The sequence below is a fragment of the Saccopteryx bilineata genome, chromosome 2, assembly GCF_036850765.1.
Source record: "Saccopteryx bilineata isolate mSacBil1 chromosome 2, mSacBil1_pri_phased_curated, whole genome shotgun sequence".
Taxonomy (NCBI): domain Eukaryota; kingdom Metazoa; phylum Chordata; class Mammalia; order Chiroptera; family Emballonuridae; genus Saccopteryx; species Saccopteryx bilineata.
In genome coordinates, this window is record NC_089491.1 from 76,757,945 (window position 1) to 76,893,827 (window position 135,883).

The following is a 135,883-nucleotide window of genomic DNA, read 5'->3' on the forward strand; positions in this document are numbered from 1 at the left end:
CTGAGGCAGAGGCCACAGAGCCATCCCCAGCGCCCGGGCCATGTTTGCTCCAATGGAGCCTTGGCTGCGGGAGGGGAAGAGAGAGACAGAGAGGAAGGCGCGGCGGAGGGGGGGAGAAGCAAATGGGCACTTCTCCTGTGTGCCCTGGCCGGGAATCGAACCCGGGTCCTCCGCGCGCTAGGCCAACGCTCTACCGCTGAGCCAACCGGCCAGGGCAACAATCCATAATCTTGATTTGTATCATTATTCAGGATCACTACTGTAATACTATGTCAACACTGCAATCCCCATGTCACCCGAAAAGGATCAGAACCAGAACAGCTCTGCCTCAGGCCAGCTGGTAACGTGTGGGTTCTTGACTTTGTGTAGGAAAGATTTTACAACACAAGTTCAGGTGATTTTGAGAGTACACTTATTAAAGCTGAGGAAATTGAAACAAAAAATGGGCTTAGGATAGAAAAAGGAACAGGAGAGGGCCTAAGCAGTACTCTGCTTTGGCTCTCTAGAAACATTATAGGAAAGAAGTGAGCCATGCTCGTCTGCATGAACTCCCTGAGAAGTAAAAGTCACAGTAACAGAAGTGAGCCATGGAGAGGCTGCTGTTAACTCACCGAAAAGTCAGAGAAAAGAGGGCTACGAGACAGGTTCAGCAGGTTAGCCTGGGAAAAACTGCTGCTTCTGCCCACTACTACCCTGGTTTCAAGTCTCGTGGGGGCCCTTAGAATTTAGGAGAAAAAAGTAAAGGTGCATTACCGAAAGGGAAGAAAGGCATGGGTATGCTCCAGAGAGAGCCCAGGTTGGGTCTGTGTCTTAAGGGTTCTTATCTGTTTTATAAGGCAGAAATTTTAGGGGAAGTCTTAGGGAAGGATCTCAATAGAATATTCATCAACTCTATGCTGATGTGCCAAAATGAGATTTATTTCCCTGACTTCATCTGTTCTAGGGTGTGGCTGGCACAAATGTCATTAATTGAATTTCTGTTATCTATCTCCCTGAGTAGGGTGAATTAAGCTATTTACCCTTTGGTTGGGAAGAAATGTAAACTACTTACTATTTTTTTAATTGATTTGGAGAAAGAGGGGAAAGAAAAGGGGCAGAGAAAGACAGAGAGAGAGAGAGAGCCTGACCAGGTGGTGGCACAGTGGATAGAGCATCAGACTGGGATGCAGAGGACCCAGGTTCGAAACCCCAAGGTCGCTGACTTGAGTGTGGGCTCATCTGGCTTGAGCGCAGAGTCACTGGTTTGAGTGTGGGATCACAGACAATGCTCCATGGTTGCTGGCTTGAGCCCAAGGTCGCTGGCTTGAAGCCCAAGGTCACTGGCTTGAGCAAGGGGTCACTAGCTCTGCTACAGCCCCCCCCCCCCAAGTCAAGGCACATATGAGAAAGCAATCAATGAACAACAAAGGTGATGCAACAAAAAACTGATGCTTCTCATCTCTCTCCCTTCCTCTCTGTCTGGCCCTATCTGTCCCTCTCTCTAACTCTCTCTCTACCTGTCAAAAAAGAGAAGAGAGAGTGAGAAGCATCAACTCATAGTTGCTTTACTTTAGTTGTTCATTGATTGCTTCTTGTGTCTTGACTGGGGAGCTGAAGTAGAGCTAGTGAACCCTTGCTCAAGCCAGCAGCCTTAGATTCATGTCATGTCCATGATTCTGTGCTCAAGCGTGCAACCTCAGGGTTTCAAACTTTGGGACCTCAGTGTTCCAGGTTGATGATCTACCCACTGCACTACCACCAGTCAGGCTAAACCAGGCGTAGCCAACAGTTTTTGCCCCGGGGGGGCCAGATTAGAAAGAAAACTTTTTCATGGTCCAGATGAAATATTAAAATTAAAAAATGTTAAATACAAAAACTATTTGTTTAAGTAAACAAAATTTTATTATGTAATTTGTTTATGAAGAAATGTAAGTAATTTAGTACAACAAATTAACAAAAAAAAACTAATGTGACGTGTTGAGGTGTTTTACATTGCCTATTATTTTTTTAATATCTGGCTCTATATTTGTAGTAGCTATTCTTAACACAGCCTCCAAATGTAAATCATTCAATTTTGATCCTGTACTTTTATTTATATTCATTAAAGAAAAAGTTTGTTCACAAATATAAGTTGAGCTGAAGATTACTGAAGATATCCTAGTTTATGTATAACGATTTAAAAGTACCACTTATTTAATTTCCACAGTGTGCCGTGTGGAGAATATTAAAAATTTAATCGCAGGCCGCATAAACTCATTATGCGGGCCGGATCTGGCCTGCAGGCCATATGTTGGCCATGCTTGGGCTAAACCATTTACTCTTAAGTGCCCTTGGTTAGGGAAGATGGGATTTAGATTTACTAGATTGCTATAAACTGCTTGGCTGTTTAACTGTCTGTCTCAGTTTCACTGTTCCACTTGTCCTGGTTTACTAACCTGTCTTACCCAATTGGGAAACATTCGAGTTTTTTCCTTCCTCAAGAATCATACAAAGCTCAGCTAGAATCATAGGGACTATACCTATATTGAGACTTTAGAATCTTTCTACCTTCTTTCTGCTGTTGTTTGGTCCTAGTACCAGGTCTATTAATACTCTCATCTGCCAAATTTGCCACAGGGCCAGAAGCTGCCTTTGCTATGGCCTTGATGGAGAGGAAAAACTTTCCCTCCACTGTCGCAAACCAGCGCAACTTGTAATTTTGCAGGTCTTAGGTGGGAACATCGGAGGATTAGAAAATAAACAGAGAGAAAATGGATGGGATTGGGAGGCCTCTTGTAAACTGATGACCTACAGAATGAGCCTATACCCCCAAAGCACTTTATTTATAGTGCAGAGAGCAAAGCCATTTGCAAAACAAAGAGAGCTCAGATACAAAGTCACATTTCTCAGGCAAACCAAGAATTCTCCCATGTGCAGAAAACCCCCACCATGCATAACATCTTAAAATTTCACAAAACAAAGGGTAAAAAGAAAACCGCCTCCAGTCTCCTGGAGGGACAAGGGTGATGGGACTAGTAGAAACCATCAGCATGGCAGCTAACATGGAGGTGTGGAGAGGGGCATGTCAATTCCCTTTACCAACTTAATCAAACAGTCGGAGGTTGTGGGGAAGAGCTTAGCTCTTTGGCCTAAGCCTTAAACTATGAGAACTTTTGTCAGTTTGCAGTCCAGTCTCCCACAGTCCACCATCTAGGTTCAGTCACTGGGGGCCTGTGAATTAAACTAACAAAAGATAGCAAGAAAAAAGACAGATTTTTACTCACATATGTATGATATGGAAGAGTTCCCAGAAAAAGGTGACTCTAAAGGCTCTTTGAATTAGAGCTTATGTACCATCTTAATAGGAGGTGGGGGAGCAGGGCAATTACAGGAAAACAAATGACTTCTTAGTAGGGAAGAGAGAGAAAGAACACTTAAGACAAAACAAATGACTTTTGGGAAGAATAAATGGGCCCTTAAGAGAATAGATGGGAGTTTTGTGACAATATCTGTTTTGGTGTGATGCCCACTTCTAGTCAATCTTCTCTGGTCGCAGAGAGGGGCTTTATGACAATTCAGTTCTTTTGGGAGGCTCACCATTTAGGTAGAAAATGAAGTATAAGGGGAAAGCCTATTTTCAAATGCCTTCTGCTCGAAGTAATTTGTATGCTACAGTGGCTATTCTGGACCCCTTCAGCCTTATTCCAAGGACTGGCTGTTGATAAGACTCAAGTGAGTGGTTGTGATCGCTAGTGGTACTCACTACAAATCCTTATTACCTGCTGATGCCACCCAATGACACATCTCACAGTGAAAACTAACCCTTCCTTGGCAGTGCTCATTCTGGTCCAGCCCCTACTCCTTGCTGTTTAGGAGCCATCCTGGTTTCCAGTCCTGAAACCAACATAATTAAATCTCCAGATGTATGTTAAGAGTTCTTCTCACCTGAAGTTTGGCTTCCCTCTCTGGAGGGCTACCCCTGTGGAAAGATTTGGATCAAGTCTCACAGGTCCAGGGGAAGACTATTATATTAGTCTTTAGGTTGAGACTCCAATTCAAACTAGTTTAATATTACACACACACACAAGCTACATGTCTAGAGAGGAAGATGACCTTAACCACAATTGTTCCAAGTCACGTGACTTCTCTCTTTCGCCTTCTACTTTTGCTTATTTAAACTGTTGGCTTTCTTCCAACTCTCCCATTAGTCAATACAGTCTATGTCTAGGTCACATCCTTAGATCCTCAGAAGGAAGGGAGTGTTACTAGTTATAAATAAAAATCTCAAGAGGGGGATTCTGATTGGCTATAGTTGAGTAATTTGCTCATCTTTAACCCAATTACTGTGGCCTGAGTAGGAACGGTTCTATGATTGGCAGCACCAGGAAGACCAAAAGGAGTAAGGAAGGTAAGTTCTAAGAAGTAGAATGTCAGGCAGACAAACAAAGCAGATGTCTATAAATACCACGACTCCTACAAAAAAACATATAATCTTTTTTTTTTTTCCTAAGTGAGAAGCAGGGAGACAGACTCCCGCATGCGCCCGACTGGGATCCACTCAGCATGCCCACTAGGGGGCAATGCTCTGCCCATCTGGGCAGCTGCTCTGTTGTGGCTGGAGCCATTCCAGTGCCTGAGACGGAGGCCATGAAGCCATCCTCAGCACCTGGGGTAACTTTGCTCCAATGGAGCCCAGGTTGCAGAGAGAGAGAGAGAGAGAGAGAGAGGGAGGGAGGGGAGAGGAAGAAAAACATATAATATTATTTTGAAATGGGCGATGGACTTGAATAGACATTTCTCCAAAGATGTATAAATGGTCAATAAGCAAAAGATGCTCAGTATCATTAGTCATAAAAGAAATGCAAATCAAAACCACAAGATAGGCCCTGGCTGGGTAAGCTCAGTTGGTTAGAGGGTCATCCCAGTATGTCAAGGTTGCAGGTTCAATCCCCAATCAAGGCACATACAAAAATAGACCAATGAATGCATAACTAAGAGGGACAAAACATCAATGTTTCTCTCTCTCTTTCTCTCTTTCCCTTCTTCTTTCTAAAATCAATAAAAATTTAAAAAACCCCAAAGATCCCATTTCACAACCACTGGGATGGCTATAATGAAAATGGCAGATAATAACAAGTGCTGACAAGGATATGGAGATATCAGAATCCTCATACAGTGCTGGTAGGAATGTAAAATGGGGCAGCTACTGTAGAAAACAGTCTGGCAGTTATTCAAATTATTTAACATAGAGTTACCATGTGACCCAGTAATTTCACTCCTAGATACATAGATACAGATATAGATATCTAAGTGAAGTGAAAATATATCTCCACACAAAAACTGTACACAAATGTTCATAGCAGCATTATTCACAATAGCCAAAAGTTGGAAACAACCTTTTGGGGAATGAAAAAACAAAATACAGTATCCATATAATTCAATTATTATTCAACTATAAAAAGAAATGAAGTACTGATACATGCTGCAATATGGATATAAGGACTGAAAATATTATGCTAAGTTACAAAAACACAACACATAAGATTTCACTTATATTAAATGCCCAGAATATAAATCTATAGAGACAGGAAGATTAGTGGTTGGCTAGGGATGGGGAAATTGAGAGGATTAGGAGTGATTACTAAAAGGTACGTGGTTTCACCTGCCCAGGCAGTGGTGCAGTGGATAGAGCGTCGGACTGGGATGCAGAGGACCCAGGTTCGAGACCCCGAGCTCGCCAGCTTGAGCCTGGGCTCATCTGGTTTGAGCAAAAGCCCACCAGCTTGAACTCAAGGTCGCTGGCTCCAGCAAGGGGTTACTCGGTCTGCTGAAGGCCCACGGTCAAGGCACATATGAGAAAGCAATCAATGAACAACTAAGGTGTTGCAACGCGCAACGAGAAACTGATGATTGATGCTTCTCATCTCTCTCCGTTCCTGTCTGTCTGTCCCTGTCTATCCCTCTCTCTGACTTACTCTGTCTCTATAAAAAAATAAATAAATAAATAAGTAAAATTAAAAGGTATGTGGTCTCTTTTGGGAGTTGTGAAAATGTTCTCAAATTGTGACTGTTGCACAATTCTATACTAAAAACCATGGAATGAACACTTTCTTAATTTTTGTATTTACTTGCTGATTTTTTGAGAGAGAGTAACAAGATTTGTTGTTCCATTTACTTATGCATACATTGGTTGATTCTTGCATGTGCCCTCCCTGACCAAGCATCAAACCCACAATCTTGGCATAACGGGACAATGCTCAAGCCAGGCTGGAATGCACACTTTAAATGGGTGAAGTATATACTATGTGAACTATATATACCCCAATAAATATATATATAATTAGGGTTTGCTCATTGTGTCTTGCTCCTTCCTTTGGGGCCTCTGGGAGAAGCGAGACAGCTTAGTTCCAATCCTGATTCTGTAACCCAGTTAACTCCTTCTTCAAGACCAACATAGGGACCCTGGAAACACTGTGATTTGTATCAACATACATTAGGGTTAACAATGTATAGGGAGTGTCTGACACACAGTAGACGCTCAATAAACTCTACTGTGTGCGTGTGCAACATTGCATATGAATATATCATATATACACGCGAACATGAGGGCTTTGGAGAAGTCCTTGAGGCACCGGATTTGAAGGGCCGGTGTGTGCTAGATCTCGGCCCTCATCCCCCATCTCTCCCAGGTTCCGGGGCACTGAGGCAGCAGCGCAGCCCACCAACTCTAGAAAGCAAGAAAAGTCCCGCACCCAAGACGGAGAAACAGTAAAGAGCGAGACCCAAGGATGTGTAGAGGCCGCCCCACCAGCAGAGAGCTACGCTACCTGACGTTTGGGGCCGCGAAGCATAAGCGACAAGCTGCGTGGCAGAGAGAACTACCGCTCCTGCACCGCCCCGAGCGGAGAACAATGCGCTCGCCCCTGCACGCGGAGGCTCGCGGCGCCGCTGGCCCGGAGCCTTCCGGGAAATGTAGTGTCTGAAGTTCGGCCTGCGCAGTCCCGCCGCTCACGCCAGGGCCATGTGCAACTACAAGTCCCATCACGCTCCGCAAGGCCTTGATCGTCTTGCTTCTGCAGGGAAGAGAGTGGAGCGAATATGGCTGAAGGGAACCTGGGCATCCCAACGTGCAGTGGGGTTAGCAGTGGGCAGGATCAGGTCTCCAGCAGTGGCGGCTGCAACTTTCCAGAGTACGAGCTTCCCGAGCTAAACACGCGCGCCTTCCATGTGGGCGCCTTCGGGGAGCTGTGGCGTGGCCGGCTGCGCGGGCAAGGGGATTTGTCGCTGGAGGAGCCACCGGCATCCGCGCTGCCAGGGCTGGGACGGGTCGTCGATTCCGACTGGGAGGATGCCGCGGTGGCCCGAGATCTGGGCTGCAGCCTGGAGGCGGCGGCCGAGCTGAGGGCAGTTTGCGGGTGAGTGCAGGGCCGGGGAGCTCTTGCTGCTTGGGGCCAACCTGGGTGCAGCTTTGCCCCTGCGCTCCCCAGGAACCCCCCTTGGGAGGGCCGGGGGTTTACTCCCTGGGGTAGAAGGACCGCCCTTTGAAAGGTTTCAACCTGCGGGAGCTTTCCCGGAACACCGGGAGAGTTCCTGTGAGCGGAATGCACAGTCGCTACGTGTTGGATTGAGAGGACGAGACAGCTGCATAAAAGATTAGGTTTTCTATTCGTTAATTCTTAAAGTGCTCGTTAATGTAGAAAAGCAGTCAGAGTAACAGCGATTTGTAAGTGCCATTGATAATATAGGAACCTTAGTAACGGTGAGGCTGAAAGATTTAACAGGAGAAGTGTTAAAATCTTTTGGGGACATACGGGGGGTGGGGGTATGCTGTTATTGAAAATTTCTCCCCAAGTGCCTTGTTTGGGGTGAAAATGCGAAAATAACTGTACAAATATTTTTCTATCTCCATTTAACACAATGTTAGCCTCTTTTAATTGCCCGCATATGCTTTTTTTTTTTTTTTTTTTTTGATTGATTTTTAGAGACACAGAGAAAGAGGGAGAGAGCAACAGAAAGAGGGAAGCATTCACTTTTTATTATTACATTTAGTTGTCATATGTGCCCTGACCGGGGATGGGACCACAACCTTGGTGGTTTGTTTTGGGTGGACGCTCTAACCTATTGAGTAACCCGCCAGGGATTGTATATGCTTTTACTTACAGAGTATCTGCTTTGAATTCTTGCCTCAGAGCCTCCACTGGATTTTATCTCACTTCGTAATTATTCAGTGATGTATTCAGGGCACCATCCTGACTCACTATGAAAAAAATGCATGATTACTTTTCCTTTTTTTTTTTTTTTTTGCAGACTTGATAAATTGAAGTGCCTTGAGGAAGAGGACGATCCAGAAGTCATACCAAAGGATACTGATCTTGTCACTTTGGGGTATGGAGGACCTTGGTTTTGTTATGTACTATTTATTTAAATACTTTTTAATGTTATATTATTCAAAAGTTGATTGTTGTCATCCCACCCCCTAAATTCAACCATTGTTAACATTTAGTCGTATTTGCTTCAACTGTGTGTTTTTGAAATACCTGCTTTGTGTCTTTTTCTATTACTGAACCCATTCAGTAAGTTCCAGACAATACATAACTCCTAAAAGTACCATTCTCCTACATAATCAGAGTGGTATTATTACAACTAAGGAAATTAAGAATAAATATATACATAACCTATAATAGCCAGTCCATATTCAAATTTGTATTTATTTTAAAATGTGTTGACAGAGGTACAGTAATCTACTTAGATTTCAGGTGCAAGCTGTAAATACTTCAGTAGTGCCTCTCAAACTATCATGTAAAGGACCAGGTTTTTTGTGGGTTTTTTTTAACATTCATTCATTCATTTATTTTTGGGGGGAGGGGAAGCAAGCTCATAGTTGCTTCACTTTAGTTGTTCATTGATTGCTTCTTGTTTGTGCGTTGACCTGGTAAGCCCAGGGTTTTTTTTTCTTTTTTAAGCAGATTTTTATTTTATTTAATTAATTATTTTTTTGTGGCAGAGACAGAGTAAGAGAGGGAGAGACAGGAAGGGAGAGCGATGAGAAACATCAATTCTTCATTGTGGCTCCTTAGTTGTTCATTGATTGATTTCTCATATGTGTCTTGAGGAGGGGACCTACAGCAGACCGAGTGACCCCTTGCTGAAGCAAGCGACCTTGGGCTCAAGCTGGTGAGCCTTGCTCAAACCAGATGAATCCGTGCTCAAGCTGGCGACCTCGGAGTCTCGAACCTGGGTCCTCCACATCCTAGTTCAATGCTCTATCCACTGCACTACCGCCTAGTCAGGCTAAGCCCAGGGTTTTGAACCAGCGACCTCAGCGTTCCAGGTCGACACTCTATCCCTATGCCAACACAGGTCAGGTTTCTTAAAATTTTTAACAGCTCTATACTTTTGTAAAATAGGATGAAAATGAATGACTAGAAAAATGGAATTAAAAGACAAACAGCCTGACCAGGCGGTGGCATAGTGGATGGAGCGTTGGACTGGGATGCGGAGGACCCAGGCTCAAGACCTCGAGGTTGCCAGCTTGTGTGTGGGCTCATCTGGTTTGAGCAAAGCTCACCAGCTTGGACCCAAGGTCACTTACTCAAGCAAGGGGTTACTCGGTCTGCTGAAGGCCCACGGTCAAGGCACATATGAGAAAGCAATCAATGAATAACTAAGGTGTTATAACGAAAAACTGATGATTGATGCTTCTCATCTTTCTTTGTTCCTGTCTGTCTGTCCCTGTCTATCCCTCTCTCTGACTCTCTCTGTCTCTGTAAAAAAAAAAAAAGACAAACATAATAAAAGTCCAAAAATTCAGGCAGGCGTTTTAACTCTGCCTTGGTTTTTTTGTAATAGCTTCCACATCTGTTTCCCTTCTCTGCCGCTGATATTTACATTAGCAACATTTGGAGCACAATAAAAGGCTCCTGCCTTTCCTGGGTCCTGCATTTTTTCCTGATTTATTTATCACACTCTCAACATGCTCATTTGCTAAGAAATTGTCAATGGCTCTACCTTCTTCTATGGACAGATTTCAGACTTCTTACTTAGACATTTGAAGTCTTCCACATATAGCTCAAATTTGCCTTTCTAGATTTATTTTCAACCACTTTCTCTTTCATATGGCCCCTCTCCCATCTGAAACCTTACCCCATCTTTGAAGCCCTAAGATTACAGTACTTTCCACATTACTACAGCCCATCTCTCTCCCTTCAGGAATATATGCATTTGTTATGTCTAGAACTCTAAACATTTCTAAAATGTTGAAAGGCTCATTGGGAATCCAAACTCTTTGATCTGTATATTGCCCTTAAGCCTATTATGCTGCTTTGCTCCAATTGGTGTTCTTTAACTATTGTTGATTGATTGGTTGGATTTTTTTTCTAAACTGCACATCTGATTGTGTCACTCTCTGAAAACCTTTCAGTGGCTCCCAGACAAAAGTCCCTGAGTTCTTAAGTGGCTCACAGGAGTCTCTATAGAACAGATCTTTCTGATCTTTTCAGCTGTCTCTGCAGTGTTCCAGCCACACCATAGTTCTTTTCCAGTTCCTGGAATGTGCTCTCACTCCTGGCCTTTGCAAACAACATACACTGTTCCTAAACCCTGTGGTCTTGCTGGCTTCTACCTATCCTTCAAGTCTCAGCTAAAGGGTAAAGGATTTCATATAGACCCCTTTTATGCTTAGGTAACCCCCATACTTCTTTATTGAGATACTCATCACACCTGTTTAATTTTCTATCTTTCTATTTAGACTTTTTTTTTTTTTTTTTTTTTTAACCAGAGACAGAGAGAAAGTCAGATAGGGACAGACAGACAGGAACGGAGAGAGATGAGAAGCATCAATCATTAGTTTTTCGTAGCGACACCTTAGTTGTTCATTGATTGCTTTCTCATATGTGCCTTGACCGTGGGCCTTCAGCAGACCAAGTAAGCCCTTGCTCAAGCCAGTGACCTTGGGTCCAAGCTGGTGAGCTTTGCTCAAACCAGATGAGCTCACGCTCAAGCTGGTGACCTCGGGATCTCCAACCTGGGTCCTCTGCATCCCAGTCCGACGCTCTATCCACTGCACCACTGCCTGGTCAGGCTCTTTCTACTGAGACTTAAAAGTTTCATAAGTTGTATCTGTCAAACATGCTACTGTATTCCCAATTTCTAGAACTTTGGCATATAATTGGAGTGTCAGAGATACTGGGGAATAAGTGAAATTTTCATAAACTTGAGAAAGTCATTTTTAGAGCTTGATTGATGATTATTATAAACAAAGAATACTGATAGTTATAGTTAATAGCATACTAAATATTTAATAGCATACTAATTGGCTTATCATGATTTTATTAAGCCATGTTAAATAGTAATTTTCAGAGTACTTTATACATTGCTTCTCCTGGCTGTTTACTCCTACTAGATCAGCTGGATCTCCGTGTTTGTCTTATCCCTTCCCTAGGAAGTATGGGTGGTATTAAGATACATAATCTAATGTAAAACAAGTTAATGCAGCATTCCTCACCGAGGATTATTCTGATGTACTTTGAAAACTATTATATTTAAAATAAGACTAATATTAATCTTAACAGAACCACAAATAAATTTGACTTATGCCAAAAGCCAAAATCTGTATCCCTACTCTTTCTCTATACCTTCCGTCTCCTCACCAATAACTTAAAAACATAAAAATAAAAACAGCCTGACCAGGCGGTGGCGCAGTGGATAGAGCATTGGACTGGGATGCAGAGGACCCAGGTTCGAGACCCCAAGGTCGCCAGATTGAGCACGGGCTCATCTGGTTTGAGCAAAAAGCTCACCAGCTTGAACCCAAGGTTGCTGGCTCCAGCAAGGGGTTACTCAGTCTGCTGAAGGCCCGCGGTCAAGGCACATATGAGAAAACAATCAATGAACAACTAAGGTGTTGCAACACACAATGAAAAACTAATGATTGATGCTTCTCATCTCTCTCCGTTCCTGTCTGTCTGTCCCTGTCTATCCCTCTCTCTCTCTCTCTCTGAAAAATAAATAAATAAATAAATAAATACAAAAGCTAAATACACAACCCATTCAATATGGCATAAAATAGATTTCTTGCACTTACTCTTTCCTTTATCTAACAAAGAGGCTACTTTGTTATCATTTTATACACATAAAGCTACTTAGTTATCATTGTACAAACATAAAGGGGAGTAATGTCCGTTGATAGAGATCGATTATCCTTTGATACATCCATGGCAAGTTAAGTAACCTGTTTTCACCACTTTTGAAATTTTTTTTTTAGGTGTTATATATTGATTTTTAGAAAAATTTTTAGAGAAAGTGGGGGGTAAAGCAGGAAGCATCAACTCGTAGTAGTTGCTTCCTGTATGTGACTTGATCAGGCAAGCCCAGGGTTTTGAACTGGCAACCTAGTGTTCTAGGTCGACATTTATCCACTGCGCCACCACAGATCAGCAGTTTTAAAATTTTTTGACTATCTGAAGTAAGTAAATCAGAAAAACCAAGAACTGCATGATTCCATACATTGGTGGGACATAGAAACGAGACTAAGAGACATGGACAAGAGTATGGTGGTTGTGGGGGGGGAGAAGGAGGGAGGGGGGGAGGGGCACAGAGAAAACTAGATGGAGGGTGATGGAGGACAATCTGACTTTGGGTGATGGGTTTGCAACATAATTGAATGACAAGATAACCTGGACATGTTTTCTTTGAATATATGTACCCTGTTTATTGATGTCACCCCATTAAAATTAATAAAAATTTATTTATAAAAAAATTTTTGACTATCTAAAGAGAAGAGATTAATTCCTAGGAATAGGAGAGATAACCATTACTACATGGGTGCTACTGAAAAGTATATGTTATTCTGAGAGCTTCAGCAATATGACTTTTAGTACAATAACAATTTCAGGTAGATTATTCTTTCCTCTTATTTCTTTAGCCAAGAAAGCACTATTCACTGCATCGTTTAAAGTGGTGTTTTTCAATCACTGGTCTGTCAGAAATTTCCTGCCAGTCTGCAAGAGAGTTAACCCTGCTGATGTTGTATGAAGATTATAGACCCAGTGATCTTAGTCGAATTTGCTTATGCTCAGGGTGATTTCTACCTTAGTGGTCTCCAAAACAGTTTTCCTATTTTCACTGGTACCGAAGTGTAAAAAGGTTGAAAACACTGATTTAAAGGATGATAAAGGGGAACTTTAGAGTCCTTCAAGAAAAAGAAAACCACAAAATTGGAGAGCTGTTACCTAACCACCAAAACAAATAACTAAAAAAAAATAGAAAGCACCTCTTTGTTAGAGTGACAATAAATAAAATAGCAGCAGCCAACTTCATAAAACAAAACTGCAAGGAAACATACTGAGAGACACAAGCAATAGGACACTTTAATATACCAATCTCAGCACAAGACAGATCAAATGAAAAGAAAAACATAAGTGAGATAAAAGCTCTAAACAACATAATAGGATATGTTTTATAAGATATGGGAGTTATACACACACACACACAATTTACAACCCAATAATAGAGACCTCCAGTCACATTCACAGAAATTGATTATATATAGGTCACAAAGGAAATACCAATAACTACCACAAAGTAGAAATACCACAAACAACACTGTCTTGATCACAATGTAATAAAATTAGAGGTTCCTAAAAAAACAAAAATCCGGTTGTTCCACTTGGAGATCTTAAAACTTATTAACACATGTACAAAAGGGAAGAACGCTCTGAACTGACAGCATTTTAAAGAAATAGTGACATTGAAAACACTACATACCAGAAAACAAGGAATACATTTAAAGCAGTGATTAGAAGGAAATCTATTGCCCTAAACAATCTATTAAAAGTGAAAAAATAAAAATAAATGAATTAAATTTCCAGCTCAGAAAACTAAAATAAAGGAACTATAAGGAAGGAATTAATAGTGATAAAAGCAGAAATTCATGAGAAAAAGAATAGAAAAAGATGGATCTAATAAAAAACTTGGCTTTTTGAAATAACTAGCAAAATAAGTAAATCAGTGGGTAACTTAAGAAAAAAATTGAAGAAAGCACGAATGTAAAAACTTGAGAGAAATAACCATTGGAACAAGTATTTCAAATTATAAGAGACTACTTTGGCAGGGTTTGACAGCCCACTAGCCACCTGTCTTAACATAAAGGTTTATTGGAACAGCTGTGCATATTTTTTTAAGATTTTAGTTATCAATTTTAATTTTAGAGAGAGGAGATAGAATGGGGGTGGCAGAGGGGAAGAGTGGGAAGCAGCAACCCATAGTAGTTGTTTCTTATATGTGCCTTGACTGGGCTAGCCCAGGGTTTCGAACTGGTAACCTCAGCATTCCAGGTTGATGCCTTATCTACTGTCTCACCACAGGTCAGACTGTTGTTTTGTTGTTTTTTCACTGTGTACTCGTATGCAACTTTATTAGAAGCGTCCTCTTAACATTGTACCAACAACATAACATGAGTAACATCCTCTCTGCCTCCAAACACTTTCCAGTCACTATGGTAACGTTTAAACATGCCTTAAAAATAAGATACAACACAAAAACAAATATTAAGTGCATGAAAAATACAACTCACCATGTTATGAATATTGTAAGTTAAGAGTTATTTATTATAATGTTTATATAGAATGAGAGATAAGTAGCCTATCTCTCAACAACCATAATGCTAAATCAGTGGGAGCCCTGAACTTGTTTCTCTGCAATGAGACGGTCCCATCTAGGGGTAATGGAAGACAATGGCACCGGAAGTGTGTTGCTTATGTCCAGTCTATTCCGTAATTTTGTTTTGGTTGCTGTCACTGCAGAAAATCCTGCTTCACACAAATAGGATGTCGGAAAGAGCAATAGGGTTTTCAGTGCCTTTTTTTAAAATTAATTTTAGTGGGGTGACATTGATAAATCAGGGTGCATATGTTCAGAGAAACCATCTCTAGGTTATTTTGACATTTGATTATGCTGCATTCCCTTCACCCAAAATCCAATTGTCTTCTGTCACCTTCTAACTGTTTTTTTGTGTGCCCCTCCCCTCCCCCAACCCCCTCCCTCTCCTCCCCCTCACCCCGTAACCCCCACACTCTTGTCCACGACTCTGAGTCTCATTTTTATGTCCCACCTATGTATGGAATCATATAGTTCTTAGTTTTTTCTGATTTACTTATTTTGCTCAGTATAATGTTATCAAGGTCCATCCATGTTGTTGTAAATGATCTGATGTCATCATTTCTTTTTTTTTTTTTAAGATTTTATTTATTCATTATGGGGGGGGGGGAGAGAAGGGGGGAGGGGCAGGAAGCATCAACTCCCATATGTACCTTGACCAGGCAAGCCCAGGGTTTTGAACCAGCAACCTCAGCGTTTCCAGGTTGACACTTTATCCACTGCGCCACCACAGATCAGGCTGATGTCATCATTTCTTATGGCTGAGTGGTATTCCATAGTATATATATACCAAAGCTTTTTAATCCACTCGTTCACTGATGGACACTTGGGCTGTTTCCAGATCTTGGCTATTGTGAACAATGCTGCCATAAACATGGGGGTGCATTTCTTCTTTTCAAACAGTGCTGTGGTGTTCTTGGGGTATATTCCTAACAGTGGTATAGCTGGGTCAAAAGGCAGTTCGATTTTTAATTTTTTGAGGAATCTCTATACTGTTTTCCACAGTAGCTGCACCAGTCTGCATTCCCACCAGCAATGCAGGAGAGTTCCCTTTTCTCCACATCCTCGCCAGCATTTATTCTGTGTTGTTTGGTTGATGAGCGCCATTCTGACTGGTGTGAGGTGATATCTCATTGTGGTTTTAATTTGCATTTCTCTAATGATTAGTGATGTTGAACATTTTTTTCATATGCCTATTGGCCATCTGTATGTCCTCTTTGGAGAAGTGTCTATTCATTTCTTTCGCCCATTTTTTGATTGGATTGTTTGTCTTCCTGGTGTTGAGTTTTACAAGTTCTTTATAAATTTTGGTTATTAACCCCTTATCAGACATATTGTCCAATATATTCTCCCATTGTGTAGTTTGTCTTTTTATTCTGTTCTTATTGTCTTTAGCTGTGCAGAAGCTTTTTAGTTTGATATAGTCCCATTTGTTTATTCTGTCTTTTATTTCACTTGCCCATGGAGATAAATCGGCAAATATATTGCTGCGAGAGATGTCAGAGAGCTTACTGCCTATGTTTTCTTCTAAGATGCTTATGGTTTTATGGCTTACATTTAAGTCTTTTATCCATTTTGAGTTTATTTTTTGTGAATGGTGTAAGTTGGTGGTCTAGTTTCATTTTCTTGCAGGTAGCTGTCCAATTTTTCAACACCATTTGTTGAAGAGGCTGTCTTTACTCCAATGTATGCTCTTACCTCCTTTGTCAAATATCAGTTGTCCATAAAACTGTGGGTTTATTTCCGGGTTCTCAGTTCTGTTCCATTGATCTATATGCCTGTTCTTATGCCAGTACCAGGCTGTTTTGAGTACAGTGGCCTTGTAGTATAACTTGATATCTGGAAGTGTGATACCTCCCACTTTATTCTTCCTTTTCAAGATTGCTGAGGCTATTCGTGTTCTCTTTTGGTTGCATATAAATTTTTGGAATATGTGTTCTATATCTTTGAAGTAAGTCATTGGTATTTTAATTGGTATTACATTGAATTTATAAATTGCTTTGGATAATATAGACATTTTAATGATGTTTATTCTTCCTAACCATGAGCGCAGTATATGCTTCCACTTGTTTGTATCTTCCCTGATTTCTTTTATCAATGTTTTATAATTTTCCAAGTACAGGTCTTTAATCTCCCTGGTTAAATTTATTCCTAGGTACTTTATTTTTTTGGTTGCAATGGTGAAGGGGATTGCTTCCTTAATTTCTCTTTCTGACAGTTCATTGTTAGTGTATAAAAATGCCTCTGATTTCTGAGTATTAATTTTATATCCTGCCACCTTGCTGAATTCATTTATCAGGTCCAGTAGTTTTTTGACTGCGACTTTAGGGTTTTCTATATACAATATCATATCATCTGCAAATAATGATAGTTTTACTTCTTCTTTTCCAATTTGGATGCCTTTTATTTCTTTTTCTTGTCTGATTGCTATGGCTAGGACTTCCAGAACTATGTTGAATAAGAGTGGTGAAAGGGGGCACCCCTGCCTTGTTCCTGATCTTAAGGGGATTGCTTTTAATTTTTGCCCATTGAGTAGGATGTTGGCTGTGGGTTTGTCATAGATAGCCTTTATCATGTTGAGGTATGTTCCCTGTATTCCCACTTTGCTGAGAGTTTTGATCATGAATGGGTGCTGGATTTTATCAAATGCTTTTTCTGTATCTATTGAAATTATCATGTGGTTTTTCTCCTTCCTTTTGTTTATGTGATGAATAACATTGATTGATTTGCAAATATTGTACCAGCCTTGCCTCCCAAGAATAAATTCCACTTGATCATGGTGTATGATTTTTTTTTCATATATTGCTGGATCCGGTTTGCTAATATTTTGTTGAGGATTTTAGCATCTAAATTCATCAGGGATATTGGCCTATAATTTTCTTTCTTTGTGTTGTCTTTGCCTGGTTTTGGAATCAGAATTATGCTCGCCTCATAAAAGGAGCTTGGAAGTCTTCTTCTTTCCTCTTGAATTTTTTGAAATAGCTTGAGAAGGATAGGAGTTAGTTCTTCTTTGAATATTTGGTAGAATTCACTTGTGAAGCCATCAGGCCCAGGACTTTTCTTTGTTGGGAGTTTTTTGATAACTGTTTCGATCTCATTTGTTGTAATTGGACTGTTTAGGTTTTCTGATTCTTCCAGATTAATTTTTGGAAGATTATATGTTTCAAGGAATTTGTCCATTTCATCTAGGTTATCTAGTTTTTTGGTGTACAGTTCTTCATAGTATTTTCTTACAATGTTTTGTATTTCTGTTGTGTCAGTTGTTATTTCTCCACTCTCCTTTCTAATTTTATTTATTTGAGTCCTCTCTCTTTTTTTCTTGGTGAATCTGGTTAAAGGTTCATTGATCTTGTTTACCTTTTCAAAGAACCAGCTCCTGGTTTCATTGATCCTCTGTATTGTTTCTTTAGCCTCTATGTCTTTTATTTCTGTTCTGATCTTTATTATTTTCTTCCTTCTACTAGCTCTGGGCTTTACTTGCTGTTCTTTTTCTATTTCTTTTAGATGCAGGGTCAAGTTGTTTGTTTGAGCTTTTTCTAGCTTCTTGAGGTATGCCTTAATGCTATGAACTTCCCTCTCAGGACTACTTTTGCTGTGTCCCATAAATTTTGAATTGATGTATGCTCATTATCGTTCGTTTCTAGGAATTTTTTTATTCTTTGATCTCATTGTTAACCCATTCGTTATTTAATAACATGCTGTTTAGTTTCCAAGTGTTTGAGTATTTTTCAGTTTTTCTGTTGTGGTTGATTTCTAGTTTCATGCCATTGTGATCAGAGAAAGTGCTCGTTTCAGTTTTTGTGTTGTGTTTGATTTCTACTTTCATGCCTTTTTGATCAGAGAAAGTGCTCGATATGATTTCAATCTTCTTAAATTTGTTGAGACTGCTTTTGTGCCCTAACATGTGGTCTATCCTATAGAATGTACCATGAGCACTTAAAAGAATATATATTCTGTTGCTTTAGGGTGAAAGGTTCTGAAGATATCTATAAAATCAAGTTGATCTAGTATGTCCTTTAAGTCTGTTGTTTCTTTGTTAATTTTCTTTCTTGAGGATCTATCTAGTGATGTTAGTGGGGTATTGAAACCCCCTACTATTATAATATTGCTGTTGATCTCACCCTTTAAATCCATCAAAGTCTGCTTTATATATTTAGGTGCTCCTATATTAGGTGCGCAGATATTTATAACAGTTATATCTTCCTGTTGGATTGCTCCCTTTATCATTATGTAGTGACCTTCTTTATCTCTTACTATAGCCTTTGTTTTAAAGTCCATTTTGTCTGATATAAGTATTGCTACCCCAGCTTTTTTTCATTTCTGTTTACATGAAATATTTTTTCCATCCTTTTACCTTCAGTCTATGTGCATTATTTGATTTAAGATGTGTCTCTTGTAGACAGCATATGTATGGGTCCTTTTTTTAAAAAAAATTTTTTTTGTGTGTGTGTGTATTTCTCTGAATTGGAAACAGGGAGGCAGTCAGACAGACTCCCGCATGCGCCCGACTGGGATCCACCCGGCACGCCCACCTGGGGGCGATGCTCTTGGGGCGTTGCTCTGCCACAATCAGAGCCATTCTAGTGCCTGAGGCAGAGGCCACAGAGCCATCCTCAGCGCCTGGGCAAACACTGCTCCAATGGAGCCTTGGCTGCGGGAGGGGAAGAGAGAGACAGAGAGGAAGGAGAGGGTTAGGGGTGGAGAAGCAGATGGGCGCTTTTCCTGTGTGCCCTGGCCGGGAATAGAACCTGGGACTCCCGCATGCCAGGCCGACGCTCTACCACTGAGCAAACCGGCCAGGGCTGGGTCCTGTTTTCTTATCGAGGCAGCTACCCTATGTCTTTTGATTGGATCATTTAATCCATTTGCATTTAAGGTTATTATTGATATGTAGTTGTTTATTGCCATTTTATTCTTTAAAACTGTATTTCTCTTTTGCTATATTCTTTTTCTCCTTTGATCTGGATCCTCCCCTCTCTGCTAAACTCACTTTCTGCCATGCAAGTCTCTCCCGGCTGCTTTTCGCTCCGGGAAGTTGGACAGCCCTTTCCACATTTCCACTTTTCCTACCAGTCTCAATGTGACTTCCTCAGTGTTCCTTGGTTGAAGAGTCCTCTTAGTTTAGTCCAAAGTAGGTTTTTCCAGATGAGAGTTCTTAAAATTAGTTTGTAATCCACTTTGGTTCTGGGAGGTGGTAGTTGGTACGTCTGCCTACTCCATCGCCATCTTGTCTCCCTGTTTTTTTTTGTTTTTTTGGAGGTTTTTTTTGTATTTTTCTGAAGCTGGAAACGGGGAGAGACAGTCAGACAGACTCCCGCATTCACCCAACCAGGATCCACCCGGCACGCCCACCAGGGGGCTACGCTTTGCCCACCAGGGGGTGATGCTCTGCCTCTCCGGGGTGTCGCTCTGTCGCGACCAGAGCCACTCTAGCACCTGGGGCAGAGGCCAAGGAGCCATCCCCAGCGCCCAGGCCATCTTTGCTCCAATGGAGCCTTGCTGCGGGAGGGGAAGAGAGAGACAGAGAGGAAGGAGAGGGGGAGGGGTGGAGAAGCAGATGGGCGCTTCTCCTGTGTGCTCTGGCCTGGAATCGAACCCGGGACCTCCGCACGCCAGGCCGACACTCTACCACTGAGCCAACCGGCCAGGGCCCCTGTTTTGTTTTGTTTTTGTTTTTGTTTTTACATATTGGCTATGGCTGCTTTTGTTCTATAATGGCAACTTGAGTAGCTGTGAAATAGATAATATGGCTTACAACCTAAAATATTTACTTTTTAGAGCCCTGGCTGTTTGGATCAGTGGGTAGAGTGTTGACCCAGCATGTGGAAGTCCCGGGGTTGATGCCTGGCCAGGGCAAAGAGGAGAAGCACCCATCTTCTTCTCCACCTTTCCCCCTCTCCTTTCTCTCTCTCTCTCTCTCTCTCTTCCCCTCCTGCAGCCAAGGCTCTACTGGAGTAGAGTTGGTCCAGGAGCTGAGGACGGCTCCATGGCCTCTACCTCAGGCGCTAGAATGGCTCCAGTTGCAACAGAGCAACACCTCTGATGGGCAGAGCATCAGAGGTGATCCACTGGCATCACCCCCTAGTGCAAGGGTCCCCAAACTTTTTATACAGGGGGCCAGTTCACTGTCCCTCAGACCGTTGGAGGACCGGACTATAAAAAAAACTATGAATAAATCCCTATGCACACTGCACATATCTTATTTTAAAGTAAAAAAACAAAATGGGAACAAATACAATATTTAAATAAAGAACAAGTAAATTTAAATAAACAAACTGACCAGTATTTCGATGGGAACTATGCTTCTCTCACTGACCACCAATGAAAGAGGTGCGTCTTCGAGAAGTGTAGCGGGGGCCGGATAAATGGCCTCAGAGGCCTGCATGTGGCCCGTGGGCCATAGTTTGGTGACCCCTGCCCTAGTGGGCATGCCAGTGGATCCTGGTCGGGCGCATGCGGGAATCTGCCTCTCTGCCTCCCTGCTTCTCACTTCAGGAAAAAAAAATTTTACTTTTTGGCCCTTTAAAAAGGAAAGGTTTACTGAGTCCTGCTCTATAGAAATAAATTTGAAAATACAGGTGAAATAGATAATTTCCTAGGGAATACAGATTACTGAAATTAGCCATATTATAGTCAGAAAATTAAGTAGACCAGTTTTCAAAGAAAAACTGAGAAAGTTATTTGAGGAACTCTCCCACAAAAATTCTAGGTCAGGATAGTTTCACGGGAGAATTCTATCAGACATTCAAGAACCAGATAATGCTAAGGTTATAGGAACTTGAAAAGGAAAAAACAACAAAAAACTTCTTAATTCTTTATAGGAAGCGAACATAACGCTGATACTTAAAGACATCACACAGAAAGAAAATTTGCCTGACCTGTGGTGGTGCAGTGGATGAAGCATCAAGCTGGAATGCTGTGATGGCTGGTTCGAAACCTTCAGGCTTACCCAGACAAGGCACATATGAGAAACTACTATGACTTGATGCTTCCCGCTCTGCCGACTCCCACCTTTCTTTCTCTCTCCTCTCTCTAAAAATCAATAATTAAAATCTTTTTAAAAAAAAGAAAACTTGAGACCAGATCATTCAACACACAGAAAATATTTGTAAACAATCCAACACCATATTAAGAAAACAATATACCAAGACCAACTAAGTTGGTTCAATCTTAGAACATCTATTAATAATATATAGTATATTAATTAATCTAAGGGGGAAAACCATTTGATAATTTCCAGAGATGCTAAGAAAGACTTTAACAGAATTCAGTATCCATTCATGATAAAAACTCTCATGGAAATGGAAATTTTAGGGTTATTACTCTTCTAACATGGTAAAGTATATATACTTTAGATGTAAAGCTAATGTCTTATTTAATAGAGAAGTGAACAGGCATTTCTACTCAGACCTGGAACAAAGCAAGCATGTCTATTATCTTTACTACTTTGCAACATTGCGCTACAGGTATCAACTATGTAATTTGGCAAGAAAAATCAGAGATATAGGAGTAGATAAAAAAAAACAAAAAACTAGCACTGTTTGCAAATGTTATAATAGTATACCTGGAAAATTCTGAAGAAATCAGTGCTCAAACAGGCATGAAACATGAAGAGCAATAATTTCATGTGATAGCAGGATACAAAATTGATATATAAAAAACAATAGCCTTGGCCCTGGCTGGCTGGCTGGCTCAGTGGTAGAGCATTGGCCCTGTGTGTGGAATTACCGAGTTCAATTCCTGGCCAGAGCACACAGGAGAAGCGCCTATCTGCTTCTCCACCCTTCCCCCTCTCCTTTCTCTCTAACTCTCTCTTCCCCTCCTGCTGCCAAGGCTCCATTGGAGCCAAGTTTACCCAGGCGCTGAGGATGGCTCTATAGCCTCCGCCTCAGGCGCTAGAATGGCTCCAATTGCTGTGGAGCAAAGCCCCAAAGGGGCCAAACATCGCCCCCTGGTGGGCATGCCGGGTGGATCCCGGTCAGGCTCATGTGGAGTCTGTCTCTGCCTCCTCACTTCTAACTTCGGAAAAATACAAAACAAAACAAAAATAACCTTTATATATACAAACAGTAAACAATTAGAGGACAGAAGGGTAGGGAAAATCCCATTTACAGTAATCAAAGAGAAGGTTAAATTCTTAGGAATGAATTTAACACGAAATGTGTAAAATTTAGGTAAAGAAAATTTTAAAACACTCCTGAAAAACCCAAAAAGACTTGAAAAATATCCTTTGTTCTTCTAGAATATTAACTATTATAATGATGTCAGTTTTTTCTAAGTTAATTTGTGAATAAAGTGCAATCCTAACAAAAATACTAGAAGTATAATATTATTTTATGGAGCTAGACAGGCTAATAATAAAATTCATATGGAATATATGCAGTAATAACTAGGAAAAATTATGGGGGTGTGGATTGTGAGAGCATAGTAATTTTACCAGATGTTAGAATTTACTACAAAGTCTTTATAATTAAAACAGTAGGGCCTGATCAGGCAGTGGCTGAATGGATAGAGTGTCAAAATGGGACTCTGAGGACCCAGGTTCAAAACTCTGAAATCATCAGCTTGAGCATGGCATCAATGACATGACACCATGGTCGCTGGCTTGAGCAAACGGTCACTGGCTCAGCTACCCCTTGTCCCCACCCCCGTCAAGGCTGTATGAGAGGCAATCAATGAACAACTAAGATGCTGCAACTATGAGTTGATGCCTCTCATCTCTCTCCCTTCCTGTCTGTCTGTCTCTCTCTCTCTCTCTCTCGCTCTTGCTCTTTCTTGCTAAAAAAAGAAAACAAAAAACAGTGAGTACTACCTCTGAATGGCCAAAATGGCCAGTGGAGTGAATAGAAGAGAAAATTCAAGATCAGACTTAGAGAAAATAAAACATACAACAAGAGCTAATAACCCTAATTAAAGGGTAGGGCAAAAGTGTGAGAACATGAAACAGAGTTTATTCTTATATTGTTATTTATTGTATTATTTTCCATACAGATAACTATATACCTACTTTTGCCCCACCCTTGATATTAGACCTTAAAAGTAGGGGGGCAGAGACCAAAAACTCAATAAAAAATGGGGAAAAGACATGAGCCAACAATTCACACATAAAAAATATTCACAGACATGAAAAAATGTTCATACATACTCATAATTAGAGAAATGCAAATTAAATGGCCCTGAGATACCTTTCCTCACTATGGCACTATTAAAAATACGGTACTTCTTTTGATGAGGCTCTGGGGAAACAGGCAAATATTTTTTTTATACATTGCTGATGGAAATACAAATTGTTGCAACCCTTCTTTAGAGAAATTTGGTAGTGCCAAACAGAATTACATAAGTACATACCTCTTGACCTAGTAGCCCCAATTCTAGCAATCTATACTGAAGATATATCTCGAACATTATGAAAATACATCATATATGTTGTATTAATTACAACATTATTTATAATTGCAAAATAGTTGTAATACTGTAAATATACATACAAAGGGGAATGTTGAATAAACTATAAACCATCCACACAGCACAGTGTTACTCTGCAGCTATACTTAATGATGAGGAAGGATGAACCTATATAGAGTGATTGCTAGGAAATACTGGTAAATGAAAAAAGCAAAGCCCCAAAACATATGCTGCCCTTTATGTACAAAAGAATGTTTGACAGGTGTCATTTTAATGTTTCTTATTTACAGATTTACTTTTTTTTTTTTTGTCTGCTCTAAAGTTTTTCCTTTGCCAACTGACAGTGTTAAGTTTTGTCAATAAAGGGCACAGACTGCAGGAAGAGTTTTGCTTCCTGGTTCATTGTGCTGGATTCTGCAGTGCATACAGCTTCCCCAGTACTCAGTTCCTGGAGTGCCCACCAGACATTAGCACCCATCCCCCAGCAGCTTTCCCTGCCACCCCACTCCCACGGACATTTCCCCTAACGAGCTTTTTCTGGCACTCTTGAGGGTGGTTTTCCAGCAGGACTCACTGATGGTGCACCGTAGTGGCTTTTCTGCCATTCAGTGAGTACAGCCATGCCCTTTCCAACAGGTCTGGATCTCAGTCCTGGGGATAGGAAAGGGAGACTTCTTGGGCACTTTTCTCAGACTAAGGGATAGGGTACTCTTATGTCTGACTATTTCTGTATTCTGTAGAGTTCTGTGCTTCTTACTTGCTAATCCCTCATTACTCCAGTCCTCTGTTAAAGTTAATACTTTTTTTAAAAGATTTTATTGATTTTAGAGAGAGGAGAGAGAGAGAGGGAGAAGGTGGGGAGGAACGGGAAGCATCATTTCATAGTGGTTGCGTCTGATGTGCCTTGACCTGGTGAGACCAGGGTTTTGAACCAGTGACCTCAGCATTCCAGGTCCACACTTTATCCACTGTGCCACCAAAGGTCAAGCTAAAGTTAATAATTCTTAGGTTGTTTTCTCTGTTCAAATTACTGTTTACTTTTTTTCCTCCTAACTGAACTCAGACAGATACAGAAAGGAATATAAGAAAATACATAGATACCTGCTTATTTGAACAAAAGAAATGGTAGGGATAAACCAGAACTATAGAGACTAGTTGCCTCTGGGGGTAGAAAGTAAGGAGGGAATGGGGAAGGGTTAGTAGGGACAGAGGAAATGACAAAGTATATTTTTTATAATTTTGACTCTTAGAACCATAGTAATGTTTCACACTTTCACATGCTCCAGAAGTAATCAGACAATTGAAACCAGTCAGGATGTGGGTTGGGCAACCCAAAATAGAATACAAAACCAACAAGTGAGCCTGTGTTACAAATGAATAACGTAATTACATTGAAGAGAAAGGGGAAGAAAGAACTAATCTGAGCACTGTGCAAAAGCATATATTGATTCAGTTTTGTAAGGCTGAAAACAAAAAGAACTCTTCATGAGTCAGTATTTCTTACAGGGGTGTGGGTTAGCAATTCTGAAAATAATGGATTTTAAATAATAGGAGTTGGGTTTCTCATTTGTGGAGAAAGAAATTATAAACAACGAAAGATCGAAGACTAAAATCCTGTGATTTTAGTTTGGGATTGAAAGTATCATTATTAATTCATGGTTTAAAATACATAACAGATAGAAAAACACAGAAATGCAGATATTTGTACATGTGTATACATATGTGCTTCCTGCCTCTCTGCTGAGAAACCCAGAAGCAGTGACTGCAGTAACGATGACGATGCCTACTGCTCAGGCGCTGCTCTCTAAGCACCTTTCTCCGATTAAGGGATTAGGGCTCCCAGTAGAAGTGTTTGATTCCAGGACTGAGATAGGAAAATGGAGGAAGATGATGAGCCTTAGTCCTTGAGCCTCTTATGGTGCCAAAGAGTAAGAACATATTATAAAAAAGAAAAAAATGATGGCTTGTTGAAAAAAACAGGTGCCAACTTGAGGAAGCTTCTAATGGCCAAAGCTAGAACGCTTTAACCCTTTGAGTAGTGAGTTTTTTTCATGCTTGCTGACCCCTGGGAGTGAGTTTTTTTGTTTTTGTTTTTCAAAAATGAAATTAGTTCCAGTTCCAGTTTATTAACTTAAAATCATGTTTGTTTGATAACCAATTTATGGAAACAAGAAGAACATACATTTGCCTCTTTTTTTTTTTGTATTTTTCCGAAGCTGGAAACGGGGAGGCAGTCAGACAGACTCCCGCATGCTCCCAACCGGGATCCACCCGGCATGCCCACCAGGGGCCGATGCTCTGTCCATCTTGGGGCATCGCTCTGCCGCAACCAGAGCTATTCTAGCGCCTGAGGCAGAGGCCACAGAGCCATCCTCAGCGCCCGGGCCATCTTTGCTCCAGTGGAGCTTTGGCTGTGGGAGGGGAAGAGAGAGTCAGAGAGGAAGGAGAGGGGGAGGGGTGGAGAAGCAGATGGGTGCTTCTCCTGTGTGCCCTGGCCAGGAATCGAACCCAGGACTCCTGCACGTCAGGCTGACGCTCTACCACTGAGCCAACCGGCCAGGGCCACATTTGCCTCTTTTTAATGTTGCCTTACACATTTTTAAAATAAAAATTTTTGTACGATCGTACTCTGGATGGTCATTAGGCACAAGAACATACATGAACATTCGTACTGCTCAAAGGGTTATGCAACAAAATGATAGTATTGGATTGTAACCTATATAATAAAATAAGTATCTGTGAGCTTATACTAATTTAAATGATTGGATAAATAAATGGGAGGAAAGAGACAGATCTTTCTCATGATATCAATGAATGTAGAATGAGAGAAATAGAGAAGAACCAGTAGGCATAAACTATAGTAATAAATGTTGCAGACAAAATATACTGTGAATGCTAAAATTTCTGGATGAAAGTTTGGGAAGAAACAAGATTTGCATAGTTTGTTGGGTTTTTTTTAAGATTTTATTCATTGATTTTTAGAAAGGGAGAGAGAGAGGTAGAGGGAGCAAAATCATAGTTGCTTCACTTTAGTTATTCATCTATGGCAGGGGTCCCCAAACTGCGGCCTGCAAGCCGCATGTGGCCCCCTGAGGCCATTTATCTGGCCCTGCCGCACTTCTGGAAGGGGCACCTCTTTCATTGGTGGTCAGTGGAGTACTGTATGTGGCGGCGTCGCTCACGTACAGTACTTCTTCTGGTGACGTGGGACTTGTTACGGCTAGCAGTGACAAATGTGGAACCAGACATTGACCATCTCATTAGCCAAAAGCAGGCCCATAGTTCCCATTGAAATACTGGTCAGTTTGTTGATTTAAATTTACTTGTTCTTTATTTTAAATATTGTATTTGTTCCTGTTTTGTTTTTTTACTTTAAAATAAGATATGTGCGGTGTGCACAGGGATTTGTTCATAGTTTTTTTTATAGTCCGGCCCTCCAACAGTAAGGGACAGTGTATTGGCCCCTGTGTAAAAAGTTTGGGGACCCCTGATCCTATGGCTCCTTGACCAAGCAAACCTGGGGTCTTGAACCAGTGACCTTGCCCCACCAGGTCAAGGCTCTATCCACTGTGCCACCACAGGTCAGGCGATTTGCATAGTTTTAAAGTGTCTCCCCCAAATACTTATGAAATACAAAGGGAAAGTATCTTTCAAGTGTAGGAACCTGGCAGACAAGGTAAACATTGTCAGTAATAAGACTGTTAACATCATGAACCTCATGATGATACATTGAAAGACATCATTCTTCTGGTATTCTTGCCAAAATATATAGGCTTCCTTCAATCATGAGGGAATAGCAGTCAAACCCAAATTGAAGGACACTCCACAAAATAGATTAGAGCTCTTCAGAAGTGTCAAGATTACAAGACAAGGAGAAACTGCAGAACTGTAAAAGACTGGAGGAAAGGGGAGAAGGAAGAAATGCAGTGTGGTGTCCTTGCACACTGGGACAGAAAAAAAATGCATTAAATTTAAGTATTTGTGAAGTTCCAAAAAGGTATATAGTTAACACTGTATTAACATTAACTACCTGGTCTTGATAATTATTCTATGATCATGTAAGATGTTAACATATGGGAAGCCAATTGAGCAATACAGGGGAGCTCTGTACTTTTTTTTTTTTTTTTTTTTTTTTTTTTTTTTTACAGAGACAGAGAGAGAGAGACAGATAGGGAGAGTCAGGCAGGAACAGAGAGAGATGAGAAGCATCAATCATCAGTTTTTCATTGTGACACCTTAGTTGTTTATTGGTTGCTTTCTCATATGTGCCTTGACCGTGGATCTTCAGCAGACCGAGTAACCCAAAAGCTCAACCCAGTGACCTTGGGTCCAAGCTGGTGAGCTTTGCTCAAACCAGATGAGCCTGCGCTCAAGCTGGCGACCTTGGGGTCTCAAACCTGGGTTTTCCACATCCCAGTCGACACTCTATCCACTGTGCCACCACCGCCTGGTCAGGCAGCTCTGTACTATTTTTGCAGCTACTGTTTTTGCAGCTTTTCTTTAAATTTAAAATTAGTTCAAAATAAAAAAATTAAATATTAAAGATGTGTTTGAAGCCCGAGTCAAGAATGTTGAGGTTTGATTTTTCTTGTATCTATAACAGGGTTAGAAAGAGGGTTTTGGAACACCGGGAAGAAACAATAACAATAGACCGGGTCTCCAGACAAGAAACATTTGATTACGAAATGGTAAGTCTCACCTTTTTCACCTTTTCCACCTTTTCCCATGAAACAGTATCCTCTGTCATTGGGTGAGTGTGTGTGATGGTTGGATAGTGGCTTTATATTGGATATGCTTAGTTGAAAGCAAACTAGAGAAGCTTGATTGGGACTGGGAAATAGCAGGAGAAAAAGGCCCTTACAATTCAAATGATGAAAATAGTTTACTTTCAAATCTTGGTCTTTATTTTAGCATTTAATTTGGTCTTGGTCTCTGTGTTTGGCTAAATTCATGCCTTATCACCTCCCTATTCCTGGTATTTTTATTCTGCTCCTGATTTTGGTTTAACCACTTTTTTTCCTAATACATCATATCTTATGTAAAATCCTTAGAAAAATTTAGGAAGATGAGTAATGAGGAATTAAGTGTTAGTAGATACAGTGAGTTTACTCAGTACATATTCTTGAAAACCTACTATGTACCAGGCATGGTATTGGGCACTTAATAGTGTATAGAAGCATTTATTGTCTCTCCCACGTTTTTTTGTGTGTTAAAATTTATATAACATATTTTTAAAATATATATGTAACAAAATTTACAGTTTTTAACCATTTTTTTTTCTTTTTAAGTGATAGTAGAGGAGATAGTAAGACAGACTTCTGCATGCACTCCAACTGGGATCCACCGAGCAACCCACATCTGGGCCCAATTCTGTAAGCAGTCGAGCTATTTTTAGTAACTGAGGCTGATGCCCTCAGACCAACCAAGCTGTCCTCAGCACCTGGGGCTGAGTGCTTGAACCAGTGGAGCCATTAGCTCTTGGAGGGTAAGAGGGAGGATAAGATAAGCAGATGGTCGCTTCTTTTGTGTGCCCTGACCAGGAATCAAACCCAGGATGTCCATATGCCAGGCCAATGCTCCATCCACTGAGCCAGCCAGCTAGGGCCTGTTTTTTTTTTTGTTTTTTTTTTCTTTTCATTTTTCTGAAGCTGGAAACAGGGAGAGACAGTCAGACAGACTCCCGCATGCGCCCGACCGGGATCCACCCGGCACGCCCACCAGGGGCGACGCTCTGCCCACCAGGGGGCGATGCTCTGCCCATCCTGGGCGTCGCCATGTTGCGACCAGAGCCACTAGCGCCTGGGGCAGAGGCCACAGAGCCATCCCCAGCGCCCGGGCCATCTTTGCTCCAATGGAGCCTTGGCTGCGGGAGGGGAAGAGAGAGACAGAGAGGAAAGCGCGGCGGAGGGGTGGAGAAGCAAATGGGCGCTTCTCCTGTGTGCCCTGGCCGGGAATCAAACCCAGGTCCTCTGCACGCTAGGCCGAGGCTCTACCGCTGAGCCAACCCGGCCAGGGCTAGGGCCTGTTTTAACTACTTTTAAATTTTTATTTAAGTGTCATGTGTATTCACAGTGCTTTGTAATCATCACCAGAATCTTCCATCATCCCAAACAAATTTTATACCCATTAAATAACTCCCCATTTTCTTATCCTCTACCCCTAATAACCTATGTTCTATATTCTCTCTATATGAATTTGCTTATTATAAATACTTTATATACCGTATTTCCACATGTATAAGACAATCCCATGTATAAGACGCATCTTAATTTTGGGGCCTAAAATTTGAAAAAAATGTATTACATGAAGTTATTGAACTCAGGTTTTCTTCATCATAAAATTCATACAACTTATCATTGTCAAAACTCCCATCCATTAGCTTGTTCTCATCTATGTCTTACTAGAAAGCCCAGCGGTCATACGAAATGACCGCTGTTCTAGATATTATAAATTGTAATTAAAATGATTTGTGCAGAGGTGTCTGCTAATTCAAACTGAATTACCCAGGGCAGGCGGCGAGGACGCCTCTTTGCTTACTGCCCCACGGGGTTTCCCCCTTCTACTTGCTTAATTGCTTAAAGTAGAGTGCAATGAAGGAAACCACTGGCGGTACATTTCTTAAGAGCCACTGCTAGTTCAATAAATAAAGGTGATTTAAATAATAAAATGTTAATTCACATGTCAAAGATCTCTTTGTACACAACATTTCTTGTGTAGATCTTTCCATCATTTTTAAGCTCACCTTGCAGAGGACCATCAATTATTTTTAATTTTATGTCCGTTCTTTCACGAACTCTTGAACAGGCAACATAAAGTTGACCGTGTCCAAATGCAGGCTCAGGTAAAAAAATGCCAACACGCTTAAGCATTTGGCCCTGAGACTTATTGATGGTCATAGCAAAGGCAAGTTTTACAGGAAATTGTCTACGTCTCAATTGAAACGGCAACCCTGTTTGAGATGGAGCCAAATCAATTCTTGGAATGACATGTATTTCACCTTTAGAGGAGCCAGTCAAAGACTTAGCTATTATGACATTATTTTTCAATTGGAGAACCTCTAGTCTTGTACCATTGCAAAGACCCCTTCTGGTGTTAAGATTTCTTAACAGCATAATAATTGCTCCAATCTTTAACCTCAATTTGTGAGGTGGCATGCCAGAAGGCGGGACTATTTGAATGCCGTGGCAACTTCACCCCATTGGCTAGTACAGTTACGCAAGCAACCAATAAGCTATAGGCGACAAACAGACACTTAAGCCGCATATAATAAAGATGATGAATCACTGTCTTCAACAATGAGCGCAAAAGCAAGCATGAAAAAGTGAGAAATGCAAGTAAAAAAACCCCACATCGGCCTGACCAGGCGGTGGCGCAGTGGATAGAGCATCGGACTGGGATGCGGAGGACCCAGGTTCCAGACCCCCGAGATCGCCAGCTTGGGCACGGGCTCATCTGGTTTGAGCAAAGCTCACCAGCTTGAACTCAAGGTTGCTAGCTCGAGCAAGGGGTTACTCGGTCTGCTGTAGCCCATGGCAAAGGCACATATGAGAAAGCAATCAATGAATAACTAAGGTGTTGATTGCAGTGAAAAACTGATAATTGATGCTTCTCATCTCTCTCCATTCTTGTCTGTCTGTCCCTCTCTCTGACTCTCTCTCTGTAAAAAAACAAACAAAAAAAAACAAACACCACATCCACTGTATAAGATGCACTCAGTTTTTAGACCCCAAATATTTCAGGAGAAAGTGCGTCTTATACATGGGGAAATGCGGTAAGTGGAATCATGCTATATTTGTTCTGTGTTTGGCTTATTTTACTTAGCATTATATTTTTAAAGGCTCATCTATGCTGTAGCTTGTATCAGAACTTCATTCCTTTTGGTACCTGAATAATATTCGATTGTATGTTCATCCATCTTTGATGGACATTTGGTTTTTTCCCACCTTTTGGCTATTCTAAATAATGCTTTTGTGAACATTAGTGTCCAAGTATCTGAGTCTGTTTTCAGTTCTTTTCAGTATATACCTAGGAGTGCAATTGTTTGGTCATGTGGTAATTCTGTTTTAACATTTTGAGGAACCACCAAACTGTTTCCTACCGTGGCTCCATCATATTACCTTCCCATCAGCAATGAAGGGAGGATGTAATTTCTCCACATTCTTGTCAACACTTGTTATTTTCTAGTTATTGATAATAGCCATGCTATTGGGTGTGAAGTGGTATCTTGTTATGTCTTTGACTTGCTTTTCCCTAATGATTAGTGATGTTGGGTATCTTTTCATGTATTTATTGATTATTTGTATATCTTCTTTGGAGAAATGTCTATTAAAATTTTTAATTTTTTTTTTAAACGGGGACAGAGAGAGTCAGAGAGAGGGATAGATAGGGACAGACAGACAGGAACGGAGAGAGATGAGAAGCATCAATCATCAGTTTTTCATTGCGACACCTTAGTTGTTCATTGATTGCTTTCTCATTTGTGCCTTGACCGTGGGCCTTCAGCAGACTGAGTAACCCCTTGCTTGAGCCAGCGACCTTGGGTCCAAGCTGGAGAGCTTTTTTTTTTTGCTCAAGCCAGATGAGCCCGCACTCAAGCTGGCGACCTTGGGGTCTTGAACCTGGGTCTTCCGCATCCCAGTCCAACACTCTATCCACTGCACCACTGCGTGGTCAGGCCTTTCTTAATTTTTTAATTGAGTTTTGTCTTTGTTGTTGAATTGTAAGAGTTCTTCATATATTCTGGATATTGGACCCTTGCCATATATTATATATGATTTTAAAATATTTTCTCTTACTCTCTTGATAGTGTCCTTTGATATACAAACATTTTAAAATTTGATGAAAGTCACTTTATTTGTTCTTTTATTATCTGTGCAATTGGTGTCATATTTAAGAAAACATCACCATATTCAATGCTTGGATATTTTCCCTCATGTTTTCTTTTAAGAGTTTTGTGGTTGTAGGTGTTAGTTAAGCCTTTGGTCCATATTGAGTTATTTTTATACACTGCTCACAAAAATTTTAGGGGATTAGGAGATGTGCAGATACTCCAGTACTTTCAGCCTTTTGTATAGTGCATTTTCATTAGTGAAATAAAAGTTGGTTTTGCATCTCATTTGCATAATCAAACAACTTTCTTTGACTTGTCATTTGCTTTTCTGATGTTCTTGTGTAATAAAAAACAATTTAAGGCCCTAGCCGGTTGGCTCAGTGGTAGAGCGTCAGCCTGGCGTGCGGAAGTCCAGGGTTCGATTCCTGGCCAGGGCACACAGGAGAAGTGCCCATCTGCTTCTCCACCCCTCCCCCTCTCCTTCCTCTCTGTCTCTCTCTTCTCCTCCCGAGGCTCCATTGGAGCAAAGATGGCCCGGGCGCTGGGGATGGCTCTATGGCCTCTGCCTCAGGTGCTAGAGTGGCTCTGGTTGCAACAGAGTGACGCTCCGGATGGGCACAGCATCACCCCCTGGTGGGTGTGCCGGGTGGATCCTGGTCGGACGCATGCGGGAGTCTTTCTGACTGCCTCCCCATTTCCAGCTTCAGAAAAATACAAAAAAAAAAAAAGCGCCAAATACTTTTTTTTTTTATCACTTCATATTCATTTTGAAATATCCCCTAATTTTTGTGAGCAGTATATATGGTATGAAGTAAAGGTTCAACTTCATTCTTTTCCATGTAGATATCTACTTTCCCTAGCATAAGTTGAAGAGTGTCTTTTTCTTACTGAATGGTCTTGGGACCTTTGTTGAAAGTCAATTGTATTATTAGATTTATTTCTGAGTTCTCCATTCCATTGATCTCTATGTCTGTCTCTATCCTGATTCCACATTGTTTTGATTACTGTACCTTTGTGATCATTTTTGAAATTTGGAAATGTTAATCTTTCCATTTTTTAAAAATTGTTTTTAGCATAGGATTTTCTATTTCTGCCACCACCACCCCCAATTTGAGATTTTGATAGGGGTTTCATTGAATCTGAATATCATTTGGGTGTTATTATCACCTTAACAATGTGGTATAGTTTTTTTCTATAGAAGTCTTTCATCTCCTTTGTTAAATTTATTACTAAGTATTTTATTCCTTTTGGTGCATTTTAAATGGAATTGTTTTCTTAATATCTGTTTCAAAGATTGTTCATTGTTACTGTATAGAAATACACTTGATTTTTATGTGTTGGTTTTATATCCTGCAACTTTGCTTAATTTGTTTATTAGCTCTAACAGGGTTTCTTTTATGTGAATTCTTTAGGATTTTGTACATAGAAGATCATGCATGTCATGTCCCCACAAACAGATAATTTTATCTCTTTACATTGTGTGTCTTTCTTACTTCTTTCCCTTTCCTTTTTTGCTCCTTGCCTAATTGCTCTGGTTAGAATTCCTTGTACTTTGTTTAAAGAGGTGGCAAAAGTCACATCTTTATCATTCATTCACCATTGAGTATGATTTTGGCTGTGAGTTTCTCAAATATGACCTTTATCATATTAAGTTTCCTTCTCTTCCTAGTTTATTGTGTTAGCATGAAAAAAGAAATTGGATTTTGTCAGATGCTTTTTCTGCATCAGTTGACATGATTTGGTAGAATTGACCAGTGAAATAATAGAGTCCTGGGCTTCACTTTGTTAGGAAGATTTTTATTACTAAGTCACTCTCCTTACTCATATAAATCTATTTAGATTTTTCTATTTTTTTTTGAGTCAGTTTGGATTCTTTTCTTTTGCTAGCTTTGGGCTTAGTTCTTCTTTTTCTAGTTTCTAATTGTATATAGTTAGGTTACTGATTTGAGATTGTTCTTTTTAAGGTAGGTGTTTACAGCTCTACATATTCTTTTTGTACTGCTTTTGCTGCATTTTATCTGTTTCTTTTTCTTACGTTTTCATTTTCATTTGTATCAAGGTATTTTCTAATTGCCCTTGTGATTTGTTTTTGACCCATTGGTTATTTGTGTTGTTTAATTTTCACATGTCTGAATTTTTACATTTTTCCTCCTGTTACTGATTTCTAGTCTCATAAATTGTGATCAGAAAAAAATATTTGTTATGATTTTAGTCTATAAATTTATGAAGACTTGGTGGTCTGTCTGGACGCACACTTGAGAAGACTGTTCTGTTGTTGAATGGAGTGTTAGGTCTCATTGGTTTAGTGTTGTTCCAGTCTTCTCTTACCTTGTTAATTTTCTGTCTGGTTTCTCTGCTCATGGAAATTGAGGTATTGAAGTTTCTAACTCTTACTGTAGAATAGTCTATTTCTCCCTTCAATTCTGTCAATTTCTGCTTCATGTATTTTGGGATTCTGTTCTTAGCTTATATGTTTATAATTACTGTATCTTCTTGCTGGGTTTTATGAATACATAATGTCCTTCTTTGTCTCTTATATAATGTCTTTTAACTTAAATAACATAGCCACCCCAGCTTTCTTTTGGTTACTATTTATTCTGTTACTCTTACTCTGTTCTTTTACTTTCAACTTCTTTGTGTCTTCATATCTAAAATGAGTCTCTCCTAGAGAGTAAATCTATATATAATTGATCAAGTGTTTTATGCAATCTCTGAGTCTTTTTGCTTTTTGAATAGGAGAGTTTAAGCCAGTGGTAGTCAACCTGGTCCCTACCACCCACTAGTGGGCATTCCAGCTTTCATGGTGGGTGGTAGCGGAGCAACCAAAGTATAAATAAAAAGATAGATTTAACTATAGTAAGTTGTTTTATAAAGATTTATTCTGCCAAACTTAGCGAAAATCCGACATAAAATACTTGGTAAGTTATTATTATTATATGCTTTAACTTGCTGTAACTCTGCTGTATAAATTTTATAAAGTAAAGTTACTTCCCTACTTTATAAATCACCATTACTATGGTACCGGTGGGCGGTTAGAAAATTTACTACTAACAGAGATACAAAAGTGGGCGGTAGGTGTAAAAAGGTTGACTACCCCTGGTTTAAGCCATTTACATTTACAGTAATTACTGATTATTGTTTTGTTTTTGGAAAAAAGTTATAAACCAAAAATACAGCAATACTGGCTTTCCTATTTACCTTTGTGGTTACCTTTCTCAGTGTTTTTGTTTTGTTTTGTTTTTTTAGTTTTATTTATTCGTTTTAGAAGGGGGAGAGAGAGAAAGGGATATGAGCAGGAAGCATCATCTCCCATATGTGCTTTGACTGGGCAAGCCCAGGGTTTTGAACCAGTGACTTCAGCCTTCCAAGTTGACGCTTTATCCACTGCACCACCACAGGTCAGGCCTTTTATCAGTGTTCTTTATTTCTTCTAATGGATTTGAGTTATTCTCTAAAACAATGTTTTGTTTTTTAAATTTTAAATTTTATTTAGAAAGTTAACTTTAACAGGGTAACATTGTTCAATAAGAGTAAAGCCTGACCAGGTGGTGGCACAGTGGATAGAGTATAGGACTGGGACACGGAGGACCCAGGTTCGAAACCCTGAGGTCACCGGTTGAGCACAGGATCATCCAGCTTGAGCAGGGGCTCACTAGCTTGAGCACAGGGTCACTGACTTGAGTGTGAGATCATAGACATGACCCCATGGTTGCTGGCCTGAGCCCAAAGGTCGCTGGCTTGAGCAATGGGTCACTTGGTCTGCTATAGCTCCCCGGTGAAGGCACATATGAGAAAACAGTCAGTGAACAACTAAGGTGCCACAGTGAAGAATTGATGCTTCTCATCTCTCTCCCTTTCTGTCTCTTTGCCCCTACCTGTTCCTCTCTCTGTCTCTGTCAAAAAAAAAAAAAAAAAGAGAGAGCACATAGGTTTCAGGTATATGTTTCAATAACATTTGAACTGTTGATTATGTTGTATACCCATCACCCAAAGTCAAATTATTTTCCATCATCTTATATTTGTCCCTGTTTACACCCTTCCCCTTCTCCCTGCCCCCTCCACCACATCCTCTTCCCCCTGGGAACCACTTTACTTTTATTTATGTCTGTGGGTCTCAGTTTTATAAAACGGTGTTTTTTAACTGCCAATCCTCCAGAAATTTTGTGCCAGTCCTCAAAAGTATGAACCACCCTGACATTGGATGAAGATTATAGACCCAGTGATCTTAGTTGAATTTGGTTATGCTTAGGGTGATTGCCACTTATTAGCCTGTTATATTGATGAAAATACTACTGAGGTTGTCTTAGGAATCTTTGGAACTTGTTGGCTTGTTCAAATAACCTATTGCACAGTACAGAGCATTTACAAATCATGCATAATAGACCAAAAGCTTTTGTACAAACTTATGTAGCCCTGGCTGGTTGGTTTAGTGGTAGAGCATCAGCCTGGTGTTTAGATGTCCAGGTTCTATTCCTGGTCAAGGCACACAGGAGAAGCACCAATCTACTTCTCCACCTCTCCCTTTACCCCCATCACTCTCTTTTCACCTCCTGCTGCCATAGCTCAAATGGTTCTAGCAAAGTTGGCCATGGGCACTGAGGATGGCTCCATGGTCTCACCTCAGGTTGCTAAAATATAAATAACTCAGGTGCTGAGCAACGGAGCAATGGCCCAGATGGGCAGAGCATCATCTGATAGGGGGCTTGCCCAGTTGGTCCTGGTCAGAGTGCATGTGGGAGTCTGTTTCTACCTCTCCATCTCTCGCTTATTTAAAAAAAAAACAAACCCAAAAAACCCTTTGAAGACTTACGTAGTATTCAATGTATCATACATGTGAAGCACCAGCATATACCGTGTTGCGCTGTTATGCACACTGTGATAAAACTTTATTAGCTGCTTGTGTACATTTCCAGCTGACCACATCACCCATCCCCAAATGTAAAAATGTTGAAAGCCATTGCTCTAATGTTTTTCCAATATCAACTAAAGAACTCTTTTGGCATTTATTATAGGGAAAATCTACTGATAATGAACTCCCTCAGCTTTTGTTTATCTGAGAAAAATGTCCTAATTTCTCCCTCATTTCTGAAGGATAGTTTTTCCATGTATAGAATTCTTGGCTGACAGGTGTTTTTTTTTTAGGCCTTTAATATGTAGTCCGCTGCCTTCTTGTCTACAAGGTTTCTGGTGAGAAACTGGCTGTTAATCTTATTAAGGAACTTGATTTCCTTTAGCTCTCTATATGTGGTTTTCTTTAAGTTATTGAGTACATTCAACATCGTCGATTAGTAATTTTACCACCCAAGTTTCCTCAAGGGTGATTTCTGTCCAATTCTTTTTTTCTCTAAATGGGCCATATTTTCCTGTTTCTTTTTGTATTTTATAAATGTTTGTTAAGCACTGGACATTTGGAGTATGTTTTTTTGCTTGTTGAGGGCTGGAGCTGTTTCTGACTTTTCCAAACTATTTTTACAATATCCCAAGTTGTGCATTATCACCAGTGTTTCTATTTTATTATCTCTGTGGTCAACCAGTGGCCTTTCTCTAAGTGTCTACCTCCACAAATGAACCAGCAACCTCAGCATGCCAGGTCTATGCCTTCCTTATCCAGTGTGCCACCACTCTACCTCCACAAATGAAAAAAAAGTTTCTTGTTCCTTTAAATTTTCATTGTTTAAAAAATATTTTTTGTTTATTGATTTTTAGAGAGAAAGGAAGGGGAGAGACAAGCATCAATTTGTTGTTCCACTTATTTATGCATTTATTGGTTGATTCTTATATGTGCCCTGACCAAGGATTGAACCTACAACCTTGGCGTATCAGGACAACACTCTAACCAACTGAGCTATCTGGTCAGGGTTCTACAAATTTTCCAATTGCTGTTGTTTGGGGAAGACACAGCTGGCAAGGGGGCTGAAACCAAGGTGAATATCTGTCTGCACCAGGCCTTCAGGGCTTCAGTAAACCAACCAAAACACACAACCCCCAATTTTTGAAGAACAGAGTCCTTATTGCCTGTCTTGGTATCAGTCATTACTTCTAGGACCATGAACTGCTATCTGCACATTTGCAGCAGGGTTAAAACTGGGAGAATTGTAGTTAGTTTGCACCATTTGCTTATTTATGAAAAATCAGCACCTTATCCCTTCATCAAGCACGCCCCTGGTTGATACTATAAGTACCTGATCAGGTTCTAGAGTTCTAAAATAGTTGAATCTGATCTCTTTTCCCATCTTAATTGGTTGCTTTGGTGGAGGGACTGATCCTTAGAGCGTCTACTTCACCATTTTGTATGGCATCACTCCTACTGATTTTTAAATCATCGTTTGCACCTTTAACCAGTCCACTCTGGTGGCCCCTATTTTATAGTTATTAAGCACATATAAAAGAGATTGTAGTGTATTAAAGATTTGACAATGTTGTAAAAAGCAAGAGTTTTAAAAGCCACATATATCTGTATTTACATCCTAACTTGTTGGTTTACTTGTTGTTGGGGTAAATCTGAACCTTTGAGCTTCATCTGTCAAATGTCTCTCATAATAATATGAGATGAGATGTGTGAATATTAGTAACTATAAATGCCAGTGTTCTATCAGCATTAGTTTATATTCCTGTTATTCCTGTTTTATCATCAGTTGATGAGTACTTAGTGCCAGACATCTTACTAGGTGCTTTAAGTATACATTTCCAGCAACAGTTCAATAAAATAAATATTTTCTGTTTTTTATAGATGATGAAACTAAAGCTTAATGAGGTTTTAACAATTTTCTTGATATAGAAGTAGGAGTAAAAATCGGGGTAATTTGACTCAGTTATTGATTATAGTCACTGTTCCACACCACTTCTTATCTAAGTCATGGTGTCACAGTTTAAACTCTCATTAATTTCCTCCTTCAGGAGTCACATGCCATAGGAAAAAAGCCTGAAAATCCAGCAAACATGATTAATGAAGGGGAACTTATCCTATCCGTGAATATCTTGTACCCTGTAATATTTCATAAGGTCAGTAGAAAAAACTTTTGGATTCCACAGATAATATGAGTGACTTTTGTCAAGTGGTTTAATTATTTGAAGAGTCACATTCCTTAGGGTTCAAAATAAATGCAAGCAAGTGCTATTCTTGAGCTCTTTGTTTTAATAAGGAATATTATAAGATCAAATTTCAGATAATCTCATGATTAATGGGATGACAGTTGGAATGCATACCATTGTGTAATGGAAGCAACTACAAGTTTATAGAAATCCACAATGATTCTAATTATAAATATCATGAGGGTTATTTTTTCACTAGAAGGAGTGGGGTGAGTTTTGCTCACCAGTTTAGAATACTTGGGAAGTTGTTTAACTAAAGACAGCTCTTTGATGAAAATGTGGAAATTAACAGGTCAGGGATATCTAGGAATTCCTTAGGAGTCTCTAATAAAAAGAACTATCCTGTACCAAAATGTATGTATTCTTGATTTGCCAGATAGATGTCATAAACTTTAATGAGGCTTAATTGAAATATTGCTATACATAAATTGCACTTATGAATAAATGGGCTACTATGAAGCATCTGGAATATAGTTAGTACTGCTTGTCTTGTTGGATGAAGATCTCAAACTACCAGTCAAATAAAACAAAACAAATAAAATGGAACCTCTGGGTTTTTAACATTAGAGTAGTGAATAGATTGCTTGAATTCATTGTACTTCCAGGAAATTTTGAAAGACAGTGCTGGTAGATAAAGTTATAGTCCACAGGCTTTTCATGCTAATGTCATTTTTGTAGCATCTTGATTATAAATTGCAGCTTAAAGTAAAAAAGTTTTATTTCCAAGTATCTTAGTCTATTCTGGCTTCCATAACAAAATGTCACCAACTGGGTGACTTATAAATAACAAATTCATTTGATAGTTCTGCATGCTGGAAGTCCACGTTCAGGGTGCCAGCATGCTCAGGGTGGGGCTCTCTTCTAGGCTGATGATTTTTCATACCAGAAAGGGTGAGGAAGCTCTGCGGGATCTCTTTTATAAGAGCACTAATCCCATTCATGAGAACACCCTCATAACCCAGTTACCTCCCAAAGGCCCCACCTCCTACCACCATCACTTTGGGTGTTTAGATTCCAACGTACAAAATTTGGGCAGACACCAACATTCAGAACATCGCACTAAGTGTCTCCGTTATACCCGTGGATTTTAATATATGGAGGTGACTGAGTGACAACACTAGACGCTAATGTCATTGAAAGATTTTTTTACTACTTACATTTCCTGAGAGGAGGGGGTATGCCATGCTATGAATAGGCCCACAGCAGGAAGCACCAGAGTCAGTCAGGAGAAAAGGAGGGGGGGAAGGCATAGGCCATAGCCTTTATTAGGTTTTCTGCAGGAAAGACAAGCCAAGACAGAGTGGACAGTTTAGGCTTGACTAGTTTGAGTAATTCTAGGGTGCTCTAGGACAGAGGGGTTGTCCCTAGTTGTCTATAGCTTGGCTTGGTATGTGAAAGTTAGATAAAGGAGGTGGTTTTAGCATATGGGCTCTGTATCACAGGGGAGATGTAAACAACTTTGGCCATTAGTTTGGACCTGTAATTAATGAATGCCAAATAGACAAATACAGAATTTTTAAAAACACAGCACACCAGGTTAGGGGAATAACTTAAGTTTAAAAAACCATTAACTTAATTCATATCTGATCATGACAGTATTGTGTAATTACTTATTTCTAAGTGGACACTTACTTATTTACTGTTTGACTTTTAGCACAAAGAACACAAACCATACCAGACGATGCTGGTATTGGGCAGTCAAAAGCTCACGGAACTACGGGATTCAATCTGCTGTGTCAGTGACCTCCAGATCGGTGGGGAATTCAGCAACAATCCTGACCAAGCCCCTGAGCACATTAGCAAAGTAAGGTGATTTTTTTTTACCCCCATAAAGCATGAAGAAATAATGGTTACTCCAGCAGGGTCATAAATATTCCAGTAAATCCTTTCTTCTTCAAAGCCATTCCCTCAAAGCCTGTCTTCTCCCTGCTCTTTATCACCAAGATCTTTTCAAAGATTAGGTTATACTCAGTTTTTATTTGCTCATATCCTTGTCATTTTCACCCATTCTTTGTATACTCTTCCTTCAGAGATCATAGCAACTACCTAATTGTTTAATTGATTGATTTTTTTTTTTTTTAAGCAAGAGAGAGACAGGGACTGACAGGAAGGGAGAGAGATGAGAAGCATCATTTCCTCGTTGCAGCACCTTAGTTGTTCATTGATTGCTTTCTCATATGTGCCTTGACTGGGGAGCTACAGTAGAGCAAGTGACAACCTTGCTCAATCCAGTGACCTTTGGGTTAAAGACAGTGACCATGGGGTCATGTCTATGATCCCACACTCAAGCCAGCGACCCCACATTCAAACTGGTGAACCCGCGCTCAAGCTGGCCACCTCGTGGTTTCGAACCTGGGTCCTCAGCATCCCAGGCCAACACTCTATCCACTGCACCACCACCTGGTCAGGTTGATCTCTTTTTCCATGTTGATACAACTTGATTTTGCTGTGGCATTTGAATTTTCTGTTCACTTTCTCTTTTTTCAAACTCTGTATGGGTTTGTTATAACTGCCCCCAGCAAAGGACTGGAGTTTACCTGATAATCTCACTGCTTGTAGGAGGACCTGTCAGTTAAGCACCAATATCAAACAGGAACCTAGCAATGATGTTTGTCATTGCTGGTGTTTCCCAGGGTGATATTCTCAAAATGACAGAGAAAGCTTACATACTTACTGGATAAGTATGTAAAGGACCAGAATGGTAGGCTGGCTATCCACGGAGTTTTCAGAGGGATCCTTTGCCCAGTGAAGTAGTAGGGCCTTGATCTTCCTGAATTTTATCATGGGCAAGCTTGAACTAACTCTGTTACCTGGTGCAGTTGGCAGAGGACCTCAGATCTACTGGCCCACATAAGAGGGGCAGCATCTCTTATAGAACAGGAAAAAGATATTTGGACCAACCAGCACAGAGGTAGAGTCTGGGCAGACACCATCACAATCTGTTTTTGCTCATTCCTATGCCACCAGCCACATAAATGTTATAACTTAGGTTTTATCTCAATTGTTCTTACTTTAATTTTCCCCCTGCTCTTTAACCCAATTTTCATGGTTTTACATGTATTCCAGTCTCTGTTCATCTCTGTGTATAGCCACATTCTCTCCTGATTTCTAAACCATTATTTTAAATGCCTACTGGACATTTCTACGCAACCTCAGTGCTGCCTGGTATTTTTACTGCATCTCTGTAGTTGATTCACTCTGCCCCTTTTCAAAGCAACTGTTTCCTTCCTTCTGAAACTGCCAACATTTTCCCTTCATGGCTTACCTTTAACTGAAAACCTTGCTGTTTATTTTACTGAGAAAATAAATGAATCAGAAAAGGATTTTCCATCCCTTTTGCCCACATTTACCCATCTGCCCATGCACCCTGCCTTCCCACCGGTTAACAGTGGATGAACTTGACCAGCTGCCAAGGTCAGTCTGTGTGGCCACTGGGTTCCTCCCAATTGCTTAACCAAGGACTTTGTTCTTGTAATTATCCCCTCTTGTCCCTGTATCATCAGTCTTTTGTCATTGTGTCATCTCTCCCATTAATGCAAGAATATGCTGTAATATATCTCCCATCCTGACACCTGATTTTTTATTTTTAAAAACAGAGTCAGAGAGAGGGACAGACATACAGGAAGGGAGAGAGATGAGAAGCATCAATTCTTTGTTGCAGCTCCTTAGTTGTTCATTGATTGTTTTCTCATATGTGCCTTGATCAGGGGCCTATACCAGAGCAAGTGACCCCTTGCTCAAGCCAGTGACCTTGGGCTTCAAGCCAGCGACCTTTGGGCTCAAGCCAGCGACCCTGCATTCAACCTGGATGAGCCCGTGCTCAAGCCAGTGACCTCAGGGTTTCGAACCTGGGTCCTCTGTGTCCCAGTCCAACGCTCTATCCACTGTGCCACTGCCTTGTCAGGCCTGACACCTGTTCTTTGGTGGTGGTTGTTGTTGTTGACACTTGTTCTTGACAGTGTATCTTCCTCTAGCTTAGGGGTCCCCAAACTTTTTACACAGGTGGCCAGTTCACTGTCCCTCAGACCGTTGGAGGGCCGGACTATAAAAAAAAACTATGGCCTGACCAGGTGGTGGCGCAGTGGATAGAGAATCGGACTGGGATGCAGAAGGACCCAGGTTCGAGAACCCGAGGTTGCCAGCTTGAGCACGGGCTCATCTGGCTTGAGCAAAAAGCTCACCAGCTTGGACCCAAGGTTGCTGGCTCCAGCAAGGAGTTACTCGGTCTGCTGAAGGCCCCCGGTCAAGGCACATATGAGAAAGATATGAGAAAGCAATCAATGAACAACTAAGGTGTCGCAACGAAAGGCTGATAACTGATGATTGATGTTTCTCATCTCTCTCCATTCCTGTCTGTCTGTCCCTATCTATCCCTCTCTCTGATTCTCTCTCTGTCCCTGCAAAAAATAAAAAATAAATAAAAAACTATGAACAAATTCCTATGCACACTGCACATATCTTATTTTAAAGTAAAAAAACAAAATGGGAACAAATACAATATTTAAAATAAAGAACAAGTAAATTTAAATCAACAAACTGACCAGTATTTCAATGGGAACTATGGGCCTGCTTTTGGCTAATAAGATGGTCAATGTCCGGTTCCATATTTGTCACTGCTAGCTGTAACAAGTGATGTGACGCGCTTCCGGAGCCGTGACACGTGCGTCCTGTGTCACTGGAAGTAGTACTGTACATGAGTGATGCCGCCACATACAGGACTCCAGGAGCACAGGATGCGGATGACCACTAATGAAAGAGGTGCCCCTTCCGGAAGTGCGGCGGGGCCGGATAAATGGCCTCAGGGGGCCGCATGCTGCCCGCGGGCCGTAGTTTGGGGACCCCTGCTCTAGCTAATGGTGTTCCCCACCATTCCACCAAAATGACTGTAGTGCTGCCATCATAGAGTGAGTTCTCATCTTACTTGATTTCTCATCAGCGTGTGACACAATTGAACATTCCTTTCTCCTTGAAACACTTTCTTTACTTGGCTTTTAGAACATTAGACCCACTTTATTTTCTTCCTCCCTGACTGACTTTTAATTTCTTTGCTTGATGATTCTCATCTATCTGACTTATAAATGCTGTTAAGCCTGTGAATCGATTGTCAGACTTCTCTGTGTAGTGACCTTGCTTCTGGGTATACTCCTGAGGCAGCCTCTTCCAGATTCATAGCTATTAATACTACAATTCTCAGATGAGTGTATTCAATCCAACATCTTCTCTGAACTCCAGATTTACATATCCAGTGACCTCGACAGTTTTTATCAGCTCTCTTAATAACCATCACAAACTTAATATGTTTAAAAGCAAACTCTAGCTCTCTCTGCTTCCTCATATCCAATACCTTCTCCAGTGTCCCCCATCTCAGTGACTGTGCCCACTCTACTTCATTACTTACGCTAACAACCTTGGAGCCATCTTCGCCTCCTTTTCTTCCCACATTGAAGGTGTCAGTAAGTATATACTTTGGCTCTACTTTTCAAAATGTACAGTGTTTGGGGTCTGCCCATGGCGCTGATCCTTCGCAGGCATTGTCACCTCCGGCCAAACTGCTACTGTGGCCTACTGAGAAGTCTTGCCGTCCCTTTGCACTTCTCTCTACCCTCTATGCCGGCCACAATGGTATTCTTCAATCAGATCTGTAGAAGCTTCCCTCTTAACATCTAGAGCAGGGATAGTCAACCTTTTTATACCTACCGCCCACTTTTGTATCTCTGTTAGTAGTAAAAATTTTTAACTACCCACTGGTTCCACAGTAATGGTGATTTGTAAAGTAGGGAAGTAACTTTATAAAATTTAGCCCTGGCTGGTTGGCTCAGTGGTAGAGTGTCGGCCTGGCATGCAGAAGTCCCGGGTTCGATTCCCAGCCAGGGCACACAGGAGAAGCGCCCATCTGCTTCTCCACCCCTCCCTCTCTCCTTCCTCTCTGTCTCTCTCTTCCCCTCCCGCAGCCAAGGCTCCATTGGAGCAAAGTTGGCCGGGGCGCTGAGGATGGCTCTGTGGCCTCTGCCCCAGGCACTAGAATGGCTCTGGTCGCAACAGAGCGACACCCCAGATGGGCAGAGGATCGCCCCCTGGTGGGCGTGCCAGGTGGATCCCAGTCAGGCGCATACGGGAGTCTGTCTGACTGCCTCCCCGTTTCCAGCTTCAGAAAAATACAAAAAATAAAATACTGATCTCACCCACAAAAAATAAAAAATAAAATAAAATTTATACAGCAGAGTTACAGCAAGTTAAAGCATATAATAATAATTATTTACCAAGTACTTTATGTTGAATTTTCGCTACGTTTGGCAGAATAAATCTTTATAAAACAACTTACTATAGTTAAATCTATCTTTTTATTTATACTTTGGTTGCTCCGCTACCGCCCACCATGAAAGCTGGAATGCCCACTAGTGGGCAGTAGGGACCAGGTTGACTTCCACTGATCTAGAGGTAAAATTTGAAGTCCTTATCGTAGTCTACAAATGGTTCATTATCTGAACCTTTCTGCCAACATCAGAGCCTGATACCCTCTCCATCAATTTTTGCCTTCAAACCACACTGCCATTCTTGCTATTTCTCACATAAGCAAGATTCTTTTCAGAGCCTTTGCATCTTCTGTTCTCACACTCTAGAATGTTCTGCACCCAGATATTCAGTTAGCTCGCTCCTTTGTTTCTTCCTGGTTTCAGGTGTCACATTGCAGAGAGATCTTTCCCTGCAGCCTCCAGATTACTATTCTCTTCCCCTGTCATGCTGTATTTCTTTTTTTCTGAAGTTAGAAGTGGGGAGGCAGAGAGACAGACTCTCGCATGCACCCAACTGGGATCCACCCGGCAAGCCCATTAGGGGGCGATGCTCTGCCCATCTGGGGCATTGATTCATTGCAACTAGAGCCATTCTAGCACCTGAGGCAGAGGCCACAGATCCATTCTCAGTGCCTGGGACAACTTTGCTCCAGTGGAGCCTTAGCAGTGGGAGGGAAAGAGAGAGACAGAGAGAAAGGAGAGGGGAAGGGTGGAGAAACAGATGGGTGCTTCTCCTGTGTGCCCTGGCCGGGAATCGAACCTGAGACATCCATGCGCTGGACTGACACTCTTATCAATGAGCCATCCGACCAGTGCTCTTTTTTTTTTTAATTACAGTTTGCATTCAGCACTATTTACTATTATTTTCAGGTGCACAGCACAGCAGATAGGCATTCATGTAGGTTACACAGTGTTCCCTCTGATTATTCAAGTGCCCAGCTGGCCCCATACATTGCTATTACAGTATTATTGACTATATTCCTTATGCAGTACTGTACATCCCCACACCCATTCTGTAATAGTCGATCTGTACTGAATCCCATCACTGTTCCTCACCTGCTCCCCAGGCACTCACCCCTCTGGCATTCATCAGTTTGCTCTCTATCTATACATATATATCTGTTTCAAGTTTGTTTGTTTGTTTATTCTTTAGATTTCATGTGTGAGTGATATCATATGGTATTTGTCTTTCTCTGTCTGGCTTATTTCACTTACCATAATATCCTTTAGGTTCATTCATACTGTCACAAATGGTAACATTTCATTCTTTTTTATGTCCCGGTAATATTCTACACACTTGATCTTAGCCAAAAGGCTGAGAAGTGATAATAATATTCATTGTGTATTTGTACCCCAACTTTTTTATTCACTTGTCTATTGATGGGCACTTGGGTTGCTTCTGTATCTTGGCTATTGTCAATAATGCTGCGGTGAACATGGGAGTTCATTTATTCTTTCAAATTAGTGTTTTGGGTTTCTTCTGATATATACCCAAAATTGGAATTGCTGGGTCATAAGGCAGTCCCATTTTTATTTTTTGAGTAACCTCCATAATACAGCCTTTTTAAAAAATTTTTTTAAAATTAATTTTGATAGACTGATTTGTGTGTGTGTGTGTGTGTGTGTGTGTGTGTGAGATAGAGAGAGAGGGGGAGAGAGAGGAATAGAGAGAGAGAGAGAAACAGGGAAACATTGATTTGTTGTCCCATTTATTATGCATTCATTGGTTGATTCTTGTATGTGTTCTGACTGGGAATCAAACCTGCAGCCTTGGCATGTCTGGACCGTGCTCTAACCAGCACAGCTATTGGGCCAGGACCATAATATATTTTTTTAAGTAGCACTCATCACTACTTGATGTCATAGTATATATGTCTGGCTTCCGTGACTTGGATATAAACTTTGTGAGGATAGGGGTTTGTTTGTTTTTTTTTCAGTGATGTATCGTTATTGTTTTGATGATGTATGGCACAGAGGAAGTGCTTGAACAGTTGTTGAATAAATGAATGAAACACAGAAACAAGCTCTATGTTTAAATTAAAATTAAACTTATTCTATCATCTCCCTTTTTCTTTAGTTCAAACTCTCCCTTTTCAATCCTGTTTATTCTGCCATAATAGCTCCAAACTCTTATTTTTTTCTATTGCCATATATTTTAGTTAGAGACTTTCTAATTTATCTTCCCACCTTTCCACATTCCTATGCATACCATTCAAAGTGCCTTTCAAAAATAAACACCAAGAGTGAATCTAAGGTAAACTGTGGACTTTGGGTGATATGCTGTATCATGTATGTTCATCCCTGCTAACCAATGTATCATTCTGGTCAGTGAGATTGATATTGGAGGAGGATATGATGTGTGGGGAAAATATCTGTATCACTTTCAGTTTTATTTTAAACTTAAAACTTCTCTATAAAAATAAAGTCTTTAGCCTGACCAGGGGTTAAGTAGTAGTACAGCCTTGGCCTGAGACTCAAAGGACCCAGGTTCAGAACCCTGAGGTTTTCAGCTTGATGAGCACAGGCTCATCTGGCTTGAGCACAGGCTCACCAGCTTGAGCGCGGGATTGCTGGCTCGAGTATGGGATCATAGACATGACCCTGTGGTCACTCCCTTGAGCCCAAAGGTCGCTGGCTTGAGCAAGGGGTCACTGGCTCAGCTAGAGCCCACCCCTACCCACACCCCCATCAAGGCACATATGAGAAAGCAATCAATGAACAACTAAGTTCTTCAATGTACAACTAAGTTCTGCCACAAAGAATTGATGCTTCTCATCTCTCTCCCTTCCTGCCTCTCTGTGTCTGTCTGTCTGTCTCTCTCAAAATAAATACATAAATAAATAAAAATAAAGTCTTTACAAAAAAATTGACCCTGTCATTCTCCAATTTAGAAATTTCAGTGGGTCTCCGCTGCATGTAGTGCAGGCTCTTTGGGCCGACATACAGGGCCCTTTGTACTGATGGGTCCCATGTTAACTCTTCAGACTATTTACCCACTATTTTTTCACCTTATGCTTCAGCCACAAATTAATATGTTTATCTTTCTCAAGCAAAAAAGTATCTACCATACTTTTTTGTGCCTCTGTTTGAACATGGTAGAAAGTCCTTACTTCCCTCCATCTGTCTGGTGAGTTCATATTCCTATTTCCAAGTCCAGGTCAAAACTCACTTATTACGTAAAATTTTTCCTGACCTCTCTTTGCCACTCTGGCACCATTTCTTGTCCATTGTAGTACTTGTAATAATATGCTGATACTATTTGGTATGTCTGCCTGCCCCACAAGACTGGCTGAGTCCCAGTCTTTTTGGTGACTGCATGGAGACCAGCATCATGACTCACACCGAGATTTCGCTTACATTGTCTGAGTTCCACTGAAATGGTTTGGATCTTCAGGTTTGCCATCTCAGTGCTCTTGAAGATTGATATTAGATTTAAGAGAAACAGGTGCAATTTCAAGACTGTATGCAGACCTGGTAATAAGAGATTCTTCTTTTAAAGAAGCAGCAATCCAAAATTTCTCATTTCTACCAAAAAAAATTTTAAAAAGCTGTAACTATAAAGTTTATAAAATCAGATTATTAATGAAATTATGAATTTTATCCCTCTCGTTCCAGTATGTCACCACTGCTCAGCGTGGTTTGTGTCAGATCTGGGAATTGGTCTTACTTCCAGGGAACCTGCGGAGTGTTTGTAACCAGGCTTGCTTGGCTTTTTATGTTTGTATATGAGTGCTGATGCCTTCAGCAGCTCTTTAAGCAAGGGGCTACATAACCCATGGTCCTATTTTAATGTTTACACATCTGCTGTTATATTTTTTTTGCCTCTTCCATCTATTAAAATAATACCTCTGATTATTGAGCACTTAGCATGTGCTAACTGTACAATATGCTATCTTTGGAAAGAATTATCACTATTTTACAGGTAAGAAAAAGATGGGTCAGAGCACTGTCATGATTTGCCCATGTTCAGTAGCAGTGGTAGAGGCTGAACTCAGACCCTTGTGAACTCACCTTCGAAGCGTAGTTGAGGAAATGAGAATATTTATTTCAGCCAATAAGTAAGACTTTTGAGTAAAAAACTTTCTTTGAGGCCCTGGCTGGTTGGCTCAGCGGTAGAGTGTCGGCCTGGCGTGCAGAGGTCCTGGGTTTGATTCCCGGCCAGGGCACATAGGAGAAGCACCCATTTGCTTCTCCACCCCCCCTTCCTTCCTCTCTGTCTCTCTCTTCCCCTCCCGCAGCCAAGGCTCCATTGGAGCAAAGATGGCCCGGGCACTGGGGATGGCTCCTTTGGCCTCTGCCCCAGGCGCTAGAGTGGCTCTGGTCATGGCAGAGCGACGCCCCCTGGTGGCGTGCTGGGTAGATCCCGGTCGGACACATGCGTGAGTCTGTCTGACTGTCGCTCCCCGTTTCCAGCTTCAGAAAAAAAAAAAATTAAAAATAAATAAATAAATAAATAAATAACTTTCTTTGATTAATTTGGTATGTGAGAGAGGACTGGGAGAGTGAGGCCAGTATATTTAAATCTCTTTAAAAAGTTTGTGTCTAAAATGTGTTATCTTTTAACACTTCTTTTTAGAGTACAGTAGTTCAAGAATGGAGTGCATTTTTAAAATACATGTATAAAATAGTGCTCGTACTTTTAGCTATTTTTTAAATGGCTTCTCACATAAATTTTTTTTTAATGTATTGATTTTAGAGAGAGAAAAACATCGACTTGTTGTTCCACTTATTTATGCATTCATTGGCTGATGCCCTGACAGGGGATAGAACCCTCAGCCTTAATGTATTGGGATGATGCTCCAGCCAACTGTTCTTTTGTTTGTTTGTTTGTTTGTTTGTTTTTGTATTTTTCTGAAGTTGGAAACGGGGAGAGACAGTCAGACAGACTCCCGCATGCGCCCGACCGGGATCCACCCGGCACGCCCACCAGGGGCCACGCTCTGCCCACCAGGGGGCGATGCTCTGCCCCTCCCGGGCGTCGCTCTGCCGGGACCAGAGCCACTCTAGCGCCTGGGGCAGAGGCCAAGGAGCCATCCCCAGCGCCCGGGCCATCTTTGCTCCAGTGGAGCCTTGGCTGCGGGAGGGAAAGAGAGAGACAGAGAGGAAGGAGGGGGTGGGGGTAGAGAAGCAAATGGGCGCTTCTCCTATGTGCCCTGGCCGGGAATTGAACCCGGGTCCCCTGCACGCCAGGCCGACACTCTACCGCTGAGCCAACCGGCCAGGGCCCAGCCAACTGTTCTTCATGTTTTTGTTTTTGTTTTTGAGAGACAGAGAGAGAGTCAGAGAGAGGGATAGACAGGAACGGAGAGATGAGAAGCATCAATCATTAGTTTTTCATTGCGCATTGCGACACCTTAGTTGTTCATTGATTGCTTTCTCATATGTGCCTTGACCGCGGGCCTTCAGCAGACTGAGTAACCCCTTGCTCGAGCCAGTGACCTTGGGTCCAAGCTGGTGAGCTTTTGCTCAAACCAGATGAGCCCGCGCTCAAGCTGGCAACCTCGGGGTCTCGAACCTGGGTCTTTGGCATCCCAGTCTGACACTCTATCCACTGCACCACCGCTTAGTCAGGCTGTTCTTCATGTTTTAATGTCCAATTCTGTGATTTCTTTTTTTTTACTTTACGAAGATTAGGTTTTTTTGGTCTGTTTGGGGTTTTTTTTGCCAGTCTCCCTCTCTCTGTCTCTTTTTTAGTGAGAGAGAGAGAGAGAGAGACAGATAGGGACAGACAGGAAGGGAGAGAGATGAGAAGCATCAATTCTTTGTTGCAGTACCTTAATTGTTCATTGATTGCTTTTTTTATATGTGCCTTGACCCAAGGTGGAGGAGGGCTCTAGCTGAGCCAGTGACCCCTTGTTCAAGCCAGCAACCTCAGGGTTTCAAACCTGGGTCCTCTGCATCCCAGGACAAGGCTTTATTCATTGCACCACTGCCTGGCAGGCACATCTTCTATTCTTAACTATTTGTATACTGAGATGAGAAAAAGTTTTTAATAGACGACTTAAAATTTAGATAGAGGCCCTGGCCAGTTGGCTCAGTAGTAGAGCATTGGCCCAGCATGTGGAAGGCCTGGGTTCAATTCCCGGTCAGGGCACACAGGAAAAGCACCCATCTGCTTCTCCACCCTTCCCCCTCTCCTTCCTCTGTATCTCTCTCTTCCCCTCCTCCAGCCAAGGTTCCATTGGAGCAAAGTTGGCTGGGCACTGAGGACAGCTCCATGGCCTCCGCCTCAGGCACTAGAATGGCTCCGGCTGCAACGGAGTGACACCCCAGATGGGCAGAGCATCGCCCCCTAGTGGGCATGCCGGGTTGATCCCTGCCCGGCGCATGCGGAAGTCAGTCTGACTGCCTCCCTGCTTCTAACTTCGGGGGGGAAAAATTAGATGGAAAACACTTTTGTTCTTTAGAGTCTCCCTTCCAGTTAATAATTATTCTAGAGCATTAAGTTGCCTATATCAAATAAAGTTCTATGGAAACATTTTATAATGAACAAAATTTTTATATGCATTAAACCTTGTTTTCGTTTCCAAAATAAGGCAGTAGTTATTCTTTCAGAACCTTTATTTTGGACCATATGATGAGGGTTTAGAAGTATGTTAAGTGGCATATTTTTTGCTAACAGAAGCCAGACATGGCATTATGCACATTATGTCCTTTATCTCTGCCACCACCAGGGAAGAAGGTAATGGCTTTACTCACATTTTACACAAAGAAAAAGAGGTTCTCCCAGATGTAGTGAGCTGTCCAAGGGGAAACAGCAAAACCAGTCTTCTAAGGGTGTCTGACACCAACACTAGTTGGTCTGTAAATAGGGAAATAAAGACAAAGAAAAATAGAAGCTTTAAAGAAGTAGCAGAGAAATTTGGTTATCTTAAGGTAGAATTATTTTGATACCCGAGGGTTCTATATCTTTTATATTAATAGTTCATAAACTACTTTTTATTCTCATCATAATCCTGTGAGATAGCATGCCAGGTATTATTCTGATTTTACAGGTGAGGAAACTGAGGTCCAAGGAATAAGTGTAGGTTAAGGCAAAGAACACAGGTCTCTTACCGTCTTTCAGGAGCTCTAATTTGAAGTATATGTTGCAAGATGGGGCTGACAGAATGGTTCTCGGCACTGCTTGCACATTTCAGTCTCTTGGGGAGCTTGGGACAACACTAGTGCCTGAGCCACATCCCCAGACAGTCTCCTGTAATGGATCTGAGAGGATACTTGGTTTTCGATGTTTCTGTAATTCTGTTATGCAGTCAGGAGTAAGAGAAATGCCTTGGATGAAGGCTTTGGATAGACTGAAAGTTAAGAAACCTTACAGTTCAGACCAGTTCTGCAACTATTAATGGTAGTTTGGACAAGATTGAGAAGAATAGAAATTCACATTCTGCCTGCCTAAAATTATTAAAAAACATAAAGAGGCCCTGGCCAGTTGGCTCAGTGGTAGAGCGTCGGCCTGGCGTGCAGAAGTCCTGGGTTCGATTCCCAGCCAGAGCACACAGGAGAAGCACCCATCTGCTTCTCCACCCCTCCCCCTCTCCTTCCTCTCTGTCTCTCTCTTCCCCTCCCGTAGCCGAGGCTCCATTGGAGCAAAGATGGCACGGGCGCTGGGAATGGCTCCTTGGCCTCTGAGTAGCTCTGGTCGATGGGCAGAGCATCGCCCCCTGGTGGGCAGAGCGTCACCCCTGGGGGGTGTGCTGGGTGGATCCCGGTCGGGCACATGTGGGAGTCTGTCTGACTGTCTCTCCCCGTTTCCAGCTTCAGAAAAAAAAGGAAAAAAAAAGAATTTTTATAAAAGCACATTGGAAAAAAATTTTAATGACAGATAAACATAATTCCATGATTATTGTTATCACTGGAAAAACACCAAAGATGTCTGTTTAGTTTTTAGTTCTGACATCTAAAGTAACTGTCACTGCTGTGCATGCATACAATAAAATAATATCGGAATTTATTTCATTTCTATTTGGGTTTTTTTCATGAATCTCAGGAGAATATACAAATTTAAATTAACCCTAGTGATTAAAATAGCAATAGGATAAAAATTTACATTATACTTGGTAACTAACATATTTGTCACATAGGAAGTCCCCATTAAATATTAAACAAATTAATGAATGAGCTGAGCCTAGTCTATGAAGTTGCATAAAGTTACTGTTAAACTATTAGTGTGATCTTATGACATACTAATTTTAAATTAATACTTAGAGCATTCTTATAATTCCTTTCTCCCAATACCATCTGTTTCCTTATAGGACCTGTACAGATCAGCCTTCTTTTATTTTGAAGGAACATTTTACAATGATAAAAGATATCCCGAGTGCAGAGATTTGAGCAGGTACCGTTTCCAAAAATCTTCTCAAAGTCTTTGATTTCTAGTTCTCAAAATGGTATTATCTCCATAAATCCTTTCATTGATCTGTGAAGGATCTTTACTTAGGAATTATTTTGTTAGGTTGTTTTGTTTGACTTGGGGTAAAAAATAATCTCTCAGTTTTTTGGGGGGGTTACAGATAGGGACAGACAGGAAGGAAGGGAGAGTAATGAGAAGCACCATCTCATAGTTGCGGCACCTTAGTTGTTCATTGATTGCTTTCTCATATGTGCCTTGACCGGAGGATTCCAGCCAAGCTAGTGACCCCTTGCTCAATCCATCAACCTTGGGCTCAACCCAGCGACTGTGGGGTCATGTCTGTGATCCCATGCTCGAGCCAGTGACCCTGCTGGTGACCTTGGGGATTTAAACCTGGGTCCTCTGTGTCCCAGGCTGATGGTCTATCCACTGCGCCACAGCCTGGTCAGGCTCTCTCTCAGTTTTTAAAGACATTTTTAGAGTTGGTCTAGGTACCAGTAAGTTAATGAAAATTTTTATTTCATGAAGAAAATTTTTCTACAAAAAACAGATGTCAGCCATTTCAGGATCTTTGCCAGCTGTCCAGATTTGTTTGTTGTTTTTTTTTTGTATTTTTTCTGAAGTTGGAAGCAGGGAGGCAGTCAGACAGACTCCCGCATGCGCCCGACCAGGATCCACCCCGCATGCCCACCAGGGGGCGATGCTCTGCCCATCTGGGGCGTCACTCTGTTGCAACCAGAGCCATTCTAGTGCCTGAGGCAGAAGCCATAGAGCCCTCCTCATAGCCTGGGCCAACTTTGCTCTAATGGAGCCTCTGCTGTGGGAGGGGAAGAGAGAGACAGAGAGGAAGGAGAGGGGGAAGGGTGGAGAAGCAGATGGGCGCTTCTCCTGTGTGCCCTGGCTTGGAATCGAACCCAGGACTCCTGCACGCCAGGCTGATGCTCTACCACTGAGCCAACCAGCCAGGGCCTCAGATTTTTTTTTTAATGTCTACTAGTTTAGAAATTATAATCTTGTTTGAGCCTTAGATATATCTAAGAAACTAAATGCCTCTTAAACACTTTATTAATGTCTGTTATTCGTATTAGGTGATAGTAGTAAACTAACCTTTTACTATTTTTCTGCTTATTAAGTGTATATAGTTGTTAGCCTGTGGTGATATATATGGTTAACATGAAATCTAGGTCTAATTATCATGTCAGACCAGTGGTCCCCAACCCCCGGGCCACGGACCTGTACCAGTCTGTGGGCCATTTGGTACCGGTCTGCAGAGAAAGAATAACTTAGATTATTTCCATTTAATTTATATTTAAGTCTGAACGATGTTTTAATTTTAAAAAATGACCAGATTCCCTCTGTTACATCCGTCTAAGACTCACTCTTGATGCTTGTCTCGGTCACATGATGCATTTATCCATCCCACCCTAAAGGCTGGTCCATGAAAATATTTTCTGACATAAAACTAGTCAGTGGCCCAAAAAAGGTTGGGGACCACTGAGTTAGACCATCAGTTTCCTAGCAACTAGAGTAGATATATATTTATATTTTTTATGAGTATTTATATAAATATTCTCATAATAGCCAGTTGTATTTATAATCTAATGTAGCAGTTCTCAATCTTAGTGGCCTTAGCATTTCTTTATATTGTAAATAATTGAGGATTTCAAGAGCTTTTTGTTTTTGTGGATTATATCAATACTATATTACAATTCATACTAACAAATATTTTAAATATTGACCAATTTAAACAGTCCCATTAAACATTAACATTAATGTAACATTTTTGTGAAAAATAATGTTTTCAGGACAAAATATTGAGAAGGGTGGCATTGTTACACACTTTCTATTTAGTGTGAAGTGATAACCTGTCCTGTAGCCTGCAGAAAAATGGTCATTTATGAGAGAGTAAGAATTAAAAGGGCAGCAAATAAACATTTTAGGATTATTGTAAAGATGATCTTGACCTCGTGAACTCCCATGGGGTTTCAAGAACCACACTTTGATAACTGCTGCTCTGATGATTGCCATCTCAATCAAGATGGCAGCTGTCCAGTTCATTGGGTGAGCCAGGTTTTGGGAAGTACTGCAGTCACAAACCGTTTTCTGTCATTTTTAGTTTTTTGTGGAGCAATGATATATTCTCGCCTCCTTCCCCCTCCCCCAGAACTATCATTGAGTGGTCCGAGTCCCATGATAGAGGCTATGCAAAGTTCCAGACTGCTAAAATGGAAGATTTCACCTTCAATGACTTACATGTGAAACTGGGTTTTCCCTACTTATACTGTCATCAGGGAGACTGTGAGCATGTTATCGTTGTTACTGACATAAGGTAAGTGGCAGTAGTCAGAACATTTTATTTGTTCTGGTGTATTTTTCTCTTTTACAGTATAAAAGCACAGGTTTTTGTGTTTTTTTAGTAAGAAATAAAAGTAATATCAGTGCAGCATGGCTTGGAAACAGCAAAAATAAGGACTTTCCATGCAATGACCGATTTTGTGTTCTCTATTCTTTTTTTTGGGGGGGGGATATATAATAAGAAATGCTTTACTGTTTTATTAGAAGGTTAAAAACCTGTAAATACTTTTACAAGTATCTCCCTTTGGATATTGGACAGCTGTTACTAGGGAGGTAGCCATCTGCTTTGTGTACCGTATCAGTCCTCTGCAGGTTTGCAGCTGTTTCTCGGTTTTCTTTTGCCAAAATCTGAAGGAGATAAAAGGGAACTGGGGGAAGAGAAAACTGATTCTAATATTTGACAAATGTGAAGTTTTAAATGCTTTCATACAGCTTTAAAGTGGGAAGGACTAAAATTGTTTAAAATGAGATTTTAAAATTAGTTATAAATTTTATATAGTGGTATCTTCTTTCTTCCTCATAATAAAGCTTTTCATTTCCTTATTGGGAAATCGCAGTTTGTGAAAGACAGTATATAGGAATAAGCCCTGTTCTATGTCCAGTTGGATTCCTTCTGAGAGATCATTTTAAGTATTTTTGTGGAGCACTGATACACTGTGTATTTATTATACCAGTAATAGGAATTGATGCTTCAGAAAGTCTTTGCTTTCATGTTTTTGGGATCTCAGTCTCCAGAACTTTACCTCTCACTGAAAACAGAATAGATAAGACATAAAAGGAACTCCCAAAATGAAGCAAAAGGGAAATCCCAGAATGATGGCTGTCTAGCAGAGCTGGAGAACAGCTTACTCCAGAGACTGGAGCAGGATGGAGGGCTTGGGAAGGGTGCCCAGAGCTGTTAGACCTCCTGTTGGTGCATTCTGTATAGAGCGTATGTTTACCGTTCTGTCAGAAAATAGGAAACTGAATTAGTGATGGGTACATGGACAGCTTACCAAATGCAAGCATGAGGGAATTAGTAGCTACAGTAGAAAACTGTTAAACAATAAAAGGAACCTGTAGTATTATTATGTAGCTTACTTAGGTGGCAGTAGTACTGATTCATCAAGATTTGAACATTGACTCTCTATTTACCCACAGTTAGAGTAGTTTTGTAGAGAGATGTTGAAGAGCTAAATTAAAAAGAAACTGTTAAGAATATAAGTCAAGCTCTGGCCGGGTAGTCCAGTTGGTTAGAGCCTCATCCCGATACTTCCAAGGTTACGGGTTCAATCCTCGGTCAGGGCCCATACAGCAGTCAACTAGTGAATGCATAATAAGTGGAAAAACAAATCGATGTTTCTCTCTCTCCTTCCCTCCCTTTCATACCCTCTCCGACCTTCCTTTCTCTCTAAATCAATGAATAAAAGTAAATTTAAAAAGAGAAGGTATACCCTGGCCGGTTGGCTCAGTGGTAGAGCGTCGGCCTGGCGTGCAGAAGTCCCGGGTTCGATTCCCGGCCAGGGCACACAGGAGAAGTGTCCATCTGCTTCTCCACCCCTCCCCCTCTCCTTCCTCTCTGTCTCTCTCTTCCCCTCCCGCAGTGAGGCTCCATTGGAGCAAAGATGGCCCGGGCGCTGGGGATGGCTCCTTGGCCTCTGCCCCAGGCGCTAGAGTGGCTCTGGTCACAACAGAGCGACGCCCCGGAGGGGCAGAGCATCGCCCCCTGGTGGGCGTGCTGGGTGGATCCTGGTCGGGCGCATGCGGGAGTCTGACTGTCTCTCCCCGTTTCCAGCTTCAGAAAAATACAAAAAAAAAAAAAGAGAGAGAGAAGGTATAAAACAGTTGCCCCTTGGGAAGAACTTTTGAAGCCAGAGCCAGGAGAGCTCATAAACGTCATAGATTTATATGATTTTCAAAGTTTTGTGTTTATTTCTTGAATAATGTATTATTCAAATTTTATATAATCTATTCTGCTGCTTTTACGTTCCTTACAATTTCTCCTAGTGCAGGCATATTGCTGCACATGGTGTCATTCCTTAAACTTGAGGCAATTTGAAACATAATTTAGACTAAAAGTCATTTTTCTATTACCAGTGGATTTAATTAGTGCCATTCCATAGTTTAATAATTAGTAAACTGTTAAAAGTTTATTAGTTCCCGATGGTGAAATTGATATATTGCTACCATTTCTTAAAATTGTCCAAGGACTTTTAGAATCCTCTTGAGCAGGCTTTTCACTTTTTAGACGAAGAATCTGAGGTCTAGCATGGCTCAGGGACTTGCTCAGCTGATTAGTAGCATAGAGTAGGTTAATTTTCACTCAGTTTCTTCATTTTGACACCTAAAACTAAAGTCTTACCGATTCACACTATACCAGAAATCAGATTTTTTTTTATTTTATTTAATGAGGCAAGAGAGAGAAGGGGGGGGGAGGAACAGGAAACATAAACTCCCATATATGCCTTGACCAGGCAAGCCCAGTTTCAAACCCGAGACCTCAGCATTCCAGGTCAATGCTTTATCCAGTGCATCTCCACAAGTCAGAAAGACTTGTATTTTAATAAAAGGGACAGTACAAGAGCCATGTTTTAACACATAACCAGGTAATCTAGGTAGAATAGTTCATGAAATTCTTAAATAAGTCAATTTAGTTGCTCAAACTATGTTCTGTGAGTAAAATAAAAATTTTCTGGAGTACATTCAAGAAATACTGTACACACAGCATCTCCCTCTCAGAAAGTCACAGTGCACATTACCATGGAGGGATTTGGGAAGTTTCATAAAAAGCATTGTTTGATCCAGAATGCTCTCTTGGAGAATGTGTTTTGAAGAACACAACTTGGTTAAACGTGGTGTACAAGTCAGTATATATGTAACTTTTGTGAGCAAAAAATTGAAAACTGTATCTGCTACATTGTTAATGTTGAGGTACAGCTATATTTGATTCTTTATATGTCACAAAAATTTGGATTTTAATTTTATTTTGTTACATACAAAAGGCTTGTGCATCGTGATGACTGCTTGGATAGGACACTTTATCCTCTTCTTACCAAGAAGCATTGGTTATGGACCAGAAAATGTTTTGTTTGTAAAATGTACACAGCCAGGTAAGTGATTATCCATCTCTCTTTTTTTTTTTTTTTGAGAAGTATTAGTTTTCAATAGTGATTTTTGGTATTTCAGTTTTCTGTTTTGAATCTCAGGACTTATACTTGGGGGTGTAATAATATAAAGGGTGTTTTTATTTAGTAGAGAAGTCCTGCAGATGAGTTTAGTAGGTTATAACTGCATTTTTAAACAGTAAGTACTGTAAATGGTTATCATGTATAGTGCAAGTCCAGGTGTAGGTCAGACTAGTTTGGTTGATGCAATGCTCAGTGTCATCAGGGAACCATGTTTTTCTGCCACCTCTCTGCAGTTTACAAAGTCGGCTTCATTTATAGTTTCTCCTCAGTGGAATAGCAGCACAGCATCTGATATGTAATGAGGTCAAAATAGGGCTTTATAAAATTTCTGATTTATGTGATTCTGCATGTTTAGATTGTTTCTTTAACTGTGGATCAGTCCAAAAACATTCAGAGGAAAAGGGAAGAATTTAGTATCAACCTGTTTTCGGTTCCCCTGAAGAATGTGCTTTTCCAAATGATGAATAGGAGAACATGAATCAGTGTTATTAAATCAAAATGGAAATCAGAGAATATTAAATAAACATTTGATGAGATTCACAATTCAGATAAACTGAAAAATAGCATTTTCATCTGTGACTAGTAACATCTCCAGTAAAAAAAAATTTCAGCCTGGCTTGTGGTGGCATTGTGGATAGGGCACCAATCTGGAATGCTGAGGTTGCTGGTTCAAAACCCTGGGCTTGCCTGGTCAAGTCACATAAGCAGCAGTGAACAACTAAAGTGAAGCAACTATAAGTTGATACTTCTCGCTCCCCCTTATATAATCAATAAATAAAATCTATTTAAAAAAATTAAAATTTCAGTTGAATAATCTTACCCATATTTCCCATCAACATTTTTTCCTGAATTCTAAGTAAAACAGCTGAAGTTTGCAAATTAACCAGTATTACTTTATCAGAAAGAGAAATTAAGCAAAAGTATATCATATCTACAGCATCTTACTTGTTTTTCAAGATGGCCTATAAAAAGGAAATGATTATGTTCATATTGACCATTTTCAAATAGGTATGTCATGGTGTGGTCTGTGTAATACTTTCAATTATAGATTTGTATTCTTCTCAACTTACCGTTAAGCAGTCTTTCAGAGAAACAGCAGTGCTTGTTAGTTGCCCTTTTCCCTGTTGCATATCGATAGTGTACATATGTACAGAAAACTCCTGTGAAGAATTTTGCTTATGGATAAGATAGAAAGCAATAGTAGGAATGTTATATTTATATTTTACTACATAACTTACACATGAGAAAGTTGATTGTAATGGTATTTTGTTTTTGTTTTTTTACCACAGATGGGTGACGAACAATGACAGTTTTGCACCAGACGATCCATGTTTCTTTTGTGATGTTTGCTTCCGAATGCTCCACTATGATTCAGAAGGCAACAAACTGGGGGAATTTCTTGCTTATCCTTATGTTGATCCCGGAACCTTTAATTAATACCAACAACAAAAAGTGTACACTTTCTAGGAACAGGATCAGCCTGAAACTCTCAGCTAAAGTTACTCCTCCCTCAAAAGTTCAAATTACAGATTTCCTTACAAAGTAACTTGACTGTATTTAAATTCTTAGATATATTTTAGTATTTATTTAAACTATAGTTTTTATTCAGTGTGCCCATTTTTAAGTGTTTTATCTTCCTGAGTTGTAGGAGTGCTTTATATATTCTGAATACAAATCCTTTGTCAGATATATGTGTTCTGATTTCCTCCCAGTCTGTGACTTGCCTGGTTATTGTATCCTTACTGCTAACCACCACCAATCTCAATTAATGACACATCAAGTGGCAGGAAGTATTTTGAAAATTCTTTAAAGAACTGAATATACTGTATATATATATACCATGTGGTTTCCAAGGTAAAGATTTTTCAAATATCTAATAAAAATGAGGGAGAATAAAAATAGGTTATTTAATAAATACAATATTAATACCTATTGTGTAGTTTAATTTGACAATGGACTCTTGGAATGTTTGGTATGGTTAACATTTTAATGAGACTACACAAATAATGAATATAAAAAGATCTTGAGCACATACTCATAGCTTTACAATAGTAGCATTTAAATTGAAGCTTCGTCTTGACAACTTTCCGTGAATCACAACTGCTAAGCACTTCAAATGTACAGTTTAATAATTTTATGATTAGAGAAAAGAGTTCATGCATTATGATGACTAGGACATGGAAAATCAAGATCCTATGGATTAGCTTTTACTCACTTATTCTTGGGCAGTAATACCCAGTATTCTGTATGTAAAAACACAAGAGTTCTTCTGGGTCAGCTTTTTTCTTTTGGCCACTTACTATGACAATTCTATTTTTTCTCTTTTCTCATTCTGGGCCAAAGGGCAACTATAAATTTCAAGATCTAGATCAGGGAAAATTGTAGCTATTTTGAAATATTTTATGGAAACCTTTTTAGGGTGGAAAATTAAATTTGTCATTTGAAATTTCACTTTCTTCTAGGTTATATTTATAGATTCAACTGAATTCCATACTCCCTGGATGGGTAAGAACAGACATTTACCATATAAACTGATGATACTTATAAGCCTGTGTGCTTAAAAGGTTGACATTAAATGTTTTATGGACTTAATGCAACATGTCCAATTAAGTTGAATGGTGTGAAGACCACAAGCACCTGTTTCTGGTATGTCTAGCGATGTTCTTAGTCACTGATTCAGTCAGTACACCAGAGCAGCACTGTAAATAAACTAAGAGGTCCCAACATGGTTTATGTCATTGCCTAAATTTTTACTTTCATTCTTTCATTTATCAAGTGAGAGACGGAGAGGCAGAAACAGACTCCCACATGCGCCCCAACCAGGATCCACCAAGAAAGCCTACCATGCGATGCTCTGCCGGTCTGGATTGCTGCTCTTTTACTTGGCAACAAGACCTATTTTAGCACCTGAAGCAATGCAATGGAGTCACCATCCTCAGTGCCCACCCTTGCTTGAGCCATGAGTGTGGGAGGGGAAGAGCAAAAGAGAGGGAGGGAGAGAGAGAGAAAAACAGGAGGGATAGAGAAGCAGATGGTCGCTTCTCTTGTGTGCCCTGATTGGGAATTGAACCTGGTACATCCACATGCTGAGCTGACACTCAACCACTTAGCCAACCGGCCAGGGCCAATTTTATTCATTCTCATTATTTCATATTCTCACAACAAAAATTCCAGAAAGTGAATTATAACAGAGGCATTAATCCATGTGTGGTGCCTATGAATTTATTTTAGTGGAGAAAGAAGATTGTCAGTTGAAACAGTACTATTACTGAAATTCTTGTTTTATCATTTATTTAGAAGATTATCCTGCTGGTTCTTTAGATTAACTTTTTCACCAGCATTACAAAGGCTCAGGTATCTATTATCATTTCCTGGTAAAATCTAGAAGGCTAACCTAACCAGGTTACTTCCCAAATTTACCAATGTATTGTATATCAGTTACACAGGTCTCCCAACTTTAAATAGCTGCAAATTTCAATGTTAAACACAACATGACCTAAGTTACGTATGTTATATAATGAAGAAAAAGCAAATATGAAAATGTCATGAACTTGAATCAGTCAACATCGTCTGTATTTAGAAATGAGTTAAACATCTTTTTCAGGCTTCAGTACCTTTTAAGAGTAATTTAACCAAGGTTAGAACATTCACAGGTGAAATTTAAACACATTTCTGCCTATATAGCAGGTTCTTTTCTTGAGGTTTAATTATGGGTTTGCTGTTTCCAATAGATCATCTTTGGCCAGTGGGACAAAATAAGTTGTTAGTGAAGCCTTCAGAGCCCTGTAAAAAGCCTTTGCTCTTGTATAGGCCATCTCATCTTGACCTGCCATCTTCAACCAGGTAAGTGTGTGGATACACTACCATCAGTTTACTATCCTACTAAATGAAATCACCTGACATAGCAAATGTAAGGTTTAAGGTTCTCCAGTCAAGCTGTTGCCTGACTCAGATTCTCTGAATACTGCTTAAGTTTCTCCAGAACAGCCGAGAAAACCTTCAACAATTGATTCTGCCGAGTCATGCGTAACTTTTTAAAAAAGGGTTATCCAATGGTTAAAAAGTAGCAGTGAAAAAGAAAAGTAGCAATGAAAATAGAAGTTGTTTATACATATAAAAAATGTGGATTGGGGTCTAGCTCTTATTTAAAGTATCTCTTTAAGAGAAATGTCCGTTTGTAGAGCTTTGACCAAATATTCAACTTATATTGAGCCAATGCTCCTGAAAATTCTTGAAATTTGTTTGACTTTTTCTTAATAGTTCTGAGATTTTGTGAATTGTCAACAAAGAAAATTTCTTGAAATGAAGGTTAAGCTAGAGAAGGCAACTTTAAACATGTAAGTCAGAACTGGTTATATAGCAAGGGAAGTTGAACATTCTGATCTTTGGTAAGCTATGTCGCTCTGTAGGGCCTCGGAAAAAAAGGGAGAGTGAACCAAAAATAACATTTCCTTTTTATCATTTTGAGCTTTTTAATTTCCCTGTCTGTCCAAACACAATCTCTATGATGAAATTAAGAAATCACTCCCTGGGTAGCAACTCTAGAATTCCAACACAGTTTTGTAAATAGTGAAAGAAATACTTTACTAGTACAGTTTGATAGAAAAATTCTTTAATCAAAACAAGTTTACATGTTAACACCTATGGCTTAACTAGAGTAATCCAGATTTTAATTGTACTAAGGACCAAACAGATGTTAATACCAAGAGTTCCCTCAAAACACAGGGTCCTATGTTCCATTTTAAGACCTCTCATAATTAAAATTCCAATTATTGAAATAAATCAACTTTTCATCTGTGGATGAAAATAAATTATGAGAGGTCAAAAACATACAATGTATGCCACATGCAAGTGTGATACTTTGTCTACTGTCTCAGAGCAACTAATGTTTCCACTTTTTGCAGTCCTGTCACATGTATGATACAGAAATAAAAATTCCCTTCTAATGTAGCCATGTTTCCAAATAGGTTAGTTTTCTAATATAGTATTTTATGTTTATTTACTGCATAAGCATCATGGATCATTCTCCAATTAAAAAAATACTTAGTGACATTCTTTATGAGTGTGCCTTTAAAAATTCAGAAATATCTCAAAAATAAACTTTCATCATTTAGTTTTCACTTTCAGTTATTAGTGCCTGTAAAGGATTTTAGACTGCTGAACCTCGAGCCAGATTTATTCTTATAGACACCCATTTTCTGCTCTCTGCAGGAAGTCATGCGACTGAATTCTCAGCCACAAAATTAAATTGCCTTCTCAAGTTAACATGAATTTGGTACCTTGTAGAATTGTCAGGTCAATGTCAGCTGGTTATCTGGTTGTCATATAAAAAGGCATATAGACCGCACATTGTAACAAAGCAGCAGGATAATGTAGCACAATGTAGACTGAGATTAATTTTAGATAGAAGAAGGGAGTAATTATATAGAAGTAACTTCTACAAAAACCACAGTGAAAAGACAGTCTGGTAAAATCCAAGATTTGTAAAAACTATGCACAAAACCCACAGTATTTGGGAAAACAGTAAAGGTTTTATACAAGTAGCAGTTTTAAAAATGTAACTTTTTTCTACTATCAATTACACATTAACGTACACACACTAATTGAAAATATGCTACAACCAATGTCTGGAAAAGCAGTTCAATATTTCCTAAATGGAGTTCCCTCACATTTACTGTATACTGTAGCTGTTAATACTGCACAATTAAGCAATGTTTAATTACTTTTAAACAAAGGGATTCCCCCCCCCCTTAAAACAAGTTTTAAACATCAAAACCTATGCTTATAAAAATTTAAAACTTTCAGCAGTCTGTTTCAAATGGAAACCATTACAAACTTCTCAAATGTTCTTTATAGTCCAGGCATGTCAACCTAGTTATCTAGCGTAGAATCCTTCAGAGATATTTCGGCCTCTCTCTCGTCACTAGATGGCCTAAAAAAAAGTGGAGGGAAAAAGGTGTGACAATGGGGTTAGGGGAGTATTTTCCTCAGGAGAAAAAAAAAAAATTAAGTCTGCGTTATGTTTTTTAAATGACCAAAGATTTGGTTATTATTTTTGGTTGAAACTTTTATTCTACCATATTCTATCCATTCCCCCAAAATAAGAAGCTCAAAGCACAGTAAAACTCAGGGAAGCATCATGGCCCGGGCCTTCCCATCATTTCCACCTTTAAAATGAATTCTCTTTATAAAGAACATGAAAATGTTAGACCTGTGATACAAGCATTATAAAACTTAATAAAGAAAAGAGATGATACACACACAGACAATATCCCTGAATTTCAGAATTAGAAAGGATGGTTGATTCCAAGTCCTAATAATAGAGTGCAATAAACCAAGACTTGGAGAATTTTGGTTCCATATCCAGAGTGGATATCATAATACAAAATAGCCTGAGAGCCTGACCAGGTGGTGGCACAGTGGATAGAGCATTGGACTGGGATGCGGAGGACCCAGGTTCGAGACCCCGAGGTCGCCAGCTTGAGCGCGGGCTGGTTTGAGCAAAGCTTGCCAGCTTGGACCCAAGGTTGCTGGCTCGAATAAGGGGTTACTTGGTCTGCTTTAGCCCCACTGTGAAGGCACATATGAGAAAGCAATCAATGAACAACTAAGGTATCGCAACAAAAAACTGATGATTGATGCTTCTCATTTCTCTCTGTTCCTGTCTGTCTGTCCCTATCTACCCTTCTCTCTGTCTCTGTAAAAAAAAAAAAAAAAAAGCCTGAGATTCTAGATCTAATTTTTATTATCCTGTCACAATCAAGAAACTGTGAACATAAGTCATTATTAAAGATGCCTCAGTGAAATCAGCCCAAAGAAGAGTAATTATTTTTTAAAATGGATTCCTGCTAGCTAGCTCTGTTCCCATGAATACAGTGGCAAAATAATTGTAAATAAAAGTTCTTTTTATGACTTTGCATTTTTGATTTGCATCTCATTTCCTAAATTCAGGAACTGAGTGATCAAAATATTCCTTGTACAAATAACCTTGGAACAACAATGTGATTTAAAATTAAACACACATTACGACCCATTAAAACAAGTCCTCACTTTTTCTTACTGCTGGCCTCATCTTTGCTTTCTTCAGTGCTATCTCCATTATGTTGCAGCTGATGACTCTCTTGAGCATCAGATCCTCCATTTAGAGTCTTTGAACCTTTAGAAGGATTCCAATGAAAAGACTGTTAGAACTTCTAACACCTTAAGAATGTCCACTAAAGATGAAAATAAAAAAAATAAGAGACCCTGAAGTTTCTAATACTTAATATATTTTAGTTGTAATTTTTAGGGTAGCTGAGGCATACAATAAACAGGGTTGCTACATATATTTATGGGTATAGGAAGTAGATCATTAATCTGATTATTTCATTTGTTACTGTTATCAGGAACGAGTGTACAACTCTGGAGCATTATGACTCATTTTGTTTCTCAGAAATAAAAACAATGAATCAGTAAAATTTCATATATATCATTTTTGGTATTTTAGAACAAAAAATACTATTTCCTAATTAACATGATTTTGTTACTAAGTAAACAATGAGGGCTTCCCTATAAATCTTACTAACAAATTTCTAAGCACAACTATAAAACATTTCCTAATAAAAAGTACAACTCTATTTTGAATGTTAGTTTCTACATTAAACAGCTACTGCTACAACATTTAATAACAGAATTGGGGGAACTGATAGTGGTACTAATTCTGTTTTGAGAATCCATCACAGATTAACATCCTAAAATATTTATGGTTCTAATGGCATATCTTGAATTTGCTTTGAAGTCATCTTCAGGGGTGTCATAGAAAAACTTGATGGGTGTATAAGACAGCAATGGTCATTTACTGGTTAACTGCTGAAGCCTGCTGACGGGGGACATAAAAGTTCATTTCTTTCTACCTTTCAGTAGGTAAGAAATTTACCTTATTTAAATGAGAATAACTACTACTAGTAGTGCTGACCTTTGAACTACATGAGTTTGAACTGCAGTAATTCAGTAAATACTGTAAATATATTTTACATTTTTTAGTAACATTTTCTTTTCTCTGGCTTACTGTAGTATAAGAATATAGTATACAATACATATGCAAAATGTGTTAGTTGACTGTTATCAGTAAGGCATCCAGTCAACAGCAGGCTATTAGTAGTTAAGTTTTGGTGGGAGTCAAAATTATGTGGAGTTGATTGCAGAAAAGGTCTGCATCCCTAACCCCCACATTGTTCAAGAGTCAACTATAATAGTCAAAACAGAAGCTAAGGTTGAGTACGTTACTACATTCTGCTACTTTTTGTAATTTAATATAAGGTATTAATGAGACATATCAAAGCCATTTTTTTTAAAGTCCAAACAAGGAATTTATTACCACATACCTGTTTGTTCTTTTTCTAGCTTTTTGTTTGGCCCTTTCTTCCCTTGATCTTTGGTTTTATTTGCTTCCTCATGCTGTCTTTGTTCAGCAAGAGATTTATTCAGCACTTGTGTGATTACTGAGTCTCCTTCACCAACCAAAAACATGTTCTTAAATTTGTTATACAACATTGTAGACTTTTCCATAATAATCTGACTCACTTTGAATCGCCGTATCTGAGAAAACAAAATATGTACTCATGATTTTTTCCTGATTGATTTTTTAAAATGTTACTTTTTAATGAAGTGGTTTTGAGGAAATTTTAAAAATCTGCATGACTAAAGGTCACTTACTTTTTTCAGTGTTGTAATCATCTCTGTGTGTTTCTGAGCTTGTTGCATTGTGACCTGAAGTGAAGCTAGTTCATCCAAGGCCTCAATGCATCTGTTCACATCCTTCACAAAACAGTAATTTCATAACTGTTAATCAGCACAACCTTTATAATCTATTTCTAAAGATAAAAAAATTAAATAACAAGGCAGTACGAAATGACCAGCATTAATCCCTTTTATCTTAAATTTATACTTATAAAATCATGTGAGAAAATATGAAACTAGAAATAAAATCGTGAGAAAATATGAAACTAGAAAAGTAACTATTTTTAAATGATATTAAACACTTACAAGATTATCAATTTTGAGTGAATTTTTAATTTCAGCATGTATCCTTTGAAGTCGAGAATCCATTGATGTTTCTATAAATTAAAATGTGAAATAATAAATAGTTTTTCCAAAACCAGTATTTCTGTATAAGATAAGCAAAGTATAATGGAAAGATTTGGTGAATTTTTAAAAATGTTGTTAGTACTATCTGCCTACATCACTAAGAAGTTATCTGCCATTCTTTGTATTTGGTTTAGGAAAGCAACATTCATTATATAAGGAGAAAAAGTCATCTAGCTTCATGTCTCTAAAATAAGTAGTGTGCACCCAACAGACTCCTATTCTAGTCTTTAAACACTTGCTTCACCTTAAACAATTAACGAAAAACATAGAATCTCTAACTGAAAACCAGATTTGACAAAATGGGAAAACACTTTGCTTTTGCCAATGTTCTAAACATTTAACTTAACCAGATAATAAGCATTAAAATAATAAACATGACTCCTAGCAAGTTCACCTGATTTTAATTACAATACAATGTGTACTATATATAGAATCCATTAGATATTTGAAATAAGTTTACTTGTAGGATTTAAGAACATAAAATTACATATTTCAAAACCTACACTAAAAAATTGTGTGTATAACTTCCTTCCTATGTATAACTTTATACATGTTAGAAAGGGAAACAGCCTTGGCCTGGTATCTCAGAGCGTTGTCCAATACACCAAGGTTGTGAGTTTGATCCCCATTCAGTGCACATACAGGAATCAACCAATGGATGCACATGGATGAGTGGCACAACAAATCTCTCTCTCTCAAATCAATAAAAAATCTTTTTAAAAATTAAAGAAGGTGAAATAACTAACCTCGCTTCTTCTCCACTTTCTTAACTTCTGGCTTCTTTCCTTCATCTTTATTCTGCCTATCAAATGTTAACACAGATATTTGAAAACATTGGAACTTTCTGACTGATTACCACATGCTCACAATCCCTTATGTAAAAGTTAAAATCTTTTTCTTTAAAATAGTAAGTCAATAGCCTAGATCACAAGTAACTGACTATAATTCTGAGGCCTCTGCAATGCCATAGCATTAGTTAATGTAACTTGTAAAAACATGCTAAAATAATCTAACAATCTAGTTTTTCATTGGTATCACAGTCACCATGATGAATTTTTTCCCCAGCAAGAAATGGTGTACAAGACCAAGATAAGGGTGAGTGGACAAACAGGCCTTAGTGAGAAGAGAATGTCCGGATTTCATAAATTCTACATCACACTTACTTTAAAAAGTAACAAGTCATAAAATACTGATATAATTGTTTCCACATCTCCAAGGGGTAGATAGCTTGAGGGATTCGAAGTTCAACATTAAGAAGGCTGTTTAAAGATAATGCTATTTTATAAAAAAATTTCTGCCAATATATCAAACTTAAATGATACATTTACATTCCATTTCACAAATGAAAAGGTACCATGTTACTATACATAACCATTTAAAAATGAGTTATTAAGTTCTAGTACCTTGGCTTGGAGTTTGAGCCTTATTATAAACCAATTCAAATAGACAACAAAAAAATATCTAAAAATCAGGGTAGTTTTTTTTTAAAAAACTTTATTTTAAAATTTTGGTTACAGTTTCATTTTTGTTTTCTTAACAAGGCTACGTTTAATCTCTCAGGATTAAAAAAACAATTAAGATTCTAAAGAATTAGACAACAAAGGAATGTCAAGGGAAGGGCACAACTGCTCCATTCTCTGGGGTATAATAACTATTCCAGTTTAACACCTAACTGCAAAACAAAATTAATTTTTATATTTTCTAAATGAAATCATGTACAACCACCATCTTCTCATCTTATTCTAATTTTCATACACAAAGCTTCATTTTAAGCTTGGAAAAAAACTTGTGCCGACCTTAGTATGTAGTGTGTACCTTACAGGAAATTTAACAATCATAACACAGTAATAATGCCATTAATGAAGTCCTCAATTTAGAATCTGGAACATTCTTCCATCAAAGGGGGGGAGGGGGAAATTCAGTCCAATGAGTCTGTCTCAAGATCTTCATCTCTTGTTTGTTCCACTTGTATTTTCTTTTCAGTAACTGGATTAATGCTTTGAGCCCAAAATGAGATATATTTTTTATTACTGTAGATTACATGTTGTTTGGCTGGGAATACAATACAATAAACTTTATTTTGCATAATGCATTTCACACAAGCTGCATCTGAAATGCTTTACAGAGCAAAACTGTCCAAGTACAAAGTTTTGTAATAACAGGAGAAGGAAAGAAAACACAAATATTAGAATTTGAGAAAGTTACATTTGGAGGACATTCAAAAAGAAACTGAAATACATAAAGATAACTGGATTACTAAAGAAGGATTGGGCTAGATTTTTACTAAGCAATGGCTAATTTTGTATCTTAATTTGGAGAGCACAATAAAGTTAAAAATAAAAATGCAACAACTATTTAGTGAAAGAATTGAAAAGGACAGGAAGAAAAAAATATAATCACAGAAATGGTCAAAGTCTAAAAGAAATGGAGTAACATTTCTGAGCTTTAAACCAGTTTTTATTACTCCTAGTGCAGCTGAAATTGCTTATATATAGTCCAAACTAAGAAAGCATAGTAAAATACTAGACTTGTAAAGAAAGACTTTTCAGCTCACAAATTTATTAAAGAAAAAGTACAAAATTATTTAAGAATGCTCTAAAGAATTTCACTGCTTATCTGTCTTAGTGACCGAGAGGCTATGTTTTCACAAGCACCTCACTAAAACAGGGTTAGTCAGAATAATGCAAGATGCTGCTGCGTGAAGAAACTTCGTTTAGAAAAAGAACTCGGAAGTGATAGTCTAAAGATAACTAGGAAAACAAATGTAGCATATGAAGTCTAATCATCACTGCCATTGCTATTTTCCTTCCAATAAAATTATTTCATAGAATAAAGGGAAACGAAATTCACCATGTTAAGTATATACTGTCTTCAAGTATGAAAACTTAAAGAGAAATCGGCTTGAACTTGATTTATATTGTACACATCTAATGCAAACCCTGTTGGCCTTTAGGTCTATTGGTACAGGCTTTTTTTGGGTTTCCAACTGTGCTTTTGTTATTTTTGCTGGTCTTTTGAGGAAAGCCTGCAGATTTTATGACAAATAAGCATATTTCATACTACTCTTTTTAAAATACTATACAAATAAAAACAGTAGAGGATGAAGACATTTTCTACAAAGCCAATTAACAGTTAAATCTTATCTGCACTTCTGAGTTTAAATTAAAAATAATTCACAGGGTGATTACCCTCAGTGAATTTCATCCTCTTATTCAAAAGAATGAGGCCTAAGACATGATTATGGTCATATACTGAAGGATGGTTCTTATCATATGGGAAAAGTCACTTTAAAAGGCTTCTTAAGGTCTGGAAAATGAGATTCCGTTGTTTAAAAATGCCATGCTAGCTTTAAAAAGAAATCAAAATTTAGAATAAAAAATACTTACTGCTCAGTTTCCATTTGCTCCTCTTGCTTGCGCTTCCTGTCTGCTGCTTCTTTTTCGTGTTGACCCTTCAGCATATTCCTTCTATGAGCAGCCTGAAAGTTTCTTCCACCTTTTCTCTTCTGAGAAGTAGAAAGGATTTATTTCATCTCAGAATTACACTTGTTGCTAAATTTTTTTCCTTGATGATTCCAGAAATTAAAATCTATTTTTCTGCACTGCAGAAAATCTATTTTTTGCTTCTATACTATGATTTTTAACTTCAGTACCTATTTACTGACAACTATACCATTCAACCTATCCAATTTAAATTTTTGGCTTCTAAAGTATTAAGTAATCATATAAAAATAAGTGATCTATACAACCTGGGACCTGGGTCTACAGATCTATAAGGATACACACAGAGAGGGAGAGAGAAAGGGAGAAAAGGATGCATAGCTTAAATGGAATCCCTGAACAACTATGACATCCAAATAAAGAACCACTGAAAAAAGGTAGAGAGTGGGCCTGGAATGGTAAGAATATCACTAGGGCAAATAATAAAAAATCTGTATGTAAATGTACCTCCTTTACATCTATTTTCACTGGCCACAGCCCATTTGGCATTCGGTAATCCCTATTTCCCCAGCTCTTCTACATAGGTGGTGTTACTACAAACAGATCATGTATCATAGAAATGTATGTTCAAAAAGTATTATGATTCTACTCATCAGTGTCACCCCAATAAATTTTTTAAAAATCTGTAATGTCTAATATCCACATCATGATTTTTGTAAAGGTACAATAAATTTAGAATGAAAATTAATTAAAGTTTAAAGTATGCTTTCTAACGTAGCTAATTCAAATTTATTCAGAAAGGTAAAGAAATTTAACTTTTAATCATATTTATAGACTTTCTCTAAGTTACTCAAAGTTTATTAAGAACTCCATATTAAACTAAATATAAAACAACTTTTTGATAAACGTTCTACCTTTTCACCTTCTTGATCATCTCCTTCCTCTTCAGAATCAGAGGTTGATGTAATCCCTGTTGTTTTAGCTAAATTTTTCCTTTTTGATTCAACTTCTTTCTTGCCTTCTTTTTTGTCTGGCTCTTTTCTTGGCTTCTCTTCTTCCTTCTGGCCCTCTTCATCCTTTTTAAGCTGCTTTTTAGGTTGTTTTTCCTCTTGGGCCTTTTTCTTACTTTTGTCTTCTTCAGTTACCCTATGTTAGAGGATGCAACAATGGAAAATGAACTTTTATTTATTATTAATACTATCATTCAACCAAAGTCTCCCAGTCAACAAAATTAGTATTTTAGAAAATAAGCTATAATTTATTTAAAAAATTTTTCAGTGTTCCAAATAAAATATATAATGGAAAATATAATCCAATCACAAAAGGAAAAGAACATCCTTTTAATATAAATTAGGAGATACAAATATTACAGCGGCATTGGTGTAACAGAAAAGTTATTCTCACCTCTTTAATCATTTTGACTCATTCACTGGAAAAGATATATCAAAGTAACTTACTGGCCAAGTTACTATTTTCCTGACTCTGGGGAAACAACAGTGGGTGAGATCCCTGAACCTTTGGATTTCATAGTAGTCTACATATTTTTATGAAATTATGTTTAAAAAGTAGACATACTGGGAAAAATACAATTGCAGAAGTAAACTATGATCCAATGTAGTCATTTCAGAATTAAAAGAAATCGTCTTTGCAAAGTAAAAAGCTCCCAACTTACACATATAAATTACATATATGGCCAATTAAGCATAATCTCCAAATGGGAGTATTTGTGATTCCCTATCACAGATCTACAAGGGTGTCTAAAGGGGAGTGGGGAGCAGATAACTTGTGTTTTCAGTTCCTAAGTCTCAGCAAGGCTTTATGTTGATCATGAAACCCTAGACCAGGGGTAGTCAACCATTTTATACCTACTGCCCATTTTTATATCTGTTAGTAGTAAAATTTTCTAACTACCCACTGATTCCACAGTAATGGTGATTTATAAAGTAGGGAAATAACTTTATAAAATTTATCAAGCAGAGTTACAGCAAGTTAAAGCATATAATAATAATTACTTACCAAGTACTTTATGTCAGATTTTCGCTGTTTGGCAGAATAAATCTTTATAAAACAACTTACTATAGTTAAATCTATCTTTTTATTTGTACTTTGGTTGCTCCACTACCACCCACCATGAGCTGGAACGCCCACTAGTGGGCGGTAGGGACCAGGTTGACCACCACTGCCCTAGACTCTGTGCCTGGTGCCATGATTACATAAGACATTTAAAGGTCAGGATGAATGAGATTTGGTATGTATTAAAACAAAAAAAACCCCAAAACCCTCAATTGCATATGTACCTAACTTAATTTCACTACTGCAGTTTATTGTGCCACTGTTTTTGAGAAGACTTTAACAGCTTGGCAATAAAACACTTTAAATATATTTTGGTTGGAATTAATAACCCTCCAGTGTTCTATAACTAAAATTTTTTTTAAAAGTGTTTGATTCAAAACATTGTAAATCTATTCTTAATTGATGTATTAATCACTTGAGCATTTTCTACAGAATCTTGAAACATAATAGCTACAGCTTGACCAGGTGGTGGTGCAGTGATAGAGCGTCAGATAGAGCATCAGACTGGGATGCGCAGGACCCAGGTTCAAAACCCTGAGGTCACTGGCGCTCTGCTGTAGCGCCCCCCCTCAAGGCACATATGAACCCATGTAATGAACTAAGGTGCTGCAACGAAGAATTGATGCTTCTCATCTCTCCCTTCCTGTCTGTCTGTACCTCTCTCTGACTGTCAAAAAAAAACCCCAAAAACCCCACACAATAGCTACGAAAAGTTTTGTCCTCTTTGTCTAAATATACACTGCTTCTGTCAAGTTTCTATTCAGAAAAGCCAACATGAGGAGAAATCTGATTATTCATAACAAAGTAGTTACTGTTCTAAAACACTTTAAAATTTTATTTACATTACAAAAATAATTTTAGCATTATTTTTTAAGAAAATTATTCTGGAGGACCTAAAAAAAATTGTGGAAACTGCTTCAAGAATGCTTTGTCTAAAATTTTCTTTCACATACTATTTTGTCCAAATTCCCTATTATAGATTTTACCCTGCATCATCTAGCTTTATATCAATTTTTACATAATAAAAAACTAGAACAGTTTTCCCCATAATTTCCAGAAAAACAGAAGAACAATATCCTGTAAAATAAAACTGGTAAAAATGCAGAGATTTATGCTTAAAATCAAATGTCTAATTTATTGCATAACTTGTTACACATTAAAATGAACTCACATGTCAGTCTCTGAAGGACAAGTCTGTTTCACCATTTTGGGTCTGCCTCTTGGTTTAGGAATCTTGACTTCTGTAGCTAACATACACAGGGGGAAAGAAATCTGTTAACTACCAGCTCTCCCTTCAAGATGCAAATCTTATAAAGATTACCAATGATATACAGGAGTGGGTAAAAGCAGGCTTACCGACAACTATAAAGAACTCTGCTGAGTGTGCTTGAGTGTAGCAAGTAGACTACAAGAATGTGTAAATAAGGAAGGACAGTGATGGAAGCACTTCTGAGATTGTACCTAACTAAGGGCACTGTGCCACTGTGACATTCTTTTGAGTTAATCAAGCTCTTATAATAATCAGAACCATAACCACTGTAAACCTACTTTTGCCCAACCCTGTATTAAGAATGTTACTTATTGATACTATTACTTTTAAGTTTTAAATATACCCCCAAGTTGTTCAAATGAGCAACAGCAGAAAATTTAAAGAGGTAGATTAAAGTACTATAATTTTCAATTGTCCTTAGTATGGCTGGGAAGACTTAAAAGACATCCTTTGTTGTTTGTTAGTATCACAAAAGCACTTATTCAATATTCATATACATATTACAATATTATGTATATATACATTCACATTTATGAAAATTTTTATCAGTATTCAATGCTGATGATAGCTGCATATTATAAAGGTTCTAAACAAAGAATGCAGTAATTTCTTAGCTTTAATTCTCAAAGGCTGTTTTCTCTTGCTTTCATAACTCCGTTTAGAAAGTGTGTGCTAGGTAAAATAAACAATTTAAACCTCACCACCTTATTTGCCACTATATTAGTGGAAAAATATAATAGAGATAAAACAGAAAATGAAAAGTCCCAAGCAATTATTTCGAATTTAAATACTTCATTACACAGAGAAGAAACTAAGTTTATTGCCTTTAAAATTTGTATATTGTACATAACCAGCTGCCTACCCTACTATTCCAAAGTTATCTGAGCTGCAACACTTAAATGTTGTGTAGTATTAACTGTAAGTCAGAGTTTTAAACATAAATAAGCCTACCTGCAGGTCGTCCTCTTTTAGGACTCACTTTTAGATTAGCAGATGCTGTTGCTGTTGTCACTACTCCTGCCTCCTCGGTTTCTACTTGCTTTTCTGCCTGAATCACAAAATTTAATTAACTTATTTAGCAAGTAATAGGCATTCCAAGTTTTAGTCAATGGCCAAAATATGGCATTCTAAGATAACAAATTCAAGAATAAGCATAATTTCTGTATGATCTTTTCTTTTTCAGCAGTTGACTGATAAGTGAGATCCTCAAATTAACTTATAATTCTGGTGAACAATTCTAAGAAACAAATATAAACTTCACTTTTTAGATAGTCTCAACCTTAAAAAAGTCATTTGGAAAAATAAAAGTAATATTCTCAATGTAAAATAATGACCAAAGTATAATGTAATTAATTACACTGTAACAACCCATGCATTGCTTATAAATGCACTTTAAATATCTAAAAATGCTAACACTTTATATTGTGTACTTGTAATATAGAACCCAAGTTAAGATTCTAATATTAGAAAATTTAAGAAATTAAGTTGCTGATATTTATTTTTTAACTTTGTTATTATGTATACTCTTATTTTTTAACTAAGATCTATTATTCTTATTTTCCATAAAGAGGGATTTACAACCCTCATGAAAAGAAGAAATCTCATTAACCCTTTGCAAACCATAATGCCCCCTGGAGACAATACCCCCAAATGAGAATCAGGTTAGCTGATTCAAGTTATTAGAGTAGAACAATGGTTAAGAACCACTAATTAGAAAAGAAGCACAATCTTGATTGTAATATAAAAGGGAGGAAAGAAACAGTGAAGAGGACAGGAAGGCCATTATGAACTACTACTCCACCCCCAATTATTTAAAATTCAGCATTAACTAGATCAACAAAAATATAGGCAATAAAGGAAAAACAAGCACAATCCAATCTCATTAATAAAAATATCTTGATTTACAAACATTTATGAGATAAAGCCTGATACTGACTGGTAAGGATGTCATGTATCAGTCTTTTATTGATTACTGATGATCAATAAACTGGTAACACCTTACTGAAAGAATATCTTTATGCATGAATACCAGCAATAAAGAATATACAAATCTGCCTGTCCAGGTGGTGGCGCAGTGGATAGAGCGTCGAACTGGGATGCAGAGGACCCAGGTTCGAGACCTCAAGGTCGCCAGTTTGAGCATGAGCTCATCTGGTTTGAGCAAAGCTCCCCAGCTTGGACCCAAGGTCGCTGGCTTGAGTAAGGGGTTACTCAGTCCGCTGAAGGCCCAAGGTCAAGGCACATATGAGAAGGCAGTCAATGAACAACTAAGGTGTCACAACAAAAAACTGATGATTGATGCTTCTCATCTTTTTGTTCCTGCCTATCTGTCCCTATCTGTCTCTCTGACTCTGTCTCTGTAAAAAAAAAAAAAGAAAAGAAAAGAACATGCAAATCTGACTTAGCATCCTACTTCTTAGATTTTATCCATTTCCTTTTAGTAGGTTTTTTAAACATTTTTGCTTTTATACATAGTTGGAGTAGAATAATGCATATTCAAAACATTAAAAATCAATAAACTGATCTAAGATGCCCCTTGAATTGTTCTCAAGTAAACTGTTCCTAAACATAAGCTCAGGTTGTTTAAGAATTTATAAAGCACCTACCCCATCCCAATTGTTGTTATTCAGAAACTCTGGGATAGCGAGTCAGGCAGCTATGTTTTTACCAAGCTCCCAGATATGAAAGATTGAGAACTCAAGACTATGAGACAGCTCTTTTTCTACTCAGGCATTAACAGGGCAAAAGTTCTCTGAAATTCAGTTCTTACTGATGAACTTTTAAACCTCTTAACACTTTTTTTCTTTTGCAAATAAATCAAGACATCACATAAGAATTGCAGGTAGAATGGATCTTTTCAGGAGATGCCAATAAGAGGTAACAAGTTCAACAATAACTAATACAGTAAGTAAAAATACACGAACACTAATCCTAAGCAAAAAACGAGCTCTACCATGTACATATTTGACTTATGGAAAATCATTTAAGTCAAATTCATTCTTAATGAAAATAAAATCAATAAATATTTTATCCAGAGAAAAGAATATTACCTTATTTCATATAAGTATACATTTAAATGCAAAGTCTAACTATAAAAATTTTACTTTATCTTACTGAAACCTCTAACCCTTTGACACATTTTCTCTCCATTTATCACCCCCTTTTCTAGCTCTATTGCCTTCATGATCTAAAAGCGCCCCCACAGACACAGACCTCATGAGGCTAGTATTGCTGCAATCTCAAACCCTCTGTATTGTTTTGCTGCACCTGTTCCACAAATCTCCAACAGAGGATTACTATAAAATTCTACCTTCCCTGCTCTACTATTCCCTGCTTCTGAGCCCTCCTGAAAATTATATAAACATGCATTCATTTTATGCAAACTCAGCTGGTAACTCAAAGCCACCCAATACAACCTTTAACCTGTCTTTTGTCATGCCTCCCTCCCCTCTTCTCTCCTCACTAGCATAAACTTTCAATTCTTTCTTCCCACATACCATACATGCAATCTTGTTTTGAATTGGGTGCACCAGAAAGGAGAGACTGAGGCCAGCAGTCTTCCTTAATTTCCAAGTCTCCATAGAAAGTTATTTTAATAGCTTCCTCTATTCTTCCCTTCAATGTCAAAAGGGATGAAATGTCCATCTCCTTCTTCCTGGTAAGTCAGTTCTTTCAAATGTGCTCTCCCTTCTTTCTCATCCAGCATGTTCTTACTTATAATAATATATAATCTTTCAAAACCTTCGATCTTTCCTCATTTTGCAAAGAAGCCTTAACTCCTCTACTGTATTTCTCCCACATTAAACACTGTCCCTTACCCATGCAAATGCCTGTTATTGCCTCTTTCTCCTTTCCTTCAAAGACTTCAAATGCAGTGAAACTTTAACGTTAAACATTTTATTCACTAACACACTTTATCCATCCTTACTGTTTGACCTTAAAGTATCTTGTTACATATCTTACTGGAATCCTTCTCTATAGGGCAGTACTGACCACTCCCTCATTCTTAAAATTCTGTTCTCCCTTTTAACACACCTCCTGACAGTTCATTTTCAGCAGTAATTTTACAAAGCAACCTTTTATTACCATTTCATTTCCTCAGGATTCCCATTTCTGCATTCCTCCCAGTAAATTTTCTACTTCAACTACTTCATCTATTAGTCTATATATCAGTGATGGCCTCTTTTAACTTTTACCTCCCCCCTTTTGGTGTCAAAACTGTGGCTATCGCGTCAGTCTCCTTTCCACAGTGCTCTACCTCCTCCTCCCCATGCCTCTGCTCCCAAGTCAGCATCTCCTTTATTCTCAGTATCTAATCCAGTCTTCCTGCCAAGACCTAGAGCCATCCTAGATTCACTGCCCCCTCTTCACACTCACTTCCAATCAACTATCAATTTTACTTCCTAAACTGCCCTTAAATCTGATCTCATATTTATACTACGAAAAACACCTGCTATAAATATAGTTCCTCTTGTCCTTCCAATTGCATGCTAACTCCTTAATAAGGTCCTCCAAAACAGCGTTACCAAGTCACTATCCTAACTCCCCACTTCAACTCTCTTATGTATTTATTGTCTGTCTCAAGAGAAATGTAGTATCAACGAGAACAGACACAGCTCAGATCTCTGCCTGGACCAGTGTTAGTACTAAAATCTGAATGAATTAACCAGTAAACTGGTCTCACAAACCCAATCTAACCCCATCATTCATGCTGTTTTAAGAGGAGACACCTAAAATTTAAAGTGATTCATTGGCTTCCCATTACTTCTCTAAGTTCAAGTTGTCCCATATAACATTTTTTGTGCCCCTTTCCCTCTAACTTTATGATCTGATAATCTGAAATGCAATAATTTCTCTGTGCCTCTGTATGTATTTTTAAAATTGTCTCACATGTCCTACGTGTCCTTCATCCGCCTGACAAAATTATGTTATTTAAAATCTTGTTAAAGGTATCATAACTTCTTCCACACACTGCCCACAGGATAAAAAGCCACTGTAATTATTTCTACTTTATTTTCTCATGAAATACTAAACTCTTAATTTTCTTTGAATCTTTGGCATATATCAGTGGGAGGCAAAATGATATAGGTCAGCAAAAGGTATAATGAACAAAACTCCATATAGGGAAGAAATGCACATTAGTTAAAAGCATATAGTGTACCTAATCTAAACTGTCACTCATTTCATACAACAGTTTTCTGAGAACAACAAAATAATGGATAACACATTAGCAATCACTGTGCATCAGGATTTATTACAAATATTACATGTGTTAACTCATTTAATTCTCTCAACCTCATGAATATATATTGTCCATTTTATAGAGATAAACTTGAAACAATATCATAAAAAAGAATAAAAATTGGTGCATTTTATCCCCTTTACCATTCAACTTACATTACGAGTGCTGTATCGCTGAGGAACACTTTTGTTAAATAAACATAACCTACTCTTTAAAATATTAAAGGACTTAGAGTAAAAGGTAAATTTTATATTAAATGGTAAGGTTTCATTATATCTACTCTTTCTTAATCCAACTAAAAACTTATTTTAAGATTATGTGGTGAAGCAGTAACATTACCTTTCTCTTTCTTCCTCTTCTGGCAGCTTTTGGAGTGGTCATGTCCATTGCTTTAGTCACATCCTAGGAAAAATACAGAGGAAATTAAATTCTGCCTAGAGTGAAAGAAAATTTCTTCAACTAAAAGTCACAAGAAGATTTCATTAAAACTTCTAGGGAAATTTGTTTTGCTTCTCCAACCTTTGAAAAACCATTAAAAATCTTATCATTATAAAGTCAAAACTAAAATAGCCAGTATGTTTGCCAAAAAATAAATTCTTTCCTCTGTCAAATCAAATCTAAGTCATACTTGCTAGCACACCAGAAGTTCATAAATTTATGAAACCACTTTTTTATTACAGTAGAGTTCTGATTTTTAATAGGTGGTTGGGAATTTGAAGATCATCTAATAGTCATTTCATGAGGCCTAGAAAGGCTAAATGAATCTCCCTAGTCATAGATAATCAAATACAGAGTTAGAAATCAACCTAGGGTTTTAAAAATCCAGTTCAATGCCCTTTCCAGTAAGTACATCTATTACACAATACCTTGTTTTAAAAACATTCTTAACAACACCCTGGTCAGATGGCTCGGTGGATAAAGTGTCAACCCAGTGCACCAGAGGTCATGGGTTCAACCCCAGTCAGGGCACATAAAAGAAACAATCAGTGAGGACACAACGAAATGTGAAATGAACTGATGCTTCTTTCTCTCCTTTACATCCCTTTCATCCCCTTTTACTCTCTATAGCAAATCAATGGGAAAAAAAATTTTTATTCCCTAACAAAAACTAACCAACTCTGCTATAGTTGGACATCGTATTTTATACAACAAAATCCAAATAAAAACATCCTGGCATCTTAAAGATGCAAAAAATTATTTTACAATGTAGTATTTAATATTTATATAAGGAAATAAGCCTTAAATTATTTTCTCATTTATTAGCCAACTACTTTAACCCTTTGAGTAGTATGTACATTCATGTACGTCCTCGTGCCTCCTGACCATCCAGAGTACAATCATCCATGTGTAAGGCAACATTAAAAAAAGAGAAATGGCCTGGCCTGTGGTGGCACAGTAGGTAAAGTATTGACCTGGAATGCTAAGGTTGCCAGTTCGAAACCCTAGGCTTGCCTGGTAAAGGCATATAGGGAAGCTGATGCTTCTTCCTCCTTCCTCTCTTCTCTCTCTAAAATGAATGAATAAAAATCTTTTAAAAATTATTTTTAAAATAATAAAATAAAATAAAAAAGGAAAATGTATGTTCTTATTTCCATAAATTAGTTATCAAACATGATTTTAAAGTTAATGAAACTGGAACTAATTTCATTTTTTGGGCAAAAAAACTCACTTCTGGGGGGTCAGTGAACATGAAAAAAAACCTCACTATTCAAAGAGTTAAAGATTACTTTCTACTTTGTGATCAAGTGATCATCACATCACTTCTTACAATTTCTTCCTTACAACTAAGTGGTTTAGAACACAAGAGATTAAACACACCTCATTGCTGGCTTTTTCCTCATGGTCAGTATCTTCCTTTGAAACACTAGTTTCTTTTTCTTCAACTTCAACATCAGATGATGTATTTGATTGTTTAGCTGATGCCTATGAACAATTGAATGTATTAATTTTATAAAATAAGATTTTTATCATGTAAAAATTTCTTTTTACAAATGAAAAATCAAAAGCCTGCTAGTAAGTTAGAAAAGTATCCCCATTTCTGTTCCACACAGCACTTTCAATACATAACAATTTTAAAGTTTCAAATGCTACTATTTTCTTTAGAAAAGTCCTCTAAGGCAGTGGTCCCCAACCTTTTTTGGGCCACGAACCGGTTTAATGTCAGAAAATATGTTCATGGACCGGCCTTTAGGGTGGGACGGATAAATGTATCACGTGACCAAGACAAGCATCAAGAGTGAGTCTTAGACAGATGTAACAGAGGGAATCTGGTCATTTTTTAAAAGTAAAACATCGTTCAGACTTAAATATAAATAAAACGGAAATAATGTAAGTTATTTATTCTTTCTCTGTGGACCAGTACCGGTCCTCAGCCCGGGGGTTGGGGACCACTGCTCTAAGATATTATATTCCTGCAATTTAATGTATACAAGTGCAGAGGATAAAATACTGAGGCTGAAATGAACGTTTACCATAAAGAATTCCGATGTTCTAACCAACAAATACCCAACAGGATACAATATAAGTTGATTTAGAATAGAACAGACCTACACTGTATTCAACTACTGAAATATTCTGGAGAGCTTAAATCTATTTCAAATATACAGCCTTAGCTTTATTTAAATACTTTAAGCTTTAAAACTTAGTTTATTTAAAATGGATTCCCAAGACCCCAACTTAAGTGATTCTGATTTAACAGGTACTGAGTAAGAGTCCAGTAATCATCATTAAATTTTGAAAAGTAACCCTAGGTAATACTTAAGCAGGTAATCTAGAGGCCTGAGACATTCATTAACACCAACCAAAAAGATGAGTAACAGAAGAAACTCATACATATTAAGAGATGAGGGTAAGCAAAGACCTGTGCAATGATAGTATTATAATCTAAACTATGCCCCTTTCTAGCTCTGTTCCCTTTGGCAAGTCTTTTAAAATGTAAACCCATTTCCTCTATTGTTAAAAGGGGGGGGGCAATGATGATAAGCCACAAAATTATTATAAAGTTTTAGACATTACTGCTTTCCCCAAACTCTAGGAATGTGCCACTGGGGATGTGTTTAGACAGGGGACACAGCGGATCACATCAGCACAATCATTGATACTTTGTATAAAGACAGACAATTCTTGGGTTTCCATGCATACAACCTACCAAAAATTTCATTGTGAAATGGGAAATTCCACATACTTGTGTTGAAAACTACTTGGAGATTAGTAAGTAGGTAGGAAAAGAGAGTAGTGACATTGCTGGGCAATGTGGAAGATGAAAAAGACCTTGTAGGTAGTCATAGGATTCATAATTAGAGTGAAATCATAAAATGTAAGTTTCAGTAAACAGTTTAAAGTCTTTGGTTTCCCTTTACAAAGTCAACACATTAATGATGGGAACCATTCATCTATCTGTTCTTACATTCATGCAATAAATATTTAGTGTAGACCTACTCTGCCCACACAAATAATGTCAGGCACAGAGAACATACAACTTTGTTCATGGAGTTAATAGTCTACGGTAGTTAAGTACAGAAGCAATTATGACATGGTATGATGAGTTTTTAACAAATAAGTTTTGAATGGTAATGAAGGCACTTAGGATTATTAAATGGAGCCCTGGAGCATCAATGAAAGATTTAAATGTTCCAGATAAAACAGCACCTGAAAAATTAACAATGCGAAGAAAAAGTGTGACACATGCAAAGAACCAAAAAAATGAAAAAAAAAAAAAGTGAGAGAGATTTAAAAGTAGAAAGTTACAAAATTTTTCAGTTTCTTGCTATCTTCTATATGCCCCCCCCCCTTGTTTACTAGCTCAAAACTGATCTAAAAAAAACTCTGGTCACATGAAAAATAAACAGGAGGTTTAAGGCTAATCTAGTCACCAAAGCATTCTGTATAATCTGTACAGTGCTGTCAGTACTTTTGTCACATGTTTACTTTAACTCATCAGGGGATCATACACTAAAATAATTTTATGGATATAGAAATTAAAACATAAGAAAACACACCCTTCAAATTATAAACCTAAATTAACAGAACAGTACATATGGCTTTAAATTCAATGATATTTTAAACTATCAATCAGATGGAGGTAAGTAATATATCCAAGGTATATAATACATTCATGCAGGTAATATTTTCATCAGTTCATCCAGATATGAGAAGTCAACATTCAACCTCACAAATAAGAACAATTTGGTTGGAAACTGACATGGTTCTCAAATTAATATTTATTTTCCTACAGTTAGAATAGTGATTATTCCTCAAGACGGGATACATAATACTAAACTAAGTATCATGTAATATGACGCACCTGTTGACTTGAAAATTTCACTTTCGGATTGTTATCTATCTCCCATAAACCTTCATTAAAGCCTTTTCGTTTATTTGGTTTTCCATACTTTTCCTTATTTTCTGAGTAAGGAAATATATCCTTTGGGCCTAAAAAAGCACTAAAAAGGAGAGGGGGGGAAAATGTGAGTGCAAAGCAAACTCAAAATATAGTAAGTTATTAAATAGCACTACCACATGATGCAATTATCAAAATTCTTAATCTAAAATGCATTAAAACTCTTACTAAAGGGGCAGACACAAGTAATTATATTTAATTCTGAATACTTTTATTAAATTCAGTCACAAGCACCTATCCATAATCCTATTTAAAAAAACAAGTTGCATGAGAATGTGCTTAAGGACCCTGAACTGTATAGTACACTTAAAAATTGTTAAAATGGGAAATTCTGTTATATATACTTTACAACAAAATACACAAAAATAAATTAATACATTTAAATGCACTTCAAATATAATTTTATTGCCATGTAATATGGTAAAATACACAACTCAAAACATTGTCAGTAAGTTTTCTATTTGTAATATACAAGTAAATTTTTATGATAGAATGAATTTGTTAAGAATTTTTCAATAAGGAAATCAAATATTCTGACTAATTGGTTGGGTCATTCATACACACACGCAACAGTCAATTCTTGTATTTGTGGTAATTATGTCCTGTAAAGTCATTGCATATACTGAATTAGTGAATACTGTACACAGCTGCTCCAGGAAAAAGACAAGGTAGGCTACTTTGAGCCTCTGGTCACATTTTCAACAAATCAAAATAACCTATTTTACATGTTTGTGTTTAAAGACATCTTAATAAATATTGCAATTCATTAACACTGAGCTTATGGCCATATATAACACACACTTTTTCCATAAGGCACAGCACAGCCTTCTTTCACTTAAGAACTCTAAACAGCACTTCAGCACTTTCGGCACAATTGGAGGCCATTATAAACAGCAAAATAACCAACAAAAAAAAACATGAATGTGCAAAAACCATGGCACTGCACAGATTCCAAGAAGGACACTTGTTTACAGTATGATAGTTGAAACAAGGCAGAAGTATTACTACTGCCTTGTTCAGCCTAAGCTAGGAATGTGTGCATCAAGTTACTCAAATTTTTTACTATTTTGCACTGACATGACCAGAAAGGCAGGAGTACAGATCTGAGATTACAAATAAATTTTAGTGAGCAGGCAAATTCACAAATATGGAATCCGCCAATGAAGAGAGTTCACTGCTTTTGTATATACATACAGATGTATTTAGATTATTTTTTCCAGAAAAAACTCCGTATATCTCCCTATGCCAGTCAGTTCTGGAAAGACTGTCAATTCTATAAAGGTAGATATGCAGTATGTATGAGGTGTTTTTTTTTGCTATAATGGTTGTTATATATGTGTACTCTTCAAAGCAAGTAGAAAACCAAATTACTCATTTCTTTTAAAATATGCTACAACTTATTATCAACTATAAATAAGGTATATATCACAAATTTCTTGTCTGCTGAAATTCTTGAAGAACTGGGGACCTAATGATTGTAAACATCCCAGTTAGAATATTTTAAGACATTAAAATAAAATTTCAATTAAATCTAGACTTAGAGCTCTATTTCAATATAATCAGTGTATATAAAAGTCAGCTTTATTATTTAAATTCTGTAATTGAGGAATACTCATTAAATACATGTGTTTTAACTGCATATCAATTAAAGCACACTTAAATCATCTCATTTGATGCAGAAATTTACTTTTAATAGGTATCATTCATTCCTATCCAGTCTCAACTTAGAAAAATTAAGACATTAATACAGTAAAACAATTCTTCCTACATAATCAGTTTCAAATTCCAAGTAAAACACTTAAAACTTTCATCAAAAATAAAATATACTCAATTATTAAAACGACAAATCAACACATATTCTCTGCTACAATCCTACAAAAACAACTTATAAGACCAAAGACAAGAGAGAAATATAAAGAGATTCGAAGTTGGAAACACTGAAAAAGTTGTATGCCCAACAGCAATGCAGAAAGTCAGAGAGCACCCTCATTTATAATGCAAAATACCCAAAAGGCTCAAAACTGGTGACAAAAGGAAATTCAAGAAGTGGAAGGTACCTTAAACACTTAGTAAACAGAAAAATGTTTTAAAGCCTCATATATAGGGTATTTTTAGATACAACACTAAACCTAAAAGCTATTCAAAAAGAGAAGACTAATTCTCCTACAATGTTATTCAGTGTTTACAGGTTTGACAAGTTAAATTTACATGGCTTTTTCTTTTCTCAAAACAGGCAATCCTCACTCACTGTCCCTTTGCATGACAGTATGAGACCATAAAAATGACTGTGCACGGAAGCCTTAACAATCAGGAAAACTATGATAGTCCATAACCTTTAAATATTGTCAAAATTTTGAACACTCTTACAGTGTGCAAAGAAAATGAAAAAAAAAATAAAACTAATACTTATTAATACACTGTAGTCTAAAATATTAGAAACATTGAGATTTAAAGTGTTTCATTTCTTTGTAGAATTTATCAAAAGTAGTTTGAACAGTGCTTGCTGTCTTCTGATCACATAACCTATGATATGAATAAGTGTATTTTCTATGCTTTGGCAAGCCTGTCATATTCCTAAGTCTGATCAGCTTCCAACACTTTATCCTTTGCATTACCTTCAGTGTTGTGAAATACCTTCAGTATTTTTGTTGGCATCACTTCCTCTGCGACATCTTCATGTTATACACAGAAGGTTGAAAACATAAAGTTATCCTTTCAACCAGGAATCCCACTGCTACAGGACTGCAAAAATGTCCACACAACTTAGGCACAGCCTGACCAGGCAGTGGTGCAGTGGATAGAGCGTTGGACTGGGATGTAGAAGACCCAGGTTCGAGACCTGAGGTCACCAGCTTGAGCGCGGGCTCATCTGGTTTGAGCAAAGCTCACTAGCTTGAACCCAAGGTCGCTGGCTCGAGTAAGGGGTTTCTCAGTATGCTGAAGGCCCATGGTCAAGGCACATATGAGAAAGCAGTCAATGAACTACCAAGGTGTCGCAATGAAAAACTGATGATGGATGCTTCTCCTCTCTCTCAGTTCCTGTCTTTCTGTCCCTATCTGTCCCTCTCTCTGACTCTGTCTCTGTAAAAGAAAAAAAAATCTTTAAAAGAAAAACAAAACTTATGCACAAATGTTCACAGCAGCATTATTTATAACTGAAAGCAGAAATAATCCCGACAACTGATGAATGGAGAAATATGGAAGATGAACACAAAAGAATATTGGGAATAAAAAGAAATGGAAGTACTATTACATGCCACAATACAGATGAACCTTCAAAACATGCTAAGTAAAAAAAAAATCAGTCATTAAATACCACATGTTGTATAGTTGCATTTATATTTGAAATGTCCAAAAAAGGCAAATAGATTAGTGGTTACCTAAGGGAAGACAGAAGGAAAAACTGGGAAGTATCTGCTGTGGGACACAGGGCTTCTTTTGGGGTGATAAAAATGTTCTAGAAGTGTGCAAATGGCTACACTACTATCTGGATATACTAAGATCAACTGAATTGTACACTTTAAATCAGGGGTCCCCAAACTTTTTACACAGGGGGCCAGTTCACTGTCCCTCAGACCGCTGGAAGGCCGGACTATAAAAAAACTATGAACAAATCCCGGCCTGACCTGTGGTGGCGCAGTGGATAAAGCGTCGACCTGGAAATGCTGAGGTCTCCAGTTTGAAACCCTGGGCTAGCCTGGTCAAGGCACATATGGGAGTTGATGCTTCCTGCTCCTCCCCCCTTCTCTCTCTCTCTCTGTCTCTCTCCCTCTCTCTCTCCTTTCTAAAATTAAAAAAAACAACAACCACAAATCCCTATGCGCACTGCACATACCTTATTTTAAAGTAAAAAAATAAAACAGGAACAAATACAATATTTAAAATAAAGAACAAGTAAATTTAAATCAACAAACTGACCAGTATTTCAGTGGGAACTATGCTCCTCTCACTGACCACCAATGAAAGAGGTGCCCCTTCCAGAAGTGCAGCAGGGGCCAGATAAATGGCCTCAGGGGGCCGCAATTTGGAGGCCCCTGCGTTAAATGGTTGAATTGTTTGGGATATGATTATATCTCAATCAAGCTATTAAAATATTTTTTGGTGAATACCACATCCTAACAAAGAAAGTAAGTGATCCTCAATTTTACCAACTATAGTTATTGTTTTCAGCCACTTTTTAGTTGCATATGTACACATAAGTATGTAATTTTAATATATATAATACCCATAAATAATTTTTCAAATTAAAATGAATATCTCATATAATTACTTAACAGCTATATACTATTCACTGAATGGCTATCCCAAAATTATTTTGTTATTGGACCACTGCTATAATCAATTTTTTTTTTAAATGAGAGGAGGGGAGATAGTGAAACAGACTCCGCTTGTGCTCCAGCTGGGATCCCCCCCAGCATCCCCCATCTGGGGCCAACACTTGAATGCTGGGGCGGATGCTTGAATCAATTGAGCCACTGGCTGCAAGAGGGGAAGTGAAGCAGATGGTCACTTCTCAAGTGTGTCCTGTTCAGGGATAGATCCTGGTACGTATGCATGTCAGGCCAATGCTCTATTTACTGAGAAGCTGGCCAGAGCCTCAAATTTTCTGTTATAAAATAAAGCAGCTGTACAACCAATGAACAACTAAAGTGACACAGCTACAAGTTGATGCTTCTCATCTCTTTCTCTCAAAAATAATAATACAGCTACAGTAAACATATTGCTCAATCTTTGTACATAATCTTCATAATAAATTTTAAGTAAAACTATTGGTTCAAAGAATATGCTTAAGAAGCCTCTTAATGAACCAAAAAACAAAAACCTACCACTAAAATAAAATAAGCCCATGTGGATGTAAAAAACCCTCTCATGTGCTCGCCAAGAAAGAAAGAAATAATTATGGAACATGATGGAAGTATTAGCTAACAGTATGGTGGTAATCATATTGCACTATACAAATATATCAACAAATCAACATTTACAGCTCAAAGTTACACAACATTGTATGTAAATTACACTTTAATATAAAATAGTAACATATGGAATCTTCCCTGGGTAAGTAATCAAAGGATAGGTGATCAGGACCCAGATTAGTTTTTTTTTAGACAGCCACTGCTGGTCCCCAAGACACAACCTTAAGCCAATTCATTCCTCAGAGCACTCCATTTTATTATTTATTTATGTTTTAGATTTTATTAATTCATTTTTATTAGAGAGAAGAGAGAGAACAGAGGAAGGAGCAGGAAGCATCAACTGCCATATGAGCCTTGACCAGGCAAGCCCACGGCTCCCAGCAACCTCAGCATTCCAGGTGGACGCTTTATCCACTGCGCCCCCACAGGTCAGGCCAGAGCACTCCATTTTAAAATGACATAAAAATCTCAATGAGGCCCTGGCCGGTTGGCTCAGCGGTAGAGCGTCGGCCTAGCGTGCGGAGGACCCGGGTTCGATTCCCAGCCAGGGCACACAGGAGAAGCGCCCATTTGCTTCTCCACCCCTCTGCCGCGCTTTCCTCTCTGTCTCTCTCTTCCCCTCCCGCAGCCAAGGCTCCATTGGAGCAAAGATGGCCCGGGCGCTGGGGATGGCTCTGTGGCCTCTGCCTCAGGCGCTAGAGTGGCTCTGGTCGCAACATGGCAACGCCCAGGATGGGCAGAGCATCGCCCCCTGGTGGGCAGAGCGTCGCCCCTGGTGGGCGTGCCGGGTGGATCCCGGTCGGGCGCATGCGGGAGTCTGTCTGACTGTCTCTCCCTGTTTCCAGCTTCAGAAAGAAAAAAAAAAAAATCTCAATGAAAATACATCAAAACATTAACAGGTGTAGGGGTTGTCTCTAAATATCTGAGTACAAATGTTTCCTCTGTAGAGAACTCTCCTTTTGTGTTATTTTAAAAAAATTTTAAATGAAAAAATATACAATAATTCAAATTCATTTATCCAACAAATTCCCAAGCTGAAAGGAACCTTAGGGGATCACAAACATGCTCATTTTAAATATTAGAAAACTGATAAGCCAGAAAGATGAACTGATTCAGGCAAGATCTAGATCTAGCTAGGCCCTGGCTGGCTGACTCAGTGGTAGAGCATCGGCTCAGAGTGTGGAAATCCCAGGTTCAATTCCCGGCCACAGCACACAGAAGCGCCCATCTGCTTCTCCACCTTCCCCCTCTCCTTTCTCTCTCTCTCTCTCTCTCTCTCTCTCTCTCTCTCTCTCTCGTCCCCTCAAGTAGCCAAGTCTCCATTGGAGCAAAGTTGGCCCAGGTGCTGAGGATGGCTCCATGGCCTCTGCCTCAAGCGCTAGAATGGCTCCTGTTACAACAGAGCAATGCCCCAGATGGGCAGAACATCGTTCCCTGGTGGGGTGTGCAGGATTGATCCACGGTCAGGCACATGTGGGAGTCAGTCTGTCTACCGCTCCCCACTTCTCACTTCGGAAAAATACAGCAAAAAAAGATCATCTAGCTATTAAGTATTAAGTAGCAGAGCCTCAACTCTTTTTTGTGGGTGTATGACAGAGACAGAGAGGAACAGACAGGCAGGCAGGGAGAGAGATGAGAAGCATCAATTCTTTGCTGCTGCTCCTTCGTCTTCTTAGCCTTAGTTGTTCATTGATTTGCTTTCTCATGTGTGCCTTGAGGGGGGGTAGTATGGGAAACCACAACGACGACAAGGATGATGATGATAATGAGACAGGGACGATGCTCTACAGCTGCGCTCAAGCTGGTGACCTCAGGGTTTTGAACCTGGGTCCTCTGCCTCCCAGTCCAACACTATCCTTGCACCACTACCCGGTCAGGCCAGAGCCTCAACTCTTGACAGTGTTCCTTAAAAAGGTTTCTGAGTTTTCTTTATCCACTGTAGTCTTTGAAACATCTAATATTTATGCCATATCTCATAACATAAGAACTCAGATTTCAAATATCAGTGTCAAAGCCCATTAAGAAGCAGGGCTGGCCCTGGCTGGTTGGCTCAGCGGTAGAGCGTCGGCCTGGCGTGCGGGGGACCCAGGTTCGATTCCCTGCCAGGGCACATAGGAGAAGCGCCCATTTGCTTCTCCACCCCCCCCTTCCTCTCTGTCTCTCTCTTCCCCTCCCGCAGCCAAGGCTCCATTGGAGCAAAGATGGCCCGGGCGCTGGGGATGGCTCCTTGGCCTCTGCCCCAGGCGCTAGAGTGGCTCTGGTCACAGCAGAGCGATGCCCCAGAGGGGCAGAGCATCGCTCCCTGGTGGGCAGAGCGTTGCCCCTGGTGGGCGTGCCAGGTGGATCCTGGTCGGGCGCATGCGGGAGTCTGTCTGACTGTCTCTCCCGTTTCCAGCTTCAGAAAAATACAAAAAAAAAAAAAAAAAAAGGCTAATGTAAATATCCTTTAAAAAATAACAAAGCATTAACTATGATACTAATTTTATAATTCTGAAGGAACTTAAATCCTCCAAGTGTGTTTGTTACATGGCATACTCCTGAAGGCCTTAACTGTGTTCCTATGTACTCCAGTTTTCAGACTATAAACACACAGAAAAGCAGCTACTTCTTTAAATTCTTTTTATAAACAATGTATATATCCACAGTATACATCTATCCCTCACAAAAGCTGTTATCATAACTCTTCCAAAAGTCCCATTTAAAAAATGGCAAATCTTGTATACAACATAATCAACAGTTCAAATGCTGTAGAAATGTTTATCTGAAACCTATGTACTCTAATTGATCAATGTCAGTCACCCTGTTAATATTCTAAATAAAATTAAAAAACAAAAAAACAAAAACAGAGAAAGGTTGCCCTGGCCCAGTAGCTCAGTTGGTTAGAGCATCATCCTGATACACTAAGGTTGCTGGTTTGGTTCCTTCCTGGTCAGAGAACTTGAAAGAATCAACCAATGAATGTATAAATAGAATATAGAACAACAAATCAATGTTTCTCTCACTAAAAAATAAAAATTTTTAAATTTATAATGGGAAAGCTTACCAGAGCTAAAGATACCAAACTCAAAACTCATTTACCTGCTGCTAAATATTACTATATAGTAAATTTTTTAAAAAATTGATTCTAACTTGCTATTTCTTTTCTCATTAAATCACAAAATATGAAACATACTGTTTTATAACTAGACTTTATACTTTGACAGCATGCATTCTTTTATAATAGAATATAATTCAATAGATAAAGGAATATGCATATACTATGTGCCATGAACCTGCTCATATACAGATATGGCCCTGGCAGTTAGCTCAGTGGTACAGCTTCGACCCAGCATGAGGAAGTCCAGGGTTCGTTTCCTGGTCAGGACACACAGGAGAGGTGACCATCTGCTTCTCCCTACCTCCCCACCCCTCTTCTCTTCCCACAGCCATGGCTGGATTGGTTTGAGCACATCAGCCCCAAGTGCTGAGGGTGGCTCCATGGAGCCTCTGCCTCAGGTGTAAAAAATAGCTTGGTTGCGAGCATGGCCCCAGACTGGCAGAGCATCAGTCCCAGATGGGGTTGCCAGGTGGATCCTGGTCAGGGCACATAAAGGAGTCTGTCTCTGTATCTCCCCTACTCTCACTAAAAAAGGGGAAAACAAACAGTTCTCATTATTTGGTATAGGGCTTATGCAAAATTATACAAACCCCACACCAGCACATGCAGCTTTGGCTGGAGTACAGAAGTTGTAGAGAAGAACGAGTGAAGAAAATAAAATCCTATTCTATGATTCATTCCTTTACTGCTTTCCTATGGAGAGGTTACAGGAAAAACTGGACATCAGCACTTCCCCACTCACCTTTCCTCCTAAAACTGTATGTTAGGCAGGTTTTTAAAAAGGCTGTGATGGACAATTTTAAAATTCCTAGACTGAACATCCAACCTCTTTGTATAAAAAACAAAAAGGGGCAGTATGGAGATAAAGGTGACAAAAATACCACCTTCATTTACATTTTCTAGCCTTTAGAGAAATAGATCAAGGTGAAAATATTCCCTCAATTAGCAATGGTGGTAATTAGCGAAATGCACACTGCATGTCACATTATCTTTCATTAATAGCTGATACATGCCAATCACTGTTCTAAGCATTTTTCATGTAATATCCTGTTTGCACCGCAAAACTGAGGTAGAACATATTATTGTTCCCATTTTACAAATAATAAAAGCACATAAGGTTAAGTTACCTGCCCAAGGTCATACAAAAGGTTAAATAGCAGTCAGGATTTAAAGACAGCCTTCTGATATAGTTGGCTAGAAGACTATATAAATGTTGGTTAATGGACAGCAAATTCATAATCAACAAATGATTTTATCTAGGACATAGAGCTTTCACTCTATCACCAAATATTTATTTAACAGCCACTATGCTCCAGGCACTTAAGTAAATGATGACAAACAAGAAAAACAAGGTCCCTGCTCTCCATGCTCACTTGTGGGTAAAGAAAAAAAAATTTCAATCATCACTGTAATAGAGAAAATAAGCATAAAGAGAAGGATTTGAGCTAAGATCCAGACTTTAAAAATAAAAAGGTCTTTTCCAAAAAAGGGAAAACAAGAAGGACCTGAGACAAAATAAAGTTTATTATTTAACATTTAAAAAAATTGATAAGGCCTCATAAAGTACACCTGTAAACAAAATTCGGAGGTTTTGTTTGTTGGTGACATTAGTAAGGGAGCATTGAAGGTTTAGAGACAGGGAAATGACATGATCTAAAACTGAGTCCAGGCAAGGGTTAGGACACTATTTACAAGCGTAACTCTGGCATGGGCTTGGGTTGAAGAAGAGTACATGGAGAGAGAAGGGTGGACAGATCAGAATGCACCTGAAAGGAAACGAGACTTGCTGGCTGACTAGATGTGGAGAGGAAGGGGAAAGACGATACAGTATGTAATCAAGGAAAGCACCAAGACTTTTGGCACCAGAAAAGCACTGAGTCCCTGTCAGTCTTATTTACTAAGGGTATGTTTTGAAGCTGTTAGTTTTAAGATACTTAGTATACGGTCACAGTTTGTGTACACTATTGTCTAATATTTGAAATTTGATTACTGGATGAATTGACTGTGCATGTCAAACTACGAAAATTCAGACGTTTTCATAAAAAATTATATAATGATTCTGCTCTAAATTCAAATGAAAATATCTTAATTTATACAATGTAAAAATCCTCTTTTATTTTTTTTTTTTGTATTTTTCTGAAGCTGGAAACAGGGAGGCAGTCAGACAAGACTCCCGCATGCGCCCAACTGGGATCCACCTGGCACGCCCACCAGGGGGCGTCGCTCTGCCTCGAACAGAGCCACTCTAGCACCTGGGGCAGAGGGCAAGGAGCCATCCCCAGCGCCTGGGCCATCTTTTGCTCCAATGGAGCCTCGGCTGTGGGAGGGGAAGAGAGAGAGAGGAAGGAGAGGGGTGGAGAAGCAGGTGGGTGCCTCTCCTGTGTGCCCTGGCCGGGAATCGAACCCGGGACTTCCGCACGCCAGGCAGACGCTCTACCACTGAGCCAACCGGCCAGGGCCCTCATATCTTTTTAAAGGTAAGGTTTATTTAGAAAGTTACAGAGATAGGAGAAGGGCCCTTGGAGCTGAGGATAAAGAGGGAGATACTGGCCTAGAGGGAAAAAGGAGAATTTAAAATCCTCATTTTTTAAAATTATTTTATTTATTTATTCATTTTAGAGGAGAGAGAGAGAGAGAGAAGGGGGGAGGAGCAGGAAGCATCAACTCCCATATGTGCCTTGACCGGGCAAGCCCAGGGTTTCAAACCGGCGACCTCAGCAGTCCAGGTCGACGCTTTATCCACTGCGCCACCACAGGTCAAGCCATAAATCCTCATTTTTAAATGCTGGGAAAGGTATGGTCATTCTTCAAGAATGAACTATAAAACTATAAGGATATATATACAAATGATATGAATAAGCATTTTTCTAAAGTGCTATTCAATCTTCTATGTTCTTCCTTTCCCAGCTCTGTAACTACAGGCCAATAGAATAAACAACTGTTTATGCAAAATCCAAATTGAAAGGTTCAAATAACTACCCTGCCAACTTTGTGTGTAGGGCAAATCAAGATCTACTTTCTGAATTAAAACCTGTAAGTACAAGAAAAGTCACCAAACCAACAGATAAAGCAGCATGGCCCTTCCAAAGATAAATGGTATACTTATAAGAACATTTAGGCACAAAACTTTACAAGTGCATTTTAAAATGAAAATGTATTATTATCAGTTTAATTTTAAAATTACATTCTAGCTAGGCCTGTTGTGGCACAGTGGATGGAGTGTGGAGCTGGGACCCTACGGTCCCAGGTTCGAGACACATTCAAGAAGCAAGTGATGAACAACTACAATGAAGCAACTATGAGTTGATACTTCTCAATTGCCCCCTCTCTGTAAAATCACTAAATAAAATTAGATTCTAATTCCTTGAATAATGTATTACTCTTTAATATTAGTAATTAGTTGTCTTCATTAACCAAACTATGCTTATGAAGGTTTAGTTATCTGGTGTACTTTAATATTAAGATACAATGTAAAAAAAAAACCCCTCATTTTTATTTTAAGATTTATTGACTTTATAGAGAGGGTGGGTAAGCAAGAAATATCAACTCATAGTTGCTTCACTTGAGCTGTTTATTGATTATTGTGTATGTGCTTTTTTTTTTTTTTTTTGTATTTTTCTGAAGCTGGAAATGGGGAGAGACAGTCAGACAGACTCCCGCATGTGCCAGACGGGGATCCACCCGGCACGCCCACCAGGGGCGCCGCTCTGCCCACCAGGGGGTGATGATGCTCTGCCCCTCCGGGGCGTCGCTCTGCCGCCACCAGAGCCACTCTAGCGCCTGGGGCAGAGGCCAAGGAGCCATCCCCAGCGCCCGGGCCATCTTTGCTCCAATGGAGCCTTGGCTGCGGGAGGGGAAAAAAGAGACAGAGAGGAAGGAGGAGGGGGTGGAGAAGCAAATGGGCGCCTCTCCTATGTGCCCTGGCCGGGAATCGAACCCAGGTCCCTCACACGCCAGGCCGACGCTCTACTGCTAAGCCAACCGGCCAGGGCCTGTGTATGTACTTTGACCAGGAAAGCCCAGGGTTTCAAACTGGTGACTCGGTGTTCTAGGTCGACACTTTATCCACTGCACCAGATTCATGAAGATGGGGAGGGGACGAAGAGGGAGAGAGATGAGAAGTATCAGTTCTTTGCTGTGGCACCTTAGTTGTTTAACAATTACTTTCTCTTATGTGCCTTGGGTTGGGGGGAGCTCCAGTTGAGCCAGCAACCTTTGGGCTCAACCAGGCAACCTCAGGTTTTCAAACCTGGGTCCTCAGCGTCTCAGGCTGACATTCCATCCACTGTGCAAACACCTGGTCAGGCAAAAAAACAAAAACAAAAAAAACCCACAACACACCCTCACTTTTAAATACTAGGGAAGCTATGATCATTCTTCATCTAAAATTAACCCAAGAATGAACTGTGTTCTATAGAGAACTATAAGGACATATATAAATGTATAAAGTCTCTTCCACTTCAGCCTGACCAGGCAATGGTGCAATGGATAGTGTTGGAATGGGATGCAGAGGACCCAGGTTTGAAACCCCAAGGTTGCTGGCTTGAGCAAGACGTCACTCACTGCTGTAGTGCCCCAGTCAAGGCACATATGAGAAACCAATTAATGAACTACTAAGGTGCTACAACAAAGAACTGATGCTTCTCATCTCTCTCCCTTTATGTCTGTCTGTCCCTATCTGCCCCCCATACCCACTCTCTGGTCAAAGAATAAATAAATGAATAAATTAATTAATTTTTAAAAAATCTTTCACACTTCAGAAAAATTAAATGCCAAGAATTCTAAACTTGTAAAACTTAAAAATCCTAAGGAATGTCTACTTGCATTATTTTATTAGTGTTTCCAAATTTCACATGCATCAAAATCATCTAGAAATACTGGTGGGGCTCTACCCCTCAGTTTGATTTAGTAGGTAGGGCCCAAGAATTTGTACATCTCACTAAAGTTCCCATGTGATGCCAGTGTAGCCTGACCTGGTTAATACCCCTGCTCCAATACACATTACACAAATATTTTATTAAAAGATACTTTTCCCTAATAAATTTATAGAACTTTTTAAAATGATATTATCCCATGGAATAAGAAAATCATCATTTCTTACAAAATTAAATGTTTATATATAGAATCTACCTAAGCTTAAAGTAATTATGGTGGAAGCCAATCCAATTCCGGACTCAAAACCGTACTTTCGCCTGACCAGGCAGTGGTGCAGTGGACAGTGTCGGAATGGGATGCGGAAGACCCAGGTCCGAGACCCCAAGGTCGACAGCTTGAGTGCAGGCTCATCTGGTTTGAGCAAAAGCTCACCAGCTTGAGCCCAAGGTCGCTGGCTCGAGCAAGGGGTTACTCGGTCTGCTGAAGGCCTGCAGTCAAGGCACATGCACATATGAGAAAGCAATCAATGAACAACTAAGGTGTCGCAATGAAAAACTAATGACTGATGCTTCTCATCTCTCCATTCCTGTCTGTCTATCCCTGTCTATCCCTCTCTCTGACTCTCTGTCTCTGTAAAAAAAACAAAAAAAACTGTACTTTCATTGTCTTGTTTATTAATTTTGGAGAGAGAAAGAGGAGAGAGGGAGGGAGAGGGAGAAAGGACAGTGAAGCAGGAGCAAGAGAGGGAGGAAGAGGGAAAGAGGGATAGAGAGAAAGGAGGGAGAATGGGGAGTGAGGTGGAAGGAGAAGGAGTGACATCAATGTTACACTTATTTATGCATTCATTGGTTAATTCCTATATGAGCCCTGACAGGGGATCGAACTAGCAACCTTGGCGTACGGGGACGATGCTCCTAAGCTATAGCCATAGCCATAAAACTATATTTAAAATCATAATAATTATGTGGCATTATATGATAGATACCATTAATATGAAATGTTCAGAATTGGCCAATCTAGACAGAGTAAAATAGTAGTTGTCTAGGGTTGGGAAGGGAATGGAGAATGACTGCTATTGGGTATGGAAGTAAATATACTAAAAACTATTAAGTTATACACTTTAAATAAGTAAAATATGACAAAAATTACATCTTAATAAAACTGTATAAAGAAATTACAGAAAAGTTCATACAGTGTCTAAGCAACATTAACCCAAATGTTGCTATTGTAGACTATTAGGAATACACAATTCTCATTAGAATATCAACACCTTTGTTCTCCTGGTTCCAGGTAAACAAGCATACTTTACCAGAATGATGGCAAATTCTATTACTTCAGGTTCAGAACCAATGAAATTATATATAATATTTATAAGGCCATTAAAAGTATGTAGGATATTATTTTTTCTGAAATTAATGAGATAGCCCCTAGAGTGATGCTATGCACTTAGAAGTAACAGTTCAATATTCAGCTGTAATTTTTGAAAAATTAGTTTCACCAAATGCAGTTTTCTGCCCACCAGGTGCAACAGAGTGGTCACAGTGGCTCTCAGGACATGTAAACACACACAGAAGGTACCATCCAGGCTTCTTCTTCTCACCTTTCCTACAAGTATATGGCTCACAAAAATTAGGGGATGGGGATATTTCAAAAGGAATATGAAGTGATAAAAGAAGCATCTGACTTTTTTTTCCCCTTAAACAAGAACATCAGAAAAGCAGACAAGTCAAAGAAAGTTGTTCAATTATGCAAAAGAGATGCAAAGCCAACTTTTACTTCATTGATGAAAATGCACTATATAAAAGGCTGAAAGTACTGGAGTATCTGCACGTTCCCTGATCCCCTAATTTTTTGAGCAGTGTATAAAAAGCCTAAAATAAGGTGCCAGGTTGTCCTCAAAGTTAAAAAGTGATTTTAAGTTTTCTATTCCTTTACTATTTTCCCTTTCATATAATTTCTATTTGTTTTTCATTTTATGTCCAATGACCCTGGCTAAATAAACTGTGGTTTGCTTTTAGAACTAAAAAGACTTACGTCTCATGAGTTCCAAAAAAGAAAATGGGTAGTTTGTTGGTGGGTGGTTTCACAGCTCCATCAGGAACTTCATCTACCTAAAAGAAAGATCAGAAAAATTAAAATATTTTAAATCATACACACCTTAATACAACAGAATAAACTAGGCACAAAACATCCAAAAGGAATCTGATATATCATGGACAAGTACTACTGGTCCGTAATTCCTTATCCCTAGGTTTTGAAACCCAAGAAGCTCTAAAAACCAAGATATTTCTAAAATTCATTTGGAGGAAAAACCTTGTCTGATAGTGAAGTTATTCCATTATTCCTTTTATCTACTGATGCTTCTCTGCAGAAAGTGTTAGATTATTATATTCCATTCCAGACCCTATCGGAAGCAACATATATGATATGGTACATGCAGGGGCGGGTAAAGTACATTTACATTTCTTCATATGGAGAAATATGTAATAAAAGAGTAAATAATACAAAAATAAACTTTTATGTAGTCACAACTGTAAACCTACTTTTGCCCACTCTGTATGCACGCACCATCATCACATTTCTACAATTCCCAAATTCTGAATTTTTAAGCATACCTGACCCTAAGCATTTTAGATAATGGAACATAAACCTGTTAAAAAATCCTACATATTTATGCAGGGAGGCTATACAAATACTGGAGTAATGCAAAAGCAGACATTAACAAAAGTTTAAAGGAGTGTTTTTGCCTAAACATATTCTGAAAAGATCATATACCTACACGGCTGAATCACATAAGTTACCTGTTCCATTTTTCTCTTTCTTTCTTTCTTTTTTTTTTTTTCTGTATTTTTCTGAAGCCGGAAACGGGGAGAGACAGTCAGACAGACTCCTGCATGCGCCCGACCGGGATCCACCCGGTACGCCCACCAGGGGGCGACGCTCTGCCCACCAGGGGGCGATGCTCAGCCCCTCCGGGGCACCTCTGTTGCGACCAGAGCCACTATAGCGCCTGGGGCAAAGGCCGAGGAGCCATCCCCAGCACCCGGGCCATCTTTGCTCCAGTGGAGCCTCGGCTGCGGGAGGGGAAGAGAGAGACCGAGAGGAAGGAGAGGGAGAGGGTTGGAGAAGCAGATGGGCGCTTCTCCTGTGTGCCCTGGCCGGGAATCGAATCCGGGACTACTACACGCCAGGCCAACGCTCTACCACTGAGCCAACCGGCCAGGGCCCATTTTTTTCTTTCAATCCTAATAAAGTAAGAAAGAAAGCATCAAGTGCTACTATGTCTAAGTATCAGTGGTATTTGTTATTCTTGCTTATCAATAAAAGGAAAGCAGATCTCAAGAGTTAAATCCATCAGACAGTAGTATCTAGCCAGAATTTAGTAACATTTCTACTTTACTTCATTATTTATTTAAACTTAATAACATTTTTCTTTTAATTTCAAAGACACTTTGATTAAAAATTGACTTTGTTAAGATGGAAGCAGACCATCAGAGGACCTACTATGTTCTGCATGCATTATATTGAAGAAATGACCACAGGGACAATGATTTGACTAGCAGTCTGATTTTTAGGCATCAACAGAATCATTACCACCCAACACCCTTAGGAACTTTAATTTCTTCACTTATCCGTGGAAGAATTATTTCACCTGTCATTTCAACTTTGTGAGAAGGTCCCAAGAATTGTAAAAATCCTTACAGGTCCTAACATAAGGGATATTTTGTCAACCCAGTTCATATGCTTCTTTCAGCTAGCAAACAGCTTTAAGATTTTGTGCAAATGTCTAGCACCTCTATAGACTTTAATAAACATTAGGCAATTTTTTAAAGTTGACTTAACTCATCTGCATCTAAGAAAAAAAAAGACAAAACTGTCCCGTTCCAATACAGATGGAACTTATTAAATATAAAACTTTCTAAATTAAGAAAGAAAAAACTCTGGCCCTCCTAAGGCTACTCTATTTTGCTTTTATCAGCACTAACTTTACCTAACATATTGAAACGTGGGAAGGATGATTTAGAAAAATATTTAAAATATTTTCATTTGACTTTTAACTGTATTGTGGAACAAAAATCTGAATATAGATGTATTCCATTACCTCAGATTTTTTAACTCCTCAAAATAGGGTACTAGAATAATGAAAAAAGTATCTTGGAGGAATCTTAAACCTGTCAAGTTTCCCTGTGCTCTATTTAAACATAAAATAGTTTTCTAAGTGCATGACTATGTACTAGGGACCATGGTAGTATAAAGAAATCCAGTTTAAGTCTATTGCCCTCAAGAAGCTTGCAATCCACCCGGGCCAGGTGGGTCAGGTGATAAAGCATTGTGGGTTCAACCCTCAGTCAGGGTACAAACCAGAAGCAATCAATGTATATACCCAACTAAATGGAACAAGAAGGTGAAGCCTCTCACTCCCTGCTCTCACATCAATGGGGAAAAAAATACTTGCAATCTATTTGGAGGTTAAGGCATGAACTTAATAAAGGTTAAAATAAGAGGTTATCAGAAAGGAAATAGAGTGTCAAATACATAGACAAGAATTATGATTAAGGATTGTTCCAGTAAGACTTCAATGAAAAGTAGCCTTCATAAACTAGAGGAAAAAAACTTTCCAGATTGGCGAAAGAAATTGCAAACCCGAGTTTGTAAAGAGCTAGATGGGAAAATCAAGAAACAATGAACATTTTATATTTGGAGAGCATTCGGCAACTCCATGATTCTCTGTAAAAGGTATGTTTCCTCCAGCTGCCATCATTTTAACTATCTTTAAGAAATACATTCTTCAAATAAGAGTATATTAGTAGAGCCTGACTGGCGGTGGTGCAGTGGATAGAGCATAGGACTGGGACACAGAGGACCCTGGTTCAAGACCCCGAGGTCGCCAGCTTGAGAGCAGGCTCATCTGGTTTGAGCAAAGCTCACCAGCTTGGACCCAAGGTCGCTGGCTCGAGCAAGGGGTCACTCAGTCTGCTGTAGCCCCACCCCCGCAACCCCCCAAGCACATATGAGAATTCAATCAATGGACAACTAAGGAACCGCAATGTAGAATTGATGTTTTTCATCTCTCTCCCTTCCTGTCTGTCAGTCCCTATCTCTGACTCTCTCTGTCTCTGCCACAAAAGGAAAAGTATATTAGTAGAAATTATAACTTTAGAATATCACATTTATGTATAAGAAAAAATTCTGAGCTATTTTAATGGACTTCAACATTTATTAAGTTCCATCATTATTTTAAAACCTGCGTTCTACTATAACCTAACAAAAATAGTTTTCTGAAAATGGCACTTTAGACAATCTCAATTCCTAAATGTCACAAAAAATCCTGGGTCCTTAATCACCTCTGTACCACCAGATGTGCACCCAGGAGTCTGGGGGCCACTCCTCCTTTTGCCCCTGTAAAACAATCAAAGAGGTAAAACAACTTCTTCAAGGTCATACAGCAAACTTCATAAAAAACGTGAAAATAAATTTTCCACATTTTCCCTGGTACTAACTTACTGTACAATTTTCATGAACAGCTAGTCCTAAATCTCTTTATTAAGCAAATCCAGGCCTCATCAACTACAAAACATGAAAAACACCTGTAAATCTAATTTAATCACTTATATCACTTTGACATCTAATTTGGCATCCATTTCACTATTATATATTTTACCAGAAATTAAGAAAATGTCAGTTTCGTTAATTTTTAAACAAAAATCCATACTTATTTTCACCTACAATGGAAAATTAATTGGCATCACATTTAAACGCTTACTATTAAGGAAACCTGGCCACAGGGAAATACATGTGTGTAGAAACATCTAGATTCCTAAAATTATATGGGAGAATACTGGACAAAAAACTGAAAAATCGGGTTACAAACCAGGTTGCAGGAAAGCTATAGGGAGAAAGGATACGAGGGGAAAAATTAAGAGAAAGGTAGGATGTAGGCCTCTAAGAAGGGTAGCACCGCTATATGCGAAGGCTAAAAATCACTTACTCGAGCTGGCCAATGAGGATAACCTTTCATCTTAGCGAAGATGAGGTCTCCAGGTTTGAAATCGCGAGTCATGTTTCGTGACGGGTGATGCCGAGGATCCGAATCCGAAGACCAGTGAGGAGGTGCGACGGCACAGACGGCGGGGGAGATGCGGGAGGACGGGCGGAAACCGAGGTTCCGGGGCGGGAGGAGCCGGAGGATGCCTCGCGGAGTCCCGATGCGCCTGCTAGGGACGCGGAAGGCGGTTCAAGCTCAGAAACCTGAAGGGAGGGGCTACGGGGAGGGGCGGGGGAGGGGAGGACCGCGGAGGGAGGACGGCGAGGAGTGGGGGGTGGCAGAGTGAGGGGAGAGCCGCCTCCGCTCCTCCCCCGAGTGCGCCGCCTCCGCAGCCCCAGAGCTGCCCCTCCAGGCGTCCGCAGGTCCCCCGCGCTCCGACCCAGAAGACGCCGCCACCTGAAGCAGAGATGCTTCCCAGCGCCAATTTCCCCTTTCTCCCATCCTATCCTTCCTCTAGCTCCCCCTCCGGGTTTAAGCCCCAAGAGGGAGGGGTCTGAGAGCAAAAAAAAGGAAAAAAAAGGCAAAAGACGAGGGAACCTTCGCTTTCCATCCACATACGACCTCTCCCCCTACAACCTGCTTCCCGACGGCCGCAGCCCAGGGCCGCCTCCGCTCCCGGGTGGGCCGCGGCCACTTCCCCGCTACAGCCAGGAGCAGGGCCACCGAGGGGGGGCGGGGCGAGTCTCCGCTGCCCGCTCACCTGCCGGTGTTGCGGCGCTGAGCCTGCGGTGGAGGGCCGGCCTCCACTGCCCGCGTCCACGCAAGCCACCTGCGCCACCAGCTGCCGCAGAGGCGTCTCAACCGCCCGGAGTCGCAACCGCCGCCGCCGCCGTCGCTGCGCTGCTCCCGCGCGGCTCCCGCTCCGCGCCCGCTAGCACTTGGGCGAGACCAAGTTCTCGCCGAGGTAGGGGCGCAACGCAGCTCTGGCCTATGGTGTGTGGCTCCGAAGAGGAACTACAGAAGACCTTATATCCTCAAGGTCTCTTTTTTCTATTAGTTACAGCCAAGTGGAGGGAAAGACGGATGCGAGCTGAAAAGATGTGGGCGAAAAGAGATAGGCATGCTGCGTCTCCCCCCTGCGGTTTGTAGAGTGGTCGGGCCCGGCCCGCCCCTGCTGGCTGCTGTGCGTGTGTGTATTTGTATGTGTACTGTATGTAAAAGGCCGGGAGGGAGGAAACGATTGTTGTCTACGGGGTTTGGGAGCTGGTACCCGGGCTTCCAGCCCTTGGCTGTCTGTTAGGGAGGACCTGGCAGCCTAAGCTGCATGATATTCGCATCGTTTCCCAGAGTGGGGAGCCTTTAATGTTGCACTTGCGCGGTTTGCTCCGTCCAAAAAAAAAAACTGTACAAAAACCCATAGATGAAATCCGAGCATGAGGCGGTGGCAGAGTGTGCAGCATGTAGGCCTCTTACACCTCGCTGAATGGGCCTTGCAGTCTCCTTTTTCTTGAAATTGTATGAGAAAGCTTATTTTTTTCTTTTAAATTTAAAGCACCAAGAACTGTTAAGAAAATGCAGTCCTAACGAATGCAGAATGTGATGAGTAGAAAACAATGACAGGAAAGCGTTAGCCTGTTTGGTAGGATGTGGGTTTGGGCCCTAAGTAAATTTTAACTGCGTCTAAATTTTATTTCTCGAGTATAATGGTAGCTGGTAAGTGGTAGTGTAGAACTATTACTAAATCTAACGTCTTATTTCTTAAAATACTCTTCAGGGATTTCTAAAATTATTTTACTTTTGGATCTTTCAGCCAATACTTATTACAAAAATATCAAAGGAGGCATTTTGAAAACTAATAAAAATTAACCTTGTGTTTTTGTTTCATCTTTTATTGAATCTCCAAAAAAATACCTACTCTGTGTTAGGCACTCTTAGGTGCTGGGCATACAACCATGAACAATAAGCACAAATACTTTCAATTTAAAACAGTGAAAATGAAAAAGCATAAGAATATTAAACATAAATAATAGTACATAGTTCATACTCCTTTAAATGAAGGACTCACAACTAGGAATAAATCAGGAAAAGCTTTAAGTGGGTAAACATTGAGAATTTTTTGAAAGCAATATACATTCCTTTAAAAGGAATGAAAAGACAGTCACACTGCAAAATGTCCTACAAGTAATTTCAAGAGACTAAATTGTACCTCAGCAACGTGCTAAGGATTTCAAGTGGTACTAAAGGAGAACTGACTGGCCAGGGAATAGGAAGGGTTGGAGAAATGCCTTGAAGCTCCTCATCTTGACTTTGAATTTTGATACGATGTATACTCGGTAGTTACTATACATCGCTAGACGAGAAAGGGGTGAAGTTATTCTTGCTTTCTACAAAGTATATGACCAGAGTAAGAAGCTGGAGGTTACTGTTGCATGCCCTATGTGATCCATTTCTGGATGAGACTGGTAACTATTAAAAAGGCAAGAAAGCATAGCTAAAGTACACAAAGGAATAACTATCAGGTGTTAGTCATAAATCCTGCATGGGGGAAAAGTGAAGAAAGATATATTGAAGAAAATTCCAAGATACTGTGTAGGAGAGAGGAAGGCATCATCCAGCAACCATTTATTGGGCACCTCCTTTGTTCTAACCCCTGTAAGGCTTAACGCTAAGCATGGTTAAGGGCCCAGCAGCATCCCTTCACCAGGGAGCTTGTTAGAAGAAACTCAGCCCCTCTCCAAACCTGCTAAATCAGAATCTGCATTTTAACAAGATTCCCCAAGTGATTCTTATGCATATTTAATTTTGTAAAACAGTCTACAGATACTGAGGATACCACAGACTATATGAACTTAAAGTAGGGTAGACAGACATATAATAAATAAATTATAATTAGTACTAAAAGATTTTAATGTTTATTAGTGTTATATGATGGCACCCATAAGTAAAGAGGGAGTGGTTACTGCTTTGGGAGGTCCTCAGAAAAGGAATGAAAGGTAGAGGGGAAAATGGAAAAGCATTGATAATTTAGTTAGTATTTTAAAAGAGAAAAGTACACTTAGCTCTTGTTATCTTTAAGTTTTGGCAATTTTGACATGATAGGCTGTACACTGGTTCATACCCTTTAAACAGTGTCAGGGTAAAAACAGGTGGCATTTTAAGCCTCCAGAGAACAAAAGCCCAGGATCCCCGGGAGCAGCAATTCCGAATGGAAGGGGGAGGAGAAGAAAAGGCGGAGGGAGGGTTGGGCTCATCAGAACCACTCGGAGAGATTTTCTGAACTACTCAGAACCTTAGCCCTGTTTGATGCACCCCTTCCCCATAGCCAATTTTCTTAGTAGCAATGCCAGCAAAAGTATAGCAAGACAGAGATTAAAGAAGCAGTGAGAAAGTTGTAAGGCAAAGAATACAATTTCCATAACTGAAGCAAGTGGGAGGGAGAAAGGAAATGTAAATTAATTGAGGCAAGAGCTTGCTTTACATTCTTTCATTTAATCCAGGTGCTAGTATCCCCATTTTACAGGTGAGAAAACAGGCTCAAAGAAGTTGAGCAGCTTGCTCACAATCACAGATGTAGTCAAGCGGCCAAGGCAACATTCTAGCCAATCTGTTCTCCAGTCCCTGCTTTTGTGTGATCCCACACCACCTCTAGGTGGAGCAAGGGGCCAGCCGCTCTGTAGGCAAAAGAGCTTATAATGAGAAAAAGATGCTGGAAGCAAAAGCAGCCCAGCACTCTTCCACCTTCTGTCTTTGGACTTGGAAGTATTCCCAGCTTCAAATTTCCTAACAACCCCCTTCAACTCCACCCCATTCCCCAGCTTGTCCTCGCCACCAGCCCATTCTGTTTAACCCCTTCTAGTCCTAAAGGAATCAACTCAAAAATCACCTCTGGAAAAGTTTCTGTCCTCATCTCACTGTGGCATAATTATTTACAATCTTTCCAACCAATCTTTAAACCACTTAGAAGTAGGCACTCTTTGTGATCAGTGCCTGGCATTTCGTAGACACTCAATGAAATTTTTTTCAATAAATATTCATTGATTGAATGAGAGGAAGGAGCAGATAAAAAACTCAAACCTTCCTCATCCTTTAAAACTGAGAAAACAGATATGAAGACACTTGAGGATATTTATTTTTGTTTTGACTTAGTGACTTTTTCATGTATTTAATTAACCCTTTAAAAGTACTGATAGTTAGCCTGACCAGGTGGTGGTGCAGTGGATGGAGCGTCAGACTCAGGTTCGAGACCTCGAGGTCACCAGCTTGAGCGCTGACTCATCTGGTTTGAGAAAGGCTCACCAGCTTGAGCCCAAGGTCACTGGCTCGAGCAAGGGGTTACTTGGTCTGCTGTAGCCCCCACCCCCACCCCCGTCAAGGCACGTATGAGAAATCAATCAATGAACAACTAAGGAACCGCAACGAAGAATTGATGTTTCTCATCTCTCTCCCTTCCTGTCTCTCTGTTCCTATCTGTCCTTCTCTCTGACTCTCTCTGTCTCTGCCACAAAAAGAAAAAATACTGATAGTTTTCATTGACTGCAAATACATTCATTGTAACCATTTTAATGAAAGTCATTCTAAATGAGATTTAACACATCCTCAAACTTTCACAATGATAATCCCTTTCTCCACATCTTTTACATATAATACAGTGTGTCTGTAAAGTCATGGTGCACTTTGGTCACAGGAAAGCAACAAAAGATGATAGAAATGTGAAATCTGCACCTTAAATAAAAGGAAAACCCTCCCAGTTTCTGTAGGATGATGTGGCAGCATGTGCTCATGCGCAGATGATGACATAACACCGTGTATACAGCAGAGCAGCCCACGGCCATGCCAGTCGAGATGTGGATGGTACAGAGGAAAGAAAGTTCAGTATGTTCTGTGGCTCGCTGAATTAGAATCCGTGACCAAAGCGCAACGTGAATATCGGCGCATTTATAACGAAGCACCACCACATAGGAATAACATTATTCTGTGGGATAAGCAGTTGAAAGAAACTGGCAGTTTGATGGAGAAACCCCGTTCTGGTAGGCCATCAGTCAGTGACGAGTTTGTAGAGGCTATACAGGATAGCTACCTAAGGAGCCCTAAAAAAATCTGTGTGTGAGCCCACGTCAAACTGCACTGAATAGGTATGAAACTGGGAGAGTTTTCCTTTTATTTGGTGAGATTTCACATTTCTATCGTCTTTTGTTGCTTTCCTGTGACCGGTCAAAAGTGCACCATGACTTTACGGACACACTGTATTTGTATTCCCCACCCTAATATACAGTATTATATATAATAATACACCTTCAAGTTATTGATATGATCAGCAATTATTGAACTGTTTTCTCATGTATGATATTTTGAACCTTGCGATGGAGAAGTTAGCAAGAATATGAGGAAGAGAAATCGCACTAATCTAAGAGCTAATTGAATCAGAGATGTCATAAATCTGGTTTAAGGCTAGCTTCCCTGAAAACCAATAAGCATTTAGAAATTTGCCCCTTACAAAGGGAAAAATCAAAATGTACTAATTTGTGAGACAGTGATTAGATACACTGTTGAAATGGTTTACCAATGAGGAGAGTCATTCTCAGACACAGGAATCAGAGAACCATTGAGTCTGGGTGGTTTTAAGAACAGCTGGAAAGAAGTTAGGTAGGGCAGGGATTGATAGTTGACATAGGTGTGCTGTTGGTGCTTATTTGGAAGACTACCTTAACTGTCTCAACTGGAATTTTTTAACATCACTGCACGACCTCACTGTATTTACTTCTCATCTCAGACCCTTGATTTGTTTCATTTTTATGTCTCCGTAGCCAGTCTCAGTTAGGTAAGGCTTCTCTTTTCCCACATGTTTGTGAGACACACTCCTCTTTATTGTTCTGCCTGAGTTTTGTTTGATTGTTTATGCCCTTTTCCCTTCTCATCTTCTTTGTATTTTTCTTATACATTCTTCATTTTCCTGCACGTTCTCATTTTCTGATTTGGGTACCTGAGAGCTGGGGCTTGCAAAATAGAATGATCCCTTGTTCTGTTGACTAGGGCCAATAATGTGATGATGTCTTTGGTTCTTCTAGGGGTGGAGGAAAGATTAGTGATTGCCAAGGGTTAAGTACTGTAAAAGGGAGGGGGCTGGCATGTCTACAAAGAGGTAGCACCAGAGAGGCACTCATGGTGACGGAGCAGTTCTGTATCTGGATTTTGGCAGTTATTGCAAGAATCACTGTGATAGAAATGGCACAGAACTATACATATACATTGTGCCAGTGTCAGTGTCCTGGTTTCCTTATTGTACCATGGCCAGTTAAGATGTAGCCATTGTGGGAAATGGGTGAAGGTTACACAGGAACCTTCTGTATTATTTTTTCAACTTCCTGTGAATCTATAATTATTCCAAAATAAAAAATAATGAATAAAAAGTGAAAAAAATAGATGTACATATTGAAGGATCAAGGGAAGGTAATTAAGGCAAGGAAAATCTGCTTGAGTTTATAGGTATGAGAAGTAATTAGGAAGCAGTTGGGCCAAGAAATACAATAGTTGTAGTGTTTATCAACATGACCCCTGCAATACTTTCTTTCCTTCATCTTCCTCACACAAATATCTCCCTAAGTGCTACCATTTATCAGTCACTCCATCCCCTCCACCTTACAACTCCTCTTTGCAATCAGTAATCATTTCTCCATTTCTATAATTTTGTCATTTCCTTCCATTATTCATATGGAATTATATATAGTGTGTGACCTTTACAGATGGACTTTTTCACTCACCGTAATTCTTTTGAAATTCATCCAAGTTGTTCCATGTATCAGTAGTGCATTGCTTTTTATATCTGAGTAGATTCCATGGTATAGATGTACACAGTTTGTTTAATCCTTGAGCTATTGAAAAATACTTTGGTTTTTTCCAGATATTTGCTGTTACAAATAAAACTGCACTGAACATTCATGTGTACTTTTTGTGTAGTTGCAAATCTTTGTTCCTCTGGGATACATACCCAGGAGTGCAATTACTAGATTATATGGTAACTGCATACCTAGTTTTTTTAAAGAAACTGCAGTGTTTTCCAGAGTGGCTGAATCATTATATATTCCTACCAACAATGAATGTAGGAGAGATCTAGTTTTTCACTGCTTTACCACCATTCGGAATTGTCACTATATTTTCTTTTCACTGTTCTAATAAATATGATATTAAATCTTTTCATGAACTTTTTACTATTCGTATATCATCTTCGGTGATATATCTCTTCATGTCTTTCACCGTTTTTTTTTGTTTTTGTTTTTTTTTGTTTTTTTTTTCCGAAGTAAGAAGTAGGGAGTGGCAGACAGACTCCGCATTTGCCCACTGGGATCCTCCCAGCATGCCCACTAAGGGGCCATGCTCGGCCCATCTGGGGCATTGTTCCACTGCAATCAGAGCCATTCTAGCGCCTGAGGTGGAGGCCACGGAGCCATCCTCAGAGCCCTGGCCAAAACTTTGCTCCCATGGAGCCTTAGCTGTGTGAGGGAAAGAGAGAGATAGAAAGGAAGGAGAGAGGGAAGGGTGGAGAAGCAGATGGGCACTTCTCCTGTGTGCCATGGCCGGGAATCAAACCCAGGACTTCCACATGCTGGGACAACGCTCTACCGCTGAGCCAACCGGCCAGGGACTCATGTAATTTTTAATTGGATTGGTTTTTTACTGTTAAGTTTTGAGCATTCTTTACATGTTCTAGATAAGAATCTTTTGTCCTATATGATTTGCAAATATTTTTTTCCAATCTATATTTTTTCTATTTTTTTATAAGATCTTTCACAGAATAAAAGTTGTTAATTATGATGAAGTCTAATTTATTAAATTTTTAAATAGATTGTTTATTGTTATGTCTAAGAACCTTTCCTTCACCACGCCCTGAGTACCAAAGATTTATCTCCTATTTTTTTTAAGTCTTAATTTAAATCATTTTTTATTTCTTAATTATAGTCAATATACAATATTAAATTAGTTTCAGGTATATATTCTAGTGATTAAATATAAGTGATCATTCTAATAAGTCTAGTACCCATCTTACACCATATGTAGAATATTATTCTATATTCTCCATGCTGTAATTTACATCCTTATGATTGATACTACCAATTTTTACTTCTTAATCTCTTCACCGTTTTCACCCATCCCCTCTAACACCCCTCCCATCTGGCAGTGGTCAAAATGTTCCCTGTATCTATTTGTCTATTTCTATTCTGCTTCTTCATTTTTATTTTTTATTTTTTAAAATTTTTTTACAGAGACAGAGAGAGAGTCAGAGAGAGGGATAGACAGGGATGGAGAGAGTTGAGGAGCATCAATCATCAGTTTTTCATTGTAACACCTTAGTTGTTCATTGATTGCTTTCTCTTATGTGCCTTGACCATGAGCCTGCAGCAGACCAAGTAACCCCTTGCTTGAGCCAGCGACCTTGGGTCCGAGCTGGTGAGTTTTGCTCAAACCAGATGAGCCCACGCTCAACTGGCGACCTCGGGGTCTCGAACCTGGGTCTTCTGCATCCCAGTCCAATGCTCTATCCACTGCGCCACCACCTGGTCAGGCTATTTTGTTTTTCTTATATTCATTTGTATATGCATATGTACTTATTGCCATTTTATTGGTCATATTATTGACATTTAATTTTTTTATGATGTATTGATTTTGAGAGTGGGGAGAGAAACATTGATTCATTGTTGCACTTATTTATTCATTCATTTGTTGATTCTTGTATGTTCCCTGACTGGGGATTGAACCTGTAACCTTAGCATACCAAGATGGCACTCTAACCATCTGAGCTACCTGACCAAGACCACTTTCTTCTTCTCCTTCACCTTTTTTTTCTTCTAGAGCAAGCAAGAGACAAAGAGAGACAGGAAAGGAGAGAAATGAGAAGCATCAATTTGTAGTTGTGGCACCTTAGTTCATTGATTGTTTTCATATGTGCCTTTAGGCGGGGGGCTCCATTTGAGCCAGTGACCCCTTGCTCAAGCTAGAGACCCTAGACTCAAGTCAGCGACCTTGGGTTTCAAGCCAGCGACCTTTGGGCTCAAGCCAGCGACCATGGGGTCATGTCTATGATCCCACGCTTCAAGCTGGTGAAACCGTGCTCAAGCCAGATGAGCCTGCACTCAAGCTGGCAACCTCGGGATCTCAAACCTGGGTCCTCAGTGTCCCAAGCTGATGCTGTATCCACTGTGCTACCACTTGATCAAGCTCTTCTTTTTCTTAAAGAAGACCCTTTAACATTTCATGTAATACTGGTTTGGTTATGATGAACTCCTTCAGCTTTTCCTTTTTCTGGGAAGAAATATATATATATATATATATATATATATATATATATATATATATATATATATATATATATATATATTATTCTAAATGATAGCTTTGCTGGGTAGAGTAATCTTGGTTGTAGGTCCTTGCTTTTCATCACTTTGAATATTTCTTGACAATCCCTTCTGACCTGCAAAAGTTTCTGTTGAGAAATCAGCTGATAGTCTTCTGGAATCTCCCTTGTAGGGAACTAACTGCTTTTCTTTGGCTGCTTTAAGATTCTCTCATAATCTGTAACCCTTTGCATTTTAATTATGATGTGTCTTGGTGTGGGCCTTTTTGGTTTCATCTTGTTTGGGACTCCCTGTGCTACCTGCACTTGTATGTCTATTTCCTTCAGCAGGTCAGGGAGGTTTTCTGCCATTGTTTTTTCAAGTAAATTTTCAATTACTTGTTCTCTGTCTTCTCCTTCTGGTACCCCAATGATGTGAAGGTTGGTATACTTGAAGTTCCCAGAGACTCCTTACACTATCCTTGTTTTGGGGGATTCTTTTTTCCTTTTGCTGTTCTGAGAGGGCGTTTTTTGCTTCCTTATATTCCAAATTGCTGACTCCATTCTTAGCTTCATCTATTCTACTGTTAATTTCCTATAAATTATTCTTCATTTCAATTAGTATATTCTTCATTTCTGAGTGGGTCTTTTTTTATGGTTTCTATGCCCTTTTTGTGCCGTCGAAATTCTAAGTTCAACTACTCTTTTCCTAAGGTAATTGAGCATCCTTATAACCAGTACTTTGAACTCTGCATCTAGTAGAATGCTTGTCTCCATTTTGTTTAGTTCTTTTTCTAGAGTTTTGTTCTGTTCTTTTATTTTGGTATGTGTTTCTTTTTCTTCTCACTTTGGCACCTCCCTGTATTTATTTCTATCTATTAGGAAGAACTGCTACATCTCCTGGGCTTAGTAGAGTAGCCTGTTGTAGTAGGTTTCCTGAAGGGTTCAGTGGCACAGCCTCTCCCCAATTATCCAAGATGGATACTCCATATGTACCCCCTCCCCATGTGGGCTGTATACATCTCCTGTTGTAACTGAGCTATGATTGCTATTAGCACATCAATGGGAGGGATTTACCCCCAGGCCTATAAACTGCAAAGACTGGCCACCACCAACCACTGTGGCAAGTCAGCTGTGCAGGGGTTCACTCCACAGAGCAGGATTACTTTAGCAGGTTTCTGGTGCCCACTGAGCCTGCCACTTGAGTGTGTCACTGTGGAAGTGGTCGGATGGTGTTTCAACATGGTCTGAAGCTATCCACTGTGTGTTTAGGCTCTGGGGCCTCTGGGAAGCTGGGGGACAAAGACAGATACCACCTCTGTTCTGCCCAGGGCCACCCAACTTGAGCTACAAAGTGATCTGCAACTGCCTGCTCCTTGTGCTGGGTTGAAGGTGCCCCTGAGAGGTGAAGCTGCAAAATATGGCTGGTTGCTGCTCGTGCCAGGCCTGGGGCCACTTAGTGAAAGGTAGGGGCATGCTGAGGGCAAATGCTGCTTGTTGGAGAGGTTTTAGAAAAGTCTGAAGTAGAAGCCAAGACAGCCTATTCATGTGGAAAAAATACTGGAAACAACTTGTTGGGCTGAAAGTTGGTTGGGGCAGGGTCTCAGGGAATCACAGGGATTGAGCAAATAATAATAGCCAGGTTGATGAAAACTCAGGCATGGTGCCCATCTGCCATCTCTGTGAGGGAAGGCTTATCAAAGGAACAGTGGCACTGCCAGCACTCTTGTTTAGGAGAAAGATACCCATTCAGCTCTTGCCTTGATGCCAGACACTTCATTTCCTCTCTGTATGTCATGGGTGCCTTTCAAGTTGCAACCCAGCACTGGGGCTCAGAAAGAGTGAGTCAGAGTAAGTCCATGTGTGGGCTCTTTAAGAAGAACTGCTTGGGACCTGAGCAGCACTCTTTCTCACTCAGTCTCAATTCTCACTGGTTTGTACATCTAGTAGTTACAAAGACTTCTCTTCCCAACACTGGAGCCCCAGTCTTGGGTGCCTGTTGTGACACCCAAGGGATATCTTGGCTATAGAGGTCCCGCCTTGCTCCTCAGGAGGGCCCTCTATAGCCAAAATATCCTTTCCAATTTTTATTCCCCACATGTGGGACCAACCTGTTCTATGTCGCCACTCCTTCTACCTGTTATGATGTGGCTTTATTTAAAAATTTATTAATTTTAGAGAATAGGGCAGGGAGAGAGAAAAATATCAGTTTGTTCCACTTATTTATGCATTCATTGGTTGACTCTTGTATGTGCCCTAACCAAGGATCAAACCTGTATTCTTGCCTGACCAGGCAGTGGCACAGTGGATAGAGTGTTGGACTAGGATGTGGAGGACCCAGGTTCAAAACCCGGAGGTCACTGGCTTGAGCGCAGGCTTATTTGATTTAAGTGCGGGCTCACCAGCTTGAGTGTGCAGTCACTGGCTTGAGCATGAGATCATAGACTTTATCCCATGGTCGCTGGCTTGAGCCCAAAGGTCCCTGGCTTGAAGCACAAGGTCGCTGGCTTGAACAAAGGGTCACTGGCTTGGCTGCAGCTCCCCCGGTCAAGGCACATATAAGAAAGCAATCAATGAACAACTAAGGAGACTAAGGAGCCACAATGAAGAACTGATGTTTCTCATCTCTCTCCGTTCCTGTCTGTCTGTCTCCATCTGTCCCTCTCTCTGTCTCTCTCTCTGTCTCTGTCACACAGACACAAAAAAACCTGTACCCTTGGTATATAAAGATGATGCTCTCACCATCTGACTACCCAACCAGGGCTTTGATGTGGCTTCTTTAAGTACCTGGTTATAGGACATCTATTCTGCTAGATTTGAGGCTGCTTTGAATGATGGTTTGTTCTGTAGTTTAATTTTAATTTTTATGTCGTTGAGGGAGGAGGTAAGTACCATGTTTATCTATGCCATCATCTTGATGGGCAGTCCTAAAAGTCTTTTTGTTTTTTTAATTTATTCAGTGAGAGGAGGGGAGGCAGAGATGGACTCCCGCATGTGCCCTAACTAGGATCCACCTGGCAAGCCCACTATAGGGTGATGCTTTGCCCATCTGGGATGTTGCACCTTTGCTCAGCAACTGAGCTTTTCTTAGTGCCTGAGGTGGAGGCCATGGAGCCATCCTCAGTGCCTGGGGCCAACCACCTCCATTGGAGCCATGGCTTCAGGAGGAGAAGAGAAAGAGAGAGAAGTGAGAAGGAGAGCGGTACAGAAGCAGATGGGTGCTTCTCCTGTGTGCCCTGACTGGGAATTGAACCCGGGACATCCATATACCGGGCTGATGCTCTAACACTGAGCCAACCGGCCATGCCCTAAAAGTTTTATAGTTTAACAAGTTATATTTAAATCTGTGATCCATTTTGAGTTACCTTTTTTTTTTATGAGGCAAGGGGTTTAGATGGAGGTTCTTAAAAAACTTTTTTTTTCTTTATTGACTTTAGAGAGAGAGGAAAGAAGAGAGAGAACATTGATTTGTTTCTCCACCCATCCATGCATTCACTGGATGATTCCTGCATGTTCCTCAACCAGGGTTTGAAACTGCAATCCTGGACCATTGGGACAGTGCTCCAACCAACTGAGCTACCTGGCCAGAGTTGGAAGTTCTTTTTTAGTCCATGCATATCCAGCAACTTTGCTGAAAAATTCCCTATTTCATAGAATTGCTTTTTTTATCTTTGCAAAAATCAGTTTGCCATACTTGTGTGGGCTTTTTAATTTATTTTGTTCAACTGATCACTGTCTTTCTGTCTGAGCCACAGTCTTGATTACTAAAGTACTATCACCCTGTCTTGATTATTTAAGCTCTATAATAAATTGTGCAATCAGGAAGAATGATTCCTTCAACTATATTCTTGCTTTATTTTTTTGCCCCTGGCTATTCTAGTTCCTTGCTTTTCTATAAAAGTTTTAGAATAAGCTGGTATATATCTATTTTTTTTTAAATTTTCGGGCTTGACCAGGTGGTGGCACAGTGGATAGAGCATCAGACCGGGATGCAGAGAACACAGGTTTGAAACCCCAAGGTCCTAGCTTGAGCGCGGCTCATCAGCTTGAGCGTGGGGTCTCTGGCTTGAGCATGGGATCGTAGACATGACCCCATGGTTGCTGGCATGAGCAAGGGGTCACAGGCTCTTCTGTCACCCCCAGGTGAAGGCACATATGAGAAAGCAACCAATGAACAACTAAGGTGTCTCAACAAGGAATTAATACTTCTCATCTTTCTCCCTTCCTGTCTTTCTGTCCCTATCTGTCCCTCTCTCTGTCTTTGGCCCTGGCCAGTTGGCTCAGAGGTAGATGGAGCATCAGACTGGTGTGTGGATGTCCCAGGTTCAATTTCTGATCTGGGAAAACAAGAGAAGTGCCCATCTGCTTTTCTACCCTTCCCCCTTTTTACTTCTCTCTCTCTCTTCCCTTTCTCCTCTTGCAGCTATTGCTCAGTTGGAACCAGCTGGCCCCAGGCACTGAGGATGGGTCCATGGCCTCCTCTTCAGGCACTAAGAGTTCAGATGCTGAGCAAAGGAGCAATACCCCAGATGGACAGAGCACTGTCCCCTAGTGGACTTGCCTGGTAAATCCAGCTTGGATGCATGTGGGAGTCTGTCTCTGCTTTCCCTCCCCTCACTGAGTGAAAAAAAAATCTTCCTGGCCAGAGAGCTTGGTTGGTTAGAGCATAGTCCCAATTTGCAAAGATTTCAGTTTTGATCCCCAGTGAGAGCATATACAAGAATAGATGGATGTCTCTCTCTTCTCTTCCTTCCTCTCTCTAAAACTCAATCAATCAATAAAAAAATTAAGTACTCAGATAAAAAAATTTTCCTGGGACGTAGATAGGACTTATGTCAAACATATAATAATTTGGAGAGCATTGATTTCTTTACTAGGTTGAGTCTTCTAATCCATGAACATAGTATGTAGCTCCACTAATTTAGAGTGTCTTCAATTCCTTTCATGAACATTTTATAGTTTACAACCTACAAACCCCGTATATGGATTGATGGATTTACAACTAAGTATTTTTGGGGAGGTGTTATAGTTTTAGCTTCAGTGTCCATGTGTCATTGCTAGTACACAGAATTGATTTTTTTATGTTTATCTTGCTGAACTCAGTTTTCAGTTTAAGGAAAGTTTATGTTTTATTTTTTGTAGATTTCCTGGGATTTTCTACATTAACAATGATATTACTTGCAAATGGGGACAAAGAAAACACTTTATGTATTTAAAATTTTTGGAGGATTGATTTATGGTTCAAGATATGGTCTAACTGTACATGTTCCATGGTACTTGAAAAGGCTGTATGTTCTGCTTTTGTTCGGTGAAGGAGTGAGTAAATGTCAGTTATACCCTGCTAGTTGATGGTATTGTTGAATTATTGTGTATATCTTGCATTACTTTCTGTCTAGTAGTTCTATCAATTGGTGATATAGAGATGTTGAAGTTTTCAACTATAGTTTTAGATTTGTCAATTTTTTCCTGTTATTTCTATTAGTTTCTGCTTCATGTATTTTGTACCTCTGTTGTTTGGTATGAATATATTTAAGATTGTTATCTTTTTATTAGTCTTTAAACATTATTTTATTATTTTTATTTATTAATTTTTATTTTTTTTATTTTTTTTTATTTTTCTGAAGTGAGAGCGGGGAGGCAGAGAGACAGATTCCTGCATGAGCCCAACCAGGATCCACCCGGCATGCCCACTAGCTGGTGATGCTCTGCCATCAGGGGCATTGCTCTGTTGCAACTGGAGCCATTCTAGTGCCTGAGGTGGAGGCCATAGAGCCATCCTCAGTGCCTGGGCCAACTTTGCTACAATGGAGCCTTAGCTGTGGGAGAGGAAGAGAGAGATAGAGAGAAGGTAGAGGGGGAACAGTGGAGAAACAGATGGGCAATTCTCCTGTGTGCCCTGGCTGGGAATCGAACCCAGGACATCCATATGCTGGGCCAATGTTCTACCACTGAGTCAGCCAGCCAGGGCCTAGATTTTATGTATGTATGTATGTATGTATGTATGTATTTAAAAATTTTAATTTATTGTGTTTACATAGATTCAAGTGTCCCACTGAATATAACTCCCTCACCCCCCACCCCTGTGTTCCTTTTTGTACCCCCTTTACCTCCCTTTTCCTAACTCCCTCCTCTCTTCCCTCTAGGATTTGCTATCCTGTTATCTATTATCTCTGTGTTATGTATATATAGTTTCACTAATCCCTTTACCTTCTCTGACCCCATCCCCTCAGTCCCCTTTCCTCTGAGTGCTGTCCCTCTGGTCCCTGTGACCCTGCCTCTGCCTCTGTTCCATTCCCCAGTTCACTTTGTTCATTAGATTCCACATATAAGTGAGATCATATGGTATTTTTCTATCTCTGCCTGGCTTATTTCACTTAGCATAATAATCTCCAGGTCCATCCATGCTGTCACAAAAGGTAAGATTTCCTTCTTTTTCATGGCCACATAGTATTCCATTGTGTAAATGTACCACTGCTTTTTAATCCACTCATCCACTGATGGACACTTGGGCTGTTTCTAGATCTTGACTATTGTAAACAATGATACAATAAACATGGGGGTGCATTTCTTCTTTTGAATCAGTGATTTGGGATTCTTAGGATATATTCCTAAAAATGGGATAGCTGGGTCAAAGGGCAGTTTCATTTTTAATTTTCTGAGGAATCTCCATACTGTTTTCCACAGTGGCTGCACGAGGTCTGCATTCCCACCAGTAGTGCAGGAGGGTTCCCTTTTCTCCACACCCTCGCCAGCACTTATTTATTTATTTATTTTTAACATAAAATTTATTTTAATTACTTGTGTTTACATAGATTCTAGTTTCCCCCTAATACATTCTCCCCTCCCCTGTGTTCACAGTACATCCCCCTTTGTTTGCCTCCCCATAACGCCCTCACCCATTTTCTCCAGGATTTGCTTTTCTGCTCTCATCCCATCCTATCACCCTATCATCTCCTTTCCCTCTGTCCACTTTCCCTCTGGATCCTTTGATCCCGCCTCTGTCTCTATTCTGTTCCTCAGTTCATATTGTTCATCAAATTCCTCAAATGAGTGAGGTCATATGATATTTTTCTTTCTCTGCCTGGCTTATTTCATTTAACATAATAGTTTCCAGGTCCATCCATGTTGTCACAAAAAGTAATATTTCCTTCTTTCTTATGGCCCCATAGTGTTCCATTGTATATATGTACCACACCTTTTTAATCTACTCATCCACTGATGGACACTTGGGCTGTTTCCAGATCTTGGCTATTATAAACAATGCTGCCATAAACATGGGTTGCATTTCTCCTTTTGAATCATTGATGTGGTGTTCTTGGGATATAGTCCTAAAAGTGGGATGGCTGAGTCAAAACGCAGTTCCATTTTTAATTTTTTTTTTTTTTTTACAGGGACAGAGAGAGAGTCAGAGAGAGGGATAGACAGGGACAGACAGACAGGAATGGAGAGAGATGAGAAGCATCAATCATCAGTTTTTTGTTGCAACATCTTAGTTGTTCCTTGATTGCTTTCTCATATGTGCCTTGACCGCAGGCCTTCAGCAGACCGAGTAATCCCTTGCTCAAGCCAGCGACCTTGGGTCCAAGCTGGTGAGCTTTTGCTCAAACCAGATGAGTCCATGCTCAAGCTGGCGACCTCGAGGTCTCAAACCTGGGTCCTCTGCATCCCAGTCTGATGCTCTATAGACTGCGCCACCGCTTGGTCAGGCCATTTTTAATTTTTTGAGGAATCTTCATACTGTTTTTTGAGGAATCTCCGTACTGTTTTCCACAGTGGCTGCACCAGTCTGCATTCCCACCAGCAGTGCAGGAGGGTTCCCTTTTCTCCACATCCTCTCCAGCACTTACTATGTGTTGTTTTGTTGATGATCGCCATTCTGACTGGTGTGAGGTGATATCTCATTGTGGTTTTAATTTGCATTTCTCTAATGATTAATGATGTTGAACATTTTTTTATATGCCTATTGGCCATCTGTATGTCCTCTTTGGAGAAGTGTCTATTCGTTTCTTTTGCCCATTTTTTGATTGGATTGTTTGTCTTCCTGGTGTTGAGTTTTACAAGTTCTTTATGAATTTCGGTTATTAACCCCTTATCAGACGTATTGTCAAATATGTTCTCCCATTGTGTGGTTTGCCTTTTAATTTTGTTCATATTCTCTTCAGCTGTGCAAAAGCTTTTTAGTTTGATATAGTCCTATTTGTTTATCCTGTCTTTTATTTCACTTCCCCGTGGAGATAATCAGCAAATATATTGCTGCAAGAGATGTCAGAGAGCTTACTGCCTGTGTTTTCTCCTAAGATGCTTATGGTTTCACGACTTACATTTAAGTCTTTTATCCATTTTGAGTTTATTTTTGTGAATGATGTAAGTTGGTGGTCTAGTTTCATTTTTTTGCAGGTAGCTGTCCAATTTTCCCAACACCATTTGTTAGAGAGACTGTCTTTACTCCATTTTATGCTATTACTACCCTTGTCAAATATCAATTGTCCATAAAGGTGCGGGTTTATTTCTGGGTTCTCTGTTCTGTTCCATTGATCTATATGCCTGTTTTTATGCCAGTATTGCACTGTTTTTAGTACAATGGCCTTGTAGTATAACTTGATATCTGGAAGTGTAATACCACCCACTTTATTCTTCTTTTTTAAGACTGCTGAGGCTATTCGTGTTCTTTTTTGGTTCCATATGAATTTTTGGAATATTTGTTCTATATCTTTGAAGTATGTCATTAGTATTTTAATAGGAATTGCATTAAATTTATAAATTGCTTTGGGTAGTTTGAACATTTTAATGATGATTATTCTTTCTAACCATGAACACTATATGCTTCCACTTGTTTGTATCTTCCTTGATTTCTTTTATCAATGTTGTATAATTTTCCAAGTACAAGTCTTTAACCTCCTTGGTTAAATTTACTCCTAAGTACTTTATTTTTCTTTGTTGCAATATTGAAGGGGATTGTTTTCTTAATTTTAAATTTTATTTTTTAATTGCAGTTTACATTCAATATTATTTTGTATTAGTTCCTGGATTACAGCATAGTGGTTACATAGTCATATACCTTACAAAGTGTTCCCCTGATATATTCAGTACCCACTTAGTATCATACATAGTTATTACAATATTATTAACTGTATTTCTTGTGCTGTACTTTACATCCCTGACTACATTGTAACTACCAACTTGTACTTCTTTTATTTTTTACTGAAAGAGAGAGAGAGGAAGGGAGAGAAAGAGGAACATCAATTTGTTGTTCCACTTATTGATGCATTGATTGATTGATTTTTGTATGTGCCCTGACCAGAGATTGAACCTTCAACCTTAGCATATTGGGACAATGCTCTAACCTACTGAGCTTCCTAGCCATGGACAATTTGTATTTCTTAATCCCTTCACCTTTTTCACCCAGACCCCCAAAACCCCTTCTGGCAACCATCAGTCTGTTCTCTGTCTCTGTGAGTCTGTTAAAGATTGCTATATTTTCTTGATGATGGACCTTTTTATCATAATTTAATGTTTCTGTGTCTGATAAATTTTTCTTGGCTTGAAAATTTACTTACAGTAATCTGTTTATTATTACTATTTCTGTTTTCTTTTTTGAGTGTGTAATAGAGACAGAGAGAGCAGAGAGAGGGACAGACAGACCAGAAGAGAGAGAGATGAGAAGCATCAATTCTTCATTGTGGCACTGTAGTTTCTCATTGATTGGGTTCTCATATGTGCTTTGACCAGGGGGCTACAGCAGACAGAGTGATCCCTTGCTCAAGCCAGCGACCTTGGGCTCAAGTTGGTGAACCTTGCTCAAACCAGATGAGTCCGCACTCAAGCTGGTGACCTCGGGGTCTCGAACCTGGGTCCTCTGCATCTCAGTCCGACGCTCTATCCACTGCTCCACCACCTGGTCAGGCATTCTGTTTCCTTTCAATAAATGTTTTCTTTATAAATAATTTTTTTATGTAATGATTTTAGCAAAGAGAGAGGAAGGGAGAGAGAGAAAGATAGGAACATCGATCTCTTTCTGTATGTGCCCTGACTGGGGATTGAACCGGCAACCTCTGTGCTTTCAGTCAAAGCTCTAACTGACCAAACTAGCCAGCCAGGGCAATAAATGTTTTCATGATGTGAGTTTTTCCATTTTCTACTAACATGGTTTTATATTTGAGGTGTCACGTAATTATTGTTGTTAGATCTTATATTTGTTTCCTTTTTCCTACCTTCTTGTATATTATTTGAAGTTTTGTTAAAATTCTGTTTTTATTTATTCTTAGTGTTTTTGAGTTTATTTATTTGTATAAATTTTTTAGTTGTTGCTTTAATTATTACATTATACATACATACCTTATCACAGGCTACTTCTGTTGATGTATTACCAGTTTGTATGAAGTATAGAAACTCTACATCCCTTAAAGTTTCTGTATCCTATACCATTTATAATGTGATTGTCTTAAATATTTCATACAATGACAACCATGTTAGAGTTGTTATATTTGCTTCAGCCATCAAACATAATTTAGAATACTAAAGAGAAGAAGTATAGTCTGTTGTATTTGCCCATGTTATTACTCTTTCCACTATTCTTTCTTCCTGTCTGATGTTCCATGTTTTCTTCTTTTACCATGGAGATGGGACCACAATTTTTTCCATGGTGTTTGGTTAAAGTAGAGCAGTAATTGTTTCAAACTTTTCTGTCTTGCTAGGCTGCCCTTCTGGTTCATTAGCAGGAGAGGAGAGAGCAGGCTCTCCTTTTGTTTTCCTGTGTGTGTCTGTTGGTATTTCCAGTTGCTGGTGTCTCCAGCACCTGGTCCAAGATGGATGAGGCAAAAACAAAAGCCAGCAGGGAACTCATCACTGTGACATTCTTTGGGTCCCAAGGTCCCCAGCCAGTCTGTTTTCTCTCCACATTTCAGAGAACTTCTCATATTTGTTTTATGTATAATATTTTTCTCCTTCCTTTTGTCATCAAGCTTCCGGGGGGAAAAAATAGTTCACTAAAAATAGTTTGCTTTCATTTCATCACTCACATCTTAACTTTCATTTCCAGTGAAAATTAACTCTATGAAAGCCAAGGCTTTGTTTCCTTTATGACTGTGTCCCAAGGGTACAGAGCCTGGCACATACCAGGCCTTTGGTAAATACTTCCTGTCACCACATTATCCTAGTAACATTCTTTTCTTTATATTTTCAATGCACCACTCCGGTATAGAAACTCATTACCTCATGCATGAGTTTAGATACTGGTTTCGTTTTATGCTTTTCTTCCTGTGGCTTTCTTCACACTGTTAATCTCCTAAAAAAATATCCTTCAATTATTTCTTGCTATTCATTTTTTTTTCTTTCCCTTCCCTTGAAAGTCCAAACCTAGTTAGTCCTCTTGGGTCTTTTCTTCTTAGCCTCATCCTCCTATTCTAAAATTCTATATTCACTACTTTTTAGTGAGCTCAGTTTCTTCTGGAATGAATAACTTTTTCATTCAGGGAAGCAAACCCATGATAATTTATAGGAGAGGAATTAATTTTTTCTCTTTTATAGGAAGTAGACCTTACGCAGTTGTAGTAGGAGCTATTGGAGTGAAGGTCAAAGAGGTATATGGAAAGACTATGTAGGTAATAACTAACCAATCAATCTGAAAAACCAAGCATATCCAACTGCCAAAGTAGGTTTGTAGAGGGAAGTCTACGGGTAGACGTACGGGAAGGTGTGCGTCCATTCAGCTACCACCTCTATGAGTTATCTGCCAGCATCTGGTGTTGGGCCTGGGGCCATTATTGGTCAACAGGGTCAGGAGTTGAGAAGAAAAGCCAGATGTGTATTGGAGGAGAATGAGGACAGGCTGAACCCTTCTGATCCCTTACCTCTGACTGTTCCTGCATCCAATCACAGTGAACCTCAGGGTAATAGCTGCTACTTTTCTTCCACCTTCCAAATCTGGCTCAAATTCTTCTTTGGCCAACTCTGATTTGGAACCTTCCAGAGAATGGGATTTGGAGAAATGAAATCCAGCTTCATCAGGTTGACACAGAATAAACACCACACTAAGTAAACTATACAAGCAGAAGTTGAATCTGGAATTACTGGAGTAGTAAAATGATTGTATTGCCTGGAAGTCTGGGACTATGTTTTAGACCAATTCTTCTGTTCCTTTTGTCCTAGCCAATGATTTGATTCTTAAATCACATGTTGTCCTCATTGATCTCACTGTACAAGTTTTTTCCTCTATCTAGGTACCTATCTCCTAGAGGGAAAAAGGAAGGGATTCCTTTTTGGATTTAAGCTATCACCCTCTGCCCAGGCAGTCTTGTCTTTTAATTTTTACTAGTTCTTTATTTTTTTATCTTGGTTCTTATATTTCCATCATCATTCTTCTGTTTCTCTACTCTGAGTACAATTCTTGTACATTTTCTATACATCCAGTGCTTCTTTCTGGACTAAGCATGTTTGTGAACTATTACTTCTAGCTAGTAATTTATCTTTGAGGGATGTAGTTCTCCTGTTTTTGTTTTAACTAATCAATATACAGTACTGTATATTCAACTCAGTAGTGGGATTCAGCCAGTTTGCACCGGTTCATTAGAACCAATATGTAATTTTTTGTTGAGTTTGGTTGTTAAAATGGCACTTATAATCAGGATTCTCTCTTAGGTGGACACCTGGACAGCCACCCAATGTGGAAATCTCAAATTTACATTCTTACTCTTTTTTAATGTTCATCTGCACAACAGCATATTCTAAGCACCCGCAGTAATGTTCATTACGTCAATAGGTAAAAAAATTTGATGGAACTATGCTTGTAATATTTATGTATTCATTTCATGAAACTCACTATACTTTTGAATCCAATCTAACCAATCTTACCTATAGGGGTTTAATGACCTATGCTTTAACATGTACATGAGCTAACACGTTAGGGTCCTAAAAAGATTTTGTAAGGCAATATGGAAATAAATAAGAGTTTTATTGTTTTTTGTCAGGTATTATTTAATATTTTTTCATTAATATTTTAAAACGCTTTCTTATCACATAATCTAGTTTTGTGTGCCTCTTTTATTTTTCTTATTTAAGTATTAAATGCATGAAATAATAAACTACCTTTTGGTATATTTTTTTTTGTACTTGAAACAGTCATTAGGGCAGAGAACCAGTTGTTAAATTATTTGAATCCTGCCACTGATTCAACTGCAGATATTTATTGAACATCCAAGATATCTTCCTAACCTCCATAGTAGCTCAAAGCACAACAATATCTATAAAACAAGAAGTACAAAAAATTATACATCAATAAACAAATAGCTCTCAAAATTCAGAGAAAGGAATTAAATTCTGCCTCTCTATGGGAACTTTATTTACTTTCTCCAATCAAGGAGCTTTGTATAAGATTTCCAGTTCTGCATAATATTACCCTAGTGTTTATGTTACAAGTTAGCTATAAACAGTAAAATTAGTTGTTTTAGTGCATAGGATTTAAGCAATATTAAATAAACAGTATTAAGAAAAGCTATATAAATATATTTGTAAAGGAAGATACAATTAATAATTTTAAACAATATAAAAATAGAAGAGATGTTTATTGTAAAAATATAAATACAGAATTAAGAAAACTAGGCTATTATTTTATTTCTACAATCTATTCAGAAACTACTTTCCTTTTTTCTCTATATCAGTGACATAAACATCTGGGTCTCAAAATCATTTAGTGTTGCATGCATTTACTCAAGTTTCTTTTCTCATCATAAAACTTGTGATTTAATAGCCAGAGCAAGTGATACATTGGTAGTGGTTTTAGAGTATTCTATCCATATGCAGCAGACTCGCTGGTGAACGCCAAAAAAGTTATTTGAGGACTATGTCAACATAGAATTTTTCTCTTTTTAATGTAATTATACATTTCCTCTTTGAATAAAAACGAAATACTGCAAACTACTTAGACTTTAGTTTTAATTTCACATCAGCATATATGAATAGAAAAGGAAATAGGTCCATGCTCATTGTGTAGTTCAAGTGTGGATTTACACATGCCAAAGGTACAGTTGCCCAGGTAGCTGTACAGCCGAGAAAATGGTCATAAATGTTGTGCAGGATCAATGCCAAGAATCTGTCATGTGTTTTTTTCCCTGACATTTTTAGGTAAAGGGAAATTTAAGACATAAAATTATTTCTGAAGGATGCAAAACTCAGTTTTCATTCAATCTAATGTCTTTTTTTTTTTTTTTTGTATTTTTCTGAAGCTGGAAACGGGGGAGAGATAGTCAGACAGACTCCCACATGCGCCCGACCGGGATCCACCCGGCACACCCACCAGGGGGCGACGCTCTGCCCACCAGGGGGCGATGCTCTGCCCCTCCGGGGCGTCGCTCTGTTGCAACCAGAGCCACTCTAACGCCTGGCGCAGAGGCCAAGGAACCATCCCCAGCGCCCGGGCCATCTTTGCTCCAATAGAGCCTCTGCTGTGGGAGGGGAAGAGAGAGACAGAGCAGAAGGAGAGGGGGAGGGGTGGAGAAGCAGATGGGCGCTTCTCCTGTGTGCCCTGGCTGGGATTCGAACCCGGACTTCTGCACACCAGGCCGACGCTCTACCACTGAGCCAACCGGCCAGGGCCTCAATCTAATGTCTTCACTCCAACTTAGATTGGTCAAACCTCTCAAATTCAATTCACTATCTTTTTACCCACTCCTACTTCTTGCCCCCTGGTTAGGGTAAACAAAAAAGGACAGAGATATATTGAATTTTTTTCTTTATCTCCTGTTTTAATTTACTATCAGTATGGCACCATAAAGCTTTTAAAGATTACTTTTTCTATTTCAGGATACTTTACAAAAGCAAGAGTAACTGTATTAAAAAGAACACTTTTTAAATTTTATTTATTTATTGAGTTTAGAGAGAGAGGAAGAGTGAGAGAGAGAGAGAGAGAGAGAGAGAAACATCAATTTATTGTTCCATTTATTTGTGCATTCATTGGTTGATTCTTGTATGTGCCCTGACTGGGTATGGAACTGCAAACTTCATGTATCTGAATGATACTCTATCTAGCCAACTGAGCTACCCAGTCAGGGCAGAACACTTCTTTTTATTTATTGTGATGAAATATAGCATAACATTTACCATTTTAATCATTTGTAAGCGTACAGTTTAGTGACATTAAGTACATTTACATTGTTCTACAACCATCACCACTTTCCATCTCCAGAATTCTTTCTTTCTTTCTTTCTTTCTTTCTTCTTTCTTTCTCTTTCTTTCTTTCTTTCTTCTTTCTTTCTTTCTTTCCTTCTTTCTTTTTTTCTTTCTTTCTTTCTTCTTTTTTTTTATGAGAGGAGGGGAGATAGTGACACAGACTATTCATGCTCCTGGACAAGGATTCACTTAGCAACCCCCATCTGAGGCTGATGCTCAAATCAACCAAGCTATCCTCAGCGCCTGGGCCTGATGCTCGAACCAATCGAGACACTGGCTATGAGAGAAAAAGAGGAGGGGGGGGAGAGTTAATGGAAGAGAAGCAGATGGTCGCTTCTCATATGTGCCCTGATCAAGGAACAAACCCAGGATGCTTGCACATCAGGCCAACGCTTTATCCACTTAGCCAACCCACCAAGGCTTTGAACTCTTTTCCCATTCTAAAATGAATATTTCTTGTTCTAAATTACCAATAGGAGAGTAGGGTGATTGGGATATAGAGGAAATTACAAAAAAAAATAGTATATTCTATGTGTTAGTCATGTCCCAGTTAGAAAGAGACAGTGAGTATGAGAATCTTGTCTGTGGTTAGTAGTCTATCTCCACACCTTATGAAGAGATATGTACAGACAAGAGCTCATTGTTCCTTGCTATAGCATAGCTTTGATTCCCTAGGTATAACTCTTGGGTCTGTTGTGCTGGGTTGAATCGCAGGTAATATTGCAGTACTCTTTTTTTTTTTTTTTAAGAAGAAAGAGGCAAGGGGACAGACAGGAAGGGAGAGAGATGGGAAGCATCAACTCATAGTTGTAGTACCTTAGTTGTTCATTGACTGCTTTTTCATATGTGCCTTGACTGGGGTGGGGGAACTCCAGCTGAGCCAATGACCCCTTACTCAAGCTAGTGATCTTTGGGCTCAGGCCAATGACCATGGGGTCATGTCTATGATCCCATGCTCAAGCCAGTGACCCCATGCTCAAGCTGGTGAGCCTGCACTCAAGCCAGCAACCTCAGGGTTTCAAACCTGGGTCCTCAGTATTTCAGGCCGACGCTCTACTCACTGTGCTACAACCTGGTCAGGCTAATCTCTAAATCCTAAAACCTTATGACAAATAGGCCAAACTTGGTCATTTCTAAGGTCCATGAAAACTATTCTCTGGAGCTGAAAAGTTCAGGAAGATGAAGCCCAGAAATACAGTGACAAGGAAAAGGAAGTGTTTTTTTTAAAGGCATAAAGACATATGTGGTCTAAGATATAGACACACTCCTGTATTCTTAGTCTTGGGCCCCACTCTGATATCTGCTTGGTCTTCTAGTCAGGATAGGGGTAAGAAGATGAGAAGCTAGGCCTTTTTACTACACCAGCTACATTAAGCAGGTGGAATCAAACAACCTAAAGTAATTGGATGTTCCAAGAGAAGGAAATTGCAAAACCAAAAAAAAACTAAGACAAAAAGAAATGAACCAATCAAAAAAATTCTTTCCAAAAGAGTCTAAAATAATGGTAATAATAAATTATTGAGTACTGTTCTGGCTGGATAGAGCATCAGCTCGATATACCAAGGTTGTGGGATTCTGGTCAGGGCACATACAATAATAATCAATGAATGCAAAACAACAAATCAGGGTTTCTTTCTCTCCCTCTCCCTTCATCTCTCTCTAAAATAAAGATTTTAAAAATATTTAAATTATTAAGTACTTATTATGTATTAACAAAAATTCTATGACAAAGGTATAATTTTTTCCCCATTTTCTGATGAAGAAACTGAGGCACAGAGAAGATAAGTAATGTTATTCAACTCATTCATTCCACTACTATTTGTCTACTTGGTGAAAGGTGCTGCACTAAACATAATTGGAAAAAAATTTTAAAAAGCCCTGGCCAGATGGCTTAGTTGGCTAGAACATCGTCCCAAAGCACAAAGGTTGCAGATTTGATCATCAGTCAGGGCACATACAGGAACAGATCGATGTTTCCGACACTCCCTCTTTCTCTCTATTCCTCTCTTACTAAAATTAATAAATAAAAACTTATAAATAAATAAATAAATAGGCCCTGGCCGGTTGGCTCAGCGGTGGAGCATCGGCCTGGCATGCAGGAGTCCCGGGTTCGATTCCCAGCCAGGGCACACGGGAGAGGCGCCCATCTGCTTCTCCACCCCTCCCCCTCTCCTTCCTCTCTGTCTCTCTCTTCCCCTCCCACAGTGAGGCTCCATTGGAGCAAAGATGGCCCGGGTGCTGGGGATGGCTCTGTGGCCTCTGCCTCAGGTGCTAGAGTGGCTCTGGTTGCAACAGAGCTACGCCCCATATGGGCAGAGCATCACCCCCTGGTGGGCATGCCTGGTGGATCCCAGTCGGGCGCATGCGGGAGTCTGTCTGACTGCCTCCCCGTTTCCAGCTTTGGAAAAGTGGGGAAAAAAATTAAATAAATAAATAAACATAATTGATATTGGCCAATGTGCCATCAAGGGATTTATAATTACATGGCAGAGATAAACAAAAAAGCAAGCAGGTAAATGACTCAAATAATTTCAGATTGAATCAAGTGGTATGAAGGAAACATATAAAGAGGAGGGTGAGCCTGGGACTAATTTAGTCAGGGCAGTCAGGGATGACCTCTCTATGGAGATGAGGTTTATACAGTCCCTTAAATGAAGAGAAGTAGTTAGTTATTCAAGGGGTGAAGGGAGAGTTCCAGGTGAGATGAATAACATGTGCAAAGAGCTTGAAATGTTCCTGAAATAAAAAAAGAACCTTTAGGTTGGAGTATGGAGAGGGGTGGGGAAACAGAGCATTAGATGATGTTGAAAGACCCCTGATCATACAGGATCTGTAGACCACAGTAAGAGGTTAGACTTTCTCTCTCTTTTTTATGTATACCAATATATTGACTTATGTTATTAGCTCTTGGTAGTAGGGTTATAATTGGTTTTTATATTTTTATTTTTTAAAATTTTTGTAATTTTCTTATTTTTAGTTTTTTTTTATTAAGTGAGAGGGTGAGAGGTGGGAGGGCAGAAAGACATACTCCTGCAAATGCCCCGATCAGGATCAACTTGGCAAGCTCACTAGGGGGCAATGCTCTTCCTATCTGGGGCTGCTGCTCTGTTGCTCAGCAACCAAGCTTTTATAGTGCTTGAGGCAAGGCGATGGAACCATCCTCAACACCCAGAAACAACTTGCTCAAAGCATTCGAGCCATGGCTGTGGGAGGAAAAGAGAGAGAATAAGAGAAGGGGTGGGGGTAGAGAAGCAGATGGTCATTTCTCCTGCATGCCCTGAATGAGAATCAGACCTGGGACTTCCACAGACCAGCCTGATGCTCTGCTGCTGAGCCAACTGGCCAGGCCCTATATTTTTCTTTTTTTTTTAACCTATATTTCTAAGATTTCTAGAACTATTAGTTATGTAAAAACAAATATAAATATTTTTTATTTTAAGAATGAATGTGGCTAGACCAGGCAGTGGCACAGTGGTTAGAGCATCAGCCTAGGGTGCTGAGGATCCAAGTTCGAGGCCCTGACATTGCCAGCTTGAGCGTAGGGTCACTGTGTAGTGTGTGGGATCATAGACATGACCCCATGGTTGCTGGCTTGAGCCCAAAGGTTGCTGGCTTGAGATTAAGGTTGCTGGCTTGAGATTAAGGTTGCTGGCTTGAGATTAAGGTTGCTGGCTTGAGATTAAGGTTACTGGCTTGAGATTAAGGTTGCTGGCTTGAGCAAGGGGTCACTCGCTCTGCTGGAACCCTGTGGTTCAAGGCACATATGAGAATGCAATTAGTGAACAACTAAGATGCCATATTGAAGAATTGATACTTTTCATCTCTCTCCCTTCCTGTCTGCCCGTCCCTGTCTGTCTGTCTGTCTCTCTTTCTCTTTCTCGCTAAGAAAAAAAAAAGGATGAATGTGATATTCTTATATGATTCCATTTCAGAAACTGACAGCAACATCAGTGGTTTCCTGGTGTCTGCCTGACAGAAGGGAAGGACTGCAAAGTCATGTGAGAAATTTCTGGTGATGGATGAAAATGTAATAAAACTAGATTATGATGATTGCCCAACTCTATAAATTTACAACAAACAAAATCCCCAATTTTTTTTTAATTTTATTTTTTGTATTCTTCTGAAGTTGGAAACGGGGAGGCAGTCAGACAGACTTCCTCATGCGCCTGACCAGGATTCACCCGGCATGCCCACCAGGGGGTGATACTCTTCCCATCTGGGGCGTCGCTCTGTTGCAACCAGGGCCATTCTAGCGCCTGAGGCAGAGGCCATGGAGCCATCCTCAGCGCCCGGGCCAACTTTGCTCCAATAGAGCTTTGGCTGTGGGAGGGGAAGAGGGAGACAGAGAGGAAGAAGAGGGGGAGGGGTGGAGAAGCAGATGGACACTTCTCCTGTGTGCCCTGGCCAGGAATTGAACCCGGGACTCCTGCACACCAGGCCGACGCTCTACCACTGAGCCAACTGGCCAGAGCTCAAAATCCCCAATTTAATTGCACACCTACAATGGGTAAATTTTTAGCATATAAAATATGTCAATAAATCTGCTTTGGAAAATTTACGTGAGAAAAAACATGGGATGGTTTCTAAAACCAGAGAAAAATAATGCAGCCATAGAGGACAAAAGAAAAATTAAGCTGTTCTGCAGCCTATAAATGACCTTAAAAGTTTACCCAAATTTGCACCTTTGTGCAGAACTACCCGTGCCTGCTGCTTCAGGGTGCTTGCTCCAGCAGCTTGCTTCTGACATCTGTAGAAGTTGAAATGAGAGGTGGGGTGGGGCTATGAGAAGAATATAAGAATAATACGTGACCCCAGCATTCCAGGTCAACACTCCATCCATTGTACCATCACAGGTCAGACAAGAATAATACATTACGTGACACAGTGGATAGAGCATCACCCTGGGATTCTTAGGACCCAGGTTCGAAACCCTCAGGTCACCAGCTTCAGCACAGAATCATACACATGACCCCATGGTCACTGGCTTAAACCCAAGGTTATTGGTTTGAACAAGGGGTCACTGGCTGGGCTGGAGCCCCACCCCCGTCAAGGCACATATGAAAAAGCAATCAATGAACAACTAAGGTGCCACAACTATGAGTTGATGCTTCTCAACTCTCTCCTTTCTGTCTTTCAATCCTTGTCTGTCTGTCTCTCTCTCACACATATATACAAAAGAATAATACATTATTAATTTATTAATTTAAATTAAAAATCATAAAGTAAACTGTAACAGAAATAAAAATAAGGGATATGGGTGTGACCATCAAATTCTGACTTTTTAGGACAGTTTTTAAGATTAAAATTTTTTCAGGTGCTTAGAATTTTTTGAACAAATTCTTTAAATTTTGATAACTCCACATTAGGAATCTTCCTTCTCAAATGAGAATCCCCAAGCATATGTTTCCCAGCTTCTCTTGTTTCTAGACTTGTGAACTGATTTCCACAAAGCAGAAGTATTTAGACAACCTTTGATTTAGAAGTGAAGCCACAGGTAGAAAGCTGGCACAAATGCCTGCAGAGGTAGCATGTTTCCAAGGTCAGTAGTGATAGCAAGTTTTTTACCAAGTCAGTTTGTGGTTTGGTTTTGGATTTTATTTTTCCTTCAGAGCTTGGAAGTTTGTCTAGTTATTTATGGCTGCATAACAAACTACCTCAAAACTTAGTGGTTTCAAACAACAACCAACCTGTGGATCATGAATTTGAACAGGACACAGAGAGGATAGTTCGTATTTGCTTCTAGTGGTGCCTGTAGGGACTGGATTGACTGGTGCCTCGGTTAGGGTAACTCACATAACTAGAGGCTGGCTGAAGTTGCTCAACACGGAACATATGTCTGGAGCAGTGGTGGGATTCAAATAATTCAACAACCAGTTCTCCACCCTAATGACCGTTATTTTTTTGTTTGTTTCTTTGTTTTTGTGACAGAGACAGAGAAAGGGACAGATAGAGAGATGAGAAGCATCAATTTCTTGTTGTGGCACCTTAGTTGTTCATTGATTGCTTTTTCATATGTGCCTGACCAGGCTACAGCAGAGCGAGTGACCCCTTGCTTAAGCCAGAGACCTTGGGCTCAAGCTGGTGAGCCTTGCTCAAACCAGATGAGCCTGTGCTCAAGCTGGCGACCTCGGGTTTTGAACCTGGGTCCTCTGTGTCCCAGTCTGAAGCTCTATCCACTGCACCACCGCCTGATCAGGCCCTAATGACTGTTTTAAGTTTTAAAAACGATATATCAAAATGTAGTTTATTATTTCATGCATGTAATACTTAAAATAAGAACAATGAAAAAGGTACACAAAACTGGATTGTTATAAGAGTTTTAAAATATTAATAAAAATATTAAATAATACCTGGCAAAAAACAATAAACTCTTATTTAAAATATCTCCATATTGCTTCTTGATTAATGTCCTCACTTGCAATTTTTTCACCTATGGACGGAATGAACATTACTATGGGCACTTAGGATATGCTGTTGCACAGATAATGTTAAAAAAGCATAAGGAATGTAAATTTTGGATTTCTCCATTGGGCGGCTGCCCAGGCACCCACCTTAGGGAGAACCCTGATTACAAGTGCCATTTTAATAATCGGTTCGCCGAACTCAATAAAAAATTAGGTATGGGTTCTGAAGAACCGGTGCGAACAGGCTGAGTCCCACCACTGGTCCGGAGGTTTGGGTCTCACATTTGAGTGGGTTCCTCAGGTCTTCGATAGCTAATCTTGGACCTCCACCTTTCCATGCAGTTTCTGCATCTGGTTTCTTCCACAGAAGAGCTGGGTTCTATCCAGGCAGAGAGCTTCTGCAGAGGACACGAGCAAATGACAGAGGACACCAGAACGTCCTAAAGCCTAGATTCAGAACCGGCAC

The 135,883-nt window shown here is 39.4% G+C and overlaps 2 protein-coding genes across 7 annotated transcripts; one reads left to right on the forward strand and one right to left on the reverse strand.

The window, feature by feature from the left end:
- Nucleotides 1-7,030: 7,030 nt before the first annotated feature.
- Nucleotides 7,031-62,033, forward strand: SNAPC3 (small nuclear RNA activating complex polypeptide 3). The gene is made up of 9 exons (XM_066257292.1): nucleotides 7,031-7,373; nucleotides 8,266-8,343; nucleotides 28,622-28,706; nucleotides 39,746-39,850; nucleotides 41,595-41,744; nucleotides 54,486-54,568; nucleotides 56,748-56,912; nucleotides 59,920-60,027; nucleotides 61,395-62,033. Exons 1-9 carry the CDS (start codon nucleotides 7,057-7,059, stop codon nucleotides 61,540-61,542), a joined length of 1,239 nt encoding a protein of 412 aa, XP_066113389.1. The 5' UTR covers nucleotides 7,031-7,056; the 3' UTR covers nucleotides 61,543-62,033.
- Nucleotides 62,034-64,874: 2,841 nt separating this feature from the next.
- Nucleotides 64,875-105,444, reverse strand: PSIP1 (PC4 and SRSF1 interacting protein 1). 6 transcript variants are annotated; one of them, XM_066257287.1, is made up of 16 exons: nucleotides 105,287-105,444; nucleotides 104,530-104,752; nucleotides 100,575-100,651; nucleotides 85,560-85,698; nucleotides 83,075-83,179; nucleotides 81,596-81,658; nucleotides 76,966-77,062; nucleotides 75,916-75,991; nucleotides 73,586-73,817; nucleotides 72,618-72,736; nucleotides 69,978-70,033; nucleotides 69,130-69,200; nucleotides 68,800-68,901; nucleotides 68,469-68,682; nucleotides 67,156-67,261; nucleotides 64,875-66,037 (listed from the first exon to the last, which is right to left on the reverse strand). In XM_066257287.1, exons 2-16 carry the CDS (start codon nucleotides 104,599-104,601, stop codon nucleotides 65,977-65,979), a joined length of 1,590 nt encoding a protein of 529 aa, XP_066113384.1. In that variant the 5' UTR covers nucleotides 104,602-104,752; nucleotides 105,287-105,444; the 3' UTR covers nucleotides 64,875-65,976. The 6 variants fall into 6 exon arrangements, with proteins under 6 accessions (XP_066113384.1, XP_066113383.1, XP_066113386.1 ...); XM_066257286.1 differs by having other exon boundaries at nucleotides 104,530-104,755; XM_066257289.1 differs by lacking the exons at nucleotides 64,875-66,037; nucleotides 67,156-67,261; nucleotides 68,469-68,682; nucleotides 69,978-70,033 and having other exon boundaries at nucleotides 68,797-68,901; nucleotides 104,530-104,755.
- Nucleotides 105,445-135,883: the final 30,439 nt, after the last annotated feature.

Coding starts and splice junctions, on each gene's coding strand:
- SNAPC3 (XM_066257292.1), top strand. CDS start 7,057: ATGGCTGAAGGGAACCTGGGCATCCCAACGTGCAGTGGGGTTAGCAGT. Junction 7,374..8,265: donor GAGCTGAGGGCAGTTTGCGG/GTGAGTGCAGGG, acceptor TTTTTTTTGCAG/ACTTGATAAATTGAAGTGCC. Junction 60,028..61,394: donor TGTAAAATGTACACAGCCAG/GTAAGTGATTAT, acceptor TTTTTACCACAG/ATGGGTGACGAACAATGACA.
- PSIP1 (XM_066257287.1), bottom strand. CDS start 104,601: ATGACTCGCGATTTCAAACCTGGAGACCTCATCTTCGCTAAGATGAAA. Junction 100,652..104,529: donor ATCCTCATTGGCCAGCTCGA/GTAAGTGATTTT, acceptor TCTTTCTTTTAG/GTAGATGAAGTTCCTGATGG. Junction 67,262..68,468: donor GCTAGAAAAAGAACAAACAG/GTATGTGGTAAT, acceptor ATCCTTCTAAAG/GTTCAAAGACTCTAAATGGA.